The 137290-nt window shown below is 53.2% G+C and overlaps 7 protein-coding genes and 1 long non-coding RNA gene across 29 annotated transcripts; 5 read left to right on the top strand and 3 right to left on the bottom strand.

Annotated features, from left to right (window-relative positions):
* Window positions 1-10301: 10301 nt before the first annotated feature.
* Window positions 10302-26609, top strand: LOC135982882 (uncharacterized). The gene is made up of 2 exons (XR_010600359.1): window positions 10302-10440; window positions 20601-26609. It is a non-coding gene; the product is annotated as an uncharacterized LOC135982882 (long non-coding RNA).
* Window positions 26610-29535: 2926 nt separating this feature from the next.
* YPEL4 (yippee like 4) lies at window positions 29536-39561 on the bottom strand. 4 transcript variants are annotated; one of them, XM_042852627.2, is made up of 5 exons: window positions 39425-39561; window positions 36080-36404; window positions 35737-35780; window positions 31099-31207; window positions 29536-30864 (listed from the first exon to the last, which is right to left on the bottom strand). In XM_042852627.2, the coding sequence occupies exons 2-5, from the start codon at window positions 36218-36220 to the stop codon at window positions 30775-30777; spliced, it is 384 nt and encodes a 127-aa protein (XP_042708561.1). In that variant the 5' UTR covers window positions 36221-36404; window positions 39425-39561; the 3' UTR covers window positions 29536-30774. The 4 variants fall into 4 exon arrangements, with proteins under 4 accessions (XP_042708561.1, XP_065447393.1, XP_005295010.1 ...); XM_065591321.1 differs by lacking the exon at window positions 39425-39561 and adding an exon at window positions 39271-39294; XM_005294953.4 differs by lacking the exon at window positions 39425-39561 and adding an exon at window positions 37334-37606.
* Window positions 39562-39653: 92 nt separating this feature from the next.
* Window positions 39654-44390, top strand: CLP1 (cleavage factor polyribonucleotide kinase subunit 1). Of its 6 annotated transcripts, none has more exons than XM_065591312.1 (4): window positions 39654-39804; window positions 40575-41197; window positions 41794-41901; window positions 43289-44390. In XM_065591312.1, exons 1-4 carry the CDS (start codon window positions 39711-39713, stop codon window positions 43958-43960), a joined length of 1497 nt encoding a protein of 498 aa, XP_065447384.1. In that variant the 5' UTR covers window positions 39654-39710; the 3' UTR covers window positions 43961-44390. The 6 variants fall into 6 exon arrangements, with proteins under 6 accessions (XP_065447384.1, XP_065447386.1, XP_042708555.2 ...); XM_042852621.2 differs by having other exon boundaries at window positions 39739-40015; XM_042852622.2 differs by lacking the exon at window positions 39654-39804 and adding an exon at window positions 40131-40289.
* A 2878-nt stretch (window positions 44391-47268) lies between these two features.
* ZDHHC5 (zinc finger DHHC-type palmitoyltransferase 5) lies at window positions 47269-87357 on the top strand. 5 transcript variants are annotated; one of them, XM_065591307.1, is made up of 13 exons: window positions 47294-47433; window positions 52345-52482; window positions 59612-61031; window positions 77672-77793; window positions 78394-78551; window positions 79137-79309; window positions 79564-79666; window positions 79784-79875; window positions 80374-80506; window positions 80914-81037; window positions 82700-82812; window positions 83488-84359; window positions 85475-87357. In XM_065591307.1, the coding sequence occupies exons 3-13, from the start codon at window positions 60928-60930 to the stop codon at window positions 85638-85640; spliced, it is 2160 nt and encodes a 719-aa protein (XP_065447379.1). In that variant the 5' UTR covers window positions 47294-47433; window positions 52345-52482; window positions 59612-60927; the 3' UTR covers window positions 85641-87357. The 5 variants fall into 5 exon arrangements, with proteins under 5 accessions (XP_008169902.2, XP_065447381.1, XP_065447379.1 ...); XM_008171680.4 differs by lacking the exon at window positions 52345-52482 and having other exon boundaries at window positions 47269-47433; XM_065591309.1 differs by lacking the exon at window positions 52345-52482 and having other exon boundaries at window positions 47274-47433; window positions 78397-78551.
* A 12758-nt stretch (window positions 87358-100115) lies between these two features.
* On the bottom strand, window positions 100116-103429 carry MED19 (mediator complex subunit 19). Of its 3 annotated transcripts, none has more exons than XM_065591318.1 (5): window positions 103157-103429; window positions 102011-102267; window positions 101696-101792; window positions 101440-101534; window positions 100116-100557 (listed from the first exon to the last, which is right to left on the bottom strand). In XM_065591318.1, the coding sequence occupies exons 1-5, from the start codon at window positions 103389-103391 to the stop codon at window positions 100513-100515; spliced, it is 729 nt and encodes a 242-aa protein (XP_065447390.1). In that variant the 5' UTR covers window positions 103392-103429; the 3' UTR covers window positions 100116-100512. The 3 variants fall into 3 exon arrangements, with proteins under 3 accessions (XP_065447390.1, XP_065447391.1, XP_005295014.4); XM_065591319.1 differs by having other exon boundaries at window positions 100116-100536; window positions 103157-103427; XM_005294957.5 differs by having other exon boundaries at window positions 100116-100507; window positions 103157-103422.
* Window positions 103430-103641: 212 nt separating this feature from the next.
* Window positions 103642-113363, top strand: TMX2 (thioredoxin related transmembrane protein 2). Of its 3 annotated transcripts, none has more exons than XM_005294958.4 (8): window positions 103642-104031; window positions 106047-106107; window positions 106506-106619; window positions 110193-110269; window positions 110499-110605; window positions 110820-110885; window positions 111444-111573; window positions 112088-113363. In XM_005294958.4, exons 1-8 carry the CDS (start codon window positions 103843-103845, stop codon window positions 112235-112237), a joined length of 894 nt encoding a protein of 297 aa, XP_005295015.2. In that variant the 5' UTR covers window positions 103642-103842; the 3' UTR covers window positions 112238-113363. The 3 variants fall into 3 exon arrangements, with proteins under 3 accessions (XP_005295015.2, XP_065447388.1, XP_065447389.1); XM_065591316.1 differs by lacking the exon at window positions 103642-104031 and adding an exon at window positions 105576-105609; XM_065591317.1 differs by lacking the exon at window positions 103642-104031 and adding an exon at window positions 105775-105781.
* A 996-nt stretch (window positions 113364-114359) lies between these two features.
* SELENOH (selenoprotein H) lies at window positions 114360-117820 on the top strand. Of its 2 annotated transcripts, none has more exons than XM_005294960.4 (5): window positions 114360-114582; window positions 115199-115362; window positions 115699-115844; window positions 116372-116489; window positions 117558-117820. In XM_005294960.4, the coding sequence occupies exons 2-4, from the start codon at window positions 115205-115207 to the stop codon at window positions 116470-116472; spliced, it is 405 nt and encodes a 134-aa protein (XP_005295017.3). In that variant the 5' UTR covers window positions 114360-114582; window positions 115199-115204; the 3' UTR covers window positions 116473-116489; window positions 117558-117820. The 2 variants fall into 2 exon arrangements, with proteins under 2 accessions (XP_005295017.3, XP_023964084.2); XM_024108316.3 differs by having other exon boundaries at window positions 114579-114717.
* Window positions 117821-118097: 277 nt separating this feature from the next.
* On the bottom strand, window positions 118098-128647 carry BTBD18 (BTB domain containing 18). Of its 5 annotated transcripts, none has more exons than XM_065591303.1 (4): window positions 128481-128647; window positions 127847-127979; window positions 124293-124529; window positions 118098-121641 (listed from the first exon to the last, which is right to left on the bottom strand). In XM_065591303.1, exons 3-4 carry the CDS (start codon window positions 124417-124419, stop codon window positions 119582-119584), a joined length of 2187 nt encoding a protein of 728 aa, XP_065447375.1. In that variant the 5' UTR covers window positions 124420-124529; window positions 127847-127979; window positions 128481-128647; the 3' UTR covers window positions 118098-119581. The 5 variants fall into 5 exon arrangements, with proteins under 5 accessions (XP_065447375.1, XP_065447376.1, XP_065447377.1 ...); XM_065591304.1 differs by having other exon boundaries at window positions 124293-124459; window positions 128446-128645; XM_065591305.1 differs by having other exon boundaries at window positions 124293-124459; window positions 128477-128645.
* Window positions 128648-137290: the final 8643 nt, after the last annotated feature.

Below are 137290 nucleotides of genomic sequence, written 5' to 3'. Positions count from 1 at the left end.
TCCCCCCGAGGTTCAGAATGTCACACCTCCCCCCTTAGTTTACTGCAAGAGAGTTACTCACTGACTATCTCAAAGGCAGTTTGTGTTATAGTTCTTTTGGCATCCAGCCATTAAGGCCCTGAGGCAGTGTGCCTCAATTTCCCCATTCACACACAGCAAACCAGGTTTTTTATGGTTTCTCTGCTGTGATAAGCTTTAAACCTATTTCCAGAGGCGAGAGGGAGGGATAGCTCAGTGGTTTGAGCCTTGGCCTGCTAAACCAAGGATCGTGAGTTTAATCCTTGAGGGGGCCACTTAGGGATCTGGGGCAAAATCGGTACTTGGTCCTGCTAGTGAAGGTAGAGGGCTGGACTTGATGACCCTTCAGGGTCATTTCCAGCTCTATGAGATAGATATGGTTTAGCATCAGTAACAAAATTCTTATCCCAAAACTTGACATGAATACCAAGATTTTTATCACAGATGGGTGTTTACAAATATCTGTATGATACTATCCCCTCTGTTCAGATAGTGTAGTTTGAGGTTAGTTTGTTCATTACCCACGGTGTCTTTTGACTCTCTCCAATGTAATCAGTTACTGGCTTTTCCTTCCCTCCAGTGTTCCCCTCTGTGTGGGCTCTTAATTTAATCATGTTTCTGGGATTTTGGTGCCTCAGGGTCTGGCAAGATAGGTGTTCAGAGAGATCCTGCACATCGGCTGGCCCTTCGGGGAGCAGTCTCCCAACCCCAGGACTGTACATATGCAGAAAATCCAGCTCCCCTTTCGGGGTTACCCTGTGTTTCCCCCTCCCAGCACTGAGTCCTTCCCTGCCCCCTTTTCCTAGAGGACTATGATCTGTGGGCTAGGTGTGTTTAACCTTCGATCAGATTCACCTTTTCCCAGCAGCTTTTCCATAACTGTTCTCTGTGTCTCACCAGCCTGGGGAAAACACCCCCTTCTCTGTCAGTTGGGACATTTGTATTCTGGCAAAGTACCACCTTGCAATTTCCCGGTCTCAACTCCTCTGTCATCATGGGGGTTGGAGCTGCATCTTGATTTAAAGAGACACGGTTACTTTCCAAAAAACTTATCAGAAACGGCATCCTGAAAAACTGGGACCTGGATTGGGGTACCCTCCGCCACCCCTTTCTCTGTCCCTGAGAAGTCAGCTGTGTGACTGCTCCCCTCCAGGAGGTCAGTTAAACAGTTCCTTCTCAAAACCTGGGTCACAGGCTGAGTGCCTGGGTGCACAGATGCTGACCCAGCCATCCTCCTAGTGTCCCAGGCATCCTGCCCCAAGTGACTAGTGAGGAGACATTCCTGTACCCTCACTATTCCTTCCCCAGTTTCCTCCTCTGGGCCCCCTCCTAAGACACATTTCTCTGTGCTCCCTAGGAAGGGTCGTGTCCCTGGTTCATCTGCAAAACTCTGCCAGCTAACAACTGGGACAGTTTCTAGTTTCCTTAATCACTGACCACACTTCTCCTGCCTCTGTGCCTGAGGGCATGTTGCCTTCTGCTGGAAAGGAGCTAGTCTCAGCCCCTCACATACTTGGAAGCACCCTGCTTCCCTTTGTTACAGAGTCACAGAAATCCTCACCCACCTCACTGGTTTCTGAGATCCCCTACCCCTTCTCTAGACTCTCCTCTGGGACACATTTCTCTCTGCTCCCTAGAGTCGGGTTGGCCTCTGGTTCAGCTGCGACCTGCTGGCAGCTAACGACCTGGGCAGTGACAAAGAGTCCTGTGGCACCTTATAGACTAACAGAAGTATTGGAGCATAAGCTTTCGTGGGTGAATACCCACATGCATCTGATGAAGTGGGTACTCACCCACGAAAGCTTATGCTCCAACACTTCTGTTAGTTTATAAGGTGCCACAGGACTCTTTGTCACTTTTTACAGATCCAGACTAACACAGCTACCCCTCTGATACTTGACAACCTGGGCATTTCTCTCCCTGGCAGGCATTACACCCCCATCCCTTCCTGATGTGGCGTTGCCTCCAGCTGCAGTGCAGGAATTGGTCTCAGCCACACTCCCATCTGGAAGCATGTGGCTTCTCCCTGCTGCAGAAGAATCAAGGAGACTCTCTCCCATTCTTTCAGCAGTTCCTGAGACCTTCCCCTTTCCCTCGGGGGTCCCAACATAAAACTTCCTCCTGCTGCAGGCAAATACTTTAACCTGAGCTACACGGAAGAAATCAAGAAATCGTTACCAAGGAGCAGGTCGACTAGGAGGTGTTCCATTACCCCCACAGTCAAAACACTTTCCAAACCTTCCCAAACCACATGGATTTTAGCTAGTGGTACGAGGAATCTGCTTTCGCCCACCCCCACAATCTCTGCCATTTGGCCAGGTAACATACTGGCCTTTGGGACCACACTCTGCTTAACCAGAGAGATCTGGGCCCCTGTATCCTTCTGCCCCAAGTAGTCTCTGCCATTAATTTCTACAACCTTAACACGCTCCGTGTCTGGTTCTGTGGAGGCTAATCTCACAAAACCAGCATGATCGGTTTCAATTGCTTGGGGGCTTTCAGCGGTGAGGGCAGCAGAACTAACATGAGCCATTGGTCGCCTGCTTCCTCCTAGCACAGGGCATTTACTCCTCAGGTGATCCGTGACATTACACTGATAGCACCTTTGGAGCTCTTCTGCTTCTACAGGAGATTTGGGATGAGGGTGAGCAGTAGAGGGATGTTTTTGGGTAAGAGAATGTTTAGGCTCCCAACCCCCTCCTCCCTTCCCACCAGTTTTAAACCCCTTTGTGTGGCCTGCCCTCAATAGACACTTGAGTTTGTTTGAAGGTGTTGGGATATGTTAGGGTTAGGTAAAGACCTGGGAAGTTGCTGATGTGGCATTAAGGGATAAAGGCATAAGCAGGCAGTATTTCTTTGTGTGATCAATAAGTTTCCATATTTTTCCCTTCCCTGTTGCTTGTAAGAATTGATAAGGCCTGCAGCTGCATGAGAAATGTAGTTGTCTAATAAATACCCTTTGTGTGAAAGAAGGTAAAAGAAATGTTATCTCCCTTTCCCTTCCTTTCCCAGCTACATAAACAAGCCCTGGCTCATGGCCCCTTCCTCCCTCCCCTGAGAACCGCTGATTAGGGAAAATGTTTAGCAATAGATTATTGCAAAGAAATGTATTTTCAAGGTAAAAATGCCTGTATAACATGTGTAATGCTGTGAACAATAGATAGGGGTGGGTATGCTAATTGTATGGGTGATTCTATTACTTAATAAGGGGTTTTGGGGTGTTGTACCGGATGTAGGTGTTTACATACTAACTTACCTATATATATTCATTCAGGGGGAAGGGATAGCTCAGTGGTTTGAGCATTGGCTTGCTTAAACCCAGGGTTATGAGTTCAATCCTTCAGGGGGCCATTTAAGGATCTAGGGCAAAGATCTGTCTGGGGATTGGTCCTGCTTTGAGCAGGGGGTTGGACTAGATAACCTCCTGAGGTCCCTTCTAACCTTGATATTCTCTGATTAGCCCATTTGTTTATAAGCCGACCCCCCAAGATGGATATGTAAAAATAGCAAGAACTGTATGACCCTTTCATACGCCTACCCTATATTTCAGGAGTTGGCAAACTTTGGTTCCCGGCCCGTCAGGGTAAGCTGCTAGCAGGCCTGGACGTTTTGTTTACCTGGAGCGTTCACAGGCACAGAGACCCTCAGCTCCCAGTGGCCGCGGTTTGCTATTCCCAGCCAATGGGAGCTGCGGGAAGTGGCACCATGCCTGCAGACGCTCCAGGTAAACAAAACGACAATGTATTAGATATTCAATTCAATGATTCCATAGAGTTTAAAATCATCACATTTTGGTGTAGACCTGTTCATAAGCCAACCCCCGCTCTTTGACGCGTCATTTTTTTACCAAAAATATTCAGCTTATGAACGAGTCTATACGGTAGATAAAAAGGGTGTCCTGTAACTAATCCAGTGCTTACTCAACAATTGGGTCGAGAGGAACAAGTATCGCAATAAAGAAGCCTGTACTCAAATCCACCTCTGGGTCAACCTGCTCCTTTTCTTCTTCTTAAAAAACCATCTCATCCACAGACTTTACATCTTTGTCCCATAGACACTGCTTTACATCAGCCTTACATATACTTAGGAAACGTTCTTGAGAACAAGATCCAACGTTCCCTCAAAACTTGCCACCTCTTTACCCCTCATCAGGAGAAGCTGGCACTGACCAATGAGCTGAACTCATCCTGTCTACACTAACCCCTGAACTGCTTCCAAGGAGACTCATGGGTGACGAGTGTCATCCGCCCCCGAGCAGTTCCCTGTTGTGGAGGATGCTGTAGTTCAGGGCCACTCTCCTGTATTTCCATTATCTCTGATTCTTCACTGTGCCCTAGCTGTGCCCTCTCATCTGTGGGTCCCATCCTGCTGTGCTCAGCACGCGGGGGGATGGAGGCTAAAAGCCACCTTGCTCCTTTCCTGATCCTCTGCTCAGCCTCCAGCGTAACTTAGGACAAGTCTGCACTCTGTAGCGTACCCAGGTCATGGTACTTGTGCTGTGACACTCTGCACCTCAAAGCAGCATCCTGGAACCTCCATATTCACCATGCTGATATAATTATTATAGATTCTTTGTTCAAAACATGCCTTGTGAGGTCTTGGTCTGTTGAACATTCATAGCCTGTTGGATTGTATATGCTATCACTGTAGGTGAGGTTATGAAGTATTGCTGTATATGTTACTGAACTATGTTGTGAAGCTGAAAACACCCACAACCAGTCTTTCACCTACAACAATGGAGTAGCCAGACAGCGGTTAATGGGCCATCAACACCCATCAAGAAAATAATCCACTATCCCAGGAACTGTATACAGTGGACACTTCTCAGAGAGAACATGTAGACAATGAAGATGGCTTGACCAGTGGGGGCAGATCCCCATGTCACAGCAAAGGACTTTCCAGCACTCTGGAAGAAACTATAAAAGAGGGAAAGTGACATCATCACTTCACCTCTGTGTCCCCCCAACTCATACCTGGAATTAACATCTGGAGGACAAAGACTCTGAACTGGGGGAGGGTGATCCCAGGCCAGGAAAGAGTCCCACACTATGTATTGAGAATCTGTATCCTGCTTGTACCATTTGTAAGCCCCTTCGTTTTCAGTTTACCCCCCAAAATTCCCAGATTTTACAAAAAGTATTATTTGTTTTTTCCGCTTTTCACCCTACTTTTGAATCATTCAAATATGTATTATGATAATCTATTAGTCTGTGTGTATATGCAAAGCTGCCTGTTAAAGTAAAGCTATGCATTAATTTAGACGCTACACACAATAAATGAGCACGCATGCAAGCTCTGAGATGTGTGCGCATATCTGCATGTACTGATGAATCTCACGCCCACCACGTACATGTTTCAAGCTGTTAGTAGATAACTTTTTAAAGATCTGATGCACCAAAATGGGAAGAAAATGAAAATCTGTATCAGAATACATTTCAGAACACAAGGAAGTATTCGAAAGCTTTTAAAAACCAAAAACAGGAGAAAAGGATGAAGTTGAGTGTATGCGCTGCCAATCGTGTGGGCCAATTATTATATGTAAATATTATTTATAGGCTACTAAGTCTAAATCTATAGCAGTAAACTGTTTATTCAAATGAGAAGTTTTATTTGGGGATTAGAGATATATTGTTTTCTTAAACTCAGAGCTGGCATTGTGTTTTGAGTTCTGTTTTAGTTCTGCCGTAAACCACATTGAATTCCATTCATCAAAGCATTAATCTACTGAATACTTTTTTCCCCAGTCCTTCCGTCCACCAAAATAAGCTCCGATATTTACCCAGAAAAATATGAATTTTTTTCCCACTGATTTTGACCTGTTTTTGTTGTAGTAATAAACATCAATAAATTCCTGGGGGAATCTAAATAAAATAAAAACCGAAAACAAAGGGCCCTAACCATCAGTCAGGGTGAGACACTGCTTGATTAGTTTGTAGAACTCAGACTGTGAATTTATTTTTGTTTCTTAAATAACCAACTTTGATCTCTATGCCTGCTACTTTTAATCACTTAAAATCGATCTTTCTGTAGTTAATAAATCTGTTTTATATTTTACCTAAAACAGTGTGCTTTGGTTGAAGTGCTTGGGAGATCTCAGCTCAGGTTACAAAGGTTAATGTGTGTCCACTCACATTGAATAAGGGGCGGACTGGGTAATGAACCTACACTGGTCATGCTTCTGACCAGGGCAAGAAGACGGTACAGCTCTTGGGGGCAAGGCTGGGGACAATTGGCTGGAACCTCTGTACTGATGGTTCATGAGTAGCTGGGAGATCATTCATGTAACTCAGCTGGGCGTGTCCCTGCCTGTGGATGGCTGTGTAAGTGCAGTGCCTATCCAAGGTTTGTAGCTTGACATCCACATCACAGTGTGTGACGGAATCCCCAGGTTGGTGGGAGAGAGGGCTCCGCAGTCCCATACTCCTATCCCAGGAAACCCATCACATGTGCTTTCCAAGCTCACTTGCAAACCCACACTGCATTGGTATGCACACCTCCCAGATCCAAATATGTGCATCCCTCCCAGTGGTGCCCTGACAGGTGTCTGACACTGGGGTTTCTGTGGGTGTTTCTCGGCACCTTGCTAGCTGGAGCCACTTGCGGGCTTGGTTTGTGGTGTCTCGTCTGTCCGTCCCATGATGCTGTGTGACGCTCTGTGGTCTTAGCCCACCAGCGCAGCCATGGCCCTGATGTGTTTCTAAGTTAAATCGACAAAGGAAACACAGTCATAGAGTGGAGAAATGAGTGGCTGCAGATCAGCTGGCGTGCCAGGAATAGAACCCAATCCAATCTTCTGAATCCCAATCCACAGCCCTATCCACTAGGCTACAGCACCTCTCTGTTAACCGTGTGGAAGAAACCCCTCTCTTCTCACTCACAGCCCTGTTATATTTTACAGGATTATTTCCTGTACCTAGTTTTATTATCATACCAGACACCCTCTTAAAAGTGGTGTTTCCCTTTTGTCTAAGGGGATATCATTCTGACCATGTCTACGTTCGCAGTGATGTGTAGGGTATGTGTAACTACACGCCGCAGTGAAAGGCAGGCTGCATTCACACTCACTGTGGCTTGTAGCCACATGACATTCAGAGTACACTTATAAAGTTTGTGGTGGATACCAAGCTGGGAGAGGTTGCCAGTACTTTGGAGGATAGGATTAAAATTCAAAATGATCTGGGCAAACTGGAGAAATGGTCTGAAATAAATAGGATGAAATTCAATAAGGACAAATGCAAAGTACTCCACTTGGGAAGCACACAAACAAAATGGGAAATGACCGCCTAGGAAGGCGTACTGCGGAAAAGGTTCTGGGGGTCATAGTAGATCAAAAGCTAAATATGAGTTAACAGTGTAACACTGTTGCAAAAAAAGCAAACATCATTCTGGGATGTATTAGCAGGAGTGTCGTAAGCAAGACATGAGAAGTAATTCTTCTGTTTTGTTCTGCGCTGATTAGGCCTCAGCTGGAGTATTGTGTCCAGTTCTGGGCACCGCATTTCAGGATAGATGTGGACAAATTGTAGAAAGTCCAGAAAAGAGCAACAAAAATGATGAAAGGTCTAGAAAACCTAACCTATGAAGGAAGATTGAAAAAATTGGGTTTGTTTAGTCTGGAAAAGAGAAGACAGAGAGGGGACATGATACCAGTTTTCAAGTACATAAAAGGTTGTTACAAGAAGGAGGGAGAAAAAAGATTCTATTTAACCTCTGAGGATAGGACAAGAAGCAATAGGCTTAAATTGCACCAAGGGTGGTTTAGGTTGGATATTAGGAAAAACTTCCTAACTCAGGGTGGTTAAGCTCTGGAATAAATTGCCTAGGGAGGTTGTGGAATCTCCATCATTGGAGATATTTAAGAGCAAGTTAGACAAACACCCGTCAGGAATGGTCTTGATAAAACTTAGTCCTACCACGAGTGCAGGGGACTGGACTAGATGACCTCTCAAGGTCCCTTCCAGTCCTATGATTCTATGAGCCACAATGAACTTTTAGCTCAGATCCTATGGTCAGCTCAATGGTGTTCCTCTGTTTGTACATCTCTCTGTAATGCAAGAACTATTGAACACTGCATCCAATCCATGACACGGTGTGCGCATTTAATTGTAAGCATGGACCACAATCACACTTTTTCTTTTGCTCTTATTACAATATTGTTGGCTCATTTGGGCAACAGAAAAAAAACCCACCTCAGGTGAAAAACAAAGAAGCCCAAACTGATTCAAGTGAAGCACTGCCGCCACATATATCGGTGTATGTATTTGTGTGGCGGAGGGTGAAAGGGGCATAAATTAATACAGACACAAAGAAAGGGGGACACAATCAAAGAAGTTTGAGAACCACTAGTTGAATAAACATTTTCTCCTTCTTCTAGGGAGTATCCACTTCCGCAGCAGGGCACCACCTGCTGGCTGCAGCTTTCCCTGCACTGTTATGCAGTTGGGCTAGAGATGGCAGGAGGCAGTTGGTACCTTGCACTTCAGGAGGCCTTTTTAGAGCATGGGATTGGACCAAACTCACAAGGCCCCTCAATCTGCTTCCCCCCAGCCTCTCGCTTCTCAAGGGGCATCACTGAGAAGCAAATAATGGGGGCTAGGATGGCAAATGCCCCCAGATCCCTTGGGTTCCCCCGAGCCAATGTCTCGTCCCTCAGCTGCTCCCCCCAAACTCCATCTCACAGCACATCGGGCAGGAGCTGACATAGCAGGTGGAATGGGCCCTGGTTGGGGGAGCTAGTCAGACTTTTGGTAGGAGTTATGAAAATGAAGCTTTGAGAAAAAAAACAAATCCCACCCCCAACATTGAACCTGAACCTCTGATTATTCATCCTAATCCCCCCATAAATCTTCACCCCAAGTTCAGAAACCCCACATCTTCTCCTCCCCTCAAATAAAGAATCCCCTGAATATAATTTGGAGGAAAGGGGAGAAGAAGAGGGAGGGGCCAGTTTTTAGTGTGTGCGTTTGTGTGTGTGTGCGTCCTTTGCTCAATTCTTTACCAAGCATCTTCCCTATTTCCCTGCCACTGGAGCGTTATCATTCATTGTTGATACTTGTCCAACTTGTTGTGCCAATCAAGTCTCATTGAGTCAAACTGGGTGGCTGAGGGTGACTGGAATGGCTGGTCTATCCAGGAACTTCCTTCCAGAATAAGGTTGGGTGTGAATTTACAGTGAAACCTCTTTTCCAGAATAGTTTATAGTCAGAGATTCCAAAGCCAGAAGGAATCGACGTGATCATCTAGTCTGATGTCCTGTGTCGCACATGCCAGAGAACTGTCCCCAAATCATTCCCAGAACAGAGCTTTTAGAAAAACAGCCCATCTCCATATAAAAATTGTCAGTGATGGGGAATCTATCACAAGGCTTGGGAAATTGTTCCCAGGGTTAATTACCCTCACTGTAAAAGTTTATGCTCCATGTGTGAATGAGCCCTGACTACAGCTGGGAGAAACTTTACAAATTAAACTTTTTCCTGGCAAAAAATGTAGATTCAGCGACACTGGAATGCATCACGGATTTGTGTTGATGTTGCTGAATTGTTCACTTTGAGAGGAAAAAACTGAAAAAATTAGAACCGTTCATTTTGAACATTTTTGGAAATTAACTGGGTTATTTCTCGGTTTGAAACAAGGTTTGGTTCCAAGGCATCCTCTCACTTGAATTTAGTTCCATGATTCTACTTCTTTTAAAAATCAAAAATGTTTTGAAGCTGCTGAAATTGAAATGAAACTTTTCGATTTTGTGGAAACAAAATGTCTCGTTTGGCCCAAAACTTTCCCCCCTTTTTATTGGCCAAAATGTCCGGATCCGCTTGGAGCGGATATGAAATTTCCCTCACAACTTTTCTAAACTGCCAACGAACCCCAAAACCCACCCAGGTCCCGCCTTGGCCTGGATTCCCTGCCTCCCCAGACCAGAGCGGGGCAGGTCACCAACCCGTCATGGGCAAAGGGCCTTTTGCCAGGGGCAAGATTCCCCCTGGTGCAAGGCAGGGAGAATCGGACTCGGGACAGGGGTCAGGGAGATGGGATGTCTCTGAACCGAACCCCGCAGTTCTGTACTGGGGGGGACTGAGCTGTGGGTAGCCCCGATTCCCACAGTGGGCGCTGGTGGGAATCTCTGGCAGGGGAGATGGGCTCAGGGCAGAGGCTGGGGGCCAGCTGGGGGGGGGGGGGGCAGGCGATTTGTTTGTGGGCGGGGGGGGTGGCCAATGGGGAGGTGGCTGCTGTTCCCGGGGGGGCCAGGGGCGGCCAATGGGAGCGGAATCCCGCAGGCTCCATTCAGGAATCCCAAGTATTCAAGATGGACGGCAGAGGAAGGAGGGGGAGGGGCAATGGGGTGGGGGGCTCGGGGCGAAAGTTTCCCCTCGGCTGCTCGCTGGGGTGGGGAAGGAGCGCGGAGCCCGGAGCGGAGAGAGCGAGGTACGGGCCGGCGCGGGGCGGGGGGACCCCCTGCCTTTGCCCCTGCAGCCCTGCAACTCTCCTCCCCGCTCCCTGCCCCTAACCTTGCTGCCCTCTCTTCCCTGCCCCCCTGGCCCCAGCTTCCTGCAGTCCTACCTCTCCCTCCCCCCGTATCCCTGCCCCTTCTTTCTCCCTCCTCCCCCCCGTGCCTTCCTGACCTCATCCCTCCTTCTTTTCATTGGGGGGCGGGGGGATCGTGCAGGGGTTGAGGGTTCTGGTTTGCATGGGGACAGGGGGCGGGTGTTGAAATTGGGCCAGGGGCTCTTGATGTGTTGGGGGGAGAGGGAGGAGCTCGCCATCCCGTCCCTTTGAGTGGGGGTGTGTGTGTGAGAGCACTGGGCAGGAGGGGGGTTGGGATCCCTCTGCCCTCTCTTGTGCCCCACAAAGTCTCCCTTCCCCACCTACCCCTGCCACTCAGCACTCTACCTCTACAGTTGCCCTTCCCCAACCCCCACCTCTATGCCTGTCACCCCACACTGCACCCTACTCCCCCATCGCTACATCTGCCCGTCCCATCCCCTCACCTCCACACCTGTCCCTCCTCCCCGGTCCCCCACAATCCCCCAGCCAGGTCCATTCAGTAACACTGTACTGGTGCTTCCTACTGCTGGCTGTGCCAAGCTTAGCCCCCTCCCCCTTCCCCCGCACAAGCCCACCCTAACTTCCCCACAGCCCAGCTGGCTGGCTGCCAAATGGGTGCGGAGGAAAGGGGGGCTATGGGGTGGCACAGCAGAGGAAATCAGAGCTGGGGTTCACTGCTGCAGGAGTCTTAGGCTTGTGAGGTCTCGGACCTAAGCCCCACTGGCAGATAGGCCCTGTTGCCCTTCTCCGGCAGCATAAAGGGTCTTATGGTGGGGTAGAAACCGCCCCTGAGAATCCCCCCTGCCTGGGAGGTGTCCCTGGGTGGTGTGGAGCTGGCCCAAGGGCCCTTCTGCCAGCCCTTGGCATAGGGGATTGCTCTAGCTGACATCAGGGACAGGCTGGCTTCTGCCCCACCTCAACCTGCCCCTGTCCCTAAAGCACCTGACTGGCTGGCTGGCTCTGTGAGTGCTTCCTGGAGCTTCTACATCTCCGTGGTCAGGACTCGTGCAGGGCTTGTAAACTCCCCAGGAGTGGAGAGAGACCTCTTCTAGCCTGCGAAGCCCCTGCAGAGCTTATTAACTCCTCTGCCCCCCTCGTCCCAGCAGCTCCCTCTGGGGGTTTGTAAACTGCCTGAGCAGGGCCAGGGCTGGGAGCTCACTGCAGGAGGGAATCCTTTGACCCAGCTGCCGTGCGCTCCCCGGCCTGAGTAGCTCATCGCTGCCTGTAGTCCCTGGAACGGGGCTGGCATTCTCCTAGCAGCCTTGACCATGATCAAATCCCCCATGGTGTGAGGCAGGGGGCACTGTCCATTACTCTTTTCCCTTCCCTAGAGAGCCCCCTAGGGTGGGGGTCACGGTACAAGCCGTCTGTCAGTAGCAAACACCTCTGAGCCTTGTTACGAGAGAGCTCTATGGCTGTATATATGTACATAGTGAATAGGTAAATTGCCAGTAGGTGGCACTCAAACACATGTAGCATGGTTCCTGGGTTCTGTGGGACCAGTATGAATTGCCCTGTGCTACCAGTGGCTTCCTCTGTGCAGCTCCTAACGAATCTCCATTGCGTCCTGGTCACACGGCCACTGCTTCTTCCTTCGCTGCTGAGCTGGATCCGGCACCTAGAGCCTCTGCTCATTGCTCCGGCTGCTTCTCATCACCGGTGTCTGTAGTGTTCTGAGTGTCCTCCTCGGTTCCACCTAGGTGTATCTGCTCCTGGCGTAGGCGTCACCAGGGGGTCATGCTGTGTGACCTGATGGTCCCTTTCTCTTTGGGATCTCCCAATTTCACTGTAGTTGTGCACTAAAACAACAACTGTAATCTAATCTCATGCTTCAGGCCTTCAGCTGATCGCCTGTAGGGGTCAGGAGGGAATTTTCTCCCCAATGCACAATTGGCCTCATGTGTGATATCATAAGACAGCGCTCTCTATAGGGAGCCCCATCCTATGCAGCTCTTTCATCTCTGTGGTTCCACTGTGTTTTGATGCATGGAAGTGGCTGGGTGATTTTGCTTGACTGCTCATCTGGAATTGCTCTTGCCACCTGCTATAACTTTGGGTCATTTTCTCCGTTTGAGTTTGATTGATTTGGGAAACGGGTGACGTCTGGGGCACATTGACTTGATTTGCCTCTTCCTTCAGCACTCGTGCATTCTTGCAAATATCTCTGCTAAAGGCAGCTTCCCTTACCACGCCTGACAGGTACTCTTTGCAATTTTCCAATCCCTTTCTGAAGTTGCGGTGCTGCCTTGCACAGCCCGCCAGTCTCTGTCAGTTTGATCCTGCTGTCCATCACTTGTATCTGGGCACCTGCCACGTAAAATCAATAACAGTATTACAGCCCTTAATGATTTTCATGGAATTTCTGGTACCTTACAGTGTCAAAACTTTGTTTGGGGCAGGGGGTTGGTTTTGATGGTTGGAGTTTGGGTTTTTTAAAAGATTTTTTATTAATTTCCACTTTGGTTGGTTGGTAGGGATAGAAGGGGGTATCTGTGCTGTGAGTGTCATTCTTACAGTTCATAGATTGCAGAGCCAGAAGGGACCATTGGGATTACCTAGTCTGATCTAGTATAACACAGGCCAGTGAACTTCCCTGAATTAATGCCTGTTTGAACTAGAGGTGATCTTTTAGGAAAACATCCCATCTTGATTGAAAAATTGCCAGGGATTGAGAATCCCCCATGACCCTTGGTAAGTTGTTCCAATGAATAATTTCCCCTCGACTAAAAACGTACGCATTATTTCCAGTCGGAATTTGTTTGGCTTAAACTTCCGGCCGTTGGATCTTGGCTGAAAGCCGTTGCTGAAGAGGAAAGTGTGCGGCGTTTCCTAAAAGACAGAGACTCTGGATTCGCTTGGTTTTTGGAAATTCTTGCCACCCCCAGAGAATGCTTTGGGCCTGGTTCTTAAGCATCGTGGCCTGGGTTGTGTGATCTGCCGTGCCCCAGAGGAGCACTGCTGCACCAGTGGTTCATCGATCTAAATTCAGTCGTGGCTGTAGCTGGGGCTTGATCCAGTATTGCTTAGAAAACTAGGACCAATGGGTGTTGGAAGCTGCCCCGGGACCCTGGATGAACTTGACCTTGCAGTACAGCTTCCAATGGTTCAGGGTTTGGCTTCTGCCTCATATTTATGAAAAGGCTCCCACCCCAACTCAGTTGCTGGCATTTTCTTCTCAATCTGAGCCTAGCCCTGGTGTGTGCAGGTGAGCACTTTGAAAGCCCGTGCCACTGAGTGATCATCTAAGCAGAAGGACAGCTCTGAAACCAGAGTCACTTGTGAGATCAGAGGCTCTGTGTTAACCTCCAAATATTCCCATCTGGAACAACGGCTGTTTTCTGGTTTATTCGTTAAGATTTTCCCCTAGTGCCGTCCTCTACTGGCCTCAGACAGCATTCCAAGAGGAGATCTTATCTGTGACAAACAGGATGAATTTGGAGGGTTAAAGGAACATGCCTGTGAGGACTTCTTGGCTTAGTCTGCCCTATTCTGAGAACTCCTAAACCTCTGTACTTACTCCAACCTCTACCCCAGCGACACAGAGCAACACTCCGCCAGTGTGTGTGGGGGTGGTTATTAATTATGATTATTACTCCTACAAGCTAAGACCAGATCCTGAGCAGGAATGCATTGAAGCCAACAAAGTGACAGTGATTCACAGCAGCCCAGAAATTGGGGGATTGAAAGAAAACCACCATGATGGTCTCCCAGGAGCCGGAGTTGCAGGCGCTGCTATGGGGACTTTGGCGTGTGTCTGTTGCGGCAGGACAGGGAGGGGAGTAAACCCAGGAGCTGATGACCCAATAGATCCTTTTCATCCCTGGCCTGTTTCTGTAACAAATCTGATGGTTAAACAAACGTGGTTGTCCTTTCCCCCTCCCCCGCATCCCGTGGTTTTTGGTTCTGTTTCCCAAATGCCACTTACTCCATAGCTGAGCACAAAGTCCAGCCCCACCAGCAGGTCACTGACCTCAGGGGCAGGAGGGCATCCCAATCACTGCAGAGTCTGGGAGCCAGCTTCCAGGAAGCCTCGGTCCCTGGAGGTGACTTGCAGCCGACCCCACCCCCCCACAGGTTTGCAGTGGTGCATGTGGGCCTGTGTTTGCTGAAGATTTTAAACAAATGCAGCAGGGGGGTTGAGGGCATGCAGAGGAAACTCACAGCCGAGGAAACTCACAGCCAGGCCATGAGGTCTGATCATGCGCCAGGAGAGGCAGAGAGGGTTGGCCCCCATCTGGTTTCTCTGAGTGCCCCCTCTCTGGTCCCAAGCCTCATGTCATTACCTCTCTGGGATGGAATCCAATGAGTCTCCCAGTCTTAGACCCGCCTCTGGGCTACAACTGCCCGTGGATCAACCGTTCTTCCCCAGCAGGTCCGACTGGGTTCAGCACCCAGTTTCTTCCCCTCGGAAGGCCGTGCCCAGTGGTGTATAGGGACCAGGAAACCTTCTCCAACTAAAGGGTTGTTTACTTTTAACAGGAGGAGCAAAGCGGTTAGAGAAAAGGACACCGAGATTGCTTTAAGATCCTATCTCATGTAACGGCTTCCCATCCCCTGAGAGTGGCCTGGGCAGGCCCAACCTCTTCAGACCCCCCTCCAGCCCCAGCAACTCGTTGGCGGCTCAGCTAGCCAGCGGCTGGGGGAGCTCAGTCCAGTCCCCAGTACGGCAGGGGTGCTCTGCGGGCTCCTGCAGCAGGCAGGATGCATCTGTCTCCCTTGGTGACTCCGCCTTTTATGCTTCTTTATCCTGTCCCACCCTTCCACTTCCAGCAGGGCAGGCTGGGCTCACTTGGCTCTGCCCACCAGAGGGCAGGCAGCGGCCGTCCCTTGCCATCAGTCTCCAAGGGAGGCCATGCCATCTTGCTCCAGTGCGTAAATACCTTGGGAAATCTGACCCCCAGGAGACCAAAGATAGCCCTGGATTCTGCGTCCCGCGAATCCCATTGGTCTTGCCCTTTCGTCAGTTCCAGGGGATGCTGGTCAATTTCATTGTGGGAAACACCATATCCTGTGGCCTACTCAACCTATTCCAGGATGTGAAATCCCAGCCCATTGGGCCCCTGGAGCAAGGGATGGTTCGATGGCTCTTAGCTTACCCGAAAGGTACTTGTTAAGGTTTTGCAGTGACTTTCTCCCGTTTTCCCCTCCCAAACCCAGCAGTTCTGAATGGGAATGGTCAGAGGGATGTGGCTGTTAGAAAATACCCAGGAGAGTGTCTCGGGGGAGGAAAGGATGGTTAAAGTACAGGCTGAGGCATGGGTTCTTGTCTTGCTCCAACTCCCAGTGTGACCTCAGGCAAGGCCTTTCTGTGCCTCAGTTTCCCCAGCTTTAAAACGATGCCCCCTCCATACAGGATTGTGAGTCTAAATTCAAGCATGTTAAGATCCTTGGCTGGAAGTTGCTGTTAGTGGCAGTGCTGCCTCCAAAGGCCTGACCCCATGGGGTGGGAGTTGAAACCACCGGCATCTCATGGAAGAGGCGCTCAGTCAGTTGATGTAAAATATCATTTTCTTTATTACCGGACCGAGGCAGGTACCTGTACTGCACTAGCCAACAAACAGGGCCCAGAAAGTGAGTCAGTTCCCCAGCTGGTGTCAATCAGCAAGGCACTGTTTACTTCAACAGAGCTGTGCTAATTGACACCAGCTGGGGATCTGGCCCAGAAGAGGAATTCAGTGAAACCCGGTGTGTAGGTAGGACCTCACGGCTCCCTTTCCTTGAAACAGCAGATTTGTCAACAAATCTCACCTTTGGGAAGGAGCAAATTGGGGACTTGGATTTTTTGTTGTTGTTGTTGCTGGTAAGGGTTCCCTCAACAATGGGTGAGATTTTTGAGGATGAGGGTGGATGGGAGGAATTAGGGCTGAAAGGGCCTGTCTACGTGGGGAAAGGTACTGGCATTACTGTACTAGTATAATTACACCGCTGTAGATCATAGAGTCTAAGGCTGGAGGGATCTCTATGACCATCTACTCTGTCCTCTTGTACAGCACAGGCCACAGGACTTCTCTGAAATAATTCCTGTTTGAACTAGAGCTGGTCTTTTAGGAAAACATCCCGTCTTGATTAAAAAAATTGCCAGTAATGGAGAATCCACCATGAGCCTTGGTAGATGGGTTCAATGGTTAATTATACTGGTATAACTCCCTATGGGGATGCTCTTAGGTCCCTTCCAAAGGGATATGAGCTAAACTGGAAAAAGGCCACTATTATGCCAAATGAGTGCGTCCACATGGGGGGCTATAGTGGGATAACTATAGTGGGATAATTATACAGGTGTCCCTAAACCTCTGACTTCCAGCAGCTGGGACTGGACGACAGGGGATGGATCACTCGAAATTGCCCTGTTCTGTTCTTTCCCTCTGAAGCATCTGGCAGTGGCCACTGTCAGAAGACCGGATACTGGGCTAGATGGACCACTGGTCTAACCCAGTATGGCTGTTCTTGTGTTCGTATAGTAACGCTGGTAAATTTCCCCATGTAGAAAACCCGTAAGTAGACCAATAAGTCCCCTTGTTTATCCCTCTAGGTGAGGCAGGACTGTTTGACGCTAGGGATGGATCTGGATGTTAATTACAGTTAGAAAATGGATAATCAGGTTCTGTCTCCAGGGGGAATGTTGACATTGCCCGTGCTTAGAACGGAAAGAGTCTGGCTGAAACGAATGTGGTTTAGAGTGTGTGTGCACGCATGTGTGTGGAGGAGAGGGGTTGTTCTTTGCTCTTCTTTTTTTTTTCAGATCCCTTTGTGATTTTTGAACACTCTTGTTTATCTGAGAGAAATTCCTTCTCTCCAAAACTCCTGGGTTTTGTTGAGCAGCAAATGAAAAGAACAATATCAAAACGGGTCCAAACAAATTGCTCAGAAGGTTCTTCAGAACCTGGCAGTGAAAATGATCGTAGAAAGTCAGGAAAAGAGAATGAGGGGAAATTCCTTGTTTTTAAACTATCAGAGAAACTGAAGTGGGTCAAAGATTAGGGAATTTGAAGCTTTACCCCCTCCCCCACATCAAACAGATCCAAACAAATAAACCAAAATACTAAGAGTTGAAGATAGCCAACTGCTATGCGATTAGGAGGCATTTTGTAGCTTGCGAATTTTAATATGTAGACAGATTTTTAGCATTCTGAATCTAAGCAAGATTCGATCATTGCCACAAAGCCTCGCTCCATTGTAATATATCCATTGTAATTCCACGTGGCTGGACTTTACAAAAACGAGACAAGCCATTTACAACGCACACTTCACTTCTCTACAGAGGAAAAAGGACAGTAAACGATCTAAACTCCTACATGCCACAGGGGGCTACAACAGTGGTACCCTCAACTTACCTAACAATATTGTTAATCTATCCATACACACGCTTAGCTCACAGTCTGTCCTATCTAGGGAACTCTCTTTCTGCCCCACCATCCCCACGAACATGATACAGTTCTGCGGTGATCTGGAAGCCTACTTTCGTCATCATACAAAAGCCAGTAGGAGAACACTTCAATCTTCCTGAATTTTCTATAACAGATTTAAAAGTAGCTATACTTGAACAAAAAAACTTTGGAAACAGACTTCAAAGAGAAACAGCAGAACTAAAATTCATTTGCAAATTTAACACCATCAATTTGGGCTTGAATAGGGACGGGGAGTGGCTGGCTCATTACAAAAGCAGCTTTGCCTCTCCTGGAATAAATCTGTTAGTCTCTAAAGTGCCACAAGTACTCCCGTTCTTTCTCCTGGAATTGACACCTCCTCATCTATTATTGGGAGTGGACTACATCCACCCTGATTGAATTGGCCCCGTCAACACTGGTTCTCCACTTGTGAGGTAACTCCCTTCTCTTCATGTGTCAGTATATAATGCCTGCATCTGTAATTTTCACTCCATGCATCTGAAGAAGTGGGTTTTTTTTACCCACGGAAGCTTATGCCCAAATAAATCTGTTAGTCTTTAAGGGGCCACCGGACTCCTTGCGCCATTGTAATGTTCAGCATGCAGTGTCAGGGAAGGGGCACTAGAGGGAGTAGGAGGCAAGAAATACACAGGGCTGGTAATTCTGGGCTGCGGCTCCATAGATTTGCTGTAATAATGATGCTGATGTGCAGATATTCTTTGTTTCCAGTCTTGTTGAGGGCTGGGATGGATTTTCCCTCTCGGAGCAGCAAGCTCCTTGAAGAGGAGATGCTGCTCTGTTACCAATCTAAATACACTGATGTTTCTATTAGTGATCACCACTGAATAGCATCAATTTTGAGGATTCGATTATTTGGGGAGGAGGAATGGGACATGGGGCCTTTCCCCTCTAGGGGCAGCGGTTCCGATCCAGCCCCAGGGAGGGGAACGGCTGGCTCATGGGTCGGGAATGGGATATGGATCCTTTCCTCTCTAGGGGGCGCTGGCTCTGATCCAGCCTCAGGGTGGGGGGACTGGCTGGCTCTGGGGAATAGGAAGTCGGATTCAGATCTCAGCAGAGGGGTCTAGGACTGAACAGGCCCTGGGACCGAGCACCTCTTCCCTACAGGCTGGAGCATGCAGAGGGGTGTGGGTGTGTGTTGGGGGAGGGTTTCTGGCTGTGGGACACACAGACGGGTGGGGATGGGGGATTTCCAGCAGTGAAGCACACAGGAGCGTGGGAGGGTTTCTGGGTTTGGGGCCCATGTGAGGGTTGGCTCTTGGGCACACAGAAGGGCCAGCGGGGGGATAGGAGGTTCCGGCTCTGGAGCACACAAAGGTGCTGGCAGGGAAAGGGGGTTCTGGCACTTGGGCACACAGAGGGGCCGATGGGGGTAGAGGGTTCTGGCTCTGGGGTACATGGGGGTGTTTGGGGTTCCGGCTCTGGGGCACATGGGGGTGTTTGGGGTTCCGGCTCTGGGGCACATGGGGGTGTTTGGGGTTCTGGCTCTGGGGCACATGGGGGGTGTTTGGGGGTTCCGGCTCTGGGGCACGTGGGAGGTGTTTGGGGTTCCGGCTCTGGGGCACATGGGGGGTGTTTGGGGTTCCGGCTCTGGGGCACACAGAGGGGCCGATGGGGGTAGAGGGTTCCGGCTCTGGGGCACGTGGGGGGTGTTGGGGGTTCCGGCTCTGGGGCACGTGGGAGGTGTTGGGGGTTCCGGCTCTGGGGCACGTGGGGGGTGTTTGGGGGTTCCGGCTCTGGGGCACGTGGGGGGTGTTTGGGGGTTCCGGCTCTGGGGCACACAGAGGGGCCGATGGGGGTAGAGGGTTCCGGCTCTGGGGCACATGGGGGTGTTTGGGGTTCTGGCTCTGGGGCACATGGGAGGTGTTTGGGGGTTCTGGCGCTGGAGCACGTGGGAGGTGTTTGGGGTTCCGGCTCTGGGGCACATGGGGGTGTTTGGGGTTCCGGCTCTGGGGCACATGGGGGGTGTTTGGGGGTTCCGGCTCTGGGGCACGTGGGAGGTGTTTGGGGTTCCGGCTCTGGGGCACATGGGGGGTGTTTGGGGTTCCGGCTCTGGGGCACACAGAGGGGCCGATGGGGGTAGAGGGTTCCGGCTCTGGGGCACGTGGGGGGTGTTGGGGGTTCCGGCTCTGGGGCACGTGGGGGGTGTTTGGGGGTTCCGGCTCTGGGGCACGTGGGGGGTGTTTGGGGGTTCCGGCTCTGGGGCACACAGAGGGGCCGATGGGGGTAGAGGGTTCCGGCTCTGGGGCACATGGGGGTGTTTGGGGTTCTGGCTCTGGGGCACATGGGAGGTGTTTGGGGGTTCTGGCGCTGGAGCACGTGGGAGGTGTTTGGGGTTCCGGCTCTGGGGCACATGGGAGGTGTTTGGGGGTTCCGGCTCTGGGGCACGTGGGAGGTGTTTGGGGGTTCCGGTTCTGGGGCACGTGGGAGGTGTTTGGGGGTTCCGGCTCTGGGGCACGTGGGAGGTGTTTGGGGGTTCCGGCTCTGGGGTACGTGGGAGGTGTTTGGGGGTTCCGGCGCTGGAGCACGTGGGAGGTGTGTGGGGGTTCCGGCTCTGGGGCACACAGAGGGGTCGGCCAGCCTGTGGGGTTCTGGTGCTGGGGCCAATGACCCAGGCTTTCTTCTCTTTTCCAGCTCTGGTTCCTGAGGCCTCTCTCCCGAAAAGCCCCAGCAAAAGAACGTACGAAGAGCCATGAAAATGGAGACTTGCTCCTTCCTGCACCTGTGACCCCTCCATGGCCCGGAGCGCCTCAATACCCCATTCAGCCCCTGGGAGGGGCCCTACCTAGCCCAGCCCCCCTCAGCCCTGGGCCCCCCAGCCCTGCGGGGGTGGGTGGGAAGGGGCGATTTCCTAGCTGCTGAGGAGGAGGTGAGAGGGGACGAGAGGTACGGCAGATCCCCACCACCACCACGCCGCCGTCCTGGGCTCTTTTCACATTGTGCTACTGTCTGAGCCCCTGCCAAGCAGTGCAATGTCAAAAGGGCATCGGGCAGGCGGTGCCGGCAGCGCCTGGCCCAGCGCCTCCACCACTCTGCCTCTGGGGGCCTGGGAGAAGGAGGGCAGAGCGAGGATCTGCAGGGGGACACAGACCACCCTTCCCAGAGTGGGGCAGAGGAGGGGATGAAGGGGGTGCTGTGCTCATGGCAGGGGGCTTTGATGCTGAGGAGGGGGGCTGTGCTTGGGGCAGGGGTGTCAGGAATTCAGCTGCCTAGCAACCTAATGAGCTCGTTTGGTTCAATAACCCTAGGTGACTGTGCTCCCTGATTGAACCGAAGGGCCATCAGGTGACCAATTAACCCCTGTAGCAACCGCAGCGCAGTGGTTGCTCAACGCATTCCATGCTCCCAGCTGCGCCAGACCCGCTTCCTGCTGGCCCTTGCCCCGCTCTTTGCAAGCTCCACTACGGCTCTTCCCTTTGGACTCCTGCCCCTTGCCTCTGACTAATGGCTTGTCCCCTGGCCACGACTCCAGTTCTGCCCTCTGATTCTGCTCCATCCACTAGGCCAGACTCCTGCTCCGACCCCTTGGTCTCGCCACCTACACCTTGGCGTGTGACAGTTTGAGCTGCCTGCTAGAAGGTAGCAGGGGTTTTGCTGCACAGCATGGCGCTTCTGTCCAGAATGGCCCCAGCTGGAGTTCACCCCACCTTTGCAGACATTGTTGGAGTCCTGACCAGAGTGCGGCCCTCTGGGCCCAGGTACAAGCCCAGGCAGCGTCTTCTGTCCCCACAACTCTTGCATCCATTTTCCGTGAGCCCGAGTTGCCCCTACCCAGTAAGTTGGATGGGGATTGTGACAAATGTCATGGGTTCCTTAACCAATGTCGTCTCCAGTTCATGTTGGGGCCAGTGGGACCTCACAGCTCAGTTCCAAGTGGGGATTAGTTCTCAGTCTGTTCTAAGGAGAGGCCCTGATGTGGGTGTCCCCTTTCCTGGAAGGGAACAGTCCTCTCCTTGAACACTGCGAGAGCCTTGTACGGGCAGGGGTGGGCGTCTCCGTGGACCCTAAGGGAGAATGTACAGCAGAAGCTGCTCTCCACGACCTCTGGCAGGGGGTCAGGTCCGTTGCAGCAGAATTCCAGTGTCTGGCCACAGACACTCATTGGAATGAGGCTGTGCCGTGACACCACTTTAGGCAGGCACTCAACAATTCTGTCAAAGATGAATTAGCACAGGTGGAACCTCCGCCTAGTCTAGCAGCTTTAATTGATCTTTGCATCCAGATTGATGGTCGACCAATGGAGCAAGCTCAAGAAAAGCAACACGCCACCTGACCCCCGCTGACCAGAACGCTGCCGTCTCCTGCAGTCCCAGTTGTCCTACCAAATCCTGACCCACCTTTCGTCAGGCATTGGAGTTCTGCTTGTATTGGGGGGGGTGATGGGTTGGACCCCTTGGGAAGCCACCTGATGTTCTGAGATAACTCTAAGTCAGAGGGGGGCAAACTATGGCCCGTGGGCCATATCCGGCCCACAGGACCCTTCCCTCTGCGCCCCCAAGCTCCTACCAGGGAGCGTGGTCAGGGCAGGCTTGTGGAGGAGCCAACCCAACTCCCCGGAGCGCAGTGAGTGGGGTGGAGTCTATCCCTTGGCCCCTCCCCTTCTGCTCCCCTCCCTTGCAGTCACAGTTCCCCCAGCACCTGGGCAGCGTGGCTGCAGGTCCGGCCGGGTGGCACAGCTATAGCACCACCAGACCTGGTGCTCCAGGGCAGCGCTGTCAGGGGGTGGGGAGCAGGGGGAGCTCTGTGGGGGGGAGTTTGCAGGGGGCAGTCAAGGGGCCTGGGCCCTGCTGCTGGGGACAGGGGCAGAGCAAGCCAGGGCCCCCCTCCGCCCCCAGCAGCCAAGCCCAGACAGGGAGCGAGCCCTGCCCAACTGCCAGGGACAGCAGCCAAACGAGCAGGGGAAATGACTGAGCCCCCCTTTCCCTCACCCCACAGGCAATGTGGGGCGGGGAGAGCAGGGAGGGTTGGGTGGGGACCAGGGGGGATTGGATAGGGGACGGGTGTCCTGGGGGGCAGAGAGCGGGGGTGTTTGGATAGGATTTGGGAGTCAAGGGGGGCGGTTCTGGATAGGGGGCCAGGCCTCACTGTTTGGGAAGGCATAGTCTCCTTCCCTTCATACAATTTCTATAGCTGATGTGGCCCTAGGGCCAGAAAGTTTGCCCACCCCTGCACTAAGTCTACCTGTTCTGATAGCATGGGCCCCCTTTCAATCATAGAATATCAGAGTTGGAAGGGACCTCAGGAGGTCATCTAGTCCAACCCCCTGCTTAAAGGGGGACTAATCCCCAGACAGATTTTTACCCCAGTTCCCTAAATGCCCCCCTTAAGGATTGAACTCACAACCCTGGGTTTAGCAAGCCAATGCTCAAACCACTGAGCTATCCCTCCCCCCTTTACCTTGTCTTGCTGAGCCAGGCTCTTAAAACCTCCTCTAACACACACACAGGCAGGGCCACACCCAGCTGCAGCTCAGCTCTGGGAAGACTCAGCTTCAGGGACTTGCTCCAGTGCAGACCCAAAGATATATTATGAAATTCACCCCCTCCCTCAATGTGGAGAGAGGTGTGCACACTTCTCCCCTCCCCGCCCCCCAGTTAGAAATGACAGAAACTGCATTTAATAATAAACCAAATTTTATTAACTATAAAAGGCAGATTTTAAGTGGTAAAAGGGGTAACAAACAGAACAAAGCAGATTACTAAGCAAATGAAACCAAACACACAAACTAAGCTAGTTTCACTAAAGGAATTGGTTACAAATACTATTTCTCACCCTAGATATTGTTGCAGGCAGTTTGCAAAGTTTCTGTGGTTCAGAGTTCCAGTTATATTCCTTTTCAGGCTGGACCCCGTCTCAGTCTGGACTCCCCCCTTGCCTTCCCTTTTGCAGTCTTTCTTCTTGGGCAGACAGGCCATGGAAAGGAGGAGTCCTGTTTGCCTTCCTCCCCACCCTTAAATAGGATTTACATAAGGTGGGAATCCTTTGTTTCCCAGACTTGACCCCCCCCCCCCTTCCCTTATAGTGGAAAGTTACCAGAAGTCCCAGGTAATGTTTTAGTATCAGGTGACAAGACCACCTGACTGTAGGATCACAGCGTCCATGAGTCAGTGGCAGTATGGAGCATCCGCAGGATGACGAAGCTTTTCACAGTCCATTGTCCTCGCTGATGGGCCATCTGCCCTGTCTGACTTTTCCATTCTTGTACCTGAAGTGTTAGCAGTGGGCGTCACCCACAGTTGAAATACAAGTATATAGTCGATATTCCAAACTTCAGATCCAGAAATGATACAGGCATACAAATTGGATAATTGCATTCAGCAAATCAGATATCTCACATGAGCCATCTTGCATAAAGTATATCTCAGTTATGTCGTATCATAAGCATATTTTCATAAAGAATATGGAATGACACGTAACAGGAGGTGCCTGAGCGCATTGCATCAGAGTGCCTAGCCAAGGTCCACCCACCCAGGGTCAGGAAATGCCAGAACTCAGCCCCAGTAGGGGAGCTAGGTTTGAGTCAGTGCTCCGCTATTCCCCATGGTGAATCGTGCTGCTGCCTATCTGCCTGAATCTTGGCATTCCCTAACCAGCATGCCACCCCGCTGCATCTGCCTCTTCAACTTCAGCATGTGCCATGCCAGACATCCACCTACGAGCCTTGGTCAGCTTGGACACTTCTGGCAATTTTATGGACCAGAACTTTAAGGAGCCTCGAATTCGCATCCTCTGCAAGGTCTTCCCTGAGCTTGTTGAGGTTATAGATGGGTCATTCTTATCTTCAGGCCCCGTCATGCATCAAACAACCCACCTGGAGGGCATCAGCATTGGCAGTCACTGAGAGATCTTGCAGTTCAGGGTCATCTGTGCCTTGCATTCACCGGTCGTCCTTGGTGTCCCCTGGCTCATTGCCCATCAGCCCCAAATTAGCTGGGGCTTGCGACCTTACTTTTCTATTCCCCGCAGAGCCGATGAGCATGCTTTCCCAACTCTAGTGAATGGCTGGTCGCGTTCTGTGGCATGCTCCAGCCCCCGAAGCATCCAAAGTTTCATTGGCAGTGCCCAGAATTCCTGCCGAGTACATAGAATATGCCACGGTATTCGACAAACACAAGGCAGACACTCTATTTCCACAGCACCGTGATGACTGCACAATTGACCTTCAACCAGGAACAGGAGTTCCTTTTGGGTGCATTTACACCTTATCTGTACCCAAGCTGCAGGCCCTCCAGGAGTACCTTGAGGAAAATTTGCGGAAGAGGTTCATGGTCCCTTGACTTCCCGAGTGGCAGCACATGTCTTCTTGGTGGCCAAGAAGGATGGCTCCCTCCCTTATATTGATTATTGAACCTTTAACGAGATCACAGTCTGCGACTGATGCCCCTTTTCATGAAAGACTCTGGGTCAGGTCTTCACAAAGCTAGACTGGCATGGAGCATACAACCTGTCAGAATCCAGCAAGGGAATGTGTGATGCTGACGGACCAGGGGCCAAGGCCCTTAGATCTCAACCGACCACTGGCAACTATGTAGCTGGAACCAGCCTGGTTCACCCATGTGCTAATATTGTTAAAGTAGGTATTAGAGTTTTAAAAATGTGTTGTTGCATGCGCTAATCTAATCTAATATCTGTATCCTATGTTACAAGGTAACAAATACAACAAGGAGTCTGGTGGCACCTTAAAGACTAACAGATTTATTTGGGCATAAGCTTTCATGGGTAAAAAAACAAGAAGTGAGGTTTTTTACCCACGAAAGCTTATGCCCAAATAAATCTGTTAGTCTTTAAGATGCCACCAGACTCCTTGTTGTTTTTGTGGATACAGACTAACACGGCTACCCCCTGATACTTGACACCATATAAGGTAACAAATGTTTGCTCTGTAACTTTAACTCACCAGACAGAGGAGAAGCATTACCAAGTGTGAAATACTAGCTTGCCAAAGGAGGTGTTCTCTTTTGCCCAACAAAAGAAGTCCCATCAACACCAGATGAACTGTTGTGGAACATCAGAGGACAAAAGACTTTGTTGATTGCCCCCCTTACCCCTCCCACTTGAAGAAGAGGCAGGCAGCTGAATTTGCAACTCAGCAGAAAGGGGAAAGGAATAAAAAGCCCTAACAAGGAGGAACTGTATCCTTTCTGCTTGGAGTCTGAGGAGCGGGACTTACTAAGCATAAGCAAAAGATCCCCAGTGGTTGGCCTGGATTAGCCCTAAGGGCACAGAGCTTGCTTATTATAGAAGCTTCTATTACCTTTTGAAACTTCAAACGGGAACACATTTGTGTGTACATTTACCTGCTTTAACCTTCTAAATAACTCTATTTCCTTTGCCTAGTTAATAAATCTTTAGATACTTTATTTTAGGATTGGTAAGACCCTTCGTTTTCAGTCTAAACTGATTTTTATTGAAAAATTCTCAGGTTTAAAAAATAGGATTATTCAGTTTTTTCTGATTTTTCACTCTACTTTTGTATCATTCAAATATATAAAAAATAACTAGTTTCATTAGGAAAATACAATACATTCCATGAGTTATATGTATTACGCTCATACATTAGTCTGTGTGTATATGCAAGGCTGCCCGTTGAAGTAAGGCTATGTATTGGTCTAGAAGATACAATAAACAAAGAGGCACACACGCGAGCTCTGAAGTGCGTTTGCATCTGAACGGACTGATGAATCTCACGCACACCTCGTACACGTGTCAAGCTCTTAGATAACTGTTTAAAGATCTGCCACACTAAAACGGGAAGAAAACAAAAATTGGTATCAGAATACATTTCAGAACACAAGGAAGTATTCGAAAGTTTTAAAAAAAAGAAACAGGAGAAAAGGATGAAGTTGAGTGTATGTGCTGCCAATTGTGTGGCCCAATAAACGGTAATATTTAAAGACTAATAGTTCTAAATCTACAGCAGTAAACTTTATTCAAATAAAAAGTTTTATTTGGGGATTAGAGATATATGCCTCTACCTCAATATAATGCGACCTGATATAACATGAATTTGGATACAACGCGGTAAAGCAGCACTCCGGGGGGGTGGGGCTGTGCACTCCGGTGGATCAAAGCAAGTTCGATATAACGCGGTTTCACCTATAATGTGGTAAGATTTTTTGGCTCCAGAGGACAGCGTTATATTGAATTAGAGTTGTATTGTTTTCTTAAACTCAGAGGTGGCCTTGTGTTTTGAATTCTATTTTAGTTCTGCAGCAAACCACACTGCTGAATGGAATTCAAAGCATTAATCCACAGAATACTTCCCCCCCCCCGTCTTTCTGTCCACCAAAATAACCCCTGATATTTACCCAGAAATATTAATATTTTTTTGCACTGATTTTCACCTGTTTTTGTTGTTGTGATAATAAACATTGATAAATCCTCAGGAAAAAATAACTAAAATAAAAACTGAAAAGGAAGGGCCCCAAGGATCGGCTACAAGCGTTGTCTTTGGTGTGAGATCTAAAGGGCTGTTGAGCTGGGGTAAGTGACTGTCCTTTGGGACTGGGAGTAACCTGAACACGGTTGTGATTTTGTGTGTAAAGGACCATCTATCACAAAGGCAATCTTACCTAGATAGAGCAGAATACCCACGTTAAGGCTGTTATAGTGCCGGAGACATTCCCACTTGATACTTGGTTGGTAAAATCTAAGCCTAGAACTCCCAGCCAGTTTGGGGTTTGTGCCCTGCCTCTTAACAGGCTGCCTTTAGGTTGGTACTCAGGGTGCTCAGACACTGCTAGACGACAGGATGAATGGCATTTTGAGCCAGATATGGCCATTTTGACTATTTGGTCATGTCATTTGGTCCCACTACCGTCCAGCTTTTCAGGAATGATGTTTTCAGAGACAGCCTCAACCAACTCATGATCATCCACTTAGATGATAGTCTCACTTTTTCAGAGAATCAAGAATTCCATGACCACCCAGTGCACACTGTTTTTGAGTGGCTTTGCCAAAGTCAACTTTACGCGAAACATGAAAAATGCAAATCCCGGCACCTTTTTCTCTCTGAATCTGATTCCCACGGAGAGAAACTATGATGTGGGACAAAGAACTGCTGGCCGTCTGAGCTGCCTTTGAGGAATGGAGGCACCTCCTCAAGGAGGCCTACAGCTCTGGCCAAGTCTGAGCCGATCAAAAGAAGTTGGAGAAGTGCAACAACTCAACCGTCAGAATTGCTGGGCTCTTTTTCGCTTCCAATTTGACTTCATTGTTACGTACTGTCCGGGGACTAAGAATGGGATGGCAATGCCTTGTCACACAAGGATGAGTAGCATGAAATGAAGCAGGAACCTTTCACCACTGTCATTAAACCCTCCCACTTTTGTGTGCGGGAGCCGCACGTTCACTTGATGACCATTTGCCATCCCTTGCTTCCAAGTGACCTGTTTGCGGCCTCAATCTGCCAGAATCCCCAGATTCAAAGTTTCATCTACAACACAACCTGCTTTATGGTGGGGATTGTCTCTACATGCCTGAGGGCAGCTCCTGGCTTCAGGTGCTAGAGTTGTGCCATGACTCGCCCATGGCTGGACATTTCAGCCCATTTAAAATCTGGACCCTAATCACTAGGTACTTCTGATGGCTGATCTTATGAACGGACGTTAAAAACAACGCTGGGTCATGCAACCTGTGTGCCCATAGGAAGAATCTATGAGCCGAATCAAGCCCATGGGCTTCCCTCAGCCCCTCCCCACACCTCCTTGTCCTTGCTCTACCCTCTCAATGGACTTTATTGTTGAGTTACTGTGCTTCCAAGGGCGCTCAGTTATCCTGACCATAGTGGACCTCCTGACCAAGCTGCCTTTTTTTATTCCCGCCTGCACTGTGCCATCTTTGATTTGCTCTGACCACTGGCTTGTCTTGCGATCACCACTTCTGCCCTCTGATTCTGCTCTGCCCACTAGATTGCACTGCCTAGACCCCCGTGTGTGACGGGGAGCTCTGATGTCAGCAGAGTGGGCTGTGCTTGGGTTGTGGGGGGCTCTGATGCCAGCGGGGGGAGGTGAGGTTGAGGGGCCATTGATGCTGGGGGGGGGGCTGCTCTGACACCAGTGGGGTGCTACTATGCTCGGGCTGGAGGGTTTTCTGATGCCATAAGGGGGTTCTCTGCTCAGGTTGGGGGGGCCTCTGATGCCAGTGGGGGGGAGGCGAGGTCAGGACGCTATTGATGCTGGCGAGGTCTGCTCTGACACCGGGGTCGGGGGGGGGGGGTACTGTGCTTGGGTAGGGGTGAGGGCTGTGATGCCAGAAGGAGGTGCTGTGTTGAGGTTGGTTGGGGGGTCTCTGATGTCAAGGGGAGGTGCTGTGCTCTGGGCGGGGGCTGTGACGCCAGTGGGACATCTCTGATCCATCTCCCCCTGTGATTCTCTCAGACCCAGTGCCCGTGGGGGGTCCATGCTACTCAGACACCACAGCACCCTCCACCCATGCCAGCCCCTCCCCCAAAAGGCCCAGGGCCGACAGGCAAGGCATGAGTCTCATCCACTAAATGATGCCCCTGCTGGGTGTCAGAGCCCAGAAGGCCTTGACTAGCTCCCTCCCCCAATAACAGACTCTCTCCATCTTCTAGAAAAACATCTTTATTTATAATACAAAACCCGCGTGCGCTGGTGCTGGTGCCACAGTGTTGGGGCCCCTGGGCCAGGCCCCGTGGCAGCGATGAGGGGGCAAGGATGGGCAGTGCCCAGGGATCACCAAGGCATGGCGACCCACAGAACCAAGTGGCCCAGAGCAGACATGAAGGAGTGCGGAAGAAGGCCCAAGGGAGGGACGCGGGAGCAGGGACATGAACAGCAGAGTCCCAGGCCCAGCTCTGAGGGCAGAAGCTCCCACCTTCTCATCCCCCACTCTGAGCCCCAGGCCCAGGGGGCCAGCTCCAACCTTCCCACCCCAGGCCAGGGGTCCAGTTCTGACCCCCCCAACTCCTCACTCCAAGCCCCAGGCCAGGAGCCGGACTCTGTTCCTCCTCCCCCCACACATTCCAGGGCCAGGGGGCCTGGCTCTGACCCTCTCTGCCCCCCACCCCACCCTGAGCCCCAGTCCAGTGGGGTCTGTGGTGACCCTCTAGCCCCAGGCCAGAGGGGCCAGCTCCTACCTTCTCTCCCCCAACTCCACCCGGAGTCTCAGGCTGGGGTGGCTTCCCTGATCCCATTGCCTTCCCACCCAGAGCCCCACATGGGGAGGGGGCCAGCTTTGAGTCTGTTCTCGTGCCCATGCTGGGGAGGGGGGGAGGCAACTCTGATTTCCCCCCCCCCTCCACCCCAGAGCCCCATGCCAAGGGGGGCTGGCTTTGATCCTCATCACCAAGAGTGTGAGGGAGGCTCTTTGATGCTAATGCCCCCCACCAGGGGGCCAGCTTTGATCCTCTTGGTCTCTCCCCTCACAACCCCACACCAAGGGCGGGGGTGAGTGTGCACTCAGCTCCCTCACTCCACCAGTTTCCCTCAGTGCCATACCAAAGGAACTGTCTCCTTGCTCCCCATCTCACAGGGCAGGCTCTAGCTAATGGGGGAGACACTCCTACTCCCCCTGATTGGGGGAGTCAAGCTCCCAGATCTCTGTGCCCCACAGTGCTAGCAGGGGGTCAGTGCCTGCAGGCTCTGAGCCCAGCAGGATGCCCACCCCGAGGCTGGCCTCACAGTCCATGTCTGGTGCTGGGGGTGGGGCGAGGGCCCCGGATCCCCTGCTCCCAAAAGGCGATCGTTGTGCAGGGGAGTTCTCGTGCTGGGATGGGCAATGTGGCAGCGTGATCAGGGAGGGGGAGGCCATGCTGCTGGGGGTGCGGCTGCAAGCCCCCCCCCCCTCAGTCCCAGCCGTTGTCCTTCACCATGTGCGACATCTCAATGATGAACTTCCCCTCCTTGTACTTCTGGCTGGTCTCGAAGGCCTGTTCCTGGGGGAGGGGAGAGAGAGTGGAGCGTCTGAGCCAGCCCCCTTTTCTAGGGCATGCTGTTCTCCCCAGCAGGGGGCACTGTGACTCCAGGGAGGGGGAAGCCTGCGCTGCCCTCCTCAGCTGGGGGCATTGTGACACCAGGGAGGGGGCACAGTCTGTACTGCCCAGTCCCGCTTCCCCAGCAGGGGGTGCTGTGACTTGGGGGGATTCCTGCAGGGCTGGGGCAGTACTCACATATTTCCACCCCAGGGTGGTCTTGCAGCTCTCACAGAAAATGTCGGCCACAGAGTGAAGCCCAGTGAGCAGGAGGCGCTGTTCAGCCGGCCCGCAGCCAACGTTAACCCTGGCACCAGAAAGAGGAGCAGCATGGGACAGGGTCACATACTGACTTCCACCCCCAAATCCCCAGAGCCCTAAGTTCCCTCTCAGCTGCGCAGCCGCCCAGCAGTCTATCAAGTGCCGCACACTTCAGGTGCCCGCCACCCCACTGCCGTGCTGCTCCTGCCCTCTGCCTTGGGTTGGACCCCCTGGCCAGCTGCTCCTGGGAGCCCCCTGCTTGCTGTGCAGAGAGGAGAAGGGGAGGGGGGATACTGATGTCAGAGTGTCCCCCTCCCCCCGTCTATGTACCCCATCTCCACAGAACAGGGGGAGGGGACACGACAGGGCTCAGGAGTGGGACATGGGGCTGAGCTTCCTGGCAGCTGTTGCTGTGTCTGAACAAGCAGGCTGGTGACTGTTGAGCTACTTAAAAGGGCAGCATACTTAAAGGGGCAACACATCTCTCTCTCTCTCACACACACACACACACACGCCACACTGTCTCTCTCTCACACTCACACACCACACACACACACACATATGTACCACACTATGTCTCTCTCATACACCACACTGTGTGTCTCTCACACACACCTCCCAACACATACTTGTATTGTTGTTGTTCTTGATACTTCCTGCAATGCACATATATTCTCTGTAATGTTATTCTTTCAAAGTGCTGTTGTTTTAGTTTCTGGACTGGTTTATGTATTTCATAATGTTTATTTCTCTCTTATGCTTAAATTTAATTTTTGAGTAGTGAGTTCTAAAATGTCTAATCTGTCTTGGCTGGAGTTATTATCCCTATGGTAACCTTTATATATATAAAAACAACAAGGAGTCTGGTGGCACCTTAAAGACTAACAGATTTATTTGGGCATAAGCTTTCGTGAGTAAAAACCTCACTTCTTCGGATGGTTTTTACTCACGAAAGCTTATGCCCAAATAAATCTGTTAGTCTTTAAGGTGCCACCAGACTCCTTGTTGTTTTTGTAGATACAGACTAACACGGCTACCCCCTTGATACTTTATATATATATATATACTCGGTATTGGTGCACATAACAAAATTCATTTCACACATGGATGGAAAAAATTAGAGGGAACATTGCTGTGGTAGTGGGGGTTGAATTCAGATGCCAGGGCCCCTAGAAGCTGTGGGGGAGTGTCGTGGTGCCCTAGCAAACATACAGCCCATACAAGACCAGACTGTTCAGGCTTAACCCCCAGGCCCTGCTGCGATCAAAGTCCAGAAGCCCAGCCTGGCTCAGGGATGAGGGACAGAGCTGAGTCTCATTCATGCACTGGAGACGCTGCAGATTCCCAGTGGCTTCATGTAGAGGCTGAGTGGGAAGGGGGGACTAGCTGGGCCTTGGTGCGGCAAACTCTGGGGAGGAGCAGGCTCCCAGCAGGGCCCCATGGAACTCTGTCTGGGATGAAGCGAACTCACCCAAGGGTCCCTCCAGCCATCAGCCCACACTAGCGTGTGAGACAGTGCCACCATGTGGTCAATGGTAAGAACTGCTCCTAGATCAGGAGTAGGCAAACTTTTTGGCCTGAGGGCCACATCTCAGTATGGAAATTGTATAGAGGGCTGGATGGGGCAGGGGATTGGGGCACACGGGGGGGAAGAGGGCTCCGGCTGGGGGGTGCAGACTTTGGGGTGGGGCTGGGGATGAGGGGTTTGGGGTGCAGGAGGGTGCTCCAGGCTAGGATCAAAGGCTTTGGATGGCAATCAGGGCTGGGACAAGGGGTTGGGGCACAGGGGTGGGGGGGCTCAGGGGTGCAGGATCAAGGCAGCACTTACCTGAAGAGGTTCCTGGAAACAGCGGCCCTTCCCCCTCTGGCTCTCACGCAGAAGTGGGGCCACACCACTCTGCATGCTGCCCTGTCCGCAGGTACTGCTCCTGCAGCTCCCATTGGCTGTGGTTCCCGGGAGCTGCAGAGCCGTCGCTTGGGGCGGGGGCAGCATGCAGAGCCCCCGGTTGCCCCTGCTTCTGGGAGCCATGTGGAGCTGCTGCACACACGGAGTGGAGCAAGGCAAGCCCCTGACCATGCTCCCTGGCTGGAGCACCAGAGCGGGGAAAGCTCCCAACCCCGCTCCCCGGCGGGAGTGCGAGGGCCAAATTAAAAGGTCCAACGGGCTGGATGCAGCCCGCGGGCCATAATTTGTCCACCCCTGTCCTAGATCTAATGGCATCACTAGGAGTCTCTACTCCCGGGGGAATTCTGCACCACTACAGACGTGTAGAATTCATGTATCCCGCAGACTTTTTTTCCCTGCAGAAAATACATTTCTGCCTAAGAAGGGCTGCAGTTCTGCCTTTAGCCCACCAGAGGCCACTGTGGTGCCAGAACAATCAGCAGCATGAACACAGCCAGCTGTTCTGGCGCCACAGCAGCCTCTGGTGGGCAAAAGGCAGAACTGCAGCACTTCTGGGGCAGAATGTATTTCCTGTGGGGGAAAAAAATTCTGTGTGTGCCCAGTGTTGCAGAATTCCCCCAGGAGTAGAGTGAGAAAGGCCTGGGAGTGGCCTGCTAAGAGCAGGGAACAGAGGGTACTATATTTTGGGACTTTGTGAGTTTTGTTTTGCACACTGATGTTAAGAAATCCACCCCTAAGGAGGGGTGGCTGAACAGAGAGCAGCCTGTGTGTGGCGTTTATTGAGGAGCCCTGAAGAGAGGAAAGTGAGGCATGGTGCTTCCAGGGCCTTTCCTGGCCACAAGTGGGCACCTGGGAGGTTGCTGACCCTGTAACGCCCTTCCAAAGGGTGGCACTAACAACTCCTTTCAAAAATGGGCCCCTGCGCCTTTTGCTGGCCAGCAAGGATGTGGCTATATTCCCTAGAGGCTCCTTGCCCATCATTAAGCAAAGCTGCATGAGAACCAGCCAGCAAAGAGGGCATTTCTGTGGTTCCCACAGAACAGAGAAAACTAGTCCCAGCCTGATCAGTCTCTAATGCAAAGCAGACAAACTCATAGCAGTGAGAACCACGCAGCTACGCTACTGAGCCAAGGCAGCAAGGAGCCACCCACAGCCTCAGACAGCACCCAAACCACAGCCCCGGGAACCCTAAATCCTTAGGGCATGATCTGTCCAGCTCTGCCTTCTCTCTGCCATGTCGTTCATAGATTCCAAGGCCAGAAGGCACTGTTGTGAGCATCTGCTCTGACCTCCCGTATAACCTAAACCAGAGAACTTCCCTGAATTAATTCCTGTTCGACATAATAGAGCAGATTTCTTAGAAAAACAGTCAATCCTGATTTTAAAATGGCCAGGGATGAAGAATCCACCAGGACCCTTGGTAAGTCGTTCCATTGGTTAATTACCCTCACTGTTAAATATGTGCACCTTATTTCCAGGCTGAATTTGGCTAGCTTCAACTTCTAGCCATTGGACATTGTTATACCTTTGTCTGCTAGCCCAAAGAGCCCTCTATTCTCACATTTCTGGAGCCCAGGTAGGTACTTCTAGACTGTGATCAAGTCACCCCTTAACCTACTCTTTACTAAGCTAAATAGATTAAGCTCCTGGAGTCTATCACTATAAAGCAGGTTTTCAATCCCTTAATCATTCTCGTGGCTCTTCTCAGACCCCTCTCCAATGTATCAACATCCTTCTTGAAGTGTGGGCACCAGTAGTAGACACAGGATTCTAGCCGCGGTCGCACCAGAGCCACATACGGAGATACAGAAGGCTCTCTACTCCTACTCACGATTGCTTGGTCATGTTTGGGCATTGGCCATGGCCACCCGTAAGCCATGGACCAGACAAGGGAGGAAGTTCCTAGATACTTCTATGTCAATAGCCATTGCTGTTGGCAACGGGATGGCCCATTGGCTGAGTGGTAGAGGTTGTGACCCCCCGCCAGAGTTGACAGTGATGTGGCTGTGGTGGATTTTCATCCCCTCCCCATTACAATCCCAGCCCCTTGCTGGGATCACCCTGGAGAGGACCGACAGGGAGAACCCTGGGCTTGGAGACAAGCCAACCCATATGAGACATCTTTGGGGAGAAAGACCCCAGCGCAAGAGGTTTTGGAGATGGGGCCTGACAAGTTACTGACAGCTTGATCAGGCAATTGTCTGCTGGAGAATGGTGCTGAGACATGGGGTGTGATGTGCTCTAGTGGAGCCCAGAGAGTGAGGCACGCTGGGGCAGGGTTATACATCACCATGACAACTGCTGTGATTCTACCCCGGGACTCACCATCTCGAGACCCCATTCTAGAGACTCCACTTCTGAGTTCAGATGCCAACAGTCACCCTCTTTTGGGTCATGTAGAACAGAGATGGCCTAAATTATCAGCTCTTTGGGGCAGGAACCATCTCTGTTCTGGGTCTGTACAGCGCCTAGCACAACAGGGTCCTGCTCCACTGCTGGGTGACCAAGGCACTACCATAATACACCTCTCAATGATAATGACTGCTAATATAGCTCTAGCTGCTGCCTGCTCCCTTCTGACTGGCTGCAAACTCCCCACCCCCCCACCCCCGCTCGTACTCTCCCCCACTTGTAACTGATGGAGTGATGGATCACAGAGGGGCACTCACACAGAATTGAACAGGTAGGCTCGGCCATGGCTCCCCTGGAAAGACTGCAGAGACAAAGGACAGGAATTATACCCTGCCCCCCTCCCCCTGAAACAACCCTGGTCCCCACCATCCACCTTCATTCACTGCCGTGGGGAAGCTCACAGCACCCAGGGCCTGGCTGGGCACCGATAGGGCATTGCCGTGGGCAAGATTGGCAGTGGCAAGGCATGGCTGTGAGGAAGCTCACAGTGGTGGGGTCCTCAGCTGGGCACCGACAGGGCCCGGCCCTGCAGAAGCTCACAGTGCCCGTGGGGAAGCCTGGTGGCTGGTGCAGGCCCCTGGCAGGCTGGAGCGGCTGTACCTTGGAGATGAGCTCATCGTGTTTGGCCAGGTGGGCCTGGCAGTGCACACAGCTGTAGGTGCGGTGGCAGTGCGGAAGGTAGCTGCGGAAGGTCTTGGTGGGCAGGCAGGCGGCGGGCGGCCCTGGCTCACAGCTGGGCATGACAGGCTGGAGGGCGATACCCTGGCGGGGCGGGGGGGCGGGCGCTGTGCACCCCCCACACAGTCGGTCGCAGGTGAAGCAGCGAAGCAGGTTGGCTAGAGCCGTGTTTCAGGGTGGGAAGAGTTTGGGGGGGCTGCACAGCCGGGGCCCCCCCAGATGAGAACCAGGCCGAAAGGGGAGTCACCTGCAGAGAACGAGAGAGAGGAGGGCAATGAATCAGGGGGGCTGACCCATGGCCAGCGCCCACTCTGGCTCCCTCCATCTGGGACACTGGGAAGAGCGCCCTCTGATAGGGAAGGGGAAAGGCTCCCCAGCCCTCAGTGCCCGCTCTCTTCTTCCCCGTGCGCTGCCCCCCAACCCAGAAAGCATCCCCCGCTAGAGCTAGAAAGGAAATGCACAGTCCTGGTGAGCCAATTCTCCGGCTGGCCAACCTACGCCCCTGCGTTGGGGACAGCGCCCCCTGCTGGGACAAAGGGATGGTTCTTGTCATTGGGTCTCTTCTCCCCATGCTACTGTCACTGCCCTGACAAGAGCGCCCCCTGCTGGGACAGACCCATTCCCACCACTGAGCCCCAAGTCTCCCCAGCTCCCAACCCCCAGCCCAGAGACAGTGCCCCATGTGGTCACTGCCCGGAACTGCCTTTTAAAAAAAAAACCTGCCTGAGTTTGGCACCAGCCTGACCCAACTGACTGAGACAGCCCCCAACTTGCTGCATGAGTGTCATGCTCCCTCCTCGCTAGTGGACAACGGGCTCACAAACTGGAGCAGCCCAGTGCCAGAACCCCACAAGGTCGGTCCCCTCTTTCTCACCCAGGGAATAACATAAGGGACCAGCGGGAGGTGTGAGGTGGAAGGTGACATCTGGGGGCCGGGGGGTTCCCAAGGATGAGCTCCCCGCAGAGAAGGGAAATGGAGGAGGATCTGACGTGGGAAAGTTGCAAGTGGGATGGGTGGGAGGGGATGGGGGGGGCTGGGCTCTCTCGTCACGGGCTGGATTGATGGATGATGCAGAGGAGTGGAGAGACCCAGGCTCCGTTTGCGGGGCCAGCTGCGGCGGGAGGACAAAGTTTCTCCGCGCAGCCCTTGGCGCTCAGCCCCCCGCCGCCCCTCACCTTGAAATCTCGTCCCAAGCGCCCCGTCCGTCCGTCCCGCGGCCGCTCCTCCGGCGGAGGGGGATCGCCCTGGGGCTGTGCGGGGCGCAGGGGGCCGGCTCAGGGGGCCGGGGGACCGCGGCTGGGGGGCGAATGGGGCCCTGGGGCTCGGGCTGGAGCCGAATGTGGCTGTGTGTTGTGGCACCGCATCATAACATTGAGTCATCCCCCCCCCCACCTCCCGCTACGTCAGAAAGGGGCTGGGAGGCGCGGGGAGGGAGGGGACCGGGGCCACTGGGGCTGGGCTGCGGGGGTGGGGGGCGCAGTGATTGGAGGGGGGTGAACATGGGGCAGGGGAGGAGCGGCGGGGGGAGGCTCAGGGCCAGCAGTACCCCGGGATGCGCGGGCGGCGCACAGGTAATAAATCATGTATTGCGCCTCTGACGCAGGGAGTGGGGAGCGAGAGACAGCTCGGGATCACGAGCTGCAGATCTGCGTGCGCCCCCCAGAACCCAGGCCGGGGCTCCCCGCTGCAGAGCAACTGCGACCTACCTGGCTGGAGATACCCAGCGCACTAAGAGCCCCAAATCTGTGACAGCCCCAGCCCTGTCCCCCTGATCTGACTGCCCCAAAACCTAACACCCACACGGCATGCCACTCCCACAAACACTGGCACCCCCATCTGACTGCCCCAAACATTGGCACCACACGGCATGCCACTCCCACAAACACTGGCACCCCCATCTGACTGCCCCAAACATTGGCACCACACGGCATGCCACTCCCACAAACACTGGCACCCCCATCTGACTGCCCCAAACATTGGCACCACACGGCATGCTGCACCCACAAACACTGGCACCCCCGAACTTAATGCCCCAAACACTGGCACCCCCTGATCTGACTGCCCCAAACATTGGCACCACATGGCATGCTGCTCCCCCAAACATTAGCACCCCCAATCTCACTCCCCCAAACACTGGCACCCACATGGCATGCCACTCCCCTAAACACTAGCACTCCTAATCTCACTGCCCAAAACACTGGCACCCACACAGCATGCCACTCCCCCAAACACTGGCACCCCTGATCTCACTGCCCCAGACACTGGCACCCCCTGATCTGACTGCCTCAAACATTGGCACCCACATGGCATGCTGCTCCCACAAACACTGGCACCTCCAATCTCACTTCCACAAACACTGGCACCCACATGGCATGCCACTCCCCCAAACATTGACACCCCCTTATCTCACTGCCCCAAACACTGGCACCCACATGGCATGCCACTCCCCCAAACACTGGCAGCCCCTGTTCTGTGACAGCTCCAACACTGATAGCTGAATCTGCAACATCCCCAAACACTGACTCAGTTTTTGTTCCCCCCAAACACTGACTGGATCAGTGACCAATCACAAGTCACTGGAGCCCCGATCTATGACACTCCAAGTGGTGGCCTTCCCAATCGCTACCAAATAGCAACATTGGCTCATGATCACCAGGTATCCGGCATCTTGTGTGACACTCCAGCATCAGGCAGCCCCCCTGCCAGCCCACCCTGAATGGCATGCACCTTCTGAGAGGTTCCCGTGGCAAAAGGCTTCAGGCAGCTGGCCCAGGTAGCAGGGAGAGAAGAGGGGTGGGGGAGGACTCAGCACTACCCCCAAACTGCCCAAGCCAGAACCCTGCCCCACAGAGACCCTCTGTCCTCCACAAAGCCTAGCCTCCAAAAGAGACACCCCAACCAGACCCTGGCCAGAAAGGCCCAAGCCAGAGCCCAGACCCTGAGAGAGATCCCCTGCCCCCCCTCCCCATGTGCCTCAGCACGCCCAGATCTTTCAGCACCCCCCCCCAACTTAGGCTGCACCCAAATACCTCATCTACCCACCAGCACCCACTGACTTAGATGCACTCAGAACCCACTGAGCCACCCACCAGCAACCTCTCCCCATACACACCCTCATACAACACCGCCCCAGCCTCGCTGCTGCTAAGTTTTGTGTGGCTCCATGTCCTGGCCCCATTATTGCTCAGGCCAGGGGGTGTCGACCACGGGCTGAAGTTTTTACATCCATGTGCGCGTTATTTGCATATATGCAATTCAACCCTTACATGATTTGCATACAATGTCACTCTTGCACAGCTGGGCAGCCGTGTGGCCCTGCCACGGACTTGCCCACTGGGCTGCAGCCGGACCCCCACTCCAGATCAGGTCCATTCTCCGCAGCATACGTTGGCCTATATCTGGGAACTACATCTCCCGGCAGGCCCTGCGCTCATCCGCCATGCCAACCCTCTAGTTCCGGGTTCGGCCTATACAGGAGAACTACATCCCCCAACAGGCAACGCGCCCCTCTTCCTGCACTTCCGGGGCCGGCCATTTCTCCCGTCAGGCACTATGCCTTCCCGCACTTCCGGTCCCGGGGCCGGATGTGCGCGTGGCCTTGCGTCTCCTGGTTGGTTGGTTTATCGCCGGGCAGCGGCGGCGGCGGGTGAGTGACTCTTCTGGGGCCCGGCTGGGTTCGGCCCGCTCCCTGGTGCCGGCTGTTGTCATGGCGACACCCAGTCGCGCCCTTTGCTGCCCTTTAAGGCCGGGGTGGGCAACACGCGGCCCGCCCAGGGGCCCCGGCCCCAGCCAATGGGAGCTGCGGGAAGCCAGCGGATTGCCCGGGGGGGCCGCGTGTGGCCCGCCACTGCTTGAAGGTGAGCCCTGGGTACGGGGGGGAACCCCATCATTCCTAGCGGGTGAGGAGCCAGGCCACGGGGGGAAGTGCTGCCATGGGGGGGTGGGGGGACGCTGCCATTGGTATGAGTGGCGCTGTAGTGACTCCCATTCACCCACCCACTGGTTTGTTTTCCCATATGAAGCTGCCGTGACCGAAGCTGTCTTGCCTGGGGCAGTGTCTAGGGGGTGAAGCAGTGACCTCCCGTCTCTGGTCCAGCCGTTTCCGTGGCTCGATAGCCTTGGTGCTCTTTGGTGTGTGGTGCTCTTTGGGCGGGGTGAGGAATAGGGTTTAATTAGCGGAGTTCCAGAATAACCAATTGCATCGCCGTGTGGGGAGTGGGAACCCTCCTCTCATCGGTATATCATAATGCCTGGGTCTGTGTGACAATGTAGAGCATCGCAGGGAACGGAGCCCTCTACCCGCTGCAGATAGGGGACCAGAGAGTGGGATTGAGTAGAGTGGAATTCGGGCGGGGGGTGACGGGAGAGCATTATACTCCCTGTGATGTGACCTCATTCCTTGTGTCTTTGTTTCAGGCCTATACGGGATAGAGATGGCAGAGGAGGCCGGGGATGAGAAGAAGCAGGTGGCAAAGTTTGAGCTGGAGCGGGAGACGGAGCTTCGCTTTGAGGTGGAGGCCTCGCAGACTGTCCAGCTGGAGCTGCTGGCAGGCATGGCGGAGATTTTCGGCACCGAGCTGACCCGTAACAAGAAGTTCACTTTCGATGCTGGTGCCAAGGTGGCCGTGTTCACGTGGCATGGCTGCACAGTGCAGCTGAGCGGCCGCACTGAAGTGGCTTACATATCGAAGGACACGCCCATGCTGCTCTACCTCAACACCCACACAGCCCTGGAGCAGATGCGGCGGCAGGCAGAGCGTGAGGATGAGCGGGGGCCGCGGGTCATGGTGGTGGGGCCTACGGATGTGGGTAAGTCGACAGTGTGCCGGCTGCTGCTGAACTACGCTGTGCGGCTGGGGCGCCGACCCACCTTCGTGGAGCTGGACGTGGGCCAAGGCTCGGTCTCCATCCCTGGCACCATGGGGGCACTGTATATCGAGCGGCCTGCTGATGTAGAAGAGGGTTTCTCTGTCCAGGCCCCCTTGGTCTATCACTTTGGCTCCACCACTCCAGGCACCAACATCAAACTCTATAACAAGGTGAGCAGTGGCAGATCTGGGGGGTGAAATTCAAGGCAGCCAGGGCTCTTTCCCACACGCACACAGTTGTTTCTGGAGACATAGCAACCTTTAATAACCAAAGCATCTGGTTCTGAGTGAGGGAGGAGTAAAGCAGGCTGTACAAGGAACATTGCCCTTTGGAGATGGGATGCTGATATGTACATGTACTTTGGTCCTATTGGAGAAAAGGGTAGGCGGGCACCTTCTTTACAATCCAGAGTATTTTGGAAAGAGAATGCCAATGTGCACACCCCCCTCACACCAGGGGATGGTTCAGGCATCTCCATCCTCCCTGGGCTAGACCAATCCAGCAAGGTGAATTCACATATGCACACTTGTCCGTGGGGAAAGGCAGAGACTGCCCCATGCTGAGACTGAACTCACGTGAATAGATAGTTGGGGGACCGATCCAAAGAAAAAGGAATTACTGGGAGTAAAGGGGTGACATTCCCTTGTCTCCCCACCCCATGATCGCCTCTGGCCCTGCTCAGCTGTATTTTCATCATCTAGTCTGGATGAAATGAGAAGGAGGGCTTTTGACTTGTTGCTTCCTCTTTATCTTCTCTTATCATCAGTGCTCTTTAATCTGTTTTGTGCTACCTTGGAAGGAAACAGGCTTGCATCATGGACTGGAAGTCACGGCTCTCGGACCAACTCTGCCACTGACTTCCTGTGTGACCTTGGCAAGTTAATACACTTTCACATAACACAAGAACCCAGGGTCACCAAATGAAATTGATAAACAGCAGGCTTAACACAAAATAAGGAAGTACTTCTTCACACAGTGCACAGTTAACCTGTGGAACTCTTTGACAGAGGACATTGTGAAAGCCAAAAATATACCTGGGTTCAAAAAATAATTAGATAAGTTCATGGAGGTTAGGTCCATCAATGGCTATTAGCCAAGATGTTCAGGGCCACAATCCTATGTCCAGGGTGTCCCTAAGCCTCTGATTGCCAGAATCTGGGACTGGACAATGAGATGGATTGCTTGATAATTGCCCTGTTCTTTTCATTCCTTCTGAAGCATCTGGCACTGGCCACTATTAGAAGACAGGACACTGGGCTAGATGCACCATTGGTCTGACCCAGTAAGGCCGTTCTTAAGTCACTTCCCTTATCTGCAGAATAGGGACAACAATCAAACATTTGCATGGTTTGAGATGAACACTGACATATATTAACCCAAGATGTACATACTGTCCAAAGACAGAGAATCTTCTTAATTACACGTCCTTGCAGGTAGTTTATTATCTTGATTGAGATAAACCTTTATTCAAAAATATAGCTTGAAAAGACTTAAGATGAAAAAAAAAACAGTTAAGAAAAAGGATATTCTGTTTATTTGATTATTTGGCAACTTCTGTGTTAAAATTGCAGAGTTTAGCATTTCACACATTCCTGTTCATTAGGAGTAATGCTGATATTGTCTCTCTAAAGCAGCAATAACTGTCACTTGCTATATTTCATTGTAGACACAAACCTACATTGTTTTTCTGAATCTCTGTATAGTAACATACCTTCTGACTGTCTCCAGCACGACAATAAGCAGATCTCGCCTCTGTGACCTCAAATGTAGAGGTCCAGAAGAAATGATCATTTACTTTAATGACCATTCAATGGGTAGGGTGTTAAATGTCCAATCTAATTAGCCTTCTAGAAGCAAATAAATGCACTGGTGCTTAATAGTTGTCCGAGTAATGAAACAAAATATAGTTATTTGTATCCCCTGCCTCATGGGTAAAGGACAAGACACAGTTTCTGATGGAGTGTATTTCTCTTATGAAGCTGTGCTCTGCCATGCTTAATTTACCATGCCAAGGTATCTAAAGTGAGATGCTTGGACAGAAAGATTTGCATTTCCATTTCTCCTCCACTGAGTAAAATGTCAGTGTTAGGGCTGCTCAAGGGCAATTTATATGTGATCAGGCCACCATCTAGTGGCAGCCTGCAAAGGATATAAGCCCCACCTTGAGAAAGGGAAAGACCATGGGTGGAGCCACTTCAGATAGTACAGTCACCGGGCATCTTCCTTGGGTTCCAATTAGCCATGCTGCTTCCTCTCTGCAGATCACATCTCGCTTGGCTGACGTCTTTAACCAGCGCTGCGAAGTGAACCGCCGGGCTTCAGTTAGTGGCTGCGTCATCAACACGTGCGGCTGGGTGAAGGGCTCCGGGTACCACGCCCTGGTGCATGCTGCCTCAGCCTTTGAGGTGGATGTGGTGGTAGTGCTGGACCAGGAGCGCCTATACAATGAGCTGAAGCGGGACCTGCCCCATTTTGTGCGCACAGTGTTGCTCCCCAAATCGGGTGGGGTGGTAGAGCGCTCCAAGGACTTCCGGAGGGAGTGCCGGGATGACCGCATCCGTGAGTACTTTTACGGCTTCCGTGGCTGCTTCTACCCCCACGCCTTCGACGTCAAATTCTCCGATGTCAAGATCTACAAGGTGGGGGCTCCCACCATCCCTGACTCATGCTTGCCCCTGGGCATGTCGCAGGAGGATAACCAGCTCAAGCTTGTGCCAGTGACGCCAGGCCGTGACATGGTGCACCACCTGCTGAGCGTCAGCACTGCTGATGGCAGTGAGGAGAACATCTCCGAGACCAGCGTGGCTGGCTTCATCGTTGTCACTGGGGTGGACGTAGATCGCCAGGTCTTCACAGTGCTGTCACCGGCACCTCGCCCACTGCCCAAGAACTTTCTGCTGATCATGGACATTCGCTTCATGGACCTTAAGTAGGGGCTGCACTGGAGCAGAAGAGGTGGAGTCCACCAGGCCTATAGTGTCTCCGTGGTGGACAGAACTTTTACCAATTGAAGGGGGTGGAGACTGCCACACAGACTGAATCATTTGAAACCAGTGTGGGAAGGGGTACAGGCTGCTGTCCAGATCAAACCATTGGGAGAAACCAAAGTGGGTCAGGTGAGGTTTGTGGATTAATTTGTAGACAGAAGCAGGGAGGGAATGTGGGATTAAATGCAACTGTAGATGGCTCACTGTCTACATCCTTCTCTAGGATCCCTTCTCCTCCTTAGATTTCAGTCCCTGAAATCTGGACCCATTGTCCCTTTTACACAGCCAATGGTTCGTGGGCCTCCTCTTGTAGAAGAGGATCAATATTGTTTTATATTTTTGTAATTTTAATAAATTTCCTAGTATTTTACTGGTCTCTGGTGACAGTGGATGAATTTTGTGTAACCTCCTGCAGTGTGAGAGGGATCTGCAGGGCACGCACACAGGAGGCACTGCTGGGGCTTAGAAAGGGGAATTTCAATGTGATGCCCACAGAGAAACTAGACAGATTGGAACAGGGCCATACGAAGTAGGCTGGGGCACTTTCATTACAGTGGATCATCCTAGGAGCCAGGCTAAGAAGAACCAACAATTTCATTTTCTAGGCCCTTCACCTCTCCTGTGCTATGGAGATGTCTGCTCCACATTGTTGCCAGCTTGGATCACCAATTTCTCCAATATTCCAACAAATAACTTCACACTTCCCCTTAACCAACGAATGAGCTCCCTATAAACATCTTGAGCATTTCTCCTTCAACTCCCTCCTTAAAGCTCACCTGTGCTGTAATGCATACAGCACCCATGGCTGGCATCCCGTGACTGCTCTTTGTGATCATTTCCTTGTTTCCCCACCTTCCTGTCAGTTGTACTCAGCTGTTGTCTCATCTTGTATTTAGAGTGGTAGACTTGTTCTGTGTTTATACTGCACCTAGCACCTTGGCCCTCATCTATGACTGGCTGCTACTGCAGTAAAAGTGGACAGTGGTTTTTACTGGGTATGAAGCCAGGAATTTGCCACTGGAAGGGAAAACCATGGCAAGGAACTGCTGCTAGTTGGTGGCACTTCAGGGTAAGAGATGGGAGAAACAGGTTTGCAAATGGAGAAGGCAGGGGAAGAATGTAATGCTGGAGACTGCATAGCAGGAGAGAGACAGAGGAATGGATTGTGGGATTTTAAGAACACAGGAGGAAAAGTTTGTGAATTTGGGGTTGAGGAATTTGGGTTGTCCTGACCTCTCTAGCGAGGAGTTGGCATTGTTGATTAAACCCATATAGTGACTTCCTGTATCAAAGCAATAATGCTCCACTGACTATATGATTCAGTTATCAAAGAGGGTGAATTAGTAGGGAAGAGACAGACCTGAATTTCCCAGTTTAATTAGCGCACTGTGATCTGAGTTAATGGCATGCACACACACTCAAGCTTTCACTTGTTTTAAGGATCAAAACTTTCTTCACAAGTCACAGGTCAGGACCAGTTGCTTAAGCAGATGCACATCCCAGTTGTCAGAGGTGTGAAAACCTCATGTGTTCTGGGATTGCATCAGAACTACTGCCTCAGAGGTGCAAATTCTGCATCTCCCCTTCTGTGATTACCAGTCCCTTTAACTTTCTGGAAGTGCTTTGGACTTGGGGGCCAGCGGGGGGTGGGGAATAAAACAGGACATGCCATGCAACTGTTACAAGAGGACCCTGTGGCTGGGATATGCATGATGCTGTGAAGACAAACCAAGGCTAAGAGGTGCATTTTGTGTCCCATAAGCCTGTGGGGTGGAAGTCAGTCAATCAGGTGTTTTTCTTGTTCCTGTCCCTTGCTTGATGGTTGGAGTTCACCCAGCTCAGGTGGTAGAACACCAGCATTAGAGCGGGAGATGGGGCTTACCTGTGCTATGACTCAGGACATCTGGTTCAATTCCTGGCTCTGCTGCAGGTCACCTGTGTGACCTCAGGCAAGTCATTTAGCATCTCTGGGCCTCAGTTACCCTCTGTAAAAAGAGAATAATCCTCCCTTTGTCTCTTGTCCATTTAAACTGTGACTGCTGTAGTGCAGGGACTGTCTCTGCTATATGCATGTCTGTCTTACCTAACAGTTTCCCACCCCCTGATCATTACCTCATCTAACTTCATATGCCCCAGCAAGGGCCCTGCATATTAGTCTTGGTAAGAACGCTATGCTGGGGCAGACCAAAGGTCCGTCTAGCCCAATAGCCTGTCTTCCAACAGCGGCCAATGCCAGGTGCCCCAAGGGGAATGAACAGAACAGGTAATCACCAAGTGATCCATCCCCTGTCGCCCATTCGCAAACAGAGTCTGATTGCCTGGAACAACTTCTCCTCTCTCTCTCTCAAGAGAGTTCCTTTTTAAATTGCTGTAGTCCTTTTGTTCTCTGGGGTGTTCTGGTTTTGTCTCGTCATGCTATTGTCTCTTAACAACATGCAGGTGTTTGCAGAGAACAGTGAGCTATTCCTTCCTCCTCATTTTTCGTTACAGCTCACATGAGCTGTTCGGCAACCTGCTTGGAGTATAAGGTGGGAGCAAGGAGATAACCTAGATGCTGGGCTGGTGGTGGGCTCTATCATGGTGTCACTGGATGGGGGGGGGGGTCACACCCACTGACAATGGGATGGTGGTGGGGCGGTACCATAGAATCATTGGGATGGGGGGTGTTGCACAGGCTGGGGGTGAACTGTACCATGGTTTCACTGGGTTGGGGGTCACACCCCCTAGACACTGGGATGGGCTGTCCCATGGTTTCACTGGGTTGGGGGTCACACCCCCTAGACACTGGGATGGGCTATCCCATGGTTTCACTGGGTTGGGGGGGATCAATCCCCTTTGCTGTTTTTCAAATTGCTTTAAATAAAGCCCCTCCCCCAATAATCAGTTTAACCAGAGGGGCGAGTTCTTTAAGGCGATCTCCCGGATCAGCCACTGGCAGTGCACGTTTTATCATGCTAGGCGGGGGATGAGCACTGATTGGACAGGGAGTTTGTCAATCAGCGTGGCCGGGTACGAATGTGGCCTCTGCAACCGAGTAGGTCCTGAGCACGCGCCGAACATCCCATCGCTCAATGGTCCGCTCCTCTACCCCCCTACCCCTCCTCCCTGATTGCGAGAGAATGTGGCGCACGCGCAGAGCGATGACGTGGTTGTCTACGTCTCTGGGCATGTGCAACGGCTCTGCCTTCTCTCGCTCCCGCCAATCAGCTACCGGCAGTATTCGGACGGGCGCGCGACCCGGCGACGGCCACTTGGTGGGGGGGAGGAGAAGGCGGAGCGCGCGCCTTGGGACCATCCGGCGAGCGAAGCGCGAGCCCGAATGGGGTCGGGAGCGCGCGCTTCCTCCCTGCTGCCTGGACGCGCCTCTCACACAGGGAGCCGGGCCGGGCGCAGGCGGAGGGAGCGACTGTGCGGTGCGGGTGAGTGCGGGCCGGGCCGGGCCCATCTCCAGGGGCAGGGCGGGGAGCCGGGGCCCTCACCCATCGCGGGGAGCCGGGGAAAAGCGCCTGGTGGAGACCGGGCCTCGCTCCGGGCCTAGCCGCCCCCGGCATCGGACACTCGGGTCCAGAGAGAGAGAGACGCCCCCCCTCTGCGCTCGCGCACAGCCTCCCCCCCCCCCGCATCTCTCCCCCTCAGCGCCCCCCCATCGCCCCCTCACCGGCCCTGCCCCATAGCGTGCACAGTATCCAGCCCCCCGCGCTGCCCCTCTCCCTTCAGCGCCCGCCGCCCGCCTCCCCCCTCAGCCCCCCGCGCTGCCCCTCTTCCTTCAGCGCCCGCCGCCCGCCTCCCCCCTCAGCCCCCCACTGCCCCTCTTCCTTCAGCTCCCGCCTCCCCCCTCAGCCCCCCACTGCCCCTCTTCCTTCAGCGCCGCCTCCCCCCTCAGCCCCCCACTGCCCCCACTGCCCCTCTTCCTTCAGCGCCGCCTCCCCCCCTCAGCCCCCCACTGCCCCTCTCCCTTCAGCGCCCACCTCCACAGACCCCCCCTCAGATCCCTCAGCCCCCCCACTGCCCCTCTCCCTTCAGCGCCGCCTCCCGCCTCCCCTCTCAGCCCCCCACTGCCCCTCTCCCTTCAGCGCCCGCCTCCCCCCTCAGCCCCCCACTGCCCCCCTTCCTTCAGCGCCCGCCTCCCCCCTCAGCCCCCCACTGCCCCTCTTCCTTCAGCGCCGCCTCCCCCCTCAGCCCCCCACTGCCCCTCTTCTTCAGCGCCCGCCTCCCCCCTCAGCCCCCCACTGCCCCCCTTCCTTCAGCGCCCGCCTCCCCCCTCAGCCCCCCACTGCCCCTCTTCCTTCAGCGCCGCCTCCCCCCTCAGCCCCCCACTGCCCCTCTTCCTTCAGCGCCCGCCTCCCCCCTCAGCCCCCCACTGCCCCTCTTCCTTCAGCGCCGCCTCCCCCCTCAGCCCCCCACTGCCCCTCTTCCTTCAGCGCCCGCCTCCCCCCTCAGCCCCCCACTGCCCCTCTTCCTTCAGCGCCCACCTCCACAGACCCCCCCTCAGATCCCTCAGCCCCCCCTACTGCCCCTCTTCCTTCAGCTCCCGCCTCCACAGACCCCCCCGCCTCCCCCCTCAGCCCCCCACTGCCCCTCTTCCTTCAGCGCCGCCTCCCCCCTCAGCCCCCCACTGCCCCTCTTCCTTCAGCGCCGCCTCCCGCCTCCCCCCTCAGCCCCCCACTGCCCCTCTTCCTTCAGCGCCGCCTCCCCCCCACAGCCCCCCACTGCCCCTCTCCCTTCAGCGCCCACCTCCACAGACCCCCCCTCAGATCCCTCAGCCCCCCCTACTGCCCCTCTTCCTTCAGCGCCACCTCCACAGACCCCCCCGCCTCCCCCCTCAGCCCCCCCACTGCCCCTCTTCCTTCAGCTCCCGCCTCCACAGACCCCCCCGCCTCCCCCCTCAGCCCCCCACTGCCCCTCTTCCTTCAGCGCCACCTCCACAGCCCCCCCCGCCTCCCCCCTCAGCCCCCCACTGCCCCTCTTCCTTCAGCGCCCACTTCCCGCCTCCCCCCTCAGCCCCCCACCTCCACAGACCCCCCCTCAGCCCCCGCGCTGCCCCTCTCCCTTCTGCGCCGCCTCCCCCCTCAGCCCCCCACTGCCCCTCTTCCTTCAGCGCCGCCTCCCCCCTCAGCCCCCCACTGCCCCTCTCCCTTCAGCGCCCACCTCCACAGACCCCCCCTCAGATCCCTCAGCCCCCCCCTACTGCCCCTCTTCCTTCAGCGCCACCTCCACAGACCCCCCCGCCTCCCCCCTCAGCCCCCCACTGCCCCTCTTCCTTCAGCTCCCGCCTCCACAGCCCCCCCGCCTCCCCCCTCAGCCCCCCACTGCCCCTCTTCCTTCAGCGCCACCTCCACAGCCCCCCCTCCCTCCCCCCTCAGCCCCCCACTGCCCCTCTTCCTTCAGCGCCCACTTCCCGCCTCCCCCCTCAGCCCCCCACCTCCACAGACCCCCCCTCAGCCCCCGCGCTGCCCCTCTTCCTTCAGCGCCGCCTCCCCCCTCAGCCCCCCACTGCCCCTCTCCCTTCAGCTCCCGCCTCCCCCTCAGTCCCCCACTGCCCCCTTCCTTCAGCGCCACCTCCACAGACCCCCCCGCCTCCCCCCTCAGCCCCCCACTGCCCCTCTTCCTTCAGCTCCCGCCTCCACAGACCCCCCCGCCTCCCCCCTCAGCCCCCCACTGCCCCTCTTCCTTCAGCGCCGCCTCCCCCCTCAGCCCCCCACTGCCCCTCTTCCTTCAGCGCCGCCTCCCCCCTCAGCCCCCCACTGCCCCTCTCCCTTCAGCGCCCACCTCCACAGACCCCCCCTCAGATCCCTCAGCCCCCCCTACTGCCCCTCTTCCTTCAGCGCCACCTCCACAGACCCCCCCACCTCCCCCCTCAGCCCCCCACTGCCCCTCTCCCTTCAGCGCCCACCTCCACAGACCCCCCCTCAGCCCCCCTCAGCCCCCCCACTGCCCCTCTCCCTTCAGCGCCACCTCCACAGACCCCCCCGCCTCCCCCCTCAGCCCCCCCAGTGCCCCTCTTCCTTCAGCACCCACCTCCACAGACCCCCCCGCCTCCCCCTCAGCCCCCCACTGCCCCTCTCCCTTCAGTGCCACCTCCACAGACCCCCCCCTCAGATCCCTCAGCCCCCCCACTGCCCCTCTTCCTTCAGCGCCCACCTCCACAGACCCCCCCCCGCCTCCCCCCTCAGCCCCCCCACTGCCCCTCTTCCTTCAGCGCCCACCTCCCGCTTCCTCCTCAGCCCCCCCACTGCCCCTCTCCCTTCAGCGCCACCTCCACAGACCCCCCCTCAGCCCCCCACTACCCCTCTTCCTTCAGCGCCACCTCCACAGACCCACCCGCCTCCCCCCTCAGCCCCGCACTGCCCCTCTTCCTTCAGCACCACCTCCACAGACCCCCCCCGTCTCCCCCTCAGCCCCGCACTGCCCCTCTTCCTTCAGCGCCACCTCCAGAGACCCCCCGTCTCCCCCCTCAGCCCCCCACTGCCCCTCTTCCTTCAGCGCCCACCTCCACAGACCCCCCGCCTCCCCCCTCAGATCCCTCAGCCCTCCACTTCCCCTCTTCCTTCAGCCCCCCACCTCCACAGACCCCCCCGCCTCCCCCCTCAGATCCCTCAGCACCCCACTGCCCCTCTTCCTTCACCCCCCCACCTCCAGACCCCCCCACCTCCAGACCCCCCCGCCTCCCCCCTCAGATCCCTCAGCCCCCCACTGCCCCACTTCCTTCAGCGCCCACCTCCACAGACCCTCCCGCCTCCCCCCTCAGCCCCCCCACTGCTCCTCTTCCTTCAGCACCCCCACCTCCACAGACCTCTTCCTCTTCCCTCCCTGCCTCCCCCCTCAGCTCCCTCAGCCCTCCACTGCCCTTCTTCCTTCAGCGCCCACCTCCACAGACCCCTTTCTCCTCCCCACACACTGCCTCCCCCCCAGATCCCTCAGCCCCCCCACTGCCCCTCTTCCTTCAGCGCCCACCTCCACAGATCCCTTCCTCCTCCAGTGCCCGTGTCCCACGCTACTCCTCCCCCCTGCCTCTCCCCCTGAGATCCCTCAACCCCCCCACTGCCCCTCTTCCTTCAGCGCCCCCATCTCCACAGACCCCTTCCTCCTCCAGTGCCTGTGTCCCACATTACTTCTCCCCCCCATTGCCTCTCCCCCTCAGATCCCTCAACCCCCGCACTGCCCCTCCCCATACAGACACCCTCTCAGCACCTCTGCCCCTAGCCTGTTCCTCTCCCCACAGAGACATATCCCACCTCACACTGTTCCTCCTCCCCCAGAGACCCCTGCCTTCACACTGCTTCTCCCCCCTGCCCCTCCACCTACACAGAAACATCCTTCAGCACCCACAGACCCTTCCTGCATACTGATCCTTCCCCTATGGAGACACTCCACAGCACCCATAGATTCCTCTGCCTTCAGCACCCCATCCACCACAGTGCTTCTCCCCCTACAGACAACCCCAGTATTCACAGATGCCTCTTTCCTAGTACCCCCACCCTGCCCCTCCCTACACAGAGCGAGACCTCTTCTGCACCTACAGACCCATCCCCAAACGGGGAGACATCCCCGCTCCCATAGAGCCCTTCTCCACGCTGCCCCTCCCCCTAAAGGGACACCCCACAGCACCCACAGACCCTTGCCCCTACGATCCCTCCCCTTTCAGTATACCCGCCTTCATAGATTCCTCCATCACAGAGACTCCTCTCAGCACCCCTACCCCCCCCCAGAGATCTGGTCTCCCACAGAAGCCCTTTCTTTGTGTGTGATCTGGAGACCCCTGGTTCCCTCCCCTCATGTGTGACTCCCTTCCCCCACAGAGACACTTTTCCCCATATTTGACCTTTCCCCACTCATCGTATCCTGTGTGTGACACCCCCTATTCAGTATAACTCTCCTGCTGATTCTCTCCACCCTGCAGCCCTCCTTCCTTGTATTGAATTCCGTCACCCATGTGCAACCCTCCCTTCCCCCTTTATTCTGGTGTGGACCCTTACTATCTTTTGAGTTTGCCTTTGCCACTATAACCCCACTTGTGATCCCTAATTAATTAATTTCCCTGGCTTTACATCCCTATTCTCTAGCCAGCACATGCAGTTATGTTCCCACCCCATCTATATTTCCACTCCTGTTGCCTCCATCCCTGGATTGTATGCCATGTTCCTTGATGTACCACCCCTTCTCGGATTATTTATTAGTCTCTAAAGTGCCACAAGGACTCCTTGCTGTTTTTGCTGATACAGACTAACACGGCTATCACTCTGAAACAATGTTCACTTGTGCAAGTCCTGTTTTCTGGTTTTAGAATCCTCGTTTCCCTGAATTAAATTCTTCCCTCCATTGGATTACAGTGCCTCCCCTGCATGAAACCTGTTTTCTCTTTCTTGGAATCCCCCTTCCCTGTGCATGAAAAGAAAGGGTGTTATTTTAGGATTTGGACACCCAAGTTCAGTTCCCAGCTCCATCACAGACTCTGTGGGTGACCATGGGTGAGTTTACTTACCTCATCTGTAAAATGGGGGTAATAGCACTTCCCTATTTCACAGGGGTATTGTGAGGTGTACTATGGTGATGGGGCGGGCCAGATAAGTACCTAAAATAGACTTCTCAGATAGTTGCCCTGTATTATATGCCCATAGATCAGAAAAGTTACCACTCATCCACCTGAGTAAATGTCAGTTGCATCCACTTTCAAATTTCTTTACCCCAATATAGATTACAATTACAGCCCCCAAAAGGAACCTACAATTCACCCCATTCTAATAAACTCAGGCTACTGACCCCTTCCTGGGTAAGCCTGGGTTGGGGGCGAAGGGGGGGGGGATTTTTTTTAAAGTTATTTGACCAAGGACAGTTTGGATCTCAGATGACTGAGGTAGTTTTTGCTATTGCCTGTGGGATATTTTTGTATAATAAAGTGTATATTTTGTCAAAGATTAACATCTGAGCTGAGATGCACTGACTCTTATGTCCCACTGTGATTGAAAATCTAGCATCCCAACTTTGTTTACAGGCCACTTCTGTCTTATGCTGCACTTTGAGTAGAGTGCAGCATGGATCAATCACACACACAAGCATTTTCCAGCATGCACTATGGATGCCATCAAATGGGGCCATAAACTAACTGGCAGGCACGTTAGTTTTGTGCTGCTGTTTGGTGACATTTACAAAATAACTGAAAAATTACCCCCCCAAGGGAACTATGTATAAAATCCAAATTATTCCTTGCTCTGAATATTGCCCCCCATCTCTGTAAATCTAAATTATGCCCTGCTCTGTCTCACTCCTTTTCTGTGTAAATCCAAATTACACCCTGTCCTGTATATTACTGCCCTGTCTAAATCCAAATTGCCTTCCCATACGAGATCTTGGAAGTCATTGTAGATAGTTCTCTGAAAACATCCAGTGTGCAGCAGTGGTCAAAAAAAGAACAATGTTGGGACTCATTAGGAAAGGCCTAGATAATAAGACAGAAAATTAGACAGAATATATTGCCTCTATATCAATCCATGGTATGCCCGTATCTTGAATACTGCGTGCAGATGTGGTCGCTCCATCTCAAAAAAGATATATTAGAATTGGAAAAGGTTCGGAAAAGGGCAACAAAAATGATCAGGGGTATGGAACGGTTGCCATATGAGGAGAGATTAATAAGACTGGGACTTTTCAGCTTGGAAAAGAGACGACGGGGGAGGATATGATAGAGGTCTATAAAATCATGACTGGTGTGGAGAAAGTAAATAAGGAAGTGTTGTTTACTCATAACACAAGAACTAGGGGTCACCAAATGAAATTAATAGGCATCAGGTTTAAAACAAACAAAAGGAAGTATTTTTCCACACAACGCACAGTCAACCTGTGGAACTCTTTGCCAAAGGATGTTGTGAAGGCCAAGACTATAACAGGGTTCAAAAAAGAACTAGATAAATTCATGAGGTTATATCCATCAATGGCTATTAGCTGGGATGGACAGGGATGGTGTCCCTAGGCTCTGTTTTCCAGAAGCTGGGAATGGGTGACAGGGTATGGATCACTTGATGCTTACCTGTTCTGTTCATTCCCTTTGGGGCACCTGGCATTGGCCACTGTCAGAAAACATGATACTGGGCTAGATGGATCTTTGGCCTGACCTAGTATGGCGCTGGGATGGGAGATTTACATGGTGTTTTTAAATAGGCCAGTCCAGTGGCAATTAAGACACAGCCAATCCAGACCAAGGCTCTCACACTTCACCAAAAGAAGTACTGTACATCACTTCTGTTACAAAAGCCTTTGGTTTCCAGCTGGGAGAGATGCTAATGGGATCTGAAAGGAGTTCTAGACAGCACCTCTGCAGGGAAGGTCATCCATGAAACATAAGGCCCTTTGCTTTCAGTTTTTACCAAAAAATTCCCAGGTTTTACAAAAGATATTTGTTTTTTTACCAATATTCACCTGAAATTTGGACCACTTAAGTACATGAAATTCCTGATTATTTTAAGGAAATCCAGTGCATTAGATGTAGGCGTATTTATGTTAATAATAAATTAGTCTTAAGTATAAATGTAAAGCAAACTAATGGAAGATGTGCAGAAACCCACATGTGCATATATGTACCTACTGTTAATGGGCAGTTCCTAAAATACATCACAGCATTAAACTGCTTTTACTTTCAATACTTTTGCTTTTTTCTTTTTGTTGCTTTTTTCTGTCCTCCCATCCCCTAATATTCACCTCACTATTACCCAAAAAAGTGAAGTTATTTTTTTGCACTGATTTTCATACATTTTAAAATGTTTGTAATGAACACTGAGAAATTCTGAACAAAATAAAAACTGAAAATGAAGGGCCTTGACGTTACAGTACCTGGGTAAGTGAAAGGCATCTTTTCATTAAAGACAAATATATTATATAGATAGATTCAGATGTAACCTACAGATTAAAATTAACAAAGTTAAATGCAAAATTAGTCCTGTATTAATGCAATTGTAGAGCTGTACAGCTCAGAATTAGAGTTAGAAAATATAAACATTAAGATTCCCATAGCAACATTAACTTGGGCACACTGTTCATATGAAATATCTTATTTGTACTGAGTTAGCCTGCAGGCAGCCCAATTAGGAATCAGGACCCTGTTGGACTAGGCACTGTAATTAAATAAACAAAAAAAAAGGTCCCTGTATCAAAGAGCTTATCATTTAATCAATGTTCTTCTCCTGTTTTTCTTAAAGAGAATATGTTAAAAAAAACACTGAATAGAAAATATTACACACAAGCTGTTAATGTTGCCAGGGGTTGGGAGGAACAACTTTTATTTTTGCATTTCCTTATGTGCAGTGCCTACTATGGCACCGGTGGTAGTTTTATGCATTTCATTTTCTATATTTTTTTTTAAAGAGGAGGAAAAGGAGGGGCAAAAGTCTTACTCCAGACTTAATACCAGCCTAGCTGCTGCTACTACTACTGTTCTAGTAAACCCATATAGCCCTGCTTTCCAGCCACAGATCTCAAAGTGCTTTAAAAAGGAGAGCAAGTATTATCCACTTTTTACAGATGAGGCACATAGGTGAAATGTCTTGCCCAAGATGTCACAGTGACTCCAGTTGCAGAGTCAGGAATAAAACCCACATCTCCTGCCTCAGTCCTATCCACACAATCAGACTGCCTATCAGAAGCACCCATCACTGGCTGCAACAATGCACATATGGACTATGCTTCCGTAGAGGTGTGAACTCCCAAAAAACAGACCTTGTCCAGCTGAGGATTTAAAGGTGTGATGTTACATCTTCCAAAACTTTGATTAGATCCAGCTACCTAACTCAGTCTAACATCATACACCTTTAAATTCTAGTCTAGACCTAGTTACATTTTTTACTCTAGAAAAAATAATTTTAGGCCAAGATCAAGCATGGAAAATTTCAGCCTAAAATGATACTGTTCAGAGACATTAACATGTGAGTGAAAACAGGAAGTTCTAGGTGAAACCATTTACTACAAATAATCACCTGCAAGCAAACCTTGTAAATACAAAAGAGGCCTTTTTCCCTGAATCCACAAGTGATAGGGTGGGTTGGGTGAAGTTTAATTTATTAAAGTTTTATTTTGGGGTGTTTCTTCAAAGCAGGTATCAGAATACACAAAATGTTGGAAAGCCATTTGGGAGTTTTCCGGTTCCCGGCCAATGGGAAAGCCGGCTCTCTGGGCAGGGGCAGTTCACAGAGCTGCCTGGCCATGCCTCTGCCAGGAGCTGAGCGAGGGGGATATCATCGCTTCCCGGGAGCGCGGAGCCAGGAAGGGAACATGCGGGCCCCGCCAATCCCCCCCCCCCCCCCCAGCACCAGCTGGGATCCTGGCCGGGCTGCGAGCTGCTGCCTGCACACCCAGCACCAGCAGGGGTCCTGGGCCGCACCCGCCCCTTCCCCCAGCTTCCATGGTGCCCCCCTGCCCTCCCGGGCTGCCCTCTCCCAGCATCTGCGGGCCCACCCAGGCTGCTCTCCCTCCAGATTTAGTCAGGGGTATATAGAGTAGAAGTCATGGACAGGTAACGGGCTGTGAATTTTTGTTTACTGCCCATGACCTGTCCATGACTTTTACTAAAAATACCCGTGACTAAAATGTAGTCTTACTTATTACTGTTTAGTTTATCATTTTATTCCAAAACCACCTCTAATAACACCTCAATCTGGGACAGTTCCTCAGATTTGTCACTTAAAAAGATTGGCTCAGGTTTGGGAATCTCCCTCACATCCTCAGCCGTGAAGACGGGTGCAAAAAAAATTCCTTTAATTTCTCTGCAATGGCCTTATTGTCCTTGAGTGCTCTTTTAGCATCCCGATCATCCAGTGGCCCCACTGATTGTTTAGCTGGCTTCCTGCTTCTGATGTACTTAAACATTTTTTTGCTATTACTTTTGAGTCTTTGGCTAGCTGTTCTTCAAATTCTTTTTTGGTGTCCTAGTTATATTTTTACACTTCATTTGACAGAGTTTATGCTCCTTTCTATTTTCCTCACTAGGATTTAACTTCCACTTTTTAAAGGATGCCTTTTTGCCTCTCATTGCTTTTTTTACTTTGTTGTTTAGCCACTGGTGACACTTTTTGGTTCTCTTATTGTGTTTTTTAATTTGGGGTATACATTTAAGTTGAGTCTCTATTATGGGGTCTTTAAAAAGTTTCCATGTGACTTGCAGGGATTTCACTTTTAGCACGGTACCTTTTAATTTCTGTTTAACCTCCTCATTTTTGTATAGTTCCCCTTTCTGAAATTAAATGCTACAGTGTTGGGTTGCTGTGGTGTTTTCCCTGCCACAGGGATGTTAAATTTAATTATCTTATGGTCACTAATACCAAGCAGTCCAGCTACAGTCACCTCTTGGACCAGATCCTGTTGATTTAGGACTAAATCAAGAATTGTCACTCCTCTTGTGGGAGGACTAGCTACTCCAAGAAACAGACATTTAAGGTGTAAAGAAACTTTATCTCTGCATCCCATCCTGAGGTGTCGTACCCAGTCGATATGGGGATAGTTGAAATTCTTAAGTTTGGATGATGAATTTAAAAATGGAATAGTGTCAGTTATGTGACTATCTTCTTTATTTTAATAAAATTAGGCATTCAGATTCCAGTGGAAGGGAGAGGCTGACCTCCTGGGCTGGCCAGTGCATCTCTATTCAGAAATGGAAGAAATTTAACGGGCATTTCATGGGGTACAAAGGCAGAGGATGGTGAAAAGAGTGCAGTGTGGGGATTTAACTTCTCGAAATGAGTTGTAGATTTGCACTAACCAAGGGTAGACTGGATGGCTGAGGGGGTTGGGAATTGGGTACAGGGCCTTTCCTCTGTAAACTGCTGTTTTGGATGTGTTCTTGGGATAGTAGTTACAAAAAGCTCTTGCCCTATTTTTTATTATTTGTGTTAATGTAGCACCTAGGAGCCCTTATCATGGACCCAGAACCCCATTGTTCTAAGTGCCGTACGAACACAGAACAAAAAGATGGTCCCTATGCCAGAGTCTAAGTGTGCTGGTTATTTGGTGGCCTATCCCATGTAAACCGAGTTGAGATTTCTGCCTTAATATACTCTGGGATATTATAACCACATCACGCAAACCACCACTGTATTTGGCAAAACAACACAGACTATGGAATTGGTCATGGAGACAGAACTCCCCTCTCCTCCCCAGTAAGCTGATCTCCACAAGCATTCTACTTGTAATACTTGTACCATTGTGTTACAGGGAGTTAAACAGAAACTGCAATGATTACCAGTGGCAATGGAAATTAAGTAGTGAAATGTTGTGAAATCATTACAAATTGTTTCTCTAGCATGGTGCATGTGCACTGTTCTTTACAAAGAATAGAGTAAGTTGCGTTCCTTGCCTTGTAGGTCTGATAGTCTTGGAGTGATGAGATACAGGGCAGCAGTTCAGACAAGGGGTGGAGAGACTTGTGGGGAGGAAAACACAATGGGAAAGATTTCTCATAGAAATGGATTTTAAGGGGAGAGAGGGCTCCTGGCAAACAGGAAGAGTGAAACTGTTCAGGCATCTAAGAGGAAGTATAGTGGAAGACCCAAAGCTGAGGAGGAAGAGGTGATGAAAGGAGGAGTAACGAGAGAACATTGGGAGGAGCTATAATGAATAAGTGGGTGTAAGAAGAGGACAAAATTAGAATAGTGAGTAGGCATCTTGCAGATGAAAAGAGAGAGCTTGAATTTGATGAGGTGGAGAGAATGAGAAATAATGGAGGGATTTATGGTGGCCTAAAGGGGGAAAGGTGAGAGGTGGAAGAGAAGATGGTCCCAGAAATGGAGGTGAGAGATGAACGAGATGTGGTGAAAGGTGCAGGTGGTGGGGTTAGCGAGGAAAGGGCAGATCCTGGTAATATCAGAGAGGAAGAAACAGGACATAGAGGGAACAGGGGTGGGGTGTGGAGGGAAGAGTTGAAGATGCTGCTGTGGTGATGAGCTGGGGAAACTGTGACAGTGGAGTTGCCTGTGAGGATAGAAGAGGGAGGCAGTGGAGAAGGATTGGAAGGGAAGATGAAATGTTCAGTGTCGAGTGATTGGGTTGGATGAGAAAGTAGGAGCAGCTGGGGATGAGAGATTGGACAAAGCAGAACAGTGATTACTCTGTGCTGGGGAAAGGGGGATATGGGGCTATGCCAAAGACCTTAAAAACAAAATCAATTCCCAAAGTCTGATAGAACACTTATTTGTATGCATCTTTAAAATTTGCAGCCTTATTTAGTGGAATGTCCTCTCAGATGTGCTGGCTGTCCTGTTACAGTAAATAAGCATGTTAGCTGATTGTTAGTTAAGGCCATCAGTTACTGACTAAAAATAACAGTTTATCTCTCAGTGAGAGTTGTATATCATTATCCCAATTATGCAGATGTAGAAACTGAGTCTCAGATATGTTAAGTGACATGCCCAAACCTCTAGAGTGAGTCTGTGTCAGAGTTGGGTGAGAACTCAACATCTCTTGATCCCCAACCTGGTTCTAAGACCTCTAGACCATGTTTTCCTCTTCAAACTAATGCTTATACAGTACCTTGAAGATGCAGATTGCATTATTAATATTAAATATATGCTAAATGGTTATTTTTCCTGACTTGTTATTTTTTTTTCTTTTTTCTCCTAGATAAAGTGTGGAATTCCAGATGTCAAGTTTTAATTATTTTATGATTTTTTTAACAAATATGGATTGAGGAATGGTTTTATATGGGGGAGGGAGATGAAAATGGAGCAGCTTGGAACAGACTTAGATTCCCAGGCCATGGGTGAGAAGGGCCCAGTCAGCATTGTTTTAATTATCAGTTGCATTCTGGCGTTTTAACAGAATTGTCTGAAAACTTTCAAGTCTCACCTCACCTGCCCAGGATTTTGTGGAGACCATCACCACAGAAAGGATTTGAAATTCAATTTTGTTTATAAAAACCAAGTGGAAACTAGAGTTTTGGGTGTCATACAAAAGGGAACAAATAGGAAGAGGACGAAAACACACAAGCCAACTGACTTCACCCTCTAACCCCCCCTTTCAAAGAAAAGGATTTACAGCTCAACCTCGCACCAGCTGTTACCCAGCTTTAGCCGTCAAGAGAGAAATAAATAAAATTAAACAACCACCGCTAGCCAGCCTCAGATCCTGGTGAAATCAGGGAGTGTGTTTCTGCAACTGCCTCGGGTGAGGGGGAGGAGAGGGCCAAGCAGTGTGAGGAAGACAAGCACATTGTCTCAGGATAACCCTGTACACCTGAGCTGTGACTGGAGGGGACTGCTGGATACCAGGAACAGATTAAAAAGGAAAAGGAGAGGAGGCTTCCTTGGGATTTTGATATGGGTTTTTTCAAAGAAATCTAATGGCGGCCTGTTCCTGAGTTGGCCAACTTTCCCGGAGCACTCACCAGGGTGGAAAGGACTTCCTCAGCTTGGCTTCCCTCCATGTGCTGCAGAGTTCTGCAACTTCCATTTGCCACTTTCCCCACCCTAACTTATAAAATCTCGTTGCCTCCACTTTTGAAGCCAGCCTTTGCCACAAGCTGCTTGGGGAGGTGCTTCTGCACCTGTAGTTTGGCTGCTCGCAGCTGTCGTGTTCCAGCAGTAGTTTAAACTGGAATTCAGGTTCCCATTTTATTTTTTAAATCTCCTTCCATACATCCCCAAACTCTCAGGGAGCAGCGTGGACTCCCTTGGCTGTGTTCTTGGGCCTCTCCCTTCAGGAATCGGTGTGGATCCTTCCTCTGGATTATTTCCTCCTGCCTTCTGCTCCATTTGGAACACTCTCTAAGTGTATTTCAGGAAGTTGGGTAACTGCTTACCCCCACGACTTCTCCCTCCTGTCTTCTCCCTCTACCCCCCTCCTCCTTTCCGAAGGTCCCCTCCCCCTTTTCGTGTCCATTCTGACTCCAGTTGGGCCTGGGCTATGCTGCAGGGCGGATCCCCCACCAGAGCTCCAACATGCCAGCAGCATCTGGAAAGAGATTCAAACCCAGCAAATATGTCCCGGTCTCAGCTGCTGCCATCTTCCTAGTGGGAGCCACCACCCTCTTCTTTGCCTTCACGTGAGTTACAAATAGTTTGCCAGGTATGGGGAGCTGGGCCTGCTGACAAAGTGACTCAGGGCTATCTAAGACATCAAATTGGTCCCATACTCTACTATGACTGAGTGTGGAGGTCAAATCTGGGCAGGGGGAGAGGTGAGGTGACTTGATACAGGAGTTAATCTCTTGTCAGGAGCCTGCTGAAGAGATGGGAGGGGATGCTGCCTTTTCGAGTCTAAAGTCTGGGCTCTGCAATTGTGCTTTTTAGTGTCAGAGTGGCCCCCAACCAGCCCCACCACCTCAGCTGGATTCAGATACATTTTATTTGGCTTTTCCAATCAAGATGAAGTCAGAGGAAATGGCACACGCTGAATCCTGTCCAGTTGCCAGAGCAAGGTGCCTTGTAGCTGTCGAGCCACAATTCTCAGCTTCTTGCTGTCTTTGTACATTTGGAATAACACACAAGCCTTAGCCCAAGGATCATATTCCAAATCATCCCGTGTGTGAATAGTGGCCCCATGTGACCTCTGTATCTGTGATGAATCTGGAAGAGTTTTCATATATTGGGGATAACCAAAGCCACAGGCAGTTTGTTGGATCCAGGAAGGATGGTAGGAGTGTGTGTATAATAATTATTTAGAGAGTTAACAGAATTGACTTGGAAGATACAAGGGAAGGTCCAAGGAATAATGCCCTTTGACTCCCACACAGCCCCTCCCCATTTGGTTCACTCACTGCAGTTAATCTGAGATTTTACCCGAGTGTGGTCTGAGGGGTTCAGTATCTCTGGAATGGGACTTGATTTACCTGTGGGATTGGGGAATAACCATGCCAGGGGTTTATGAGTAAGGGTGGTGATAGATAATCATGGTGGATACTGGTAGGCATGGGAGAGCGTTGAGATATAATAGTGCTGGTTGATGTGACAGGGCTAGGGGATGCCTGTGCCAGGCAGTGATGTTATGGGAGAATCATGCCCCATGTTCACCCCTCAGCTGTGAGGGGCCTTGGATTGTGGTGGGCATCAATCTATTTTTTTTTGGTGGGGTAAGTTTTTCTGGGGTAGGGTTCTTTTTCATCCTCGTTTGGGGCAGAGCTGACTAAGTTCTGCAGACAGAGTAAGACCTCAAGGCCTGGGAAGGACTCCATTTATGTGAGGAGTTGCTGTTCCCATCTCATCCACCATTCTTGGAAGAGCGCCTTGATTCCAAGCTGTGAGAGTTAAAACTGAGTAGCTCAGGTGCCCTTGACCTTTAAGACTCTGCATATTATACACTGCATATAGGGTGTGGCTGTGGTTCTCCTAAATACTAGGGTATGCTGGAACCCCAGACCACGTGAATGAGAGAGTCTCTCTAATTCCATTCAGTAAAATAGCAGTACACATGTGACTCCTGAGGGATTAAAGCTGGCGCAGGGAGTGGGGAAGAGGGAATGATTGTGTGCTGGAGAGGCTCATTGTCAAAGCAATGAGATCTGGCCTCTTTGCTGAAGCCCCTGTACTATTCAAGCCACCCTTGGGTTTTCTCTCCAGTGCCTGGTGGTAACCACATGTGAGGGGTTCTGGGAGTGTTAGAATTATCCCAGTACTGTATTAGAAATATCCTGATTTTTTTATGTGAAGTGAAATCTTGCCAGTGTTAGGGCTTGGTCCCATTGTAGAGGGGAGGAGGAAAGCACATTGGGTGCTCAGATTCCCTCTTTTTTTTAGGGTGGACTTCTTAGTTCAGCTCCGTCTGGTTGGCCATCTGGCCCCATCTCTGGCTTTAATCTTGCTGAGACTTGAGAATGGCTCCTTCTCTCTTTCAATCTCTGTGGAGTGGGGGAAGTGATTGTGAAGCTTCAGCCACTGAGCAAAGATTAATCAGGTACTCAGGATAGACAGGGCTCAAACGTACCAAATATAGACTAGTCGAGACTGATGCAGAAGAGACATGTCCCTTTAGAACCTACCCAACTTCAGTGGAGACAACTGTCAATCAAGCTTTTCTTCCCCTCCCTGCCTGGGTGGATGCTGCCCTTCCTCTTTAGGGGTCTCTCCTCTTCCCAGTGCCTCTCAAACACTAGCTGCTCTGATGTCTGGACTTTGTGGAGCACATCTACCAGATGGAATGAGTGAGGAGCTGCAAAGCCTTGTTGCGATTACTTAAACACCTGCACTGTTGAGCAGGTTTGTTCAGGATGGAAATACTTAGGCAGAGTCATTTAATTGTAGGTCAGTTGAAGTTGTTTAACCTACTTTACAGCGTCGGATTAAAACTCAAAGCACCGCCAGACAGGAGCACAGCTCAGGAAGACCAAAACAGTACATTGCTAGTCAGATTATTGAGGGCTATGTTGTACTGTTTCCTTCAGCTCAGAGACAGAGTCTCCTCTGGATCCCTTTTTTTACACAGCTGCTTGAGTGGGAGGGGGTGGAAAGGAACATAAGGCTGCAAATCTGATTTTACTCTCACTTGATAACAATCCTTGAGATTGAATCATTGTCCTTGTATTTTCCCTCCTCTGTCACTTGTGAGCCGCCTGGTTTGTGGCTACAGACAGGTCCCCTCCCCTTCTGGTTTCCCTGGATAGTGACAGCAGCAATCAGGTGACACTGGAGCAAGCCTGGTATGTTTCTGCTCTCTCCACAGCCTGTGGTCAGGTGTGGGAGCAGCCTAATCCCAAACTGCCTCCAGTAGGATTGCTCACTAGGACTGTCTTGTTTATTGCAGGGTTGCTTACAAGGGCTGTGCTGCTGGCATTGGTCCTAAAGCGTTTGATTTGGAAAACAAAACACATAGTTACATGGAGTTAAACAAACAGAAGAGAGATGAGGAGAAAAAAGTAGGTTCCGTGTAAAGACTTGCAGGCCCCATGTTGGCCTGTGATAACATTGCTCAGCAATGGGGTGTGAGAATCGGACTGGTGCCTGGGTTTCTATTTACTCTGCCTGGATGGCTGTCTTTGGAAACGTCATAATTTTGTGGCCCATGTGGATCCTTCACTGCATCTTTCCAGCATGTAATCTGTGCTGCCCATTAGTCCATCTGAGACCTGACCTAGGATTTACGCGCCTAAGTCAAGAAGTCCATTTTAATGTATGGACTTAGTTAGGAGAGGCATCAAGTTACATAATATGGTTTAAACTAATTAGTGTTGTCGGCCACTATTGGGATCGAAGCTGAGAAAACAGCATTGACTTAAGTGAGAATAAAGAAGGAAGTGAGCTGTGTCCCCCATTCTTCTCTTGGAAGGAGGAAGAAGCTGTGAATTTGTATTGGGGTTTTCTCCTGAACATTTCCTATCATTTAGGACAGGGAAAGCCCTTTGGGGTCCATTTCTCTCCCCCTCTCCCTTCACACCCTTCCAGGCCTGCTCCCCTGAGTTTCAGGCCTTGGCTACACTTAAGAATTCACAGCTCTCTGGCAGCGCTGCAAGTACTCCACCTCTCCGAGGGGAATAGCGTGCAGCGCTGCGAGCGAGCGTGCAGCGCTGCGAGCGAGCGTGCAGCGCTGCGAGCGAGCGTGCAGCGCTGCGAGCGAGCGTGCAGCGCTGTACTCGCTGCGCTCGGGGGGTGGGGGCGTTTTCACACCTCTGAGCGCAGCAAGTTGCAGCGCTGTACAGCGCCAGTGTAGCCAAGGCCTCAGTAAATCTAGTTTTCACTGTCTTTCCCCTTTGAAGACAATTTGGCCATCTATATAATCTCACCTTTCACAGAGGTTTCTTAATGTACAGCTGCTGTTTGTCCCTTTGCTCAAATTCCTCCCAGAATTCCTAGCTGCCCTCTCTCTGGCTCCCTGATTAAGCAGCACAATTGCCCACTTCCCCAAACAAGCTGCCATCTCTTATGTTTTAGTCTGTACCAAAAAAAGCAACCAGTGGCTGCTAACCCCTCATTCCCTTTCCTCCTTCGCTCACCCCAATCCTTTTCCTTATGGGCATGCTGCAGACGGAAAAGCACCATCCAAATGCAAGGATGGGTTTGGATTTTCAGCTTGCTGTATAGTACTTGTAGTTTGAAAGCATCGGAAAGTCAGTACTTTTCAGGGTACCTATCTCAGGAGGTATGAAATGGAATATAGTCTTTTGCACTGATGGCTGCAGCTCTGTTTCAGTCAGGGGGATGGTGAAGGGGGTATGGATTCTCTGTCCTGCCTCTGGGGCCCCAGCCAAACCTGTGCCAGATCAGTAGTGATGGAAATTCATCTGCTCACAGCTATTTGGTTCCTATTTGAAATGAGTTGAAGAGTGTATGGGTTGCAGGGATGGCTATCGGCTCGTGTTCTTGTCTCTTTATTTACAATGAGCCTATTCCTGTGATACTTGAGTGCCTTACGTGTTCGTTAGAGTGAATATGCCCATCTCTTCACTTGGTTTATTGGAGGCATTTTGGTGGCATTATTTTGGGCAGGCTGGGTTGTTTTATAGTGGATCTTTTATTTTGTTCTGAGGTGCTGAGATTTATGGTCACTCTGATCTCTCTTGAGCTCTTTGAGCTTGCCTGATTACTGATAAGGCTCAGTCTCCGACAGTCACATGAGTCCATATCACAAAAACCGCTGGCATTGATTTTTCCATTTGTCAGTCTCAGCTGAGAATCCAAGGACTGAATGGGCCAAGGAAACCTAACTTCCCTTTCCATAGGAGGAAATGGGAGCTTGCACCTGCCCCATGAGGATGGGTGGGCAGTAGTGAAAGTAAAGCAGGAAGCGTGGAATACGACACAGTGATCAGATTTGCCTGGAATTGGGGTGGGCTGTGGTATAAGGCCTCCCAGTGGGCCTATCACAGGGAGTCTGAGCAGAGCATCCCAGCTGGATTGCACCCCTTGCAGTCATGATAAAATGCAACCACATGGAGCTGGAGGGTTATTTGCAATGAGGGTTTAGAGAGAAACTGGAAAGGCCAGTATATTCCCCCCCTTGACATTTCAGCCAGGTGAATGTGATAATGCCAGCAGCATCTACTCTTCCCTATACAGAGGGAAAGGTCAGAGTGCAGCACCAGAGTCAGACGTGTGTGTGTGTGGGGGGGGGTTGTTTCCTGTGAAGTAATTGTCTCCCCGGGGGAAGTGAAATAGCTACTAGAAGAGGAAGAGGAGGGGGTTTTGGGGGTGGGATTGAGCCTGTGCTGTAACTGCTATTTTTGGGGAGAGAGGAAAATCTGGCTGCATTAAAGAGCATGGTCTATGGTGGGGTGGGCAAACTTTTTGGCCCTAGGGCCACATCAGATACAGAAATTGTATGGAGGGCCAGGTAGGGAAGGCTGTGGGGAGGCTATGCCTCCCCAAACAGCGAGGTGTGGCCTGGCCCCCTATCCACCCCCCCGGAACCTCCACCCCCATCCAACCCCCCCTGCTCCCCACCCCTGACCGCCCCCGGGATCCCCGCCTCTATCCAATCTCCCCTGCTCCCCACCCCCTAACCACCCCTCCTGGGGTCCCCTATCCAACCCTCCCTGTTCTCCCCGCCCCACGTTACCTGTGGGGTGGGGGAAAGGGGGGCTCAGTCCTTTCCCTGTGCGTTTCCCCTGCTCGTCTGGCTGTTCTCCCTGGCCGTCGGGCAGGGCTCGCTCCCTGTCTGGGCTTGGCTGATGAGGATAGGGGCCAAGCACGCTGGGGGCGGAGGGGGACCCTGGCTTGCTCTGCCCCTGTCCCCGGCAGCAGGGCCCAGGCCCTTTGACCGCCCCCTGCAACTTCCGCCCCCACAGAACTCCCCCTGCTCTCCACCCCCTGACAGCGCCACCCTGGAGCACCAGGTCTGGTGGTGCTATAGCTGTGCCGCCCGGCCGGAGCTGCAGCCACGCTGCCCAGGCGCTGGGGGAACTGTGACTGTGAGGGAGGGAAGGGAGCAGAAGGGGAGGGGCCAGGGGCTAGACTCCACCCTGCTCACCGAGCTGCTGGGGGAATTGGGCTGCCTCCTCTGCAAGCCTGTCCTGACCCCGCTCCCTGGCAGGAGCTCGGGGGCCAGAGGGAAGGGTCCTGCGGGCCGGATGTGGTCCGCGAGCCGTAGTTTGTCCCCCTCTGGTCTATGGAGTAACTGGTTTCTCCAAGTGTGACTAGCAGAGAAACCATCTATGCCTCAGCTCCCAAGGTATGACTCAGTTTGCCTGGTAGGCTGGAACTGTTGAGTTTCCAAGCGCAGTGGAAGACAAGCCTCAACAGCTCCTCTGGAAATCAGTTGATTTCTCTCTAAACGTAAGAGCAAACCTCAGTTCCCTGGGATTCAGATGGTCACTGAGGCTGCTATGTGGAGAACACCACCTCCCCTGGTTTGGTGTAGGCTAAAGGAGCATGGAAACATTCACTGTCCTTGCTGCCTCTCCTTGGGCATGTTGTAACTCCGTGTGGGAAGTCCAGTCTAGCTAGGAGCATGAAAGACAGGGCAATGCATTCCTGCCTATCTTCAAATAATGAGGCTTCCTTCCAGCATCAGCCTGGGCCTCTGCTCTGCGAGGAGCAAAGGGAACCTGCCTGGGACTTTCTTATCTCTGGTGCTTGGAGGGTGGATCCTGGCACTGTTGCCCTTGAGGAAATCTCACTGTGCTGGGAAGCTGTGTGTAGGAATCCTGGCACTAGTATCTGATATGCGAATCTTTGTTTGCTTGGAGGGTGAAGGCTGGAACAATTAGCTAGTAGGATCTACACATCAAAGGCTTCACTTTCCTGGAAGAGTGGATTCCACACACCCAGAGCACTTAGAGCAGGGATCTGCACGCAGTCTGCCAGGGTAAGCCCCCTGCTAGGCCGGGCCGGTTTGTTTACCTGCCACATCCGCAGGTGCCGCCGATCGCTCCCACTGGCTGCGGTTCACTGTTCCAGGCCAATGGAGGCTGCCAGAAGCGGTGCAGGCCGAGGGATATGCTGGCTGCCGCTTCCCGCAGCCCCCATTGGCCTGGAACGGCAAACCACGGCCAGTGGGAGCTGCGATCGGTTGAACCTGCGGACGCGGCAGTTAAACAAACCGGCCCGGCCCACCAGGGGGCTTACCCTGGCGGGCTGTGTGCCAAAGGCTGCCGATCCCTGACTTAGAGGCTGGTAATGTGAATCCTGATACTAGGGGCTTGTCTATACTTACGCGCTGGTTCGGCGGCAGGCAATCGAACTTCTGGGTTCGATTTATCGCGTCTTCTCTGGATGCGATAAATCGAACTCAGAAGTGCTCCCCGTCGACTCCGGTAATCCTGCTCGCCGCGAGGAGTACGCGGAGTCGACGGGGGAGCCTGCCTGCCGGGTCTGGACCGCGGTAAGTTCGAACTAAGGTACGTCGACTTCACCTACGTTATTCGCGTAGCTGAAGTTGTGTATCTTAGTTCGATTTGGGGGTTTAGTGTAGACCAAGCCTAGCACACTGATGTGCAGGTTCCACAACATAAAGGCTGGGCATGTGAATGCTGCCATTAGTGCACTGCCCATGGGTGGCATGAAGGTGTGACTTGTGTTGTTAGTGTGCTGTGCTTGGGAGCTGGAAGTACAAGTCTTGCTGTGGCTGGAGTCAGGAACACTAATCCCCGGGGGTGTGGATCCTACAGATCTGGAAGAGAATTTTTTTTTCCTTGTGGAATCTGGGCATCTCTGAGCTTTGGCTCAGTTCCTAAACTCCTGCTCTGAAATCCCAGACTGGAATGGCTTTGAATCCCCAACCTGCCGTTCTGGGTATAAAGTTCACTGTGTACTGAATGGTCTTGGTTTGGCAGCTTGCCTGCCTGGTGGGCTATAACTAGACCTGATATGGTGGGTGTAGACTTTCCCCAGGGCAGATAGGGGAGATTGGGGAGCTGGTGCTATGCAATCGCTTTTGTTTTCTGTTAACTACGTGGAGAAGAATGTGTTGTGGAGACTCTGAACACCCAAAACACTCTTGGAATGGAATAAAGATTCCCCACTAAAGTACTTGTTGTGGGCACTCCAGACCTCATTCCGAGTTGGGGAGGAGGATAAACTGTTGGAGTTAATCCCGCTGCTCCCTTTGCAGTTGGAGACTTGTTCCATCAGAACTGTTATGATTCTGATACACTGGGATCATGATTGGGGCTGAAATCTGCTTTTGTTTTCTCACCCAGCTCATTCTTGAGTGTCCGTTACTGTCTCTTAGAAACTTGACTGCTTCTTCCTGAAATGTCCAGGGGAAGGAGTCCACTTTCCTCCCTGCTTGGGTTTGAATTTGTCCTCTGTACTGGAATCCCCAATGTGGGGTTCTGCCATTCATTCCCCTCAGGAAAAGTACATCTCCCTGCTGGAAGACTGGTTACTTGCTTTGTTGGCATTGCAAGGGAGAGAGGAGATAGCGTGAAAGGTGCAACTTTCCTATTAGAAGGTGAAGTTCCTCTGGCCCAGACACACACCTGCAGCTGTGCATGGCCTCTACTAGCTTGCAAAGGTCCATCTTTCTACATTCTTAGTTGGGTTTTGGTTTTTTTTGGCTCATTCACTACTTGGGATTTCTCATGCAAAGTGAGGTAACTAGGACCTAGTGACAAAGGCTCAATGGGTCTCCCTGACTGTTCCCCTTCCCTCTCACCCCGAAAACTTCAGTAGGGCTTTACTTTTACTTTCTTGAAGGGAAGAGAATCTTGCTCTTGGAGAGGGGGGAGCCATTCCAAAATTATAAGTGTGCCCCCCCCCCCATCAGTCCTACTAGGCTCTCCCTTTCCTCCTCCAGTTAACAACCACATTTTCCTCTTCAGTTCCCTCCCCACAAGTTGCTGCCCTCCCAAAGCACCTCTCCTCCACTTCCTTTCCTGTTCAGCAGAGGGAAGGGCTAGGGAGTTAGGCAAAATTCCAACAATAGCTAATAGTCACTCTGAGCTGTAAAATCAAGGGTTCAAGGTCAGGGATTGGGGGTGACTCAGCTCTGCAGGGCCAGCTACTACTCAGCAACTCCCTGTGGTAGGAGGGAGGAGAGGAAGCTGCCGTGAATGTGGGGGCTGCCTGGTAGGGAGGGAACCAAACTTACTCCCCGCCTTGTGAGCAGAGAGGGGACCAGCCCATCTCCTCCCCTGGACTCACCTGCATGGACCTGCTAGGGAGCTGAGGTCTCAACCCCTCCCTAGACTGCCAGGAGCTGAGTGGGTTCAGAGCTCTGGCCCTCCGGAGTGGAGAAAGTGGGAGTGGTTCCCACAATCGCTGACCTTGAAGCCCTGACCTCACAGCTGAGCGAGTACATTGCTGCTATTGGAGTCTTGCCCAACTCCCTATCTCTCTTGCTGCACCATGCTATGCACCACCAGGGGCTTCACAGCTCCATGTGGCTGCAGGCAGTCCAGAAACTAATCAACTGATGGCAACTCAGTGAGTGACTCCTTCAGTGCTTATAGCTTGGCTGTTTGCAGTCTCTCTTCAGCTGCCTTGTGGGTGGTCTTGAAGGAGTGAAGTTCAGCTGTTTTTGCAATGTCCTTGGGTATAGATAGGTATATGAGGTCCTGCATTCCAGCCAACTTCTGCCCCATGTGCTGTCCCTGTTGTATCTTTCCTGGCTGATTAATAGAGTCACCTCACCTCTGCCAGTGGCCCCAGATCAAGAGATACTTTCTTCTCTCTCTGGCAGTGAGGAGCAGAGGAAGATGCTCTGCCCTTTTGGGAGCCCTATGAGTGTCTTATCTGTTTGCAAAAACACTAGCAAAGTGAAGTGTCATTCCACCAATCCCTTGAATGGCTTTTCTAACCATTCCGCACTCCCTCCTGGGCCAATGTCACGCAGTTCAGCTCACAAGGAGCGTTTGAGTGGCGGGAAATGGGCAGTTATTACAGAGGCTAAGTTTCACTGTTCACAGTTGTGGGTCCTGTGATATGGCATGTGGATTTTCCATTATGATGACATTTGGAATTGCAGTCTAATGGCAGCATGGCTCAGAGTTCAGGTCCTGAGCTCCCCTTGCTGGCAGGGACTGGACACCAGAAGAAAGGTGGAATGAGCACCTCGAGTCGCTGAGCGATTCCCAGGCCAGCTTTTGTGGGGAGAGGATACAAACCATATACAGATATATTGCTAAACCCAAAGTACAGGCTCATTGGTATGCTGTAGATTCACAGGTGTCTTGGCTCTCCTTGCTAGCCAGGCTAGTTCAGCTCTTGCCCTGCAGGAATGCTTGGCAGATGTTACCAATGAGGAGTATTGGAGTCACCTGTAATCCTAGGAAAACTGTAGCCTTGCCTAGTGGATGGGGTGGTTAGTATGAGGGGTCTCTCCCTCCTTCTCAGTCCAGGGTATGGCTTCATTGCACAGTTAACATGGGTGCTTGGCACCTGGGTCTGGGCACGAGGTTAGCATAGCCTAAGGGTTTCCCCACAGCAAAGCCCTATCCACATTATTGTGTCCTCACTGTTTCGGCACTTGCCCGTGTGTGTGTGTGTGTGTGTGTGTGTGTGAACATATCCCATGGCTCTGTGTGCGGAGATGCTCTAGGATTTTTTCCTAGTCAGTTGTCAATTGAAAGAGAACTTGTCTGTCCTTTGGGAGGAATTATGGGGAGACTATGGAGGATTATCAGCACTCAAGTGAGTTAGCCTGTGTCTTCATTGCAAAGTGGGCAGGTTCCAGCCCAAGTTAAAGTGGGGCCTGGGTTCTAACTCCCCCCACCCCAGGTAAGATAACTAGGCTTAAACCACCTCCCAGTTTGGGGTTTTTCTGTGTGGATTGTAAGGGGTCTTGGGCTAGAGTCTGAGTTAACTGTGCAGAGAAGAGATACATACCCTTACTGATGTGACATATTCTGAGATAGCGAGCCAGGTTCAGCGTCATGGTGTCGCTTTTGCCCTCGCCTTTCCCTAAGGAAAGCCCCCTGTGTTGGGTGTGATTTCAGAGGGGCTTCCACCTGTACAAACTGCACTTTTATTTATCCTATGCTGTGATCCCTCAGCAGCAGCATGTGTACCGTGGGGACCATGAGGCTCAATTGCCAAGTGTAACCCTCCCATAGCAGGTTTCAGAGTAGCAGCCATGTTAGTCTGTATCTGCAAAAAGAACAGGAGGACTTGTGGCACCTTAGAGACTAACAAATTTATTAGAGCATACAGCCCACTTCTTCGGTTTCTTCCCCCCTTGCTCAGACGGTGTATGTTTGGTTCCTGACCTGATTCACACAGGTCTTTGTAGGCAGCCACTGTAGAGAACATAAAGTGGCAGAAGTGGTCTTTAAAGCCCTTAAAGTGGAGGGACTTCCCCCTTCCTCAGTGAGTCGTGGGCTGCTGGATTTCTCTGCACCACCCCTTATCTGACACGGTCTGCCTTCTAGGGACTCCAGGGTCAGGCCTCTGCTGAGGTGGATTTAGGATGACCAGACAGCAAGTGTGAAAAATCGGGACGGGGGTGGGGTGGGGGGGGGGGGTAATAGGAGCTTATATAAGAAAAAGACCCCAAAATCGGGACTGTCCCTATAAAATCAGGACATCTGGTCACCCTAGGTGGATTGTAGAGTCAGTCCCTCCCCATTTGCTTGGCCAGCCCAGTCAGTGCACCTGGTGTGGTACAATCCGTAAAGGAAAACACAGTCTGTGCCCTAAGAAGCTGTCGGGTTACCCTGAACAGATGAGCCGGTTCTAGGTATTGCTTCAGGAGAGGGGGAGGAATGGCCGGGTGCCCAGGGTGCCAGTGAGATGAAGATCACTTTTGAGAGTGGATTGACACTGAAAGCTGCAAGGTTTAAGGAGGAATTTGTCCAAAAAAAAGGGGTGGTGGTTAGGTGCCCAGGAAACAGCTCCACGTATAAGGGGCAGCTTGGATGCACTGAGGAAGGAAGGCGGCTTGGGCAGGAGCTGAGCAGTGCAGAGCTTTGAAGGGGAAGGCAGTGAGGGGGGAGTCAGGGAGGATTTGGGGGTTGATGTGGTCTGAGCTGTGGCAGAAGGGAGGATTTTTAGCCACCCCAGGAAGGGTGTCCTTCAAAAGCCTGGTGGTGTTGCTCCTTGTCTGCCTGCTCTTTGCAAGGCTTTTCCCATGCAGCGTGCCCCCTGGCTGGCTTCTGGAGTGCAGCTTCGTGTGCCATTCAGAATCACTGTGCAGGGAATCCCCCTGCCAGGAGCGGAAAGGATTGAAAGCCACCCCCTCTACCCCACACACTGGTATAAAATTACTAAAACCTGGGTAGACTCAGGGATGCTGTAAGGCTGCTTGGGCACTCGCGGCAGTCACAGGCAAACCAAGCTTGATGCTGCTCGTCAGGCACAGAATGAACGTGCTGGGGCGGGGGTGGGGGCGTGACACGCCAGGCTGCCTCAGTTTCACTTCACACAGCCTGCGTAGTACATTGTTCCCAGTCTCTGGCTTGTGCTTTCTGTGGCTAGTGGCTGTTCAGGTGGGAAGGAACCTAGGTTATGGCTCATTGCAAGAGGGGCTTGTTGGAGCAGAAATTGCTGTCTGTAGCACCTCTGCTATCCAAGGACTTTGCAAGTATTAGTGGATTTAGCCTTCTCCCCGCCCCCGCCTCTCTGTGTGAGAGACTGATGGGGAAACCCAGAAGGGAAGTGATTTGCCCAAGATCACTTAGCAGGTCTGTGGCAGAGTGTGGGACAATACCCAGGAGCAGGGCTCAAGCCATGCCAGAATGCTCCAGTACACGGTTTCAGCACCTTTTTTAGCAGCTGGAATGGCATTCCAGTACTTCTGCTAGTCCTGGTCCAGGTGACTCCTTTCCCTCCTGGGTTACAAAGCATCCTTTGAGCCTGTTCAGTCAGTGAGAGAGTCACCACTTCCCCCACCCAGGCCAAACAGGGTGTGTGAGAAAGTGAGAGCCTGCCTGGTGGTGGAGTATTTTGGGAGGGACACTGACCTGGATGCAGGCTCCCTTCCCATGCCCTGCCAGGAGAGAGTGAGGGGAATTAATTGAGTTAATTATCAGGTGGGACATGAGCAAGCCTGCCCCAACACCGCCTCCAGCTGGGTGGGGCCACCAGCACCTTCCTACCTACCTGCTCTCTGGCCATCTCTCCTTTCTCCCCACGCCCTTGTCTCCCTGCCCTTCTTTCATCTCTCTCTCTCCCACTGCTTGAAGCTGCATGCCAGGGCAGGTGTGTGCAGCGGCTCCTCCCTTGGCTTCCAGGACAGGCACATATTGTTTACCTCTCCCTTGCCTCTCAGCACATGGCTCCTCTTCCTCCCAGTCCCATCCAGGCCTCACTCCGCCTGCTGGTAGCTCCCCGCCCTGCCAGGCACTCCCAGAACAGGCACCACTAACAGAGCGGGTGTGCAGGGACAGCACAGGCAGTGGCAGTGCTTGCTTCCCCCAGCAGTGTCTAACTCTAGCCCTGGGGTGATGAGAGACTCTTCAATCTGTGGCCTGTCCAGCCATAGTCCCTCTGCTGAGACTACTAATGGGGAGGATTGAGTAAGTGCTGGTGACTTTGGGATGGAAACATCTGTCCACTGAGAAATGTACCAAGGCCCTTCCCAGTTCCCCTTGCACAAGCAGTACAAATGGCTGTGACGGTTCTGACTGCTTCAGCGGCATGATGGGAAACAAAAGTGGGATAGGAGTAACTCACTATGAACCACTGGATTGGAACTGATGCCCTAGAGCAGACAGACACTGTCCAGTTCTCCAGTTCCCCGAGCCCTCCCCTCTTCCCCGCAGCCTGCCGCCTAGCCTTTCCCTCCCCCGGCATCACTGGACTGCTTGCCTCTTGCTAGGCCTAGTCTGTAGGTGTTGGCTTTTGAACATACTCTTCCCCTGGCCCATCTCACACTTTGTTTAGCAGTCCCAGAGCCAGGGTTCATATAGCACACGTGGCTGCTGTTGCCCCACCCCTGCCCTCCATTGGAGATTGTCTGTGGTCCCACTGACCTGCAGGTGAGAGGATGGTTAAAGTGGGCTTTTCTGTCCTAGCTGTCCCTTTAAAGGGAATGTTAAATGATCCTGCCTGGCAGCGAAGGAGGGGCCGGAAGTGGAACAATAAGCAGTGGGGCAGGCCATCCCTACCCAATATAGTGTGTGCCCTACAACTGCTGCCCCAGACTCTGAGGCTACCATAGATTACCCCAGTCATGCCATATGTCATCCTGTTCAGCCGGCCATGTGCTCTCTTCTCTGTCTCTGTGCTCCTGCTGCCTAAATCCCTCTGCATGTATTGCAGACTGCTCTGAGTCGGGGATGGGGGGAGAGGGACAGATGCTGCCCTAGATCTGTGAGATTAAACTCCCAGCAGCAAAGCAGATTAGGGTATTACACCGGCGCCTTCAAGGGGGAAGCCCACTGTCTCCTGAGCCCAAGCTCCTCCAGGAGGGACGGTGATTCCCCTACCAGTGTGTACCATTTCTGACACCACTCTCAGCATCCCTCCAAACCCTCCTGGGATTCTGGAGGAGCTGTTAGCCAGCCAGCCAAATACCCAGGGGTGTGTGTGTGTGTGTGAATGAATGAATGGGGGGGCTCTCTCTAGAATGAGGGGCACTTGAGCCCTGTCTCCGCCATGGCACACCTCGGCCTCCCACAGCATGAGAGTTTTCCAGAGCTGGAGAGTGGGTGGTGGCATATTTCTAAGGGATGTCACACCAGCAACATCACTTGCACCACAGTACGCAATCCTACTCTGTAGTGACTCCTGCTCTTCCAGTCATGCCTTCTACTTTGCCAATGCACCTCAGTCTGGCTCCTACCCTTTCTGTCCTACCCCACCCTCATCAGCTCTGCCAGTCCATCTGCATCCCGGCCTTCAGCACTGAAATGCACCTCAAGGTTTATAGGAGCCCTTTGCTGTATGGGGTCTGGTTAATTCCAGTGGGTCTGGGCATCGTGCTGGGGATTCTATAAATAAGGTTGGAACTCCCTTATCACTGTCTACCCTATTTTGACCTCCACCCAAACAGGCTTAGCAATAGCAGAGTATTAGCCATTGTGGATCTCAGACCCATCACCCATGACTGAGCTAGATTTTATTATGTGTATTACAGTAGCACATAAAGGCCCTGGCTACTTCCCTTTGTCCCCCAGAGGGCACTGGGGAGTAGACAATGAACTTCTTTGACCCCCCCCCCTCCATCCCAGCACAAGGCAGAGTTTGGGGAGCCTTAACTGACTGTCCCAGCATTCAGACATAGGGCTGTCTTTTTCACTTGGACATTCTGCTTGGGTTCTTTCTGCTCAATAGCTGCTTTCCCCACTCTAACCTGGGCTCCCTGCACATGTTGTGGGGGACATATTTTTCTCTTGCAAGCTCTCTGTGTGTGGAGCTGCTGGTCAGACTGGCTTGTCCTGTTTCTCTCCCTCGCTGGCTAGTTTACCTTAATGAGTTGGGTTAGTCCTGCTTTTGGTTTGTCCAGGGCTCTGTCTGCCTTGGGTAATTTTGCAGGCCCTATTCCCGTAGTGTCTCAGCACCTTATACCCCATGTACCCTCATACGCCGTGTGAGGCAGGACAGTGCTGCTATTCCCATTGTACAGAGGGGGAACTGAGGCACAGAGAGGCCATGCAACTTGCACAAGGTTACACAGGGAGTCTGTGGCAGAGCAGGGACTTGAACCCAGCTCTCCTAAGTCTTGGGCTGGAGCCCTAACCGCTGGGCCATCCTTCCTTGAGCACAGACTGGGGGCATGGTTAGATCCCACACAGCAGGATGGAACCATCATTTAACTGCTGGGGCATGACCATCTTGTCCTCCAACATGGCTGAATTTGGAGGGGACATTTGTGATGGGATGGAAGGGGAGGACTGTTCTTCACTCTCCCCTTCCAGTGGATTTTCCAAGCTGGTCAGAGGGGCCCAGCAGAATGCTTCCCATATGTGCCCACTGCTAATCACTTTCCTTCCTGGACTCTCTGGGTTCCCCATGCCCAGCAGCTACTGTTCAGAGTGTGGAGGGAATGTGCTGCATTTCAAAGTCAGCTACAGGAGGGTAGGGAGAGGTTATGGGAATGAGTTTCTATACCAGCAAGCTCAAGCAAGAGCTGGTGCTCAGTGGAACAAGGTTAGGATCTAGCCAGGGGACCTGTGGCCCAGAAGACAGTCCAGTACTGTTGGGCATTGTTTCTGCTGGAGGGCCCAAGTGCCCCCTCTGTCCCAGAGGAGGGACGCAATCAGTTCTGTGTACCCTAGTGCTGCTTGGCTATTTGGCATACCCCTGTCCTACTGAGAAGGCTGCAGGCGAGTTTCCAAGTGCACTATTGTCCTGGTTGGCTCTTCTGGAGAGAACCAAGGGGAGTGGCCTGTTGTGGGAGGAGAAGGGTTAACGGCTGTGTGTTGGAAATTCTTTGGCTCCTGTGCAGTGTGGTTCCTAAGCTCCCCTGGGGAGTATGAATCCCCTCCTCCAATGTTTGTCCAGTGGGAAATATGACCCACCTGTCAGGGGTGGAATGTGGCCTTCCACTTTGGGACACCGCACAGCACAGCAGGGACGGCTTGTCCAGTGCCCAGCACGTCCATCCACTCGCTCTATCCTCTGCCCAGCTGCTGCCCTACTGAGCTCTGCAGCAAGGAGCAGCAGCAGGGGAAAGGGTATTAAAGGCTTCTCTTTCTGCCTTCATACACAGGCTTGAAGGCAGGACTCTGTCCTCACCCCTTTCCAGTTCACAGCTCCAAACAGCATTGCCTGGAGTCCCTCCTTGGCTAGATGAGTCTGAAGGGCTTCCCTTGGGATTGCAGAATGCAGTTATTAGGCTAAATTTGGGAAGGGCTGGGGGCATCCTATCTAGCGTCCAATTAGGTCATGGGTCGAGGTGATTTTTCATTGTCTCATCTCTTGTGTCTGTGTGCAGGTGCCCAGGGCTCAGCCTGTACATCTCTCCGATCATCCCCATCTACAATGTTGTTGTCTTCCTCTTCGTGCTGGCCAACTTCAGCATGGCCACCTTCATGGACCCGGGCATATTCCCACGAGGTGAGAGCTGTTCCCGTCTCACTGCAGTCCAGGAAGTGTCTTGTCAGGAGCCAACTCTTTCCATGCTCTGCTGATGACGGGACAGGGGCTGATACCCCAGATCTCTAGCTTCAGGGCATAAGGCTGGCCACAGAGCTGAGGAAAGAACCTCTTTGCCCTGGTCATATGGTATTGTGCTGGGACATGCATTGTGAGGGTTTTCCTTTTTCTGTCATGTCTGGTATTGGCCTCTGTTGGAGCCAGCATTCTGGATCAGATGGACCAATGGCCAAAACAGATATAAATCCTGTATTCCTGGATCAGGTCCCCGAGCCTCCCATGGTCAGCAGACATCTGAGAGGCCAAGGCCTAGGAGACCCTCCCAATAGATGGTTCAATATTTGGGGTCCTCTAGACGGCCCCCGTGCCTGCTCAGAATGCAGACTTGGGGATTTTCCTGTTAGGGGGCGGCTGAGGTGTCCAGTGCAACAGCATCGGGACAGCAAAGACTGGGGTTCTCAGAAGCTCTCTCAAGTCTTGGGGGCAGATAGCAGCTGGGTTTGGCCTGTGACTTCCCAGTGCTCTGACTTATTGTTCTGCTGGGCATTTCCCCTCCCTCAGCAGAGGAAGATGAGGACAAGGAGGATGACTTCAGGGCCCCACTCTACAAGACAGTGGAGATCAAGGGCATCCAGGTGCGCATGAAATGGTGTGCGACGTGCCGCTTCTACCGGCCCCCGCGCTGCTCCCACTGCAGCGTCTGTGACAACTGTGTGGAGGTGAGGAACCGCCGGCAGGGCAGGGTGCAGGCTGGACTGCAGTGATCTGAGCTACTGTGCCCGCAGCACCCTATGTATTGCACAGCTCCGCATGCCAGTGGTGGTCCTGTGTTGTGCTTGGCTGCAGGACATGGAGGATGGGTCTGTCTGAGTGGCACTCTAGTTGCCCTATGGCTTATGGGGTGAGGACCCTAGAGGACAAGGGCATATTGTGCTCTGCTTCCCTGTGGCAGGTGGGTGGGAGAGCCCTCTGCTCTGATCACCATGAGGGTGAGAAGTTCTGACAGTGAGGGTCCTACACTTTGATACCAGGTAGATGGTCCTGCTCTGTGCTCTCCCTGGAGGGTGAGGAACCATGGGAAGGGGTGGGGTGGCAGGGCGGTCCTGTGCTCCGCTCTCCCTGTGGGGGGAGGAACTGTGGGGTGGGGTGGCAGGGCAGTCCTGTGCTCTGCTCTCCGTGCAGGGTGGGGTGGCAGGGGGCCTGTGTTCTGCTTGCCCCATGGTGCAGGTTGGCTAGTGCCTGTAGCCCTGTGCTGTTGAACAGAAGCCTCTGACTGTTTTCTGCTCTTCCCTTGTAACTGGCAGGAGTTTGACCATCACTGCCCCTGGGTGAACAACTGCATCGGGCGGCGCAACTACCGCTACTTCTTCCTCTTCCTGCTCTCGCTCACCGTGCACATCATGGGCGTCTTTGGCTTTGGCCTGCTCTATGTCCTCTACCAGGTGGAAGAGCTCTCTGGGGTCCGCATGGCCGTCACGTATCCTCCTCCCATCTCCACGGTGCAGCGAAATCCTGCCTAAAATAGCAGCCCAGACCAGGAGAGGGGGTGTCTCCCATGGGCGTGGGGGTGCCAGGAGATGAGCATTGCAGGCTGGGGAAGGGATGTCTCCCAGGTGCATGGGGGTGCCAGGAGAAGAGCATTCCCAGTCGGGGCAGGATGAGCAGCAGGGCTTGGAGCGGGGAGTGTATATGAGACCAGAACTGCAGTTGGTTCCTTGACTTTGCTGGCAGCATGGCTGTGATGTGCGTGGCTGGTTTGTTCTTCATCCCTGTCGCTGGCCTTACGGGGTTCCACGTGGTGCTGGTAGCCAGGGGACGCACTACCAATGAACAGGTACGTACTCTGCAGGTCACAGGTGTTTGGAGGGTGGGAGGGAGAGCGGTGGCCGGCCGGCCTCCCCTCCCTACATCTCCGTACTGGCTCCCCTGAATGGTTCTCTGCCTCCCACAGGTTACGGGTAAATTCCGGGGTGGTGTGAACCCCTTCACCAATGGCTGCTGTAAGAACGTCAGCCGTGTTCTCTGCAGCTCCCCAGCCCCCAGGTAAGTCTGCCCCACCTGCTACAGGGAGATCCGAGCCAGCCCCTTGGTCCCAGGCCTGCTTAGCTGTTCTGGGAGGTGGATGTCCTCATGTGAGTGTCTGCTTCACTAGGGCAAGTCCCTGATCCTCTGCTTTAAATCCAAACCTGCGCCTGGGTGTTCTCAGCGCAGCCACCAGCATCCTGCTCATTGACGCACTCGCCTGAGGGCGCTGCATTCAGGGGAGTCTCCTGGCTTTGTGGGAGGCTTTGATGTCCCCTGTAGAATTGCTTGGTGATTGGGGAACTGCATGGCTAAAAGCACCCTCATTCTGGGCTTAGCATCACAGAGTGCGTGGCTCTTCTCTCTCCGCCTCCGTCTCGTGGGGGTCCCTCTGGGGCGTGCAGCTCCTTCCCGTAGGGTGCCAGCCAGGCAGGAGCAGTCTGCGTGCATAGGGCACTGTCCCAGCTCAGTTGCTCGCATGTCGAGTCCAGTGCTTACCTCTCCCCTATGCTTCACTAGATACCTTGGACGACCAAAGGCAGAGCAGACAGTGTTGGTGAAGCCGCCCTTCCTGCGGCCTGAGGTGTCAGATGGACAGGTCACTGTCAAGATAATGGACAACGGTATCCAGGCTGAACTGAAGAGAACAAAGGTGAGGAGGACGGCACCCTGGGCAGGGAGAGCCCAGGGGGTGCAGTGTGCAGCCGTGAGTAGGAACCGAGTGAGCCTTTCACGTGCTCCCTTTCTTCCCCTCTCTGTGGTTTCACTGTGTTCGTCCAGCCTGCCCCGCAACTGAAGCCGTGTTCCTTCCATGTGGCGACCACTGCTGCATGAGGCTCACACCCTCCCTCCCTCTCTCCTCCCGGGTAGCTCTGAGGCACCTCTTCCCTTCCCACCCAGCATCCGAGCCGCAAGTGGACGTTGCTCCTGGGATGCCTTGTCAGCGCCAGGAGGCAGCAAGGCCCCTTTAACACCACCTCACTGCTGCTGAGCCCAGCGGGGAGGACCTTGCATCCTGCCCTACCCTTCTGATTGCTCCTCTGCCCTTTGTCTCTGCAGTCCAAAGGAAGCCTGGAGGTGATGGAGAGCCAGTCTGCCGATGCTGAGCCGCCACCCCCACCCAAGCCAGACCTCAGCCGCTACACAGGTCTGAGGACGCACTTAACCCTGGCCACCAATGAGGGTAAGGAAGGCATGCTAGGCTGACGAGCAGCTGTGCCCCACCCGACACAGGGAGGGGAGCCCAGGGGCGCAGACCAGGATCGAGGTGCATCGGCAGAGCCCAGGGCTGGGATAGCAGAGGGGGCTGCAGAGCAGAAGCAAAGTGCGTCAGCAGAGCTGGGGCAGTTTTAGGAATGTCTCTTGGAGCATTTGCAGGGCTTAGTTTGTGTTGCACACAGCCTAGCGAAGGGCAAAGCGGAGCTGGTGACTGCGTTGCCTAGATTGCACTGATCCCTGGCCGGGAAGGTTGCTGCGGTGGCTCTCTGGACTAGCGAGTTAGAATGGTTTGTGCTGCTACCCTCGTGTGTGGGAAGCAGGGATCCAGAGGGGGCCTGAGTCTTGTCTGTAGCCTGATGTCACGATGGTGGTGACTGTCCTGATGTGTAGGTGGGAGCACAGATGCTAGTGCTAATTTCTCTCATGTAGGCGTTATCGCTGGCTCCTGGCCTGCCAGCTCTGTCCTCCGCTGGGAGAGGGAATCCAAGGGAATGTGTGTGGAGAGGAGGCATGGTCTGGTGACTAGACTACCTTCCTGGGAGTCCAGAGCTCTGTGCTCTGACTGACTCACTTAGTGACACCTTGGGTGAATGGCTTCCCCTCTCTGTGCTGCGGTTTCTCCAAGTGTTTGCCTGCCTCTGAGAGATGGTGTTGAGCTCTCTCTGTGGGGAGAGGAGGCATGAGCTACTGGTTAGAACGCACAACGGGTCATTGCAGAGGAAGACACTGTCCTTGTCCCAACCTGTTTCCCAGCTGACTGGACCCAGCAGTTCATACTCCCCACAGGATGGGTCTGTACTGGAATGTAGCGAGGCTCCATAGGCAGAACTACAGGGTGTGGTGGAAGAGGCGGCATTTGGACAGAATGGGGCTAGGGTGGAGGCAATTCCAGGGTTCGTGTGGGAGGAGTTGGAGCAGCGGGAGAAGAGGCTTTGGGAGAGGCGGATAAGATCTGGGCAGGGGCAGAGCCTGGAAGGTGACGGCAAGATTCTTGGCCTTGAGGCAGGAGGTGAGGGCAAGCTGTGACGTCTGTAACGCCAGTTGGACAGAGCTCCCGAAATGCCCAGCACGCCTCCCCACCCTCCCTCGTCAGGAAGAGGAGAGCTGCGGGCTTCTGCTTGCGCTCAGAACAGGCAAGGCTTTTGTGTGGAGCAGTGTTAAGACGATCCACAAAGCCCGTCCCCTGGGCGCCAGGGCAGGACTGTTCCCCCGCAGCGTATCTCCAGCATGGTTAGAAAAGCCCCAAGCAGTGGAGCCCCTTGAGTATTGCGCAGCTCAGTGTGGGGTTTCTCCACCAGTCACAGAACCCCTTGCTCAGCAGAGTGGAGCCGAGAACCCATGACCCAGCGCTGGACAAGCTGCACGCAGGGCTGGAAGCTGCCTGCCTGATCTCACTGTTGGAAAATGACCCTCCTGCTCCATTTCATCCCATTCCCAGTGCTGCCCTTTGGCCCATGTAACCCAGCTCCTCCCCCTCCTTGGCGTCCCAACCCCCTATCCCAGGCTCAGAGACGGTTCTCACGGACCAGCACGATGACTGTGGTGTCCCCCAACTGCGGGGAGAGGATCCTGCGGTGAGGCCATGAATGCTGTGTGTGAGTGTGTCTCTCTCTTCTCCCCTCCACAGACAGCAGCTTGCTAGGCAGGGACAGCCCTCCAACTCCGACCATGTACAAGTACCGCCCTGGCTACAGCAGCAGCAGCACCTCAGCTGCCATGCCGCACTCCACCAGCGCCAAGGTAATGCTGCCCTTGGAAGGCCCTGGGGGCTGGGTGGGGGTGGGGAGTGACCCTTCTTAGGAGCTGCCCGTGGGCAGGTGGAGGCAGTGGAAGGGGGATATGCAAGAACTAAGTGTCTCAGAACGTCTTGGTTGGGTCTAGCCCCAGGCCACCCACCCAGTCATTGCCATTGGGCTGTGGTGTTATAAGGGGACAGGTTCACGACTCAGGCTTGTCCTCAGAGGGCAGTTCTGGGAGAGGGGCCAGGGCCCTTCTTAAGGGGATGGTACCCCAGCTCCTGAAGCTGATCGCGCAGGGCAGTGCAGGGTGGGGTGCTGAGTTCCCCCTGCTTTATCTCTTGGGATGTGTCCCCTGCCCTGCCTCTGGGGATGCCCTATGCCAACCCTACGGGGCAGAGCTGGGGGGAACGTGGGGGCTGGGCTGTGAGGGGGCTCTGGACCCTTTTAGGGGAGACCTTGCTTTGAGCTCCTCTGCCCCGTCTCTGAGGATGCCTGATGAGGAGTCTGCAGGGTTGAACCCTGGGAAATGGGGTAGGGTCTGGGCTGTCTCTGGAGGAGCCTTGTTCCAGCCCCCAGGACAGTATAGGGGGCAGGGCAGGCTGGAGTGGGTCTCTAGTTCTGTGGGTATTAGGTGAGGGGGTCTCTGACTATACCGTGCATCTCCTGTGCCCTGCAGCTGAGCCGAGGGGACAGCCTGAAGGAGCCCACCTCCATCGCCGAGAGCAGCCGGAATCCCAGCTACCGCTCGGAGCCGAGCCTGGAGCCCGAGAGCTTCCGCTCTCCCACCTTTGGCAAGAGCTTCCACTTTGACCCACTGTCAAGCGGCTCACGCTCCTCTAGCCTCAAGTCGGCCCAGGGCACGGGCTTCGAGCTGGGCCAGCTTCAGTCAATCCGCTCAGAGGGCACCACCTCCACCTCCTACAAGAGTCTGGTGAACCAGACGCGCAATGGCAGCTTATCATACGACAGCCTGCTCACCCCCTCTGAAAGCCCCGACTTCGAGTCAGTGCAGGCTGGGCCGGAGCCGGAGCCCCCCATGGGCTACACCTCGCCCTTTCTCTCGGCCCGCATCACCCAGCAGCGTGAGGCCGACCTGCACAGCCACTTCCCTGGCGCCGGCTCGCCCAAGCACCCACCCCTATGCGAGCCCTCGCCCATGCGCTATGACAATCTCTCCCGCCACATTGTGGCCTCCATGCAGGAGCGGGAGAAGCTGCTGCAGCAGTCACCTACCCCGCCACCCCTGGCCAGGGAGGAGGACACGGGGCTGGTGGACTCGGGCATCCAGTCAACACCGGGCTCCAGCAACGCCCCACGCACCAGCTCCTCCTCGGACGATTCGAAGCGCTCACCGCTGGGCAAGAACCCGCTGACCCGCCCGGTGCCACCCCGCTTCGGCAAACCGGAGCCATTCAGAGTACGCTCGCCCGACCCGCCCACTGCCCCTCAGCTGGGCAAAGTCGTGTCTTACAGCAGCCAAAAACAGTCGCCTCAGGCCAGCATCCCGGAGACAGAGGAGGTGGCCTTGCAGCCATTACTGGCACCAAAGTAAGTACCAACTCTGCCCACCGCGCGCTTTATGTGTTCTTTGACTCGGCGGGGGACAAGCTGCCTGGGCAAGCACCCCACCGCCATGCCGACGGAGGAGCTCGGAGGGAGCCAACAGCACGCAGGAGGGAGAGGCTGGGGGTGATCCACAAGGAGTCCTGCCTGCCCTCGTCTGGCCCTTCCCCCTCCTCCCTCCAACACATAAGCCAGAGAGCATGGTGTGAGACAAACCCTTTCCTCCTCTTCTCTGCCCCCCCCCCCCCCGAGCCATGCCCCTCCTCTCCCCTTCCATCCAGGGAGAGCCATGACCTGCTCTGCCTTTCCCCCTCTCTGGGAAGTGCCCGGTGTCTGTGAGTTACCTCTCCCCCATCCCCAGTGCAGTGTAGGGGGGTGAGACCTCCCTCCACCCTTCTGAGGAGTGTGGGGTGTGTCCTCTCTCTCCCCCTCCTGTGCCCAGAGAGAAAGCAAGGGTGTAGGTGTCTCTGTCCCACCCCTCCCTGGGGAGTGCATGGCCTGTGTGCGCCTGCGTGTCCGACCCCTCCCTGGGAAGTGCACGGGGTGTGTGTGGGAGGGGGTGTGTGTGTGTGTGTACACGCCTGTGTGTCTCCGACCCCTCCCTGGGGAGTGCACAGGCTGTGTGTGTGTGTTTGTGTTTGTGCATGACTGCGTGTCTGACCCCTCCCTGGGGAATGCACAGGCTGTGTGGGTGTCTCCCATCCTTTGATCGGTGGAGGGAGGGGCAATGTGGATTCTAGCCCTCTTTCCTGGGGGAATGCAGGGCTTCCTCCCAGTGTGCGAGACCCTTCTTTCACCTTAGTGCAGTGGGAATCTCTCTCCCAGAAGGTGTGGGCTGGGCTCTGTCCACCTTCATGGTTTAGTGTGCTCCTGGCCCGTTGTCCCTTTCCCTAGTACATACCCACTCTCCCCTTCCCACCCTCTGTCCTGGGGTGTCGGACGCACCTCGAATCCCCCTTCTCTTCCCCATTTGTGTGTGTGGATCCCCTCTCCATCCCCCTGCCATTGAGCATGCTGTGCTGTGTGGTTGAAAGTTCCACCGATCCCAGCCCTGTGGTGTGTGGTCACTTCCTGACGCCCTTGTGTCCTTCCTTCCCCAGAGACGAGGTGCAGATGAGAACCGCCTACAGCAAGTCCAATGGGCAGCCCAAGAGTCTGGGCCCGGCCTCCCCCTCCCCTGGCCAGCCACCTCTCAGCAGCCCAACTCGAGGAGGAGTCAAGAAGGTCTCTGGAGTGGGCGGGACCACTTATGAGATCTCTGTATGAGGGGCGGAGCTCTCTCCCCACTGTCGCCTACTCCCTGGCTGATACCAAAACGCCTGGGCCCTGGTGGGCAGGGGCCATGCTCAGGAGCAAGGCACCCCTGCTCTCTCACATGCATGGACATTTTTTAGAATCCTCCAACTGCGAGGGGAAATAGCTGAGAGGACAGTGACCTTTTAAAGTATGACCCCTGGGATGAGACCCTGGGCACCCCCTAAATCATCACAGCTGCAACGCAGCCTCGGTCCCCCTCCTCCTCCCAACCAGCTGATTGACTGCAAATGTAGCACACACTGCCGAAAGAAAGGGGGGAGGACTATCACGGCAGCGCCCCCAGCTGGTGGGGGGAGGCGCAGCCTGCAGTTGCGCCACCACCGATGGGCCAGATACTGTGGACCTCGTGCAATCACTCGCCTCGTGCGGTAGGAACGGATCGTTTTTAAAACAAGGATAATTTTTTTTAATGATTGTTACGGATTCTATTTTTTTTCCCTCTTCTGAGTTACCAGGTGTGTGTATATATAAATATCTATATATAAATATAAATATAAAAGAAATTATATATCTACCAGAGAGAGGGAAGAATCACCCCACAAGGGCCCAGGCCCCACGTGCCCCTTTAGGACACTCGGCCCCAGGAAGGACGACATGGGGATGTGTGTGTGTGTGTATAGAGTATATACATCCAGAGGGGTGGGGGACGGGGGGCTTTCTATCACAGGTGCCTGGTTAATTCGAAAGGAGGCACCTGTGGAATTGCCAGCATGGGAGGGATGGGAAAGTATTTTATATTTAGGGACAGACTCCAGGTCCTTGCTCATGTGATCCTAGGCTTGACCCATTGCTCAATTCTTCTGCGGCCTGTCCTTCCTCTAGCAGCCATGCTACGGTCCTGGGCCCGGCCTGCCTTTTGTGTCTCATCTCCCCCTTTCTGGCTTCTCTGGTTCCGGGCAGATTTCCTGTCCTGAGGAAGCAAAGCAAGGGGGAGAGCTGGAAGGCAGCCCTCCCACCCTCATCGTGCAGTGGTTAGGCGTGACCTCCCCTTTAGCTGAGGGGGGTGAGCAAATCCAGGTCTCCTTTGTACGGGTGGGTTTAATTAAGGACTCAGTTTCCCATTTTTAGAGCCTCCAGTATTCAGATGAGATGGGATGTGTCATGAAACTGGCTCCCAACAAAGTGGGGAGAAGGGACTGGTGGGTTTCTTCTGTTTCCCGATGCTACCCCTTCCGCAACAAACAGATGAACTTGCACAGCGCTAGAGACATATCATTGGGGCTCAGAAGAGCAGTGCGGGGCTTGAGGGCTGTGTTCCCCTGTATAGAGATTTGACCTGTATCTAACCCCCCTCCCCCCAGCCAATTTTAGCAGTTCTTCTCTCTGATGTTTTTACATTTCTTATTTTTGATGGTTCCGTTATGGTTTCTCACTGTCACACGGTTGTTTTTATTTCCAAACTGGGGAAGAGTAAAAAAGAAGAAACAAAACCAAACCCCAAAAAGCAATATTTTCATGTCATATGCCAAAAAAATTATAGACATCCACACCAAAACCCCATGAAAGTCAAAGCAAACCAAGCAGAAATCCAACCTAATCTCCAGGCACTACTTGACTCTTTCTCTATGGCAATATCTCTCTTGTGGCCTCCACAGAGCCGCACTTTTATTTTTTATTATGATTAGCCATTTTAAAACGAGGAATAAAAAAAATCTAATAAGCCACCCTCCAGGCTTGTGTGGTTTTTGTTTCATTTTCCTAGGGGGAGGCGTTGTCTCCTTTGGTATCTTCCTTTCCCATTATTCCATCCAAAAGAAAGATCTGCGGAAAAATTGCCTAAGTCTTGAAGAGCCAGAAGGTCAAAGAATTAAGCTGAGTTGCCAAGAGAGGTCTCCAGAAGGTACATGAGTGGGTCCTCGCGCTGTGTTCTGAGCTGTGGTGGTGTGCTAATGAGGCATAACTGCTAGTAGTGGTCAGTTCCTTGTTACCTGTGTGAGGAGTGGGAAGACAAATTGACTTTGGAAACTATCAGTGAAGGGCTGAGTAAGGCTCGGGTGAAGGGCAGCTATCGATGAGTCTGTGAGAGCTTGCAAGTAGGGCATCTGCATAACCTGGCGAGGGCCAGGGCCTGGCTGTGAAAGAGGCAGTACTTGCATTTTGGGGAAGATGGAGGCTGATGGTAATGAAAGAGATGGGAAATAAGGGCGCCACCCAGCCCTCCCCACTTGATCTATTCCATCGAAGGGTAAAGGAAAGTTTTCTGGATATGAAACCTGCCTAAGCAGCAACTAGAGCTTCAAGCATTCCCAGCACAGCCAGCAAGCCCACTGTGTAACCAGGTATAGGCGCATGCTAGGCTCTATCCATTCAATCAGCAAAACCCTTCGAGATAGCAAAAGGTTCCTGCATGAATAGCCAGGTGCTATGAGTACTTAGATACTATCTGGAAACCTCTGCCTATCTGATGAAGATTAAAGGCTTCTCCTTCCCTAATTTCAAACCTGAGGGTCCCTGATCATTACCACAGAGTCCCCAAATGGCATCCCTCAATTGAGTTGTTGGGTTTAGCTGAATCAGGAAGAACTACTGCTGGAAATCCACTCCTGACAAATAAAGCCATTGAACCTGAGCTACCATTGTAGGGGACTTCTCCAAATAGCTCCTGAAACTGTGAAGTTTCAGGGCCTTGGCTCATCCTGGATCTCTGAGATCTCAAATGCTAGGTAAGTTCAAATCAGTGCCTGGTACTGATCTGTTAGTGGAAGGTTGCTAGTTGTGGACCTTGTGGTAAAATGGGTCCTAGCGATGGATCTCCAATTCCTGGTGGGGGACCAGCACTGTCAATATAAGATGTGGTCTTTGTGGGCTGGTGTCAGCACCACATGCATTCAGGTCCACACACTTGGTTTCAAAAGCCAGTGCCAAGTTGCTACAGCAAGTGACACAAATATACAAACATGTTCTTATCAGCCATGGTTTTCAGAGACCAACTGGAGGCACCTTTAAAAGGGCCTAAATTTCAGGAAGTGATGAGCACCTACCCTCCAAAAATCAGACCCCATTAAGATGTCTCCATTTGGGCTCCCAAAATCTCTAGACACTTCTGAAAATGTTGGTCAAGTGTGTATATAAAAAAATCGATATTTCATCCCAAACCAGTAACGGCCTTAACTCGAATGAGCCCTGGCTTGCTGTTTGGTTAATGCACATGCCTTACCTTGATTTTGGTATCAAAACATTTTCTTTTAAGAGAGATTATGGGAAATATCAGTATATACTGGATTCTTCTTCTAGTGATTGCATGTGTCCATTCCAATGTAGGGGTGTGCGTGTGTGCACAGTCACCGGAAGTTTTGCCCTCGGTGGTATCTGTCAGGATGGCTCTGGTGCCCTGTGGTGCCATGCACTCATAGTGCCAATATGAAGAGCACGACCGACCCCATGTCCCCTCAGTTCCTTCTTACCGTCTGTGGCTGGTGCTGGGACTGTTTCCCTTGCTGTGGCGAGCGTCTCTCCGAGAGAAGGGTGCATCCATCCCATCAGGCAGTCCCCAATCCAGCCTCTGGTCCAGAGGCCAGTGCCGAGCTTCAGAAGCCAGTTCTGTGGGATCTCGTCGGTGCAGAAGGGGAGGAATACCCTCAGCTGCTGCAAGCGCCCTCTCCGGATGAGGCTGTGTCAGGGGCCAGGCATGTCACCTCCCCAAGATGACTATAAGGCCCACCAGGAGCTACTGAAGAGGGTGACCTCGAACTTGGGCTTGCAGGCGGAGGTAGTGAAAGAATCCTCCCACAGCCCGATTGACATTCTGGCCATAGCATGGCCGCCAAAAGTAGCCCTGCCCCGCAATGAGACCTTTATGGACCCAGTGAAAGCCCTTTGGCAAATCTCAGCTTCCCTTAACCTCCACCTCAAGAAGAGCTGAGAGGAGGTATTTGATTGGGGTCTGGAACAGCTTCCTTATGAGGAGAGAATAAGACTGGGACTTTTCCGTTTGGAAAAGAGACGACTAAGGGGGGATATGATTGAGGTCTATAAAATCATGACTGATGTGGAGAAAGTAAATAAGGAAGTGTTATTTACTCCTTCTCATGACACAAGAACCAGGGGCCACCAAATGAAATTAATAGGCAGCAGGTTTAAAACAAACAAAAGGAAGTATTTCTTCACACAACACACAGTCAACCTGTGGAACTCTTTGCCAGAGGATGTTGTGAAGGCCAAGACTGGATTAAAAAAAGAACTAGATAAATTCATAGAGGATAAATCCATCAATGGCTATTAGTTGGGATGGACAGGGATGGTGTCCCTAGGCTCTGTTTGCGAGAAGCTGGGAATGAGCGACAGGGGATGGATCACTTGATGATTCCCTGTTCTGTTCATTCCCACTGGGACACCTGGCATTGGCCACTGTTGGCAGACAGGATACTGGGCTAGATGGACCTTTGGTCTGACCCAATATGGCCGTTCTTATGTTCTCATTTGCCTGCCCAGGTTTATGAGTTCCTCTATACTCCCCTCCCCCCCTTCCAGATCCTTAGTGGTGTCTGCAGCCAACAAAAGGGAGAGGCAAGGTCTGCAGGGGATGACTCCTCAGGCAAAGGACTCCAAGAAGCTGGAGCTTTTCAGTAGAAAAGTTTACTCTACCGGGGGGCTGCACTCCATGTTGAAGTTCAAGGAGTCGCTTCCCCAAGAGTCCAGGCAGGAGTTGTCAGTGGTGGAAGAAGGGAAGTCGATAGCCAGGGCTTCATTGCGGATGCGGCAGATTCAGTGGCCAGGTCCATAGCCACCACAGTAGTCGTCTCCGGCACGAGGTCCAGCAAACCCTTCAAGGTCTCCCCTGTGAGGGAGCTTCGCGCTTTTCAGAGCAGACTGACGCTAAGCTCCATGGGCTCAAAGAATCCAGAGCGACCCTCAAGTCCCTGAGTGTGTGTATACCTTTTTTGCTCATATCCGAATGTGGTCAATCTATTATTGGATGTTGTGAGTTTATACAGCCAGTCGAGAGCGTCTTCACATGTTTGTCACCATGCCTCAGGACATTCTGGATTCACTGAGGTGGTGGACGAACAGATCAAATGTTCTCCCAGGTGTGCTATTCATTCCCTTTCCCCATTGGTGACGATAACATGAGACGCATCCAACATGGAATAGGGAGCCCATGTGTCTCAATTTACGATCAGGGGCTTTTCAAGAAAAGACCATACACATCAGTGTGTTAGAATTAAGAGCCATCCGTCTGGTGCTCAGATCATTCCTCATATACAATGGAGCATGGTGCAGGCATCAACAGATAATACGACTGCTATGTATTATCTGAACAAACCGGGGGAGCTCGCTCATTCCAGTTATATGCCAATTGGTGTATTCTGCATGAGATCTATCCAATGGCCCTGTATTTAGCAGGGGAAAGCAACCTGCCAGCAGGTCGTCTCAGCAGGGACAGTTCTCAAATTCACGAGTGGTCCCTGAAGGATCGAGTAATTCAAGATATCTTTTCCTATTGGGGTCTACTTGAGGCACACCTGTTTTGTGATGAAAAATGCCCCATCTTCTGTTCAAGAGCTGGGAGGAACCGTCAGTCCCTTTCAGATGCCTTCCTTCTACATGGGCGAAAGGGCCTGCTGTATGCTTCCTCCCCGCCATTCAGAAAAAGGAGATGGAGATTTGGCAGGACAGGGCAAGCATGATATGGATTGCTCCAGCTTGGCCAAGACAGCAGTGGTATACAAGACCTGTGTCATCTGTCAGACGGATGGTACACTGTCTCTGGATATTTTGTCACAGCAACGAGGCAGGATTCTCCATCCAGACCCACAGTCTCTTCATCTAACTGCGTGGGCCATCGGACTTTGCCTAGTTGTGAGCAGTCATGTTCTTCCTTGGTACAGAATGTTTTGCTAATTTCTGTCGACAGGACCATGTTACCAATGTAAATGATTAGATTTGTCGCTTGGATGGAGAGAAAATCTGTTTCTCCGGCTTCTATACCCTGTGTTCTGGAGTATTTAATGTGTGTAAAGTCTGAAGGATTGGCTAATCCTTTTTTTAAGAGTTCACTTGGCTGCTATTTCAATTTACGGTGACTTGGTTGAGGGTAGATTTTTTGTACATGATTCTGTCAAAAGGTTTATGAAGGGGATGTCTAATATATATCCTACTTCAAGGGATCTTGTCCCATCTTGGGTCCTTAATTTGGTATTATCTATATAAGGTCACCCCTTTGAACCCAAATTAGTGTGTTCATTATTTTAATCACTATTACATCAGCCAGAAGAGTGAATGAACTACATGCTCTGATGGCTGACCTGCCATTTACTAATCTTCACCGAGATAAAGTGGTTCTTAGACCTGATCCTAGGTTTTTTACCAAAAGTAGCGTTTGAGTTTCACATCAGTCAGATTTCTTTCCCAACCTTCATGCTAGTAAAGTGGAGCCTGCGTTGTAAGACCGCTCTTGTTTACTACTTAGATAGAACTAAGAGTTATAGGATGTCATCCAGACTGTTTCTTATGCTAAGATTCATATGGGTCATAGCTTGTCTGCTCAGTCTGTTTCCAGATGGGGTAAGCAATGAATTGTGTGATGTTATGAGTTAGCTCAAGTTCTTGAGCTGCCTGTGGTATCTGTGGACCTTCCCCTCTTTCTCAGAGTCCTATCCTGGTCTTCTGGGTTGGCAGTGAAAGGAAGTGAGGCGGCAGAGGGTGCAGCACCCCCTTTCATAGCCTTGCTCTCGGAACGTTCAGAGACATGGAGGAGAGAGTGGGAGGGGTGCACATGCACTCTCGCAGGCACTGCTTGGAGAAGGTTCTACCATAAAGCGCCACCAGGCAGCTCGATACCATAAGTATGGACTTGCAGAGTCATTGAAAAAAGCTCCAGTTACAAGTAACCTTCATTTTTTCATCTGTAGATCAAAGGATTAGCATTCCTAGTACTATGGGGCCCTGATCTCGGTAATATAAACCAAGACACGATTGTGGATGAGGGGCTGTCTTTTATTGGCCCAACTTCTGTGGGTGAGACAAGCTTTTGAGCTCCACAGAGCTCTTCTTCAGCTCTGTGTAAGCTTGAAAGCTCTCACCAGCAGAAGCTGGTCCAATCAGAGATGTTGCTTCACCCAACATGTGTCTGATAGCCTGGGTCCAGCACAGCTACAACAACACTGCCTAAGATAATGTGTGAGTTTCTATGGTTGAGTGGATAAGCCATGGGTCTACCAGCAAAGATCAGGGTTCTACCACAGACCTCCTCAGTGATCTTTTAAGTCATTTCTTTTTTCTTTACCCAATCTGGAAAGTGGACTCGTGCACATTCCCCTTCGGTCAACAGGGAACGCAGGAGGCAAGTATCTCAGCTTGGGTTGGAGGCTGCTAAGAATATTCTCACCTGGTTTTCTCCCTGCTTTCATTGACAGAATTGTGTCCAAGTTTTCAAATAGGTAGGAGTTTCTTAAACTCTTGACTGTTCTGCCCTTGAAAAATTGCCTCTTTCATAAGCCAGCATCCGTCCACCTCTGTTTCAAATTGAGTGGTGTCATGTGACTCTCTGTTGGTCTAAAAGAGGAATGTGAACATGCAACACTGCTAAAATCTCAACTGAAGAGGGAGCCATTTTGGAGTTGGCTTCTCTGAAAACCATTGAATTGATCGAGTATGCAGGGCATTTGCTAGTTGGTACTAAAAGTTTGAAAGCATGAGACTATTTTTGTTGGGAATTACAAGATCAGCTTTATAAAGGGACTGGCCTCCATGGCACCTTACCAATCATTTTTCCATAAGAAACCACCTTCCTCTGTAGAGAACTCTGCCTAGAACTCTGATGCTGCAGCATCGCAAATGCTGTCATGTCCTGTTGAGCGAGAGGAAGATCTGCCAGCTGTCGGTTAGAGCGGGACCCTTATTTCCTTTCTAAACTTCAGCCAGCTGACGATCTCTCATACAGTGAATGATTCTACTTCCACGGAAATTAGTGACCCAAAAATGACCTTGAAATTTAGTGGGAGTAAAATTGGGTCCAAGAGTTTCCCCAACAAAAATGAATAGTGTTAGCTTAGCTTATTTCCTTCAAAGGCAGCTGGGTCCCGAGTTTCAAAGTAGAGTGACAAGATGGTCAGTTTGAAGCATAGTGAAGTCACTTTTGGGCTACAGCGGGATGCAGAAATGTTACAGCAAAAGGCTGAAATCAGGGTCATTTTTGTAATGATCCATTTGAATTAGAATCATAGTCTATCAGGGTTGGAAGGGACCTCAGGAGGTCATCTAGTCCCATCCCCTGCTCAAAGCTGGACCAATCCCCAACTAAATCCCCAAGTGGCCCCCTCAAGGATTGAACTCACAACCCTGGGTTTAGCAGGCCAATGCTCAAACCACTGAGCTATCCCTCCCCCTTGACTTTGCAGAAACCGTGTCCTATGCATTCTAAGCAAATCTGGACTTTTTTAGGACAAACACATTTTCCAAGCTAGGTTTCAGAGTAACAGCCGTGTTAGTCTGTATCCGCAAAAAGAAGAACAGGAGGACTTGTGGCACCTTAGAGACTAACAAATTTATTAGAGCATAAGCTTTCGTGGACTACAGCCCACTTCTTCGGATGCATATGCATATGCTCTGCTCGTTGGGGCCCTGGGTGCCTGGGACCCGTGTAACGAACGCGTGCTGAGGACCTGTGGGGTGGGCCGTCATTACGCGCGGCTCATGAGACGCCTAATGGTCTCGGACGCTATCCGTTGGTCCCGGGACATTTACATCGAGCACATCACCGGCCACCGCCAATACCAAGAGTGAGCCGGGGAGACCTCGTGCACCCACACACACCCCCTGCTGGACCCTATCCCCTGAGCCCTAAACCCACCAAACCTAGCTGAATCCCGCCACGGGAGGGTCACCCCATCCCCATTACCCAGCCCGCTTACTTATACCCATGACTGTCTCTACCTCCCGTATGGGTGATAGACCCTCACCGTTTATCGACTGTCTCCTGATCCCGCCCACCGGTTACCCACCCCTCATTGGGGACATTGCAGTGTGTATATACTATGTGTGCTGCCCAGCCCCAAAACACCAACATACCCCCATACTCTGTATGTTACCCCCAATGACCAATAACTAATGCTTCAAATTTTCTGTATCGTTTATTTCTTTTAAATATTCTCTAATATGCATATGCATCCGAAGAAGTGGGCTGTAGTCCACGAAAGCTTATGCTCTAATAAATTTGTTAGTCTCTAAGGTGCCACAAGTACTCCTGTTCTTCATTTTCCAAGCTAGTGTTTCAAAGGGTGCTAGTGTACACTTTTGTGTAAGGAGGATGTGGGCTGGACTGAGCCATTGTTTGTGAGGCCCTCAGATACGGCAGTAATGGGAGCCATCTAAGCACCTAGAGAGAGCTAAGTAGTAGATGTCTGCAAAGAAAGGTTGTTCCTCCATCAGACTCACAGCACTTTGGAAGGGTTTAAAAATTCTGTTCGACCAGTGGGTTGCTGAGTCATGAGAATTCCCCTTCTATTACCCAAAGGCTCATCCCTGTGGGACAGCTGGAATACATAGCTGCTAGCCAAGGGCCAGTTTCAAAAGCCTCTTAGCACTCTGGGGTGTTGTAGGTGTGGCAGAATTAGCAGCAGCGACTACCCCAGGAAGGTTGCAGCCCGTGGCTGTAACTTTTTATGGGAGCTATGGCATATCTGTACAAGAGACCATCCTCAAAGGCTCCAGACCACACAGCTCCCTATGCCTCTAGCAGACCCTTGGACATGCACTGACTTGGGAGCACTTGAGATATGGAATTACTGCCTAAATTCCACAAGTCTGAACTGTAGTGACCACAGATGCACCTGCCCTGGGACTTAGGAGCCTACTCTTGTGGTGCAGGATCTCTGCAGGAATCCAAACATCCTGGCGCGGAGGTGGCTCCTGTCTGCTTTGGGCATAGGCGTTCCAGAAGATGGCTCTGATTCAGTCGGGTCAGAGTTTCATAGACACTTAGCGAGGGATAGGTTCTCTTCTGTGATGAGAAGCTATGGAGGTGGGGCACTAGAACCTGGCTCACCCAATAGGTCCTAAGTGTCAACCTGAGGGAGAAGGAAGAACATGAACCCAGCCCAGCCCAGCCCAGTGGTGATACCCCCCCAGGTGTGGCATCTAGGTCAAGCAGGTGGCGAAGCAAATCACTCTTTGTGGATCACCCCAAGATGAATGCCATGCCTTTGAATGCAGCTGCTCTTTCTGCAGCCCTCTGGCGACGGAGGTCTTTCCCATCCTCTGGGAAAGGACTATCATGTATGTCTCCTCTGACAAACCTTTGGAGAGAGATGGATTCCAGGGTCTTCGTGTCCCCACATGGGTCAGGACAAGGCTGGGTGCACTCACGTTAGAGACGGCCAGAGCCCATTCCATCAGGTGGACTCTTCTGTGCATTCTGACCCCGGCTCACTATCTCTGGGGGACTGGTCCTCATATAAGTGACCTGTATAAGGTCATCAGTCCTGGCTGTACGGTGACTAGACTCATGTAGACTCATGTTACTATCCTGGCCTCCTCCCAACGTTCCTTCTTGCAGCAGTGACCACTTCACCTCTGTGGATGGTCCTGCAGTGTTGTTCCCATCTCGGTGAGGTCCTGCTTCACAAATTAATAGCAAAGGGCCCCTCACTTGTGATGTGGTGCTGTCTATGCTAAACCTTTTAGACGGGCCATTGCCTGTGCAGGCCCACGGGGGGGGGGGGATCTTTCCATACAAACGAGTGGATTCACCTTAGGTGGGTAACTTCTGTATGTGGGTGGCGTCTGAAACCAAGGCACAGGCTCAAACTGTGGCTGGGAGAAACCACTGCACTTTGATGGCAACTGTTCAGAAAGGAGCAACAGCTATGAAAATCGGGTTGAAGCAAGATACCGAAAGGGATTGAGATACAAGTGGAGGATAAGACAAGCAGAAAACACAGGACACACCCTTTGTTCGCCCTCTCCCGAACATTGACTTTATTCCGTGTGAATTGCTGCTCTGCGGTAGGAGTGGCTGTTTGCAGTAAACATATAAATGTTCATAGGCTCAGATCTGTGCCCCTTTTTGAGCACTACAGCTCACGCCCTCGTTTCTGCTGTGAAAAGCTGGCAGGCTTGATGCAGGAGAACAACTTCCTCATTCATTCATTGTTTGTAATAGGAACTGACTAGAACCACCCTTGTGCTTTCCCACCTGCTCCTTAGTCTGTGTGTGTGTGGGGAGGGGGGGGTGTTAGGATTTTTGGCTGTCACATTACGAAAGTGTTAGGTTTCCAAACTGCCTGGAAGTTCTGAGTGTCAGGGTCAAATCTGCCCCCAAACGTGTGCGCGTAGCCAAGTAAAGGAAACCTTTCTGCGATTCACTAAAGCAAACAAGCCTTTCCCAGCAATTGTTGCAACCCGACTATCCCCACCCTGTGCTGTGGGGAACCTGAGTGTAAAACTGGCAACGAGCAAGCGAAAGCAAAGCTGCCACGGCCAAGCTGAGCACCATGCAAACAGCGAGAGAGAAACACAACATGCAAATGATTGGGGTGGGCATGACTACCCGAGCAAAGGAAACCTGGTTACTGCACCTGTGGTCACCCCTTCAATTAACCCTCCCAACAGGAGGGGAGACAACTCTAGCCCAGGTCTACAGGCAGGGTGGGATGTGGCAGAACTGGGCTCCACCTGCACCCCCCCCCCCTCAGCTGTGTACATGCCTAGTAGCTGAAGCTGGGTCAGAAATGGGGCTGGCTGCTCTGACAGTGCACCCCTCTGCCTTGGCAGAACAGGAATGCCAGGTGCGTAAGCCAGCCCTAAGGAGCAGAGATGGGTAAGTGCTCGAGGGCGTCCCGGGGCAGGGAAAGGCAGTCAATTCCCAACTCTACCTGGTGGGACTGCAGGGGAATGGGGCAAAGCTGCCGCCATGCCAGGGTGCTAGCCAGGATCCAGTGAGGGCCCCCATTCAGTGCATGAGATAGCAGGGTGCCGCGGCTGCTCCAGGGAGAGCTCCAACCAGCTCATTAACCACCCCCCCCCCCAAGTGTCCTTGTGGGGGGCGGCCGGCTGGGCATTATGTATTGGCCTGTCTGTAACCAAAGCATGGCTCTCCTGTGCCTGTGGATATTTCAGCCAGGGAGGTGCAGTAACAGCTGGCAACAGCTTCCTTGAACTAGGATGGTAGGGGGAGAGAAAGTTAGGGGGCTGGAACCTAGGGATGGAAATGGGGTACCTCAGTGGGTGCTGGGGGAGCAGGGGGAATAGGCAGAGAATGTCTAGCCTCAGCAGGATTAGAAGGGATGCCCTACTGGGGGGACAGACAGCAGGGGGCAGCAGCTGGCCCCTTTGCACCTGGGCCCCAGGCTGTACCTCCTCTTCCACTGTAAAAGCAGGAGAGGAACCCAGCTGTGCCCCACCCCCAATCCAGTTCAATCTTGTGAGGAGGTTGTAATCACCGGAGCAGCTCTGCTCCCTGGTTGGCTGGGGCTGGGGCAAGGCAAGGGTGACCCTATTGCCTACAGCTGTGGGATGGTAGCTACAGCCAGGGAGTGGAAGTCAGGACTCCTGGGTTCTATGCTGGCCTGGGTGACTGGCCATGTTATCCCAAGCTTGCACACTTGAATACTTGGGCCAGAGCTGCATTGGCCTTACAGGTCTCATGGGAGAAGGGTTGTTCCACTGCTCCGGGGCACTGCCCAACAGTAAGACAACAAGCTCCACTCTTTGGGCCTCTCCCATCTCTGCAGTTAGCTAGGCCCTTCCCGCACACAGGCCCTGCTGCTGGGGCCAGATTCCCCAGCTACCCTCTCTTGCCAGGGGAAGCGGTTCGCCATCGCCTAGATCCTGCGGTGGGGGGATGGCAAAGGTGCCACCCTCCTCCAAGAAAGTAACAGTCAGTTCAGCCAGGCCCTGGAGCAGGGACTCTTGGGGCTGCATGAAGGAATTGGACCCAGGCTGCACGGTGGTATTTTGCAGGGGGCCTGGTGAACACCGCTGCCTGGGTCAGACAGCATCTGCTTCAAAGGGGGGGGGGAGAAGAGGCAACAGCCACCCCACAGCTGTTGGGGAGGGGCTGAGCTGCCACCTGGGGTGGATTTCTGGCCACTGCTGCCTTCTGAGGTTGCAGCAGCTGACCCACATTGCCTCCCAGCGGGAGTGGCTCCTAGTTGGCCCCAGTCTGTCATCACCACTGGGAGGCAGGTCTGCACTGCACTGCACTGCACTGCTCCAGCCTGCATCCAGCTTAACCCTGCAGGCTGTGCTGGGACAGGATGGGTAGAGCCACCACTTCAGGAGAGGACCACAGGAAAGGGATGGAGCTCCTCCTGCTTGAATGCCCCACACCAGGCAGGGCACATGGTTCCTGCAGGAAGGCAGCAGCTACTACCCCATGGAGATAGCCTGTGCTTGGCTCACACCTACAGGGCAGAGGGCATATTCTCCCTCCCCCAACAAAAACCCAGCCTGGGGGAAAAACCCCAGTGCAACAGTGGTGACACCTCCCCCTGCCCTGCCCCCAGCACAGAAGAGAGGCACAGGTAGCTTTGAGGAGCAGTGAGGAAGCCCAGTCCAGAGAGAAGGGGCCCCAAAACCTGCTGGGACGGGGGATCCCCACCACAGGAGAGCTTCCCCCGAGCCCTGGTGCATGCAAGATGCTCCATGCAGAGGGTGCTGTGAGCTTGTTCTGCTTCAGGCTAGTTCCGGGGAGTCCACCTCCCATTGATGTAAAACACGCGGCCCCCTGGGGACTGCTGGGAGTCAAGCCCTGAGGAGCAGCGCTCCGCGGCCTGGCCTCCACTGTGAAGCAGTTCCCTGCAGAAGGAGGAAGGGAACTAGAACCACTGGTTAAGGCACCAGCCACTCTGCCCCCTTAACAGGAAGAGAGGCAGCTGAGAGCCGGGCTGGGGTGGGAGGGTTCCTAGGGGATGCACAGGGAACCAAACTGACTCGGGCAGCTGGGCAGTTACTACCTTCAGCAGCAGAGTACGAACAGCCTCCTCCAGCCCTGGGCACTGCAGCACCATGTGGTTGATTCAGTGAGGGTAGTGCCCCCTGCTGGCCAGGGCAGCAGAAAACAACAGGCTGTCCCCCACCCCCACGAGGCTTGTGCCATTAGCTCCGGGCAGCCATGCTAGAGCCAGAGCCCTGCAGCAGAGCTGCCTGGCTGAACCCAGGAGTCTGCTCCCCATTGCCTGGTCAGGATTGGGCCTAATTAACGCCCTGGAGAGTTGTGAGCCGGACACCTGCCCCCTTAGGAAATAGACTCGGCCCCTTCGTCCCCTCTGCGCCACACTGCCAGGAGGCTGAGCTCTGCCCATCCGACCTGTTATCTGCTTCCCGCAGTCCAGGCCCCTGCTGAAATCTATGTCCTCAAGGCTCACTCTGCTGGTGGCTGGGCCAGCCCCCGCTCTGCCCTGCTGCCCTGGCCCAGGGGTGGGGAGCCCAGGCCTACCCAGGCACAGGCAGTGAGCAGGGCACTTTCAAACAGAGCCACCGGCGTCTCCTCCAAGCAGAGATTTAATTAAAATGTGAATAAAAAAGAGCCTCTGCTCCTGAGAGGATTATTTGGTATAAAAGGGACGAGCAAGCCTTAAAGGCAGCAGCCGGTGCCCCCTCTCCAGCGGAGTCTGTGCTCCCACCAGGCTGATGCCCTGGGATATCTGTACACACTGGGGCCCCCGGTGGGGCAGCCCAGTTCCCCCCTGTGAGCTGCTCTGGGGTATTCCTAATGTCGCCTCCAGCGCCGCTCTCCCCAGCACTCAGCAAGTCGATGATGGGCGTCTCCCTGGAGCGATCCCAGTGCCATGGTCAGAGTTGGCACCTCACCGGAGGCTGCTGCTGCTGCTGGCTTGGGAGCTGCCCACGCCTGGATGCTCTGGGCTGTGCCGGTTCTAGGTCAGACAGACAGACAGACCGACCCCTGTGAGGATTCACAGTGGGGCTATGGGGGTTGAGAGTCAGGACAGGATTCCTCAGCCCAGGGACCAATCAGAGCAGGGGGGGAGGGGGGGGAAGAAGACTCAGAATTTTTGGCCTCAGTGTTTTCCAGCCCCCTAACTGGGGTTTCTATATGTACCCACTTGTCCCCCCACAGCATGCGATTTCCACAGGAAATGTCAGTTTCCTACTAAAAATCAAACACCTCCAATATTTCAATCTGCAAATGCAGCTTTGGTGTCTCATGTGAGCTGTAGTTCAGGCGCTCCGTGTCTCCATTCCTCTCTCTAGGCCAGGCTCCCTAGCCAGACTAAATCTCCCATGGTGCACCATGGCCAGGGACTCTCATGGAGTGGGAAAGTGGTGCATCATGGGAGATGTAGACTAACCAAGAAGCCTGCCCTATAGAAGAGGGGGCATGAGGAACCTGAACTACAACTCCCAGGAGTCACCACACCAGCATTTCTTAATCAAAAATCTTTGAGTCTTGAGTTTCCGAAAAACTACCCCCCGCCCCCCAGGGAGGGGTCACACCCACACAGTCCCCACCCCAACATCCACCCCCCCACACTCTTCCCAGGGAGGAGTCACACCCACACACAGTGCCCACCCACCTCTGAGGGGGGTCTCTCTCTCTGTCTCAGACACTTTTTCAGAGGGCAAAAGCCTATTTTTCTGCCCGCTCTAGGTGGGACCACATGGATCACCAGCGACATCCAAACCCCATCTCTCCAGGGCCATTACATTAGGACAGAGGCTCCAGAGCAGGGGGGTAACCAGGAGGGGGTTGGATACATTCCAAGTCCTGCCCCACCCCAGTACGGTGAGCATAGCCAGGCTGGTGGGGAAGTGAACCAGGAGTTCTTCCCCCCTTGCTGCCACCTACCTTCTTTTTCTTCTTCTCTTTCTTCTTCCTCTTCCGCTCTGGATCCTCCTCCTTTTTCTTCTTCTTCTTCTTGTGGTCAGAGTCTGAGGGGGTTTCTGCAAAGAGAGACACATATTTGCATTCAGGTGAGTTCCCTCCTGGGAGATGGGGGAGGGTTGGCATTGCTATGACATTGCTGGGGCCTGGTGAAGATTTGGAGGGTGCTGCTCTATGTCTGGGAGAGGGAATGGCTGGATTTGTGGAGTGCAGCCTTTACCTGGGGGAACAGGATCCTGGGTGCGGCTCTGCTTGTGCTTGTGTTTATTTTTCTTCTTGGGTGGCTGGATGTGCATCAAGCGACACTGTTCTGGCAACTGGAAGAGACAAAGATCAGGGTAGGTGGGGGTGGTGGAGTTTCTCCAAACATCACCTCCCTTCCCACTACATATCACCTGTCAACCAGCAAGGGTGTTTTGTTTTCTCAGCAGACTCTTTGCCTCATCTCCCCCAACCCAAACCTCAGAGTCCCCACTTCCCTGACCCCAACCCCAAAGCTACCCTCCCATTCCCAGCAGCTCAGGGAGAAGCTCACCGGGCCGGCATGCAGGCGGAAGCCAGTCAACATGGTGCCAGTGATAGGGTTGAAGGAGCTGCTGCAGATGGGTGGCTTCTCAATAAGGGAGCGCAGGCTGCTGTTGTCATGTGAGCCCGGCAAGTCGATCATCCCTGGCAGGTCAGGCAGAAAGTTGCTCAGCTTCTCCTTCACCTTCTTGCCGCAGAATTTGTTGTAGGAGTGTTCCAGGTTGTAGTGTGTGATCAGGTTGGTGCTGCCCGTCAGTTCCATGTTGCCTGGGAAGGAACCAGGAGAGCAGCGCTTTACACGGACACCCAGCCTTGCTGAAGGCAGCGAAATGGAGCAGTCTCCACCCAGGACTGGGAGCCAGGACTCCTGGCTTCCCTGCCCAGCTCTGCCACTGACTTCCCCTCTGGCCCTGAGCAAATTCACTTCAACTCTCTCTCCCGCTGCAAGCTGGGGTTGGCACTTGCCTGGCCCAGCATGGCTGTGAGGCTTCGTTAATGTCTGTGGCGCACTGGCTACAGGCAGAGCCCAACGGAGCCCGGACTGCTCAAGACCGGGGGGCGACCCCCTCCGCTAAGCCCAGTTCGGGTCGGGGCATGGCAGCACCACAGTGAGCAACGGAGACTTGCGTGTCCAGCTGGCAACGGGGGAGCGGAGACGGGATTTAACCCCACAAAACGGCCCAGCCCCCGGGGGAGCTGGGCTGAGCAGCCAGGGCCTTGGGTCTACGTCGGGTGAGAGCGTAACATGCCCCCACCTCCACTGCCCCGCTGGGCCCCCTCCCCATCCTACCCTCCCCACCACTAGCACTGGCCCTGGCCCAGAGGATTCTGGGAAATGGCTAACGCGGACCCAGTTGGGAGCAGCCCCCATCTCCCACAAACTTTACCCTCCCATTGGCTACGAGACTCCATCTCCCCGAATCTTCACAAACGTCTTATTCCATCCTTATTGGCTCTCAGAGCTGCCAATCCACGCATTCATATCCACTGGCCCCCCCAAGTCCCGCCTCCACTGGCCCGTCTGTTTTGCCTATTGGGCTGGAGAAAGCAGCCCCAGCCATAGATAGGTGGAGAGAGAGGCCAATCAGACGCGTCTGAGCGATGCGATTGGCCAGCCCCCTCAGGGCCGCCCCCACGAGCTCCATTGGCCCCGTACCTGGTAGCTCCCGCATCAGGTAGAAGGGGCCGCTAGCAGCCGCGGCCTTGCGGGCGGCGTCCTCCGCGGTCTGGGGCGCGGCGGCTGCGGGGGGCGGCCCGGCGCCGGGCCCCCCCGGCTTCCCCGTCCCGAAGCCCAGCGCGGTAGCCGCAGCGGGAGGCGGTGGCTCGGCCCCTCCGAAGAGAGCCGAGAAATTCTCCATCATCCCAGCATGCTCCACGCGCTCTCCTCCCATTGGCCTGGTGCCTCGGGGACTTGACCGTCCGCCTCGTCCTCATTGGAGGGCGGTCCATCGTATACATGTCTTTGATTGGTTAATCTCTTTTTTACTCCGCCCCATATCACCTCCCTGTGTGTCTCTGATTGGACAAAAAGGTACATTAACTCAGCCCTGACGTGATTGGCCATCTCCCTTGCGCACTATGATGACAACCAGGTCTGGAAATCACGTCTTTCCAATGCTCGATATCTGATTGCTCCGTTGCTCTAGCGATCCCGTCTCCATTGCGATCCCTATATCCAATCGGATGTGTTTGATAGTGAGTGGCAGTGGCTGCGACCAATGAGGATGGACGTCTCCCATCAGTCCCCGCCTTCATCATGATTGGCGTCGTAGTTGCCCAATAGGAAGCGGTGATGCGTACGTGGTCGTCCCCGCGGCGGCGGGCCGGTCAGTGTAGGTGAAGATGGCGGTCCTGGCCCCGCTCTTAGCGCTGTTCTACTCGGTGCCCGGGCTCTGCCGCTGGCTGGCGCGGCCCTACTACCCGCTCTCGGCGCTGCTCTCCGCCGCCTTCCTGCTGGTGCGCAAGCTGCCGCCGCTCTGCCAGGGGCTGCCCACGCAGCGCGAGGACGGGAACCCCTGTGACTTCGACTGGGTGAGTCCCGCCCCCTCCCCCCCGGGAACCCCCATCGCCCCCCCCGGGAACCCCTGTGACTTCGACTGGGTGAGTCCCGCACCGCCCCCCCGGGAACCCCCATCGCCCCCCCGGGAACCCCCATCGCCCCCCCCGGGAACCCCTGTGACTTCGACTGGGTGAGTCCCGCCCCCTCCCCCCCCGGGAACCCCCATCGGCCCCCCCCCCCGGGAACCCCCATCCCCCCCCCCCCGGAACCCCTGCGACTTCGACTGGGTGAGTCCCGCCCCCCCCCAGGGGGAACCCCCATCGCCCCCCCCGGGAACCCCCATCGCCCCCCCGGGGAACCCCTGTGACTTCGACTGGGTGAGTCCCGCCCCCCCCAGGGGGAACCCCCATCGCCCCCCCGGGGAACCCCGTGACTTCGACTGGGTGAGTCCCGCCCCCTCCCCCCCCGGGAACCCCCATCGGCCCCCCCCCCCGGGAACCCCTGCGACCTCGACTGGGTGAGTCCCGCCCCCCCCGGGAACCCCCATTTCCCCCCCCCGGAACCCATGTGACTTCGACTGGGTGAGTCCCGCCCCGCCCCCGGGAACCCCCATCGCCCCCCCCCCCCCGGAACCCCTGTGACTTCGACTGGGTGAGTCCCGCCCCCTCCCCCCCGGGAACCCCCATCGCCCCCCCGGGAACCCCTGTGACTTCGACTGGGTGAGTCCCGCCCCGCCCCCGGGAACCCCCATCGCCCCCCCCCCCCGGAACCCCTGTGACTTCGACTGGGTGAGTCCCGCCCCCTCCCCTCCCGGGAACCCCCATCCCCCCCCGGAACCCCTGCGACCTCGACTGGGTGAGTCCCGCCCCCCCCGGGAACCCCCATCGGCCCCCCCCCCGGAACCCCTGTGACTTCGACTGGGTGAGTCCCGCCCCCCTCCCCCCCGCGAACCCCCATCCCCCCCCGGAACCCCTGCGACCTCGACTGGGTGAGTCCCGCCCCCCCCGGGAACCCCCATTTCCCCCCCCCGGAACCCCTGTGACTTCGACTGGGTGAGTCCCGCCCTGCCCCCGGGAACCCCCATCGCCCCCCCCCCCCCCCGGAACCCCTGTGACTTCGACTGGGTGAGTCCCGCCCCCTCCCCCCCGGGAACCCCCATCGCCCCCCCGGGAACCCCTGTGACTTCGACTGGGTGAGTCCCGCCCCGCCCCCGGGAACCCCCATCGCCCCCCCCCCCCCCGGAACCCCTGTGACTTCGACTGGGTGAGTCCCGCCCCCTCCCCCCCGGGAACCCCCATCGCCCCCCCGGGAACCCCTGTGACTTCGACTGGGTGAGTCCCGCCCCGCCCCCGGGAACCCCCATCGCCCCCCCCCCGGAACCCCTGTGACTTCGACTGGGTGAGTCCCGCCCCCTCCCCCCCCCCCGGGAACCCCCATCGCCCCCCCGGGAACCCCTGTGACTTCGACTGGGTGAGTCCCGCCCCGCCCCCGGGAACCCCCATCGCCCCCCCCCCCCCGGAACCCCTGTGACTTCGACTGGGTGAGTCCCGCCCCCTCCCCCCCCCGGGAACCCCCATCGCCCCCCCGGGAACCCCTGTGACTTCGACTGGGTGAGTCCCGCCCCGCCCCCGGGAACCCCCATCGCCCCCCCCCGGAACCCCTGCGACTTCGACTGGGTGAGTCCCGCCCCCGGGAACCCCTATCCCCCCCGCGACTCCGACTGGGTGAGTCCCGCACCGACCGACCCCCCCCCCCCCCCATTATCCCCTTGACTTCGACTGGGTGAGTCCCCCCCGGAACACGTCCACACATTCCCTCCCCCCCCCCCCCCGGGAACCCCCGTGACTTTGACTGGGTGAGTCCTGAGCCCCTAGCACCGACCCTCTGTTCCCCCCTCACTGCTTTTGCTCAGCATTGGGCCTTCTCTCTGTGCCTGGTGGCTCTGCCTAGCTCTGCTCTTCCCCCCTCCTCCCCCGTGCTTTATTGGTTCGGTTGGTATCTCCTCTTTGAGCCATGTTGACTCTACTCACCCCACCCTTTCTTTCAGCGGGAGGTGGAGATCCTCATGTTCCTCAGTGCCATCGTGATGATGAAGAACCGCAGATCCAGTGAGTCCCCCCCACCCCTGGCTGGAACTATTCTGCAAGCAGGAGATGAGGGGGAGGGCATTCCAAGGACTGTTTTCAGGCTGGCATGGAGGTGTGGGCAAGCTTGGTCTCCATGTCCGAGCCCAGCAAGGATTCTGGCTTGGGAAGCATGGGGGGAAGGTCTGGAGGGGGTCTGGCTGAGGAGGTCACGTGGCAGGATTGGGGAGATCCTAGGGCAGCTCTGTCCCAAAGCCAGTGCGATGAAGTTATGGGGTCAATGTATGTTGGTGTCGATCCAGGGGGCAGGTACACAGGAGGTGGGGGACAGTCTGTGTTGGACGTTCCTCATGCACCTCCGCTTCTCCGTAGACCGGGGCATTTGTCTGGGGCTGACCATCACCGCCATCTCTCTCCCCCAGTCACCGTGGATCAGCACCTGGGGAACATCTTCATGTTCAGTAAAGTGGCCAACGTAATCCTCTTCTTCCGGCTGGATGTGCGGATGGGGCTGCTCTACCTGACGCTCTGTATAGGTGAGATGCCACCTCGGGGACATGCGGCTGGCTCGGAACAGAATCGAGTCTGTACCGTACCCTCTCCACGCCCCGAGCCAGGTCGCTGTTCCACCGTGCTAGATGCTGCCCGTGCAGTGAGGGACGGTCCCTGCCCTGAGGAGCTGCCTATCTAACTAGACCAGCCAGACACGATGGGAGAGAGGATTGTTACTGAAATATCACTGTGTCTACCCAGCTTCTGCATCCGCATCTCCGATCCCACACGCCCTCTGAGCCTCCTTATGTATTTCGGGAGGGGGGAGGAGGGATTCAGTGTAGTCTTGACTCTGAATATACCGGCTCTCAGCCATCAACTGGCTTTTTAAATGCCGCACCCTTTTAGGCTGGTAAGTCCCTATCACTTCACAGGGGAAGGTCTCGGGCTCCCTCTTGCTGCACTGTTTAGCTGGAAGCTTTTCATGCTCCCCTGTCCCAGAGGGGAGTAACTGCCAAGGCCGGGGTCCCACCTCTGCAGTAGGGGCCTGTGCAGATCGTTGCTGCTGCTAAGACCATCTTCCCGGCTTGTCGCTCTGGCTGCTTCACCCCTCTCCTGGCATGTCTTCTTGGCTCCCCTTTCCCCAGCACCCCAGACACATGCACCTGGTCTTCCCTTTCAGGGTCCTTCACAACCTATCCCCGCCCACCTATCCTCTCATAGGCGATCATGGTGTTCCGCCCCCCAGCCAGCCCGTGGTCCCAACCTTCATCACTTGGCTGTTCCATTTTCAAACAGGCTCCTTCATGCTTTCTCCCCTGTTGCCCCTCCCGCTTGGGAGGAGCTACCCATCAACATTCACAGAGCTCCCTCCTCAGACCTCTCCTTTGCTAGGAAACCCACACAAAGCTTGCCGTAGGCTAGGTGGCTGGGGTGCAGAGACCACCGCCGACCATGCTGGCCGGTTCTGACTCATTGATCCCTGCCTCTACCCAGGTCTTGTCTTAGATCACAAGCTCTGTGGGACAGGGATTGTTGTCTGGTTCTGTTTTTGTACAGCACCTAGGCCAAGGTCCTGGGCCATGACCGGGCTACTAGCGTACACATTATACAGTCTGTGTCCCTGCCTTGCCTTAGAGTGAAACCAAGCTGTCGTCCCTTGGCTGAGCCCTCCGTTCTGAGATGCACCATCGCTTTCTGTGTGAGTGCGTTCAGCCTCTTTCCATCCTGTCGTCCTGACTCCGGAGCCGCTTGGGGAAATCCCCGGTAATACCCCCAGGGGAGATGTGATGTCCCCAGGTCCTCTGTGGGGGATGGGGGTGAACAATACCCACTTTCTAATGGAGACTCGCTTCAACCTTCACTACGCTGAGCTCCCTCTCCCTCCAGCATTCCTCTGGGTGAGAACCAGCTCCCTGACCTGCTGTGACATGGGGCCTTTTAGTGACTGCTGGCAATTGGGAGACAGGCTGGCTTGGTGGGTTCAGCGCTAGGCTGGGAGCTCTGCCCCGGCCCACTGTGACCCCGGATGGGTCACTGCCCTTTTCAGTACTTGGAGATCTCCGAGTGCAAAGTGCTGATTGGTGTTCCTGGTGGGCCCAGCTCTTCCCCGTGCTGTGTGGTGTCCACTCAGATAGCCGTGTTTCCACGCAAACACATTGCTTCCTATCTCAATGTACCGCACGTTACACCATTACCCATAAAACAGCCACCTCCCCCCTGCGTCTCAGCCACCCTCCCTGCTTTGCTTGTGTCTGCCAGGGTGTGAGCTTGTGTGTTAAGCTTTGCCTCAAGCGTGAGTATTGGAGCCACTGGCAGCCTTGTGCATTTCCACTGCTCCCTAGCCTCCAGCCCTTCAATTCCTTCCCCTTGTTCCCTACCTGCTAACACATGCATCCCCTGTCTGGCTTAACCTCCCCACATTTGGAGAGCTCAGACTGTAAGGAGGCAGTGTTGCCTAGTGGATAGAGCACTGGAGCAGACTTCAGTTCTGTTCCCTGCTTGGCGGCTGGCCTGCTGCGGCGCCTTGGACACTTAACTTCCTTGCTCTGTGCCTTGGTTTCCCCATCTGCACAATGGAGAGACTGCTACTGACTTCCATTGTGAAGTGCTTTGAGATCCACTGATGCAAAGCACTACAGGAAAACTACATAGTAGTATAGAAATGTAGGGCGGGAAGGGACCTTGAGAAGTCATCCGATCCAGTCCCGGTGCTGAGGCAGGACCATGTAAACCTAGACCATCCTTGACAGGTGTTTGATCAATCTGTTCTTAAACGCCTCCAGTGATGGTGATTCCACCACCTCCCTAGGAAGCCTATCGCAGAACTTACCTACCCTTAGTTAGTTTTTTCGTGATAGCTAATCTAAATCTCCCTGGCTGCAGATTAAGCCCATTGCGTCTTGTCCTACCTTCAGTGGACGTGGAGAACAATTGATCCCCATCCTCTTTATAACAGCCCTCAGTGTATTTGAAGACTGTTCTTAGGTTCCCCCACCTCCTCCAGTCATCTTTTCTCAACACTAAACCTGCCCAGTTCCTCAGGTTTTCTAAACCTTTTATCAGTTTTGTTGCTCTCCTCTGGACTCTCTCCAATTTGTCCTTCTCATTCTGAAAATGTGGCACCCAGAACTGGACACAGGACTCCAGCTGAGGTCTCACCAGTGCCAAGCAGAGCAGGACAATTACCTGCCGTGTCTTACATCCGATACCCTATTAATACACCCCAGAATGAGATTAGCCTTTTTTGCGCTGCATCCCATTGTTGGCTCGTGTTCCATTTGTGATCCACTGTAACCCCTAGATCCTTTTCAGCAGTACTACCTCCTAGCCAGTTATTCCCCAGTGTGTAGTTGTGCATCTGATTTTTTTTCCCTTCCTGTGTGTAATGCTTGTCTTTATTGCATTTCACCTTCTGGAATTCAGACCAATTCTCCAATGTGCCAAGGTCATTTTGAATTCCAATCCTGTCCTCCAATGTGCTTGCAGCCCCTCCCAGCTTGGTTTCGACTGCAGATTTTATATGCATACCCTCCACTCCATTTCCAAGGCATTAGTGAAAGTATTGTCTACTGCTGTCCCCAGGACTGACCCCTGCGGGACCCCACTAGGCAGGCTCTCCCAGTCTGACAGCGAGCCATTGATGACTGCTCTTTGAGTATGTGCTTTCAACCGGCTGGCCGCCCACCTTACTATAATTTCATCTAGACCACATTTCCCTGGTTTGCTTAGGAGAACATCATGTGAGACTGTCAAAAGCGGGATTAAAATCCAGGTATATCACATCTATCGCTTCCCCCCATCCACAGGGGCAGGAACCCAGCGTGAAATGCTTTATCCAACCTTCCCGTAAGGCCACAGAGCAAGCAAACTAGTCCTGGAAACCAAACGTTTGATTTCTATGCCTGCCTGGGCTCCCTGCCCCCTCTCCTCAAATCTGTGTCCAAGCCTCCAAAGTGCAGCCAGGCACAGCAGGCCCAACTCCTCACCTGTGTGTGTGCGCGCTGGGGGGTGAGTCTATTTTAAGGCCGGGTTTAGGGTTGATGAGTAAATAGCTGCTGGTGTGGGGGTTCGTACAGGGTGAAGTGACTCGTGCTGTGATGTGTGTTTACTTTCAGTGTTCCTGATGACCTGCAAGCCGCCTCTGTACCTGGGCCCAGAGTATATCAAATACTTCAGCGATAAAACCATCGACGTGAGTATCGGCTGCCCCATAGCCCCAGGCCACCATTCACACATGGGCTGCTGTGGCTTGGGGACCAGCTTCGGTCTGCAGTTGCTGATCTCTACCCTGACCTGCAGCCCACACTGTGACCCCAGGGAGGGGGCGCTGGGCTGGCGGTGTTGGGGCTGTGGCCCCCGTGGTACCTGTGATCGCAGGCGGGGCGTGGTTCCTCCAGCTGACCCTTCTGCCTGTGCCGCAGGAGGAACTGGAGCGGGACAAGCGGGTGACCTGGATTGTGGAGTTCTTTGCCAACTGGTCCAATGAATGCCAGTCGTTCGCGCCCATCTACGCCGACCTGTCTCTCAAGTGAGTGGTGCCCAGCCTGTAATTCGGTGAGTAGGGGAGGGGGAACTCCTGCCTCCCCCTTGGCTGAGGCTGCCCCGGGGGCAGGGAATGGAGCTGACCCAGCTGGGGTTTGTGGTGGAGGATTCAGCCCAGCCACGTGCTCTTGCCCCCATGCTCCCCTCCCATGCATTGGGATCTCCCTGCACTAACTGCCTCTCCCCCCTCCCCCACCCAGGTACAACTGCACGGGGCTCAACTTTGGCAAGGTGGACGTGGGCCGCTACCCCGATGTCAGCACCAGGTGAGCGGGTCCAGGCTGCCGTGAGTAACTAGATCAGTCTCGTGCCTCCAGAATGTGGGCAAAAGTGGGCTAGTTCCACTGCCCCACCACTGCCCATCCCACCCCAGCCGATTCAGCAACAGCCCAGCCACGAGGATGCTGAGGGTCATGGCTTCACACCGGGGGTCTCTTCTCTGCTGGGATCCCCCTGGAGGGATATGGCTGTGCTGGGAACCAGACCTGCTTCCCCAGCTGGAGTGGCCCTGGGTAGTCTACTCCCCGCTCAGCCCTGCTTCAGAGAGGTCCTGAAATTAATGAGCTCTGGGAGTCTGCGTCCCTCCTTGCTGGCTTCGAGCCCTTGGGATGTTGCAACCACAGAGACTGTCCTGTTAGCTTGGATTGAGGTGGGGGTTGTTGCCCGGAAGCGGAGTCTTCCCCTTTCCCTCTAGCCTGGGGGGCTGGGACATGGATGTGTCTAGGGGCAAGAAAAGAGCAATGCAGAGCCTGAGGAGTGAATGGGGAGAGGGGTTGGGATCGCTTGGTGCTCCAAGGGGTCACTCTGTCCGTCCATCCCCAAAGGTACACAGTGAGCACCTCACCCCTCACCAAGCAGCTGCCCACCCTGATCCTCTTCCAGGGCGGGAAGGAGGTGATGCGCCGGCCGCAGATCGACAAGAAGGGCAGGGCCGTCTCCTGGACCTTCTCCGAGGTGGGATTCATGGGGACACGCTGTAGGGCGAGGGGCATGTGTAATCCACTGCCCTTCCTGGGCTGCTGCAGGAGCTGCCTAGTTCAATCAGTGCTCTTCCCTGAGCATTGGGGCATTGGCTCCGTTGCACCAGCCATGGGCTGGATAGGGCCATTCTCTCTGTTGGGTCCTTCCCCTGCTGAGCTCCTGACCTGGGCCAGAATTCTCGTCTTAACCCATTTCCTGTGAGCGGGGGAGCTTCCCATCCACCATCCGGACACCCTCCCTCTCTCCTCCCCCCCCCCCCCCCCCCCCCCCCCCCCCCGAGCTCCCTGTTCCCCGCTGCGACATGACTCTGGGCAATCTGTCCCCAGCCTGCGGGGCTCCCCAAGCTGTCAGCGGCTGGCCAGACCTATGGTGTTGCCCCCTTCCTCCTCTGTTCCCGGCAAGAGGCTGTGGCCTGCAGCAGGCCCAGGCAGTGGGCTCGCAGGAGGCGGTGGCAGGGCATGCGTTAAGATCTGTTTCTGTGCCGCAGGAGAACGTGATCCGGGAGTTCAGCCTGAACGAGCTGTACCAGAAGGCCAAGAAACTGTCGAAGCAGCGAGACGAGGGGCCCAAGGAGCCACTGGATCCCCTGGTGGCCAGCACGGAGCTCCCCAATGGCGAGAGCAAGAAGGACAAATAGACCTGCCTCGCTCCCTGTAGTTGCCCCCCCGCCCTCTCCCGGCAGCTGTTCCATGGTGCCCAGCACATCCTGTCTCGAAGACGGTGACGAGGGGAGCTGCGTGAGGGAGTCACCACCCTCCCCCTGGGGCTCAGCCATGCCCCAGCTCCCCAGTGGGCCATGCTGGACTGTTCATGTCTCTGTGGCATCTTATTTATTCCTGTTCCTCTCTGGCATCACTTCAAGAACTGGCTGCTGATTGGCTGCAAGGGGTGGGCAGTGATTGGTCCAGCAGGGGCTGGGGGTAGAATTCCCCAAGGACTCTAGAGCAGCTGAGTTGAAGGGTGCCCCCTCTCCCGGTTGAGTGGAACGAGTGGGGGTGTGGGTGGAGAGTGTTGACTTGACCTGAACCAGCTTGGGGTGGAGGGGTATTGCTGATGGGCCCAACCACTTCTTCCTGGAAGATATTCTCTCCTCCCCCCTTTTCTGTTTGGGGGTAAGGAGGTGCACGGGAGTCTTCCCAGCCCTACGGTGCATGTGTGGGGTGTAGGTCAGGTCCCTATTGGACCTGTTCTCCCCCATGGCTTGCTGGGGAGGGCTGTTGGCTAACCCAGTGGCTGGGAGAGAGGAGCTGGAGAATATGCGCTGCTCTGGGGCGGCAGAGCCGCCTGAGCGTGTAACTCTCTGCCCAGCCCCGGGCTGGTGGGAACTGGACTCTGCTGCTCTGGAGGACTCCTAACCAGTGCCTGACTTCTGCCCCTCCCCCACTGAAGAGCCAGGCCACTACTAGTTTCCTTTCCCTTCCTTCCAGCTGGTCTTGGTTTAACCCTTCAAGTGCCAAAAGTCCGCTCCTGGGGCAAGGAGGGCAGGTGGTGCCAGGCTGAGTGTAGCACCTGAACTCCTTGTGAGCTGGAGGGGGGGGTGGGGAATTGACGGGTTGGCCCTAGAAGGGCTCCCTGGTTCTGTGCCTGCAGCTGCCTGGGGCACTACCCCTCCTGAATCACAGCAAGGGGCTCCTCATCCCAGCCATGAGGGGAGAGGCAGTGGTGGTGGCTGAGCAGCTGTGGTTCCTAGGACAAATACTCCATGCTTCTGTTAATCATCTCTTCCTGTGACTGTGTCTGTAATAAACCATGCTAAGAATGAACCCTCCCTTCCCTTCGCGGTGTCCTGTCTCCTGGGGCAGGCTGGATGTTCACTGAGCCATTGCTGGTCTCAGCAGGCCAGCCCTGGCTCCAGGGAGCTGCCTCCAGCCGTGGGTGAGCTCTGTGCTGGTGGCTGCAGCCCAGTTAAAGAATAGCTGTTCTAGGGTTCCTACCCTGTGGGGTTGGCCCTGCTCTGAACGCAGTACCTGTGGGGGGGGAGGAAGAGGCTCCAGAGGGGGTGTTGGGGCTTGGCTGCAAACTGTGGTCTGAAAGGTCTGCATCAGGACTCCCTGGCTGGGGCGATGGCTGGACTGGCAATGGCTCACTGCAGGGGCGACAGGCCAATGCCGCCTGTTTGTACACGTCGGGTCCAATACACCCGAAAGGCCCAAGTGCCCCTGCTGCTCACAGGCGCTTAACGGCTGCTGGGAATAACCCTGCATGGCCACAGCATTTGGGTGCATGCGACTGTGAAGAAACTTGCCCTGCTGGAGATGGCAGTGCAGCACTGAGGTTTCTACTGGACACTGCTCTAGGGAAGCTGATGTTCCATGGGTCCTGTCTGGGCACTGCTGTGGAGAAGCGCGCAGCACTGAGGTCCTTGTTGGGCACTGCTGTAAGGAAGCTCTCAGCACCATGGTCCCTATGGGACACTTGCAGCCCTGCACACTCAGGTTGCTGGAGTCCCAGCTGAGCCCTTGGGGCCTGCCCTGCGAGGCAGGGTGACCAGACAGCAAGTGTGAAAAATTGGGATGGGGGTGGGGGAGTAATAGGAGCCTATACAAGACAAAGCCCCAAATCTCGGGACTATCTGGTCACCCTACAGCTGGGCCCAGGCCTGCGCAGACACCAAGTCGCGGTAGCCCAGGTTGAGCTCTGATTGGCTGCAAAGAAGCCTCATTAATATTCAGAACGTTGTGTAACAAATTCGGGCAGGAACCATCCTGCAGAAAGAGGGGGGGAGGCTGTGCAGTAAAAACCGCCGCATGTGTTTTCATTACAACACTGCCCTGGCTGGAGCCTGACGCGGCTCCGCTCACGCTCAGCGGCACCGGGGACAAAGGCAGGGCTGGCTCAGCTGAGGCCTTTCCCCACTATTATTTCCCCCGGTTCCCCCTCGCTGTGGGGTCGAATGGTTGGGAGCGGGGCACTTTCCTCTGCCTGGCTGGCCCGCGTGGCTGCGCGGAGGTTCAGCGTGGGGCCCTGGCTGTGGAGAAGGCGGTAGGTCTCTGGGGCGGGCCTGTGTCTGTGCTGCCCTCCGTGGGTCTGGTGTGTCTTGGCCTTGGGGCGCCACTGCTGGGGGGCTGCTCCGCCTAGACCCCCCGCGCTGGGATGCGCAGGAAAGAAACGCTACTGGTACCACTTGCAGGAAGTGGGTGCGGGGGCGCTTTACCCACGCCTTGAGTCTGGCCTCTAGTCCCGGCGGTCTCCCCGTCCGTCTAGCCCTGGCCCTCGCCTCTTTCGCCTTGTTGGGGCCCCCTCAGTCCTGCCCTGCAAACATGCTGGGGCCCCTTGACCCTGCCCTGTAGTATCTCCCCACCCTTGCTGTTCTAGGCCTCTCGCCCCCCTGTCTCTTGGTTTCCATTGTCCCTTGAAAGTCTCTCCACTTTGTGCCACATCCTTCTCTCCCCCCCCCCTTACTTCTGTGGCTGGGTGGAAAGGGCCTGTGGTCCTGCCTCTAAGGGTAGAAGGCACCACCGTGATGATGTATCCTGACCCCCTCTGAATAACCCAGGCCCAAGAACTTCCCTGGATTAACTCCTGTTCCAAAAACATCCCATCTGGACTGAAAAATACCCAGAGATGCATGGTAAGGGGCTCTTGTTTGTTCTCCCAGAGCACCATGGCCCCCAAAGTGAGGAAGAGGAAGGCAAAGGAGCCTGAGGCAAAGGCTGTGAACTCTGAGGACGTGAAGGCGAACACCGGTGTCGATACACTGCCAAAGAGGTCACGGGGCGAGGGAAGTCGGGGCCCTGGACCCCGTGTGGTTATTGAGCATTGGTGAGTCCTGGCCAGTGCAAGAGAGTGGGTGTTTTTTAAGCCGCAGCAGGCTCATGTCCCAGTGGAGGGCACCAGGGATGCTCAGGTGGTGGATGGGGGCCAATAGCTGGCAGGAGGGGGCCTGTCTGTGGAGAGGAAGGGGAGGGTTATCTTGGGGGGACTCAGTCTGAGACACTTCCAGAGGGGGAGCAGGTTTGGGTGGTGGGGGCACAGGCAGTGGTTTCGGGGATGTGGTCATGGATCAGGCGGGGAGTGTGGCATTACTCGACATGGGGCTGGTTTGCTAGCAGGATGCCCAGCCCCGCTGACCCCCATCACCCCCCTCCTCCCCCGCAGTAAGAGCTGACGAGTCTACGGGCGCAATGCCGATGCCGTGAGCCAGGCACTGCGCCGCACCGTCGCCAACGTGGTGGTGGAGATCAACCCTGAGACACCGCGCAGGAACAGCTTTGAGGTGTCCCTGGTGAAGGAGGATGGAAGAAGTAAGTGCTGGAGTTTCTGTACAGCAGTGCTCAGTCAGGGTGCAATGATTGGGGAGGCGGGGGGGCAGGGGCAAGCCAGGACAGGGCAGTGCCTGGGTGACTGCACACTGGGGTAGGGATGCTCACGCGTCCCACTTTGGCACAGGCTGACATGGTGAGCGCCTCATGCGGAGTAAGCTACTTCACGATTAGGTTCCTAAATGCATATGTTGTATCCCTTTCTCCCACCCTTTGTCTGACTGGTCATAGCTCTGTGGGGCAGAGATTGTGCTGCAGTGTGGGCCCAATTTTAGTTGTGGCGGGGGGGGGGGGGGGGTCTGTGCAGTGCCTGGTACATTGGGGGGCCCCTGAACTCCGTCAGTGGGGTCTGTGCAGTACCTAGTACATTTGGGGGGGGGGTCTGTGCAGCGCCTGGCACAATAGGGGCCCCGATCTCGCTCAGTGGGGGTCTCTAGGGTCTACTGCAATACAAACCAATGGGTCGCATCCCACCCGTCACCACCCCTGCCTTGTTGTTGGGGTTTCAGTGGTGGAGCTATGGAGCGGCATTAAGAAAGGGCCGCCTCGCAAGCTCAAGTTCCCTGAGCCAGAGAAGGTGGCTGACATGCTGAAGAGCAGCTTGGTCTAACGCAGAGCTACACCGAGGTGAGTTATTCCTGCTCCAGGACCGGACGAGCAGAAGGGATGGCCACTGGAAATCCGAGGGAGGAGGGAAGAAGTGACTCTAACTAGTATGGTTGAGATCGGTGTGTCTGTCAGACTCCAGCACGAACCCCCTCAACTTGCGCTTTTTTTAATTGCCGGCAGCACCTGGGCTCCCCCGCACTATGGCCAGTCATAAAGGTCTTGCAGAGCAAACTACACTCTGAACGACCCCTGTGCTACCTCCTTGCCCTCCGTAGCCACGCCCTAGCGTCAGGGTCAGCAGATGATGCACGAGGAGGAATAGAGTCCAGCTTATGCTCTCCATGCGGTGGTGTCTCTGCAGGGCTAATGGGAGCCGAAACACACAGTTGTCACTAAAGACAGCAGATCCGACTCCATGCACCCGGGGTCACTTCTGGAACCCATGTCCAATCAAATACCGGCTAGGGGGCATGTTGCCTTAACTGGACATGCTGAACTTGTCAGCAGGCTAATGCTAGGGATGCGAGAACACGGCTGTCGGAGCCTCGGTCCATTCCAAGCCCAGACCGCCTAGAGAGGAAAACCTAGTCCAGGCTGCGTTGGCTGTTCCTGTGAGAGTGAAGTGTCTCCTTTCCCGGAGACAGAAGCAGGGCTGGATCCATCAAAAATGCCTTGTGGTGGGGAGGAGGTAGCGGTGCTTCAGCGCCATGCTCTGTATTCCAGCCGCTGAGCAGAAACCCCCTCCACCTCATCCAGACCCTGCATGGTCTCTCCCCCATGGCGGGAGCCCTTTATCTGGGGGGGGCCCTAAGGTAATATGAGTGTATCACAACACACCTGAGAATCCAGGTGCTGGGCTAGTACACTGACCTCTGGACCATCCTTCCTCTCAAGGAGCTGTCACCCCTTAAGTTGGCAGGCTTGTCAGTGGCTTAAGGGTGACCTCAGTATGGCTGCCGCTAGCCAACAAGCTAATGCAGTGTTTTGGGCCCAAATGACTGGATGCTTAGTGCAGGAGTGAGGTGGCGGTATATAATTTCCTGTGTGAACAGCCAGGGCTGACACCTCTCTTTCTCATCCCGGCAGCCGGGGCTAGGACCCATCCGTTCCTTGTGTGGACCAGAGCATCCATGATGAGGCATGATGAAGTGGGGGAAGGGGCCAATGGCCAAACCTCAGTCATGTCTCTGAAGCTGCAGCTCTTCCCACTGGGAGTGGTGGACCAGATGATGCCACTCTGTCCTTCGCTTCTGCTCTGCTCCCACAACCATCCTCTGGCCTTCCTTAGCAGATGATCTTTCACTGTTTTGTGGTTAGAGTTCTTTTGGTAATAAAGCTTCTAAAAAAACCTATTTGTAAGTGGCAGCAAGGTGGGGTGATGGGTCAGAGGTCACCATACCGGCTGGTCAGCTGGACTGCACCTTCTCCTCCCACTATGTTGCACAGCTTGCAGCCATCAGTGGAGAGCCCCACTCCAGGACATGCTCATGCATTCTGCTAGGAGTCTTGCCAGGTGTCCGGCTCCCTGCAGGAGGGAGGAAACGGCTCCTGGCAGTTTGCACTGCATGGCTAGGAAAGCCGGGTGGTGCAGTCCATGTAACAGAGGGCAAATCCAGCAGAACGAACAAGAGGCAAATACAACCATTTATTTCAAACAAGCCCCACCCTCTCACGCTCCAGGCTCTCCTTGCTATCCCGTCTTCTCCATTGCTAAAGGGGCCGCTGCAGCAGGTGGTCAGTCCCTGCAATGAGAGAAGTGGAGGGAGCATGGCACAAAGCCCACATGCTTCCTGGAGGGGGGGATGAAAATACATGCTGATGTTAAGGGTAACAGATGTTCTCATTAGGACAGTGACGCGTGAAGATGAGCACTAAGTAACTATGGAGCTGGTGGTCTTTGTCAGTGGAGGGATACATGTGCTGTGGGAAGCAGCAGGGAAGAAAGGGGAGCTGGGTCATAACAGGAGAACCTCAACTCTGGAGGAGATGCACAACAGGTCAATGGGGCAGCAACGTGATCATGGGAAATGAGGGACAGTGGCTTGTGCTATGGCATTGCCAGGCAGGAGTGGAGTTTGCGCCTGAGATAGCCGTGACTCCAGGTAGGTAGGCTGGTACCACTGCTGGCCAATTATTTTGCAAAACTAGAATCCTGGCTGCAGCCTTAGGAGCTCCTAATAGTGCTTCACCAGCATCTGTGGCCTGTGTCCCCATGGCCAGGCTTAGAAAGGTTAAGATGTTTACGTACATAAATGTAGAGGAAAAAACTTAAGCTAAATGCACAACAGGGGCAGGAAAGAAATTAGGCAAGGCCTATCCTGGGTGCCAGCACTGGGAGGTGGGAGTGTGAGCTGAGAGCACTGTTAGCATCACCTTTAAAGAGACTCTACAACACACAGGGGTGCGGACTACCACCCCCAATGGATACTTCCACCGTTTGATCCATGTTGGGCCCATTCATTCCCTTCTCTCGCTGCACCCACACAACTGCCTTGTACCTCAACAAAATGTCCGTGGGTCTGAAAGTGGCTGTGACAGCAGGAAAAGCGGCTTCACCGTGTGCAGCCCCTCAGCCCTCTGTCCCAGCACAGGTGGAGGCGGGGGGGGGGGCTCCAGATGACTGGGAAGGGCTGTTCTCTTTCCACCCCTTGCCAGCCTCCTCCCCTCAGCAGAACTGAAGCAGTGGTAAGATGATTCAACCACAGAGGTCAGCAGAGCGCCAACAAAGTAGTAGGTAACACTGGGGCCACCCCGTTCTCAGTCCTAGTGCGTCAAGTGACTAGTGCATTTCTTGTTTAAATCCCAGTGCCATCCCTGTGTATGGCTCAGCCCCCTCCCAGAATTAACAGGGGGGGGGGGGAGATGCTGCACCTCCATCCTGGCTTCAACCCAGCTGTGCCCTCCAACTGATCCCTGTCCCCCCCTTGCAGAGCGGTGGGAGAGCTCTTCCCACTATCAGGCTCCGCAGAGCTCCCCACTCCAACAACCTGATTCATTTTGTTACTAGCAGCGTCCCATAGTCAGTCTCAGCTATGACAGCTACACCTCGGTGGCCGGCTGGCTGTGATGGCTCCCGTAAGCCAGACTCCCTCCCCCTCTGCTAGAGACCACTAGTTCAGAACGTCCACCTCTTCATCAGACTCCGAGGAGGGGTCAGGCCTGACGCAGGTGCTGCCAGCAGGTACCAGAGCCTCCTCAGCGCCGGCCATGATGTCAATCTCGTCGCCCTCCGGACTGTCCGGGGGCTGATGGTCCAAAGGGCCATGCTTTGGGCGGCTTCGGGGCAGCCCCCAGGGTGCCTGAAACTGGGACCCTGTCTCCATCCCAGCAGCCTGGGTGGTGCAGAGTCCCTGCCCTTTCCCCGCGCTGCCTTCCGCAGGAACACGGGGCAGTGGGCCCGACGGAGCCTCCCTGCTGCCAGCTGCCAGCTGCGGATGCTGAAGAGTCTGGGGGCTGGCAGGTGCCAGGGGCACTGGGCTGCATGAGGTGGGATGGTGACCGCTGGAGAGAGCCCTCCTGGGTGCAAGATGGCCACCTGCAGGCTGCCCCGGGGGATCCCCATCTGCAGTGCTAAGGGCGGAGTGACCACCCCCCACCTCCCATCCTGGCAGGGGGCCCTTCCCTGGGTCGTCCCACTCTGGCCACAACTGCACCTCGGGGGGATGCCACGCCTCGCCTGCTGCAGCAGCACCCACGGGTGTTGTATTTGGCCCACGTGAGGGGCCCATGGAAGGGGCACAGCCTGCTGTCCCTCCTGGCCCAGCAGTGCCCAGACCCTCCACACCACTGCCTGATAGCAGCAGGTCCAGCATCTGCTCCAGCGGGGCTGAGTCCCCAAACTCCTCACTCTCACTCAAGGGCTCCAATGCCGCCATGTCCAGCTCGTAAGTGTCCCTGCAGCCTCCTCTCCCATCTGAGGGCCCCTGTTCTACCATCGCCTGCTCAGGAAGCGGCACAGCCTCCAGCCTTCCAGCCAGCAGCTCAGTGGAGCTGGCTGCCCGCGTCTCTGGCAGCTCTGGCCAGCGCGTAAAGTTGTGCGGTCCGGAGCTGGGCGGGGAAGCCACACGGGAGGTGCTTGTCTCTCCCACGGTCACTGGGGCTCCTTGGGGCTCCCTGGCTGGTGGCTCTTGTACCACCTCCCAGCAACTCCTGTTGACGACCTTCCTGAGCTTCACACTACCCACATGCCCCTCCCCTGGGGTAGTGTCTGAGCCAGAAGCCGATGTACTGGAGCTTCGCTTCCTGTTGCTGGTCTTTGGAGGCACAGGGAGGCTCCCAGCATGGCAAGAGGGGCTGGCCTGCTCTAGCCCACCTGCTTCATCCCAGCCTGGGGTCTTCTGCCGCCAGAGGCGCCGGATGGAGGTGGGGGTCTTGCCGGGTGCTTCAGTGGGGGGTGCCTTTGTGGCACAGGCATTGTGGGGAGGCGGCAGTTTCGGGCAGCTGAGTTTGATCTTCCTTGGCAGCGGTGAGCAGTCTGTGGTGCAACCCTCGCTGGGAAAGGCCTGCTCAGCGCTCCTCTCGCCCGGTGACCCTTCGGCCTTGCCCAGGGGGCTCCCCACACCGAGGCTCCTGTCTAAGCCCAAGGAGCGGCTCTGGGTTCTCACGTTCCCAGTCTCCACAGGAGCCACCGCACCCTGCATCCCTGGCTGGGCTCCCCCGTTCTGAGGTACTACAGCCGCCCAATACTTGGCGCTCTCCGCCTGACAGGCGGTGCTGCTGGCACGTACCCCACCATCACCCGGGGGCTTTGCCGTACGTTGCTTGCCTGCCACCAGGGGGTGGAATGTCCGTGGGGTGGTGGGAGCCGGCGGACAGGCCTGCGGCACGACACTAGCAGAGATAGGAGCCAAGCTGGGCGGCTGTAGGCACTTGCGGTTCAAGCGCCGACCCAGCACCTGTTTCACCAGCTTCCCACCCTCCAGCTGCAGCGACTCCAGTTCTGCTACTTGGAACTGCCGGGCGGCAGCCAGGATATCCCGGGCCTCCTCCCGGGACACTTCCATCTCCGAGGTGTATAGGAAATCCACCAGCTTCCGCAGAGTCCCGATCTTCAGACCCCGCAGCTCCAGCACCACTTTGCACCCTTTGGAGGGCATTTGCCTCTCCAGGCACTCCATGAAGAAGGGACTGCAGGCGGAGAGAATGCAGCAGTGAGCCGGTACAGCCTCTCCTGCAAACAAAGGAGTGGACCATCAGTGTCATAGGTTAGCTGGGCTCTGCTACTGCATTAGCGATTACTACCCTGTTCCAACCCCTTTAACAATGGTGCTTTATTGGGTTTGGGTTGGCCTGCTCTGTGCTGCTCCAGTCCCCAAATCCTCTCAAGAACCCTGCTGTGTGTGGGACTCGGCTCCTCTCTATTCGGTATTAATAAACCTCACTTATGCAAAAGGGCAGTTCACATTTTAACTACCCCAAAGCCCTAGTATCGCCAACCCACAACAATTCAAAAATCAGGCGTTGGACCCCGCCCCAAAAATCATGAAATTGGCTTAAAATCGTTATTTTTATTTGCCTTCTGATTTCAGAACCTTTCGGGGGTCCTTGCTTCACCTTTTCAAGCTTTCTTCCACAAGCACAAGGAAGCTAGAACCACACTTTAAAAAAAAAATTAAAGCAAAGATTTTCTTCCTCTCTTCCAATTCCCGCAGCCGGGGCTATAAGAAAAGCACCAAATATTGCAAGACTCGTGATAAAAATCACATGAGTTGGCAACTCTTCATTACGGTTCCTGAGGCAGCTCTAACTCAGCCTGCTTATGCTGGGATTTGGTTTCATTCTTGTCTGAGGAGAGATCATATCTCCATGGCCCCCTCTCCAGCCTTTCTCCCCCGCCCCCGGCAAAGGATGCCACTCCCCGAGTCACTTCTTAGTAGCAAAGACCGTGCTTCCATTTCATACCAGGCAGAGGGTTAATTCAAGTGGATGCTTTTATTTCTGAGGTCCCTTCCACTGCTCCAGTTAACTGCATCGACAGCCAAATAAAACTAACAAACCCCACTCAAAATAAAATTAAGTTGTCTGCTTCCTTTAAAAAAACAAGCCACCCACACTTTTCTCCGTATCCCTTTTCTATCCCATGACACATGGTCCCTGAAGAGAAACTACGCAAGGGAGGCACCGTAAGGGTGGGGCTCTGGGGAGAGCATGCATAAGCTACTAGGGAGGCCTGAGTGGTTCAGTCTTGGTCCTGGGGTTGGGGGCAGGAGGAATACTGGATGAGATCGGTGTCCCAGGATTATGCCTAAGATGACAGACCTAGAGTGTCTGGACTCTGCCCAGACCCAGTGGGCTGGAAAGCATGTGGGGTCCAAAGATTTGGGTCCAATCCAGCAGTCTCATGACTATCCACAAAGGGGAGACTCAGACAGACCTGTGTGCCCTGGAGGAGCAGTGATTTTATTGAGAGTGTATCCACTTTTCTGGGTGCCTCTCCTGCTGCCTTGAACCCAGCCAGGACCCCCAACCCAGCCTCTCCCTAGCACTGCTACTCAGGGCAGCTCGGAATACTGTAAGGATGGCCACCTTGGCTGCACCCGTCTTTGGTTCTTTAGGACGTCCAGCCAGGAAGTTGCTCCAAACCCTCCCCTCCAGAAGGGGCGGAGAACCATAGGGGCAGGTACAATGCTGCCAGAGTTTTCAGTATTTCAGACTTCAACCAGGATGTTATCTTAAAGGAGGGATTTTATTTTTCATTTAATTTCCTCTTTCAAAAACCACCTAAGAAAGAGGACATTGAGCACTGGCACATCAAAGCAAATGTTATTTCAGCGAGGGACTGACAGGCATGTCTCTAGCTACAGAACAGCTGGTTTATGTGTCTCTGGAGTTCCATTCGGACACAGCCAAAGCTACCAGCTAGCAAGAAATAAAAGCTTCCTTACACACAGAAACAAACAATATACAGTATGAGCAAGACAGTGAGATGCATGGCCATGTTCCCCAAACACACACACTCTCTCGTGTCCATAACTAGAGTCCTGGGTCTTGGTTCACACTCTGTGTGCACCATCTGCTAAAAGTAAGATTCTGAAACAAAGGGCCAGGGAAGCATATGGAAACCTCACTAATTCGAAGGATGCCACTCCCAAGACACTTCTTCTTAGCAGCAAAGACAGTACTTCCAATGAATATTAAAAAAATTAACTTTGCAGAGCAGCGGGACCTTGCTTATAGATGCAATGAGATAGGAGGCTATTGCTTGAAACTTCCCCTCATCCAATGAAAGTTTAAACAGAATAACAAGACACTTACAAAATATTAGTGAGACAGTCACCCCCACGCTTAACAAATCAGGAAGCTTCAAGATTAGTTTGATTAATGAGTCAGAGACTTTCACAGACCAAAATATGCTCAAGTTGTCAGCTGAACATGAAGCAGCTGAGGGCAAAGTTCATATAAAATGGTCTCACAATGCTCCAATCAAGGATGTACACTTAATTTCCATATGTCTGCTGACAGATAGCTGGCACCATGTAGGAAGGCTGCTATTTTGCAAAATTTGCTCTTTGGAAGTACTTCCACTTTTGTGCAGACCTTTTTCTACTTATGATTCCCAAACATCATCAAGCCCATCAATGCCGCCTATCACACAAGGCCGCATCAGTATCACGGTCCCCAGTGATACAACAGCCACTGCAAACAGCAAAGCTAAGGGCCGAGCATACGTATAGTGCCCTTTATGTTAAAATGTAACTACATACTCATGTATAATTAATATTCTCTGGAAATGTACATCAAATCACATCATTAGGGGCACGGGCAAGGTGACAATTCAGCAGATACAAGAAAGGTGGGTACCAATCCTCTCTTTCAGGTTACCTTCTGCCTGCAGGATGACATCACAGAATACATCTGCCCTCTGCTGGCGATGGAGCTGCAGGAACGCCATGCGCAGGAGGCGGGAGTTCCGATAGAGAATCTTAGAACCGGCCACAGGGGAGCACATGTCAGCAGAGCCTCCCGCTCGTTACCAGACACCAGATTCCCTGCAAACGGAACACAGTCCTGGGAACGCAGTCGGCTCTACCTAGCAGAGCTCCCTTGGTGGATTTGGTACTATAAAGGGGAAAGACTGGAGGCAGGAAGTGAGCCTATGCAAGCTTCTGCCAAACCATCTCCCCCTGGAAGGGCAGTGACTGTTATAAACTATTTTATTCCTGGCTCAATGATAAATTGGGAGGGAGTCAGTGACGAGCCACAAGGATGATTAAGGGATTGGAAAAATACACCTTAGAGTGAATGACTCAAGGAGCAAAATCTATTTATCTTACCAAAGAGAAGGTTTAAGGGTGATTTGATCACAGGTTATGAGAACTACCTGGGGACCAAAAATCTGATAATTGAGGGCTCTTCAATCTAGCAAAGATCTGATAAGTTCCAATGGTTGGAAGTTGATGCTAGCCAAATTCAGACTGGAAATAAGGTGGACAATTTTAACAGTGAGGGTAATTAACCACTGGTACAACTTACTATGCCTTGTGATGGATTCTCTACCACTGGCAATTTTTCATTCAAGATGGGATGTTTTTCTAAAAGATCTGTTTTGGTTCAAACAGGAATTAATTCAGGGAAATTCTCTGGCCTGTGTTATACAGGAGCTCAGACCAGATTGTCACAATGGTCCCTGCTAGCCTTGGGATCTATGTATTATCCATGTGCTACTTTCCCTGAGGTAATGTTGATATATTTAACTAGCAGGGGGCACGGAGCAGAGACTCTCACAGAAAAGAGTATTGAATGGTACTGAAATATGATATTTTTTCCATAATTCAGTACACAGCCTGTCACCTCTGGGTCACTGGCCCCCACCCAGCCAGCTCAGGGGATTGGGGAAACAGATAGGGAGTCAGTCACCAATGGGCACTGGTTCCAATCCGGCTCAGGGTTGGGGGAACTGGATAGCTCAGACTGCCACGTGGAGTCTCTCACCCCCCTTCAGTGAGGAAGTGGATGACTTGGCTTGGGGAATTAGCGAATGGGATAGAGAACTTCCTCTCTAGAGCGGATTCCAAACCAGCCACAGGTTGGGGCAGGGAACAGCTGGCTTCAGAGCATCAGGGAATGGGACAGGCAGAACGGCTCCACCATTGCAATGCTCAATTGTCTCAATAGACTGGCAAGTAGGATATGGACCTTTCCCTATATGGCCTCATCTACACTCCGAATTGCAGGCAATTCTCCCCCCATTTGTCTAACGCCACCGCTGCTCCACCGGCCCTAGCAATGGTGGGAGCACTACGGTCAGCCACCATCATGACTCTGTTCTGAAGGAAGTCAGATGACTCAGGGGTAAAAACGCAAGCAGGTCTACAATAATGTCCCTGCTGCTGCCACCGCTGCTTGTCAACAGTGCAGATACAGCCTAGGCCATGAGGACAGAGGAGACCCAGTTCAAATCCCTGCTTTACCACACACACCTGGTGTGACCTTGGGTAAATCACTTAGCTTTTCTGTGCATCAGTTCCCCATCGATACAATGGGGACAACTGCGCTGCCCAGCTTCACATGGGTGTTGTGAGAACAAATACATTAAAGGTGCTCAGATACGAGAGTGATGGAGTCTGTGTAATTAACTAAGGCCTTGACTACAAGGGAAAGTTTTCTGCTGTATCCTAAGGTGTGAATTTAAACCAGCATAGTTATACCAATTATATAATTACAACTGATGCACACCTGGGCACTTTAAGGGCTGCTCTACAGTTTTTGTACATGGCAGGGGTGTTTTTTTTTAACTGGCAGCGTTATACCGAGACAATACCTAGCGTGGATGGAGTTCTCCCTGCATAGCTTATTCCCTTTCCCATACAGGAACAGCTAGAAGCACTTTTATACTGGTATACTAATAGGTAGTCTTATACAGGGCTTTTCGTCAGTAGATCTCAAAGGAGGTCAGTATCATTAACCCCATTTTACAGATGGGGAAACAGACATGGAGGGGTGAAGCGACTTGCCCAAGGTCACCCAGCAGGCTAGTGGCAGAACCAGGAATAGAATCCAGATTTCTCAAGTTTCAGTCCAATGCTCTATCCACTAGGCATAAATGCAGCCACACAAGGGCTCTGTATCGCTTTAACTATACCAGTATTGTTAAACTGATACTTGTGTGTGTGGACAATGGCTTATTCTGGGGCGAGGGTGGCCTTTGTTCAGTTTAGCTTATGTTGTTCAGGAAGGTGTTCCTGCTTAAACAACAACAACAAAAAAGTCACTTTTATACAGGAATAAGAGTCTACACAGGGCACATCATCGATATAACTGTATTAGTATAACTGGCAAGACTTTCCCACATAGACAAGCCCTGGATAGATAGATATTGTAGGCAGGGCGAACCACTATAAGCATCCATTTTTGCTGGTTCAGCTTTCCCTGGTCTCAAAACAGGGATAAGCTCTACCCATACAAACTATCTGCCCATCGCAGCAATATCTGATTGCTTCACAATCTTTATTGTATTCAGCCTCCCAATATACCTGTGAGGTTATCCCATTGTACAGATGGGAAACTGAGGCTGAGGCTACACCTAAAAACTTAGGTAGACCTAGCTATGTCGCTCAGAGACATCAAAAATTCACACCCCTGAGATATAGTTAAGCCAATTTAAGAATTTTTCCATCAACCTACCTACCGCCTCTTGAGGAGGTGCATTTACTACAGCAGGGATCGGCAACCTTTCAGAAGGGGTGTGCATAGACTTCATTTACTCACTCTAATTTAAGGTTTCACGTGCCAGTAATATATTTTAACATTTTTAGAAGGTCTCTTTCTATAAGTCTATAATAGAAAACTAAACTATTGGTGTACGTAAAGTAAATAAGGTTTTTAAAATGTTTAAGAAGCTTCATTTAAAATTAAATTAAAATGCAGAGCCCCCCGGACCGGTGGCCAGGACCCGGGCAGCGTGAGTGCCACCAAAAATCAGCTCACGTGCCGCCTTTGGCACGCGTGCCATAGGTTGCCTACCGATGTACTACAGTGATGAAAAACCCCTTCTGTTGCTGTAGTAAGCATCTACACTGCTGCGGTATCGCTTGTAGTGTAAACAAAGCCTAAGTCACTTGCCCAAGGTCACACAGGGGGGTTGTGGCTAATCAGGGAATTCAACCTGGGTCTCCTGAGTGTCCTAACCACTAGAGCATCCTTCCTCTCATGGCTTTACCAGTGCAGCTACCCCCATGTCTATAATTGGAGCAAATCTCTAACTAGTCCTAAGCTCCCCTCACATTTTAGTGTCAGACACCTTCAGTGCTGAGATGTAATTAGACACTGGTTTGTTACCACCAACCCCTGCTTGTTTTCTTTCAGGGATAAATTGCCCCACCCAGATCCCCACCCCCTTTCTGCTGCTGAGGAAGGGAGCAACAGTAATGGGGTACCTGTTATTTAGGTTAATGGAGTGTGCACAGGGATGTTGGAAAGCTGGGGGCTGCCAAACACTAGGAATCTTAGGAGCCACCCGGGTGTGGTGACAGCATTGAGGATGGGAGCCAGTCAGAGACGGGACAGGTGCTGCCAAGACACAGATAAGAAACATGGATGTTTCAGCATAAGAGGCAAAAGGATCCCGATATTCTTTTGGCCACAGACCCCTCCCTCCCCTCTCCAAATACACAACACGTTGTTCAGAGAGTTGCAACCCATGCAAGGGGCTTCCCCTCACAACCATTCCCTGCTACTCCAAAAAGATCCACATTCCTTCTCCATTCCAGTACACCACCCAGCTCCTGCATTGAAGGGGGTCCATTCCCTCTTCATGATTAGCCCACACACGCTAAGGGAGCTCAATTCCCCCCACAGCTGCCTCTCATACACAAGGGAGGACTCCATTCCCCCATAGTCGCCCCTCACACACATACTAAGGAGAGCTCCATTTCCCCTCACATACTAAGGGGGGGGCTCCCTTCCCCCCCGTCCCCCCCACTAAGGGGGGGCTTCAATTCCCTCCCCCAACTGAGACATGTTCTATTCTCTGCACCCCAATCATCTGCCTCCTGAACGGTGCCCACCGACCCCACTCTGCAGCACTCCTTTACTGCTACTGCTGCAAACGCCAGCTCCTGCAACACTCAGCACGAGCCCCTCCCTAGCGCCTGCACGCGCGCCACGCCTCCGATGGAACCTTCCCCGGGAAGGGACGTGGCTCCTCCCCCCCCGCCGAGCCCAGTAACAGCCCTTTCATTGGCCAGACCCTCCGGCCAATCACAGTGGAGGAGGTGTTTTGGCGGGAGGAGTTCGAAGGGAGCCGTTGCCCCTGAGGAGAATGGCGGGTGGGGGGGGGAGTTTGCTGGATCTCAGACCAGTGAGCCGGGGAACTCCAGGCCCCACCCAGATCCCAGCCCCTGCCAGTCAGTGCCCACCCTGGCCACCAAAACCACATGTCCCCAGCCCCCTGAAGCCAAATGGGGACTCCCTGCTCCAGGCCAGCCCCAACCCACCAGAGCTTGGGTGTTTCACTTAAAGACCCAGCTCCTGGAGTCCCGTGATTTTTTCAAGACTCTCAGTTCACATTTCATTTCTAGCCCTTACGATTGTGCACAAATGCTCGAAAATGTGACACCCACTTGCAAGGGCTCAGACATCTAAAAGCAGAGAAAATGAACCCAAACTGTGTGGATTTAAGATCTACAACTCAGGATTTTTAGGCCAATCTTATGATTTTGGAGACCCTGACTTATGGCGTTTGAACGCTTGGGGCTTATGACGCTGCAGACCCAGAGCCCAGTCACTGGCCCTGGCCAGTCAGCGCCCACCCTGGCCACCACCACCATGCCAATAGCACCAGGGGGATCCCTGACCCGTCCCAATCACTGGGCCTGCCTGGCAGTGTCCACCCTGGCCATCACCGCCATGTCAATAGCACAAGGGGGATCCCTGAGCCATCCCAATCACTGGGCCTGTCAGGTTCACACCCTCTGGGACACCTGGCATTGGTCACTGTCAGTAGACAGGATACTGGGCTGGATGGACCTTTGGTCTGACCCAATATGGCCATTCTTATGTTCTTATGCCTGCCTGGCAGCGCCCACTCTGGCCATCACCACCATGTCAATAGCACAATCAAGCACATGGGGAATTCCTTGCCCCTGTCCCAAAACTTAATTGCTGGACCTGTTCCATCAGTGCCCATACAGAAGGAGCACAACATTCCCCTTACAGACCCGCAGCACTTGCTGAGCATGGCTCTATTTGTGACTCTGACAAGATGTGTCACTGAGTTGCCAGGCGTCTGATTTTCGACTGGAACAACCGGTCAAAAAGGGACCCTGGTGGCTCCGGTCAGCAGTGCTGACCGGGCTGTTAAAAGTCCTGGAAGTGGCCAGCATGTCTGGCCCCTAGGCACAGGGGCGGCCAGGAAGCTCCGTGCATTGCCCCCACCTTGAACGCCAGCTCCGCAGCGCCCATTGGCCGGGAACCACAGCCAATGGGAGCAGGGCCGGTGCAAGGATATTTTGTGCACTAGGCAAAACTTCCACCTTGTGCCCCCCGTCCCCCTTCTCTCCCCCCGGAGCATCGCCTAGTGGTTACACCGGCCCTGAATGGGAGCTGTGGGGGTGGCGCCTGTGGGTGCAGGAAGCATGCACTGCACTGAGCCCCCTGGCCCCTCTGCCTAGGGGCAGACATGCTAGCCGCTTCCAGGAGCAGTGTGGAGCCAGGGCAGGTAGGGAGCCTGCCTTGGCCCAATTGCACCACTGACCGGGAGCTGCCTGAGGAAAGCGCCGCCCAGCCAGAGCCCGCACCCTGAATCCCCTCCCACACCTCAACCCCTACCCCAGCCCTGAGTCCCCTCACGCACCCAAACTCCCTCCCAGAGCCTGCACCCCTTCCTATACCCCAGCTCCCTGCTTCAGCCCAGAGCCCCCTCCTGCACCCTGAACCTCACATTTCTGGCCTGACCCCAGAGCCCACACCCCCAGCTGGAGCCATCACCTCCTCCCACACCCCAAACCTCTGCCCCAGGCCAGTGAAAGTGAGTGGGGGGGTGGAATAAGTGGGGGGGGACTCAGAGAAGGGGTGGGGCAGGGGCATTGCAGCGGGGCAGGGCAAAGGTGTTTGGTTTTGCGCAATTAGAAAGTTGGCAACCCTATGGGTCAGGAACCTCGAGCTGGGTCCTCCCACTGCTTGACTCTGGGCCCATTTCTCACTCCAGGTCGGCGGGGGAGAGAGAGGAAACATGGCTTTAAGATTTAAACCACATTTGCACCTCCCAGTATTCTGGGCTTCTCCAGCCCCCAATATAAATTAGAGTCGCCTCAGGGCTGCTCTGATCCACAGTCAACCTGCCCATGGTCCCCTAGGGACTGTGAACAGCTGAGAATAATGAGACACGAACCAGGACATCACCTGTATTTTCTGGCATAAAGTCATTCCACAAACTATATACCAATGCCTTACACTGGGGTTATTTTCACCTATAAGGCAACAATTATAATGTAGCCCCAAATTAAGTGAGATTGGCTAGTTTTGAGGGAGGGGAAGTCAGGATAGTGTTAAAGGTGACATAGTCGTTATAGCACCGGACTAGAACTCTGAAGACCTCGGTCCCATTTCTGGCTCTGGCATTGCCCTGCTGGGGGACTATGGGCAAATCATGTCCCCTCTATGTGCCTCAGTTTCCCCATCTGCAAAATGGGAATAAAAATATTGCCCTTCTTTGTAAAGCACTTTGAGATCTACTCATGACAAGCACTACAGAAGCGCTAGGTATTAATTGTTATCATTTCACTGCTAAGACACTAGTTCCAGTCTGTCCCAGATTAACTTTCAGCAGGATTTAGCCTCCTATGTGACTTTTGATAGCTTCCTACTATCAAAAGCTATCAGGAGCTTTTGATAGTAGGAAGTAAGAATTAGGCTCCTAAGTCACTTATTATTAATTATTATTAATTATTATTATTATTATACAATGGCTGTAATTAAGATTCCCCTGAATCTTTTCTTATCACTCTATGAAATAAAAATTGTCTCTCTTTGCATGTGTCTAGGTTTAAGAAGTTCTGTTCCAGTGTAACTGCTGAGGGCTGCTAGAATAGATACTCTGTATGCCACCTAGCCCAGTGCTACACTTGGAAACCATTTTGTCGATGGCAATGGACAGCAGACCAGTTATAGCGCTGCATTCACCCATCTTGGGAATGGTCCCAGGGTGAGGCATGATTCATTTCTCTGCTTTGTTTTATATAGCACAGAGCTGCACACTGTTGCCACTCAAGCAGTAGTACTAGACGTCGTAATGAATAATATGGTTAGTCAGGAAAGGGATCGCTAAGAGCCCAATGGAACTGATCTGACACCATCTATTTCCTAGGGCACACCCTTACAATTGGTCCTCCACCTCCAAGCAGCTCGAGTTCCCTCATTTTTGTCTGCATAATGTAGTGGTCAGATCATAATCAGACAGATCATCACAATCAAAATAGAGATTAAAAGCATATATGCATCTTTCTGTGTGCTCCCTGTAGCCACTTAGCACAAATGTTTTGGAGGCCTGAGGCTCTGTAGACTCATGTGCTGACAAAGATGTGCTGTTGTCCACACATGGAGGTTGAAGTTTCTCGGAACCAAAAGTGTAGAGGACATAATTACCAAAGCAGATACCATGCTCTGCATTTCTTCTCATTCATGTTGTTGCTCATCTTCATGGTCCTGTAGGCCAGTGAGCCAGAAGGCCAGGGTTAAAGACTGGAGCCTAGAGTTAGCAGATTGTTCTCATTGCATTAACTCCTTGTAGCCTACAGGGTCACATCTTGGGAAATGCACCTCCTATGTGGCACAGTTCACAAACATTCCTTTTCCTCTGCTTAGATATTCTGTGGCAGTGTAAAGGTGAAAGGCCATGACTGTATTCTTAGCAGCGGTTTTGAGTTATATTGTCCAGACATTCTGTGGGACATGGCACCATGAAGATGACTGTATCACATGAAAAATGTCTACACATCTTATGATGGTTACTAAGACAGGAAGTCCATCAACTGCTGTGAAGAAACAGTAGGAGTACATCTCATGTTACTCTGTTTGTGAAGTGGTCAGGGCTCTAAAGTAGGGTGACCACCCATCCCTAATTGGATGGGACAGTCCCAAAATGTACATTTTAAGGCCTGGTCCTGGGCTGAATGACTCCAGGATGGCATTTGTCCTGGATTCCCTGTGGCGCCACTCCACATCTGCCCAAAGCTCAGGGGCGGTGCCAGCCTCTTCTCAGTAGGGGGTGGTGAGCGCTGAGGTGGGCCTTAGCCCCTCCTCACCACCAGGCCCCGCCCCCTGCTCCTCCTCTTCCCCCCGAGGCCTTGCCCCTGGCCAGGTCAGAAGCCGGAGCCGGGCACTCAGGGAGCCTGGGACACATGGGGAGCTCCAGACCCTCCACCTGCCATGGATGGCAGGCCATGGGGGACAGGGACAGGGGCTGCTCTTGGGCACCCCGCCCAGGGCAGGTGAAGGGTCCAGGGCTCTCCACAGTAGCCTGGTCTCCCTGGGCGGCTATTACCACTGCCCAGCTCTCACTTCCGTCCTGGTCAGGGGGTGGGGCCACAGAGGGGGGCGGGGCTCCTGCATGTATCCCGTTTTTGCATTTTGAAAAGGTGGTCACTCTAATCCCAAGTCAAAAATCCTCCCTGGAATCCCTTCTGGGTAGGTTGGCAGAGTGGGCCACTTTGGAATCAGATTCATTATCATCTTTGTCCCCTGCTGGAAAGTGACTTAGAGCAGCCTCTAAACATGTCAGCTTCACATGTCCCCCTTTTAGGTGACAACAGCCTCCACTGAAAATCCTGGGTGCAAAACAAATGGTGGACCCTTTGGTTGAAGGGGGTCTTTGAAATTTTCAACAATATGCAGTTCTAATTCTCCTTATCCCAAAGCCCGGGGGATAATGCCAGCTAAACAACAGAAGCAATAGTCAAGGTGTGAACTACACCTCCCCTCTCTCTCTTCTATTGTGTTATCTTCCAGGCCTAGAGGGGTTATTAACATTATTATGCAGCCTGAAAAACAATGGCTTGTCTGGAGACAAGACACTTCCTCTCTTTTTTATTGTTTAAACGGTTGTCTTTACTCTCTCTTACAACCTTGATTTTTCCAGCAATGGTCTCTTTGTTCTTTATCACTAGACTCCCCCATCCTGCTGCTGGAGAAGGAAGGAGATTGCAGAAGGAGGGGGCTCCTCAGCCTCTCCATTCTTGGAATATTTCTATTTTTATTTCTCAGCCTCCCTTCCTCTGTTACAAAGGGAAGAGTGAGGGCTGGGGAGGACGGGGATGGGAATCAGACCCATGGGTAGGGGGGCCTGGAAAGAGGAAGAGGAGTTGAATGAAAAAGGGGCTGCATTATAGTGGAGTGGAACAGAAAGGGGAAGAGATTTCTGTCAGTCCTGCAGTCAGTTGGGCATTTGAGCTAAAGGTGTGTGAAAGTTTAATAGAAACTTGAGGGCCCATATAAGCAGCTACTACAATCTGACTGTCAGATTTCAAAGGGTTAGTACAGCCAAGTCTGTGTACTAAGAAAACCGAGGTACAGCAGGAGGTGGCACTGGTAGTTCTGTAGGTGGCACTCTTCCCTCTGAGACTGAGTAGGGTTACCATACGTCCGGATTTTCCCAGACATGTCCGGCTTTTGGGGGCTCAAATCCCCGTCCGGGGGGAAATCCCCAAAAGCCGGGCATGTCCGGGAAAATCGGGAGGGCTCGGCCGGGGTCGGCGGTGCGGGGCCGGGCCGGGGTCGCGGGCATGGTGCCAGGCCGGGAGCCGGGCCGGGCCGGGCGCGCAGTGCCGGGCCGGGGGCCAGGCCGGGCCAGGAGCCGGGGTCGCAGTGCCGGGCCGGGCTGGGCGCGGGGCTGGGCGGGGAGCCAGGCCCGCAGGGCCGGGGAGCCGGGGAGCGGGGCCGGGAGCCGGTCGCGGGGCCGGGGAGCGGGGCCAGGTGCCGGTCGCGGGGCCGGGAGCTGGGGGGTGCGCCGGGCCGCCGGGGGCCGGCACTGCTGGGCGGGCCGGGGGTGGTCGACCGGGGGCCGGGGCCGGCACCCCAGGGCCCAAGCCGACCCAAGCTGGAGCCGCCGGGGGGCCAGCCTGGGCCGCGCCTCCTCCCCCCACACTCCCCTTTACCTGCTTCAGGCTTCCCGCGAATCAAATGTTCGCGGGAAGCAGGGGAGGGGGCGGAGACTTTGGGGAGGGGGCGGAGTTGGGGCGTGGGCGGGGCTGGGGGCGGGGCCGGGGCCCCATGGAGTGTCCTCCATTTGGAGGCACAAAATATGGTAACCCTAAGACTGAGTCAATATTGGCCCTATGCTTCAATACAGAGATTGGGCCTGCTGAGCTGCTGGAAGTGTAGTCTTTCTGGTAAGACATGAAGGTAGTGTTTTTTGTTTTCATTGTTTTTGTGGATACAGACTAACACGGCTACCCCTCTGATACTTGACAAGGTAGTGGTGTTGACTTTGGTGTTCTAGCAAAATTCCAGCTCAGAGTGGCAATGTTGGTCTAGAGTTTAGCAGAGAGGACTGGGAGTCAGGTAACCTGGATTCTATTCCTTAGTCTAGCATTGACTTTTGTGATGCTGCTGGACAGGTCTTTTAACCTCTCTGTGCCACAGTTTCTTTATCTGCAAAATGAAAATAATATTACACACCGTACATCACCTTGAAAGGTGCTACAGAAGTGCAAAGTTATTACTATTATTATTATTATTATTTATTAGTACTTTCATCTTCCTAAATCCCCCCTGCCCTCTTGAGGGGATACAGCATTCTTCTTCACTTCCTGTCCTAAACTGTTATATAGCTTTGCTCTGTTGCCTTGCTCCCTTCCAGAGGTGGCTGCATTTCAGTGGTGATGAATAATGCTATGTAAATATAAAATTTAATTAATTGTTATTAAATAGTATTACTATAAAAAGATGTAAAATTTCCCCATGATACTAACCACATTTCTTCCAACATTTCCAGACTGCAGTGGGATGGTAGTTGTCTGCCATGATGATAGTTCTCTGAAAACATATGCTCAATGTGTTGCGACAGCCAAAAAAGCTAACAGAATATTAGGAACCACTAGGAAAAGGATAGATAATAAGACAGAAAATATCATAATGCCACTATATAAATTCATGGTACGCCCACACCTTGAATACTGCATGCAGTTTTGGTCACCTCATCCCCAAAATAAAGACATATTAGAATTGAAAATGATATATAGAAAGGCAATGAAAATGATTAGGGATATGGAACAGCTTCCCTGTGAAAACAGATTAAAAGACTGGGACTGTTCAGCCTAGAAAAGAGACAGCTAAGGGAGGGATATGTTAGGGACTATACAATTATGAAAGGTAGGGAAAAAGTGGATAGGGAAGTGTTAGTTTCCCCTTCATGTAACATAAGAACTAGGGGCTACTCAATCAAATTAATAGGCAGCAAGTTTAAAACAATCATAAGCAGGGCCAGCTCCAGCTTTTTTGCCGCCCCAAGCAGCAAAGAGAAGAAAAAAAAGAAGCCACGATTGGCAGCACTTCGGCGGCTATTCTACCGCGTCGCTTCATTCTTCGGCAGCAATTTGGTGGCTGGTCCTTCCCTCCGAGAGGGTCTGAGGGACCCGCTGCTGAATTGCTGCCGAAGACCCGGACGTGCCACCCCTTTCCATTAGCCGCCCCAAGCACCTGCTTCCTGCGCTGGTGCCTGGAGCCGGCCCTGATCATAAGGAAGTACTTCACACAACACACAGTCAACCTGTGGAACTTGTTACCAGGGGATGTTGTGAAGGCCAAAAGTATAACTGGGTTCAAAAAAGAATTAAATAAGTTAGGGAGGACAGGTCCACCAATGGCTATTAACCAAGATGGTTAGGAATGCAAGCCCATGCTCTGGGTGTCCCTAAATCTTTGACTACTGGAAGCTGAGACCAGATGGGGATAGATCAGTTGAAATTGCCCTGTTCTGTTCATTCTCTCTGAAGCATCTGCCATGGGCCACTGTCGGAAGACAGGATACTAGGCTAGATAGACCCTTGTCTGACCCAGTGCGGCCATTCTTTTGTTCTTACGATGCTTTAAATGGTGGCACAATCTACTGCTGTAAGAACCAAGGACAGAAAGGGTTACAGTGCTATGCTCTATCTGACTCTGAAAATAAGCTTGAACTGCTCAGAATCCCATTTAGGCAGTGACAGAACACTCTGAAATGATAGAAGGTAGAAATGGAAAAGACCTATAGGTCCCATCCAATCCAAATGCCATCATTGAATTTACTCCTATTGACATAAATGAGTTTTAGATAAGGCTCTGTCTCACAGCCAGTACAGGATTGTTCCCTATAGTACATTTTGTAGGGTTTCGTCCTGACCACTGTTGCGTTAAAGGATAAATACATTCAGATTGTGCCATCTTTTGCTTATGTTCTATAAGGAAGGCCTAAAAAAAAAACCAAAAAAAAAAAAAAACGAGAGGGATCTGCTTTTTCTTTACCTTAGAAATTCTTAAAACCCCAAGACTTCTCTTCCCTATTTTTGCTGGAGGACTCCTGGGAAGAGAATTGGAGTGTGAGCTTCCACATACTGGTAGAAATGGAGCGGGTAGAGGTATGCCAAAACGGTCAGAAAGAATACTGTTCTCCCAACTGTTTGGTGTTTGAATTACGTGACGACAACGACAAACAACCAAACAAACACCAAAGGGCCAGACTCGCAGCTGGTGCAAAGCCATGTGGATCCATTGACTTAAATCAAGCTGATTTAGACACACTGAGAATCAGGCCCAAAGACTTTTAAAATAGTAGGATTGCAAATTATTCTAATTATTTATAGATTCCTGTATTTATTTACACAGCACCTCCAAAGTGTGCTAAGTGC

This window comes from Chrysemys picta, chromosome 4, assembly GCF_011386835.1.
Source record: "Chrysemys picta bellii isolate R12L10 chromosome 4, ASM1138683v2, whole genome shotgun sequence".
Lineage (NCBI taxonomy): Eukaryota > Metazoa > Chordata > Testudines > Emydidae > Chrysemys > Chrysemys picta.
The sequence above is the reverse complement of the archived record's forward strand: the minus strand, read 5'-3'. Positions and strand labels throughout refer to the sequence as shown.

Bases quoted from the DNA above. Each gene is read 5' to 3' on its own strand.
- ZDHHC5 (XM_008171680.4), top strand. From the start codon at position 60,928: ATGCCAGCAGCATCTGGAAAGAGATTCAAACCCAGCAAATATGTCCCG. The intron at 61,032-77,671 runs GTGAGTTACAAA...GTCTGTGTGCAG, and splicing joins ACCCTCTTCTTTGCCTTCAC to GTGCCCAGGGCTCAGCCTGT. The intron at 84,360-85,474 runs GTAAGTACCAAC...TTCCTTCCCCAG, and splicing joins CAGCCATTACTGGCACCAAA to AGACGAGGTGCAGATGAGAA.
- CLP1 (XM_042852621.2), top strand. From the start codon at position 39,865: ATGGCGACACCCAGTCGCGCCCTTTGCTGCCCTTTAAGGCCGGGGTGG. The intron at 41,198-41,793 runs GTGAGCAGTGGC...TCTTATCATCAG, and splicing joins ACATCAAACTCTATAACAAG to TGCTCTTTAATCTGTTTTGT. The intron at 41,902-43,288 runs GCAAGTTAATAC...TCCTCTCTGCAG, and splicing joins TGACTTCCTGTGTGACCTTG to ATCACATCTCGCTTGGCTGA.
- TMX2 (XM_005294958.4), top strand. From the start codon at position 103,843: ATGGCGGTCCTGGCCCCGCTCTTAGCGCTGTTCTACTCGGTGCCCGGG. The intron at 106,620-110,192 runs GTGAGATGCCAC...GTTTACTTTCAG, and splicing joins CTACCTGACGCTCTGTATAG to TGTTCCTGATGACCTGCAAG. The intron at 111,574-112,087 runs GTGGGATTCATG...TCTGTGCCGCAG, and splicing joins TCTCCTGGACCTTCTCCGAG to GAGAACGTGATCCGGGAGTT.
- YPEL4 (XM_042852627.2), bottom strand. From the start codon at position 36,220: ATGCCCAGCTGTGAGCCAGGGCCGCCCGCCGCCTGCCTGCCCACCAAG. The intron at 35,781-36,079 runs GTACAGCCGCTC...TTGTCTCTGCAG, and splicing joins ACGATGAGCTCATCTCCAAG to TCTTTCCAGGGGAGCCATGG. The intron at 31,208-35,736 runs GTGAGTGCCCCT...TTCTGGTGCCAG, and splicing joins GCCTACCTGTTCAATTCTGT to GGTTAACGTTGGCTGCGGGC.
- MED19 (XM_005294957.5), bottom strand. From the start codon at position 103,391: ATGGGAGGAGAGCGCGTGGAGCATGCTGGGATGATGGAGAATTTCTCG. The intron at 101,793-102,010 runs GTGAGCTTCTCC...TGTCTCTTCCAG, and splicing joins TCCGCCTGCATGCCGGCCCG to TTGCCAGAACAGTGTCGCTT. The intron at 100,508-101,439 runs GTAGGTGGCAGC...TGTCTGACCTAG, and splicing joins AAGAGAAGAAGAAAAAGAAG to AACCGGCACAGCCCAGAGCA.
- BTBD18 (XM_065591303.1), bottom strand. From the start codon at position 124,419: ATGTGCTCCCCTGTGGCCGGTTCTAAGATTCTCTATCGGAACTCCCGC. The intron at 121,642-124,292 runs GTAACCTGAAAG...CTTTGTTTGCAG, and splicing joins TGTCATCCTGCAGGCAGAAG to GAGAGGCTGTACCGGCTCAC.